The 140,131-nt window shown below is 50.6% G+C and overlaps 4 protein-coding genes and 1 long non-coding RNA gene across 13 annotated transcripts; 4 read left to right on the forward strand and 1 right to left on the reverse strand.

The window, feature by feature from the left end:
• The first annotated feature begins 1,703 nt into the window (after positions 1–1,703).
• Positions 1,704–49,048, forward strand: LOC129509158 (calpain-8-like). 7 transcript variants are annotated; one of them, XM_055324614.1, is made up of 21 exons: positions 1,706–2,160; positions 7,220–7,289; positions 7,854–7,967; positions 16,164–16,282; positions 17,211–17,344; positions 17,987–18,155; positions 19,231–19,320; positions 21,334–21,419; positions 23,540–23,614; positions 24,170–24,330; positions 26,696–26,871; positions 31,737–31,948; positions 32,977–33,013; positions 36,194–36,262; positions 37,723–37,780; positions 38,548–38,612; positions 41,633–41,701; positions 42,018–42,096; positions 42,538–42,654; positions 43,372–43,430; positions 44,249–44,517. In XM_055324614.1, the coding sequence occupies exons 1-21, from the start codon at positions 1,924–1,926 to the stop codon at positions 44,270–44,272; spliced, it is 2,220 nt and encodes a 739-aa protein (XP_055180589.1). In that variant the 5' UTR covers positions 1,706–1,923; the 3' UTR covers positions 44,273–44,517. The 7 variants fall into 7 exon arrangements, 5 of the variants coding, with proteins under 5 accessions (XP_055180587.1, XP_055180591.1, XP_055180589.1 ...); XM_055324612.1 differs by having other exon boundaries at positions 1,704–2,160; positions 43,372–44,517; XM_055324616.1 differs by lacking the exons at positions 43,372–43,430; positions 44,249–44,517 and adding an exon at positions 45,829–49,048 and having other exon boundaries at positions 1,705–2,160.
• Positions 11,321–15,570, forward strand: LOC129509159 (uncharacterized). Its single transcript, XR_008664282.1, has 2 exons — positions 11,321–11,781; positions 11,876–15,570. It is a non-coding gene; the product is annotated as an uncharacterized LOC129509159 (long non-coding RNA).
• A 19,883-nt stretch (positions 49,049–68,931) lies between the features above and the next one.
• Positions 68,932–80,313, reverse strand: LOC129508597 (Fc receptor-like protein 2). 2 transcript variants are annotated; one of them, XM_055323506.1, is made up of 8 exons: positions 80,211–80,313; positions 79,214–79,234; positions 76,471–76,734; positions 75,999–76,271; positions 74,406–74,693; positions 73,817–74,095; positions 70,453–70,773; positions 68,932–69,295 (listed from the first exon to the last, which is right to left on the reverse strand). In XM_055323506.1, the coding sequence occupies exons 1-8, from the start codon at positions 80,239–80,241 to the stop codon at positions 69,273–69,275; spliced, it is 1,500 nt and encodes a 499-aa protein (XP_055179481.1). In that variant the 5' UTR covers positions 80,242–80,313; the 3' UTR covers positions 68,932–69,272. The 2 variants fall into 2 exon arrangements, with proteins under 2 accessions (XP_055179481.1, XP_055179482.1); XM_055323507.1 differs by lacking the exons at positions 68,932–69,295; positions 70,453–70,773 and adding an exon at positions 72,311–72,503 and having other exon boundaries at positions 80,211–80,256.
• Positions 80,314–105,382: 25,069 nt separating this feature from the next.
• CD5L (CD5 molecule like) lies at positions 105,383–115,966 on the forward strand. Of its 2 annotated transcripts, none has more exons than XM_055324160.1 (6): positions 105,383–105,529; positions 108,122–108,148; positions 111,244–111,564; positions 112,607–112,924; positions 113,652–113,972; positions 115,033–115,966. In XM_055324160.1, the coding sequence occupies exons 1-6, from the start codon at positions 105,502–105,504 to the stop codon at positions 115,038–115,040; spliced, it is 1,023 nt and encodes a 340-aa protein (XP_055180135.1). In that variant the 5' UTR covers positions 105,383–105,501; the 3' UTR covers positions 115,041–115,966. The 2 variants fall into 2 exon arrangements, with proteins under 2 accessions (XP_055180135.1, XP_055180136.1); XM_055324161.1 differs by having other exon boundaries at positions 111,244–111,558.
• Positions 115,967–131,436: 15,470 nt separating this feature from the next.
• FCRL1 (Fc receptor like 1) lies at positions 131,437–138,712 on the forward strand. Its single transcript, XM_055324083.1, has 9 exons — positions 131,437–131,690; positions 132,736–133,023; positions 133,186–133,464; positions 133,785–133,898; positions 135,147–135,177; positions 136,164–136,246; positions 136,458–136,526; positions 137,183–137,214; positions 138,130–138,712. Exons 1-9 carry the CDS (start codon positions 131,468–131,470, stop codon positions 138,208–138,210), a joined length of 1,200 nt encoding a protein of 399 aa, XP_055180058.1. The 5' UTR covers positions 131,437–131,467; the 3' UTR covers positions 138,211–138,712.
• Positions 138,713–140,131: the final 1,419 nt, after the last annotated feature.

Here is a 140,131-nt window from a genome sequence, read left to right on the forward strand (position 1 = left end):
TGTTTCTGATGCCGGCTTGGGCCTGGAGTTTCTGTGGAAACTGAGGAACTGTGTTGTACTGTGGACGCCTGCCAGCTTGCCCAGACCTGTCCCCTTGCTCAGGGCTTTGTGCAAAGACTGTCCCTGCTTAGAAGGTGGAGCGGGTGCCACAGCCGTCAGCTGCCCAGAGCCTCCCCGGGTGTGGTCCCCGGCCCCTGCGTGGCATCATCTCTGCAGACTCCACAGCCCACCTCCGGCCCACTGACTCAGAGCTTTCTTTGTAGGGGGTGGTGGGAGGGTCTCGGGGAATCAGAAGTTTAACCAAGTGCCCCGAGGGATTCTTATACACACTGTATGGGTTTCTGGGGGCTGCTATAACGGATGATCATGAACATGGTGGTGTAAAACAACAGGAGGAAGTTCTGTCACAGTTTTGGAGACCAGAAGTCTGAAATCTGTTTCAGTAGGTGGAAACCCAGGCACCCGCAAGGCCACGCTCCCTGCAGAGGCTCCAGGGGAGCTTGTCTGTGGCTTCCCGCAGGTTCCTGTGGTTGCTGGCATCCATGGCCCATGGCTGTGTTACTCCAGCCTCTGTCCACATGGACGCATCAGCATCTCCTTGTTCTTGTCACATCCTCCTCGACCTGCGTCTCAGGAGGACACTCATGATTGCATTTAGGGTCACGATAACCTCCGTATTTCAGGAGCCTTAATGTAATCTTTTCCGTAAAGATCCTTTTCAACCTTCTCTTTACAGGTTCCAGAGATCAGGTCCCACATTTTTAGGGACGAATTTCCCAGGCTGTCATGTGCACTAAAGTTCAAAAGTCCCCAATATGCTTGCTGATGGCCGCTGCGGGCACAGTGGGAGATGGGTGGAACAGGAGCAGCGACTGGGAGGCATAGACTTCCAGGTATGATGAGTGAGTCTGGGACAGAGGTGCAGCATGAGGACCACAGGCGACAGACTTGTAATAATCATATGTGGCGGCACAGGGTGACCACGTGTGGGAACATGTGTGATGTGCACCCTGGTGGAGTCCGTCCATCAGACCCCTGAAACCCATGTAACATTGTGTGTCAACTATACTTAAACAGTAAAAGTTGAAGGAAAGATCACTGATGGGATCCATGTATTTAGAGAGGACCAGCCTGGGAAATTGGAGCCATGAGAGAAGTGACTAATCCTGGGCCACCTGTCCCTTCTGAGAGCAGAGCCCGTGACCACTGAGCCCCGGGCCTTCCCTCCTGGCCTGTTCCCAGGAGCAGCAGCTGATGCATCACTGCCCAGCCCTGTGAGGTGGGTCCTACTATTATCTTTCATTTTACAGATGAGAAAATTAAGGGGAAGTGAGGTTGAATCACCTGCTCAAAGCAACAGAGCTCATTAGGATGGAGCTGGCCCAGAGACCCAGGCAAGGCCCTTGCTGGGCTCACTTTGGTTTGCTGGGTGATCTCTGGTGTTTCTGACTCCCTAGCACATTTGGAAGTGAACTCGCCTGGAAGGAAAGCAGACCCCCTGCCCGCCGCCAGCCCCTGGCCCTCATCCCACTCAGAGCCACCGCCCCCGTGCTCGTGCCAATCCCTGTCTCAGCTGCAGGCCCTGTCTTCCCATCTCTTCCATCCTGGCGGCTGGGGCCAGGGGCAGGGGAGCAGGCCCAGGGTGGGGATGGCTGTGAGCCCAGCAGGCTTCCACAGGCTGGGCCCTGCGAGGTCCCCAGCCTCCTCATTGTTTGCTGAAGTGCTGAAGGGGAAGGCGGATGAGATTCCTTAGCACCTGGGTACTATTTGCTCCTCCCGTGACTCACTGCCCAGTGGATTAGGCTCCCGGATAAAGGTTTGCCAGTGCTTTCCAGCCCAGTGGCAGGTGTCAGGTGTCAGGTGTCCAAGGGCTCCTCACGCTCTGCCTGCCTGTCTCCTGTCTCCCCTGCGGAGCCCACAGATATGTCAGCCCTGGCGGCCAGAATAGCCAAGCAGCGGGCAGCCGCTGGGGGTCTTGGCTCCCACCAGAAAGCCGTGAAATACCTGGGCCAGGACTTCGAGACACTGAGGCAGCAATGCTTGGATGCGGGGGTCCTATTTAAAGACCCAGAGTTCCCGGCATGCCCGTCAGCCTTGGGCCACAAGGACCTTGGACCACAGTCCCCGCAGACTCAAGGCATCGTCTGGAAGCGGCCCCCGGTAAGCAGACTGGCTGCTGAGTGTCATGCACGATGGGAGTCTTCGATTCTGGTGGCAAATGGTTGAGGGAGAACTCGTGCCTCCAGATCGGAGTTCCTGGGTCCCCCCTTGAAGCTTTTTGAGAGGTGGTGAGAATGGAGGGAAAAGCACCCTGGGCTCTGGAAGGAGGCTAGCAAGGTCTGAGCCGGCTGTGCCTGTGGGGCCATCCTTGCTCAGGTGACCCCTGTGAGCCTCCATTTTCTCATCTGTGAAGGGGTGCTCCAGGCAGGGGTGGAGAACTGTCCTCCCCACACCTCGGCCCATGACCTCCTGCTCCGGGACCCTCGTCACCTGACTTGACCCATGGGATTGGAGCCCCTCTGTGGGGTGGGTATGAGACCAAGAGGATCAGAGGCTCCGCCTGGTGTCCAGCACCACAAAATGAGTCACAAGGGCCCATACTCAGTGGTCTTCTTGACCACGATGGGAAAACCAAGCCCTGGGACCTGTGCCCTCGGTGACTGTGGAAGAGGGAACATTAGGAAATGGGCTCTTTGGATGTGGTCAAAACCACCGGCCAGCTCCAGCTACCTCTGCCCCTTCAGTGTTACACCACTGGAGTGACCCCTATCCCCTGATCCCTGCCCCACCACGGCCTATACTCCTGTCCCCTGAAACCCGTGGTGTGGGCACAATCAAGGCTGGGAATCAGTTTTATATTCTACAAGAATTGGTAGCCACATTTGGTTTGAGTGGATGGGTTTTCAGGCCTGCGTTTTGTGTGGGGTATTGGTTGCACCCTGTTGGGGAGGATGGTTGGGGGACATGGGGAGTGGGTTGTGGTCTCAGCTCTGATGGACACAGAGAGGGGGCAGGCATGTGAATCAAGCAATGACACCCTGGGAAGAAAGGTGGGAGTATTCCACAGGGCCAACCTCAAGCCGTGGCCCTGGGGTGTGGGGAGGATGCACTTTTGAGGAATTGGGGGGCCCCGCGGGGCCTGAGTGGGGGAGACAGGGCTGGGGGCTTCCACCTGGCCCCACTGAGCCCTTGCTCCCTTGTCCCCTTCCTCCCCAGTCTGTCTCTCCTGCTCTTCTTCCTTCCTTTTCTTTCTTCTAATTGTGATAAAATACACATCTTGGGACACTTACCACTTGAACTGGTTGTAAGTGTGCATCGAGAACAGCTACACAGCTGTGTGGCCATCATACCACTACCTCCAGAACATTTTCCATCTTGCAAAACGGAGCCTCTGTTGTCACTAACCACAAGCCCCTGCAGCCCCATCCCCAGCCCTGGTGACCACTGCCCAGCTTCCCGTGCCCAAGAGCGTGGCCACTCCAGGGACCTCATGTGAGTCTCACAGCGTCTTTCTTTTGGTGACTGGTTTGTCTCATTCAGCAGGATGTCCCTGAGCTTCATCCGTGTGGTGGCAGGTGTCATTCCTTTTTAGGGCCAAATACTATTCCTTTGTATGCATACAGCATATTTTAAAAAAATCCATTCGTTAACCGAGGGGTGTTTGGGTTGCTTCCACCATTTGGCTATTGTGGATCACACTTTTATGAATATGGTGCTCAAATATCTCTTTGAGACTATGCTTCCAATTCTTTTGGGTGTATATTTAGGAGTGGAATCGCTGGATCATTTGGTGACTCTGTTTTTGATTTTTTTTTTAAAGAAACAAAATGTCTCTTTTAGTTTCCTTTTATAAAAGTTTTAATTTCCAGGGATCCCTGGGTGGCTCGGCAGTTTAGTGCCTGCCTTCGGCCCAGGGCACGATCCTGGAGTCCTGGGATCGAGTCCCGCGTCGAGCTCCCGGCATGGAGCCTGCTTCTCCCTTCTGTGTCTCTGCCTCTCTCTCTCTCTCTATGTCTATCATAAATAAATAAATAAATCTTTAAAAAAAACTTTTAATTTCCAGTTAACATATCATGTTATACTAATTTCATTAGTTTCACGTGTACAATGTAATCATTCAGCAATGAGCCGGTGCTTGTCACAACAGGTGCACTCCTTCATCCCTGTCACCTGTTTCCCCGTCCCCCCACCCCTCTGGTGACCGGCAGTGTATTCTCTAGAGTTCAGAGTCTGTTCCTTGGTTCCTCTCTCTCTCTCCTACCCCCTTAGTGTGTCTGTTTTGTTTCTTAAATTCCATATGAGTGAGATCATGTGGTATTTGTTCTTCTCTGATTAACTTGTTTCACTTAGCATTATATACTGTAGCTCCATCCAGGTTGTTGCAAATGGCAAGGTTTCATTCTTCCTTATGGTTGAGTAACATTCCACTGAGTATTTATACCACATCTTCTTTATCCATTCATCTATGGATGGACCTTTGGGCGGCTGTAGATAATGCTGCTCTAAACATTGGGATGCATATAACCCTTCGAATCAGTATTTTTGTATCCTTTAGGTAAATTCCCAGCAGTGCAATAGCTGCGTCATAGGGCAGATCTATTTTTAACTTCTTGAGGAAACTCCACACAGTTTTCCAGAGTGCACCAGTTCACATTCCCACCAACAGTGCAAGAGGGCTCCCCTTTCTCCATGTCCTTGCCAACATCTGTTTTTTACTGTGTTGTTGATTTTAGCCATTCTGACAGGTGTGAGGTGGTATCTCATTGTGGTTTTGATTAGTATTTCCCTGGTGATGAGTGATGTTGAGCATTTTTTCATAATCCATTGGCCATCTGCATGTCTTTTTTTTGGAGAATTGTCGTTCGAGCCATGTGCTCTTGTTTAAGTTTGTGTTATTGGCTTTTTTAAATTTCACTTGCTGCATTTGAGGGTGATACCTGACCTGGCTGGACTCCAGGGCTTCACACCAGCTGCTCAGATGTGGTGCTCATGACTCTGCTTCCCCCAAAGGCGTGAACTTTGACCTGTCCTTAGGGGAAGGCATATGGGATTGGCTAAAGTGTGCTCATATATTTTCTGAAATCATAAAATTGCACATCCTGCCCCTTCCAGGTGTTTTTTTTTTTTTTTTTTTTTTTTGCCTGTTTTTAAGCTGCTGAATGGAAGGTGTGCTTGGGCTCTTGTTACGGTTGAAGGCAGGCTTGGCCAGATTGAAGATCTCAGGGTCAAGCTTGGGGTCTCAGGACAAGCTGTTGGCTATTCGTGATTCTAAGGTGATCTTCTCCTAGTGTTGGGCAAGAGCAGCAGCTCTCTGACAGACACCATGTGGCCGGTGAGACTAGGGGAGCTCTCCTCAGAGCTTCCACTCTCCATCCTCGGCTTCCTCCTGGTGCTGGGTCCATGCCCAGCTGGGCCTGGGGTGTGAGGGATGCCCAGCGTGTGTGATGTAGCCCTCAACGATACTCTTGTCTGCCCAGCATCTGGCAGTTGAGCAGTTTACTAATCTCAAGGAGAAATGCAGAGAGGTGAGTGAGGTGATGCCAGCTGCAGAGTAAGAACCCAGGAATTGGCCAGTTTAGGTTAGGGGAGATGTGGAGGGTGTAGCATGGCAAGTTAAGGGACCGGCCTCCTTTTGGGACTGCAGTCCTTCCTCCAGCCGCTGCCTCTGGACTGAGTTTGGGATTCTCAGTTCAGCTGTACTTGTCAGGGCAGTGCGTGTGCAGATGTGGGTGCAGGGGCCCCAGGAGCTCTCTGGCTGGGGGGACACAGCAGGACAGTGGGCAGGCAGCATGTGGTTAAATTGCTGCAAGAGCCAGAAACTAACAAACAGAGCTGAAGGTCACCACCAGATGGCTGGTGAAGTAGCTGGTGGGACATAGAGTGAAATCATGATGCTTGCTCTGTGCTGGGAATGGACGTACTAGACACTCGTGATAAAAATGGATGCACATGTCAATGTGCTTTTACATGAACAATTTCTGGAAGAATATATAGGAAATGTGAACAGTAAGGAATCTGAACACAAGGGATTTCCATGTTACCACATCATTTACTTAAACATTTTTTAAAAACTTACGTGCATATGTGACTTTTTCAACAAAACACAAGTGAATGAGTTTTTCTAATACTTGGAAGAAAAGAAAGGCAGCCCAAAGGAACTGTTCCCGTCCATTTAGGCAGGAGCTAGCAGGTTTGTGCCACTATGGGGTCCACCACTCAGGCACAGCCCAGGGTCCTGGTGCCAGGCACCTCCCTGTGCCCTCTGGTGCACGTGGTCAGCCACACCCAGGGGCCTCTTTGCCCCTCAAGGGCCCATGCTTGGCCCGACAGGCTGCCTGGGTGCTGGGCAGTTGCCCCTGTCCTTTGGGAGCTAAGCTGGAGTCCTCTCTCCTCCAGGGAGCCTCCCAGACATGCCCCCTCTTGGGCATTTCTCATGTTCCCCCTTTGCACTCGTTGCTATGACACCCTGTGAAGGTCAGTCCTGGTTTCCCACGTAGCTGGACGTGCCCGGAGTCTAAGGACTATTCCTTCCTTCCCTTCCCCACCTTGCCCTCCTGCCTGGCTGCCATGTGCAGTGGTGCCGTGTGCGGAGCCGATGCCTGACAAGTCCTGCTGGGGGAATGGGAAAGGAAGTGCCTCACAGGGCCCAGTGGTGCTCTGGGGTGATGCCACCTTGCCAGGCGTGGGTGGAGGAAGTGCAGGTCAGGTGTATGAAAGCACCAACTTGGAGCTCTCCCCCTGGGGGCATCGGCACTGGGGACACCTCAGCGTCTAGGGTCATCTTCATGTTGTTAATGAGGCAGTTAATGAGTGTGCACAGCATTTAAAGTGTGAAACATTGATCAAATCTCTGTGTAAATAGGGGTGTGGGCCTCTGCCTCTACCCTTCTCTCACCACTGTCCACACCCACGCTCCAGGCAGCGTGCACAGTAACAGATGCTAGTGGGCAATGAGGTGGTGGGCTGCGGCCGCTCCTCTGCACCTCTGGACTGCTCCCTTGCCCTGCACCCCTGCCCTGCACCACTGCCCTGCACCCGTGCTCTGCACCCTGGCTGCCCTCCCTTCACTGGGCTGTGGAGTCCTCAGCAGCAGTGTGAGGGGTGCGCAGTAAGAGGCCTGGCCCCACCACAGGCTCAGTTCTGACCGGGAAGTTCCCTGACCCCTGTTACCACCAGTGCTGGGCGTCTTGTGACCTGTGTTTGTCCCACTTGCTTTCAGGAATTGTGTGCCAATCCCCAGTTTATCATTGGTGGAGCCACGCGCACGGACATCTGCCAGGGTAGTCTAGGTGAGTGACCGGGGACGGCCCTATTTGTTGTGGGAGGGGGCAGGAGTGTGTGTGATGAGTAATGTGAGATTAAGCCGTGAGACTTGATGTCACATCTGTGATGTTCCGTGTGGGTCTGTGTTTCTGAGATGGTGCTCCTGGCCTGGGTCTGCGACCCTGGGACTATTACTTCCCTGGGAAGATCTCTGCAGGCCTGCACGAGAGGAAGGGATCAGGGCTGTAGGCTTGCTGTGGACAGCGTGCTGCACTGTGCTCTGATGGTAGTTGTCTGTAGGCGGGCATAATTTGCCCGATGGAGTGGCCACATCTACGTAATTGTGGGCTGTCACCAGAGGTGCTTTTAAATATTTTATTTATTTATTCACGAGAGACAGAGAGAGAGAGAGGCAGAGACACAGGCAGAGGGAGAAGCAGGCTCCATGCAGGGAACCTGATGTGGGACTCGATCCCGGGTCTCTAGGATCAGACCTGAGCCAAAGGCAGACGACGCTCAACCACTGAGCCACCCAGGTGCCCCAAAGATGCTTTTAAAATGGGTAAGAAAACAAGGATCCCATTTTCCAGCTGAGCTCTCCCACAGCGGAGCATCCCTGGAGAAGAGCGACCCCCTGCCAGCCTCCTGCATTCCCTCGCATCAGATGCACCCACACTTAGGGAACCATTTATTCCGCCCTTTTGGTAAGTTCTGATCTCAAGCAGGAGAAGCCGATATTCCGTGAGAGCAGTCAGCACCTGCTCCGACAGGCCTCCTGCCCCCAGGGCTGCTCGGTTTGGGGTCCAGTCCGTGCCAGTCACACGACGCTGACGATGCTGACGCCTTGGAGGTCAGTGTGGCCCCAGTGGAGTTTGCCGGGCTCCCGACCACCATCCAGTGGTGGCGGCAGGGCCGGACCTGCAGACGCAGGCAACTGGGAGCCCATCCTACCTGGTGCAAATCAGCAAAGCACACAAACGCTCAGTATCTACCCAAGCCCGAAAACCCTTTCCTTTCAGGAGGGTCCCCGCCTTTCATTCCTCCTTGTTCCAGCCTAGAAAACCTGTTCTCTTCAGCCTGCTGGAAGCCTTTGTGAAGTCGAAATCCTTGGGCATTTCATTTCAAATGCTTCCCATGTTCTGGCCTGACCGAGTGAGGTGGACGCCCCCTCCCCCGGAGCTTGCCCAGCCTCGGGAGAGTTCGGGGCACCCTCCGTGGGTGTGGGTCCTGGATCCCAAGCCCTTGTGCCATTCAGGCCATTGGGGGCTCACGGGGCACGGGGGCGGCGTCCTGCTCCTTTTCCTTCTGACTTTTAGAGCTAATGCTCAACTCAATTAGCATGTGTCTCGGGGAAACACAGCGTTGAATATACACTTTTCACAGCTTCTTGTTACAGATGTTTTAACTTTGGAAAAGCTGTTTAATAAATGCTTTTTAATTGTTGGCTTGAGTAGAGTTCCCTTGAACAGTTTTAAGCAGGGAGAGAAGAGAGTTTGCAGAGAGGCCGGGGTGTTGCCATGGTGAGTGTGGGCACCCAGGGGCCAGGAAGGGGCCTCCAACTGGCTGGAGGGGAGCAGGGCCGCCAGCAGGTGCCCCGGGCTGAGGGCTCAGCGGGTAGAATGGCGGCTGCCTCTGGGTGTGGGGGGCGGGGGGCAGAGCCACAGCACCTGTGAGTCATCCTGCGGTGGGTGGAGGCCCCAGGGGAGGCTCCCCATCAGACCTGCGGTGCTTGGCACCGCGCGGGAGTCAGGGAGCGCCGCCACCAACAGTGTTCAGTGCTTTAGAATCTGACACCACACAGTGGGGGCCACCGGCTCTAAAACACTTTTCTCCTCCTGCTTACAGTTGGTCTACCATTTTATGACTGTTTTGAAAACACGCTCTTCATGCATTAAAACACCCACAAGGTGTGTTGTGAACAGTCAGCTTCCTACCGGCCTCCCTCTTCTGACTCTCACTACCCCTGACCAGTCTTTTGTCCTTTCAGGAAAATCAAGCAAATCCAAATTCTCATTTTTCCTTTCAGTGCTTCCTTGCATCAGAGGCAGAAAACTGTGGACGCTGCCGGGCACCTCAGTATTGTTTGCTCTTGTTCCTCTTAGCAAGGTACCGTGTGGCTCTTTCTGCAGAGCGCCTGAACTGCTCAGCCCTGCGCTCTGGCCCTCTCCCCTCTGCTAAGGGGCCACTGAGTTAGTTTTCTCTTTGGCTGTTACAGCCCACGTTGCAGGGAGTGCGGTCCTGTGGTTGGGGTGCTGGTCCTCGCTCCTGAGCAACCGCTGCTGCAGTCCTGGCGGCGTCTTCTCCCTCCAGCTCAGCCAGGCCCTTGTCCTGGAGGTGGGAGCCTGCGGCACCCATCAGAGGTCCTGCTCACCTAGAGTCCAGGTGCTGCCTTCCCTGGGAGCCTGAATTCTAGGGAAATCAAGCCTGGGAAGTCTGTAATGCTAAAGATTTGGCTGCTCCAGATAGTCGTGTGGAAATTGTGGATGATGAGTCCCTGTCAGGCTGCTCGGTGTCTATGGGAGGGCGGTGTGATTTTGGCTTCACGCTGGTCACCAAGTGGGCGTATTTTGGCAACCCGCCGCCAAACCCAAGGCGCCTGGGTCGGCAGGGTGGGCATTCGGGAGGGGCACCCCACGGTCCCAGCCTCTCCGAGCTTCGTCTCCCTGGGGGACCCCCAGCGCACCCCACCAGCACGGCTTCCTAGTTGTGAGGACTGTTCAGGGCTCCGTGACAGGGTAACCCGGGTGCCTAATTCCTTCGGGACGTGTCCACAGGTGCCCGTTCCCCACGCATGTTCTTGCCCAGCAGGGCTCTCAGCAGTTCCCTGCTGCTCAGGACCCCACATTCTGTCTCCACCCCGCACACTGGCCATGTGTCCGTCCCCCCATCTCGAGGACTCTGTCCTATGTATGAAGCCCGCGCGTCTAGCTTTGTGGCCCTCATACAGGAAGTCACACCTGCACCTTGGCCAGGACTCCTCTGGTCACTGGAGGTTGAAGTCCAGCCCTGTAGCTGAGGGAGAAAGGGGAACTTTATCAGCTCATCCAAGTAGGCCTGGAAAGGGGGCAGCCTGGTTGTTCCAGGAGCGGAGCTCTGCCTGCTGGTGTCAGCTCTGCTGGTCTTTCGGGGTTGGCCTCCCTCCGTGTTGGACAGTCTCCATACAGCAGGACACGTGATCATCCACGCTCCAGACTTTATTTATCCTGGCGATGTTGGGAAACAACTCTGGTTTCACAAGCTCAGAGAAAGACTCTGGGTCTCTGCTCACTGCTTGGGCTCAGTGACTTCAGGGAAGGCCACGTAGTCGGTCCAGCCTCGGTCCCGGGCTCACTCCCAGGACTGCGCGGCTCCCCCAGCACCAACAGGGGAGAGCTCTGCAAGAAGGGGCAGTGGCAATGGGCAGAAGAATAAGGAAAATACGCCAACGTGAGGAGAGCGTGGAGGGGACTCAGGTCTGCGATCATGCCCTCTGCCCACTCTGGGTCATGTCTGCACTGCCCTGCAGCGTACCGGAAACACCTCCCCAGGGGCCCCTGTTCTATCTCTGGGCCCACCAGCAGCAGCAGTGTTCAGCTCAGTGTCCCAAGTGGAAGGGGCACACATGGGGAGACCTGCCTGTGGCCCCTGGCTCGGTTGTCACAGCTGCCAAATCCTGCTCGCCAGGTGTAGTGATGGGGGGTGCGCTGACCCCGGCTCTGCTCCCAGGCAGCGGGAGCTCCTGTGGTTGGTGGAGGCGGTTAGCGACCCTGGGGTCCTGTGTGCTGTGTGGGGCATCTGTCCCGCACACCCCCGAAATCCAGAGCACCTGGGGCACGGCCGGGCTTGGTGAGCTTTGCCAAGTTCTTGGCGGGTTGCCCTGAACCCTTTGCCTCACGGCATCATGAATCACACATCAACAATGTGCCTTCCGATATCCCGTGTTCTCACCGGCTGTCACGCTCCCGTCGGCCGTGAGCCATGCTGGCTGTCCACCGCACTGGCCGCTGGTTAAAACTGCTCTCTCTGGGGCTGCCTGCCCACGGCCCGTCCGGGGTCCCCGCTGCCCGCCCCCCCCCCCCCGAGTTACACGTCTTCTGGGTCTCCTTGTTCTTAGACACTGTACTCAGATACTGTCCTCAGCCCAAAGCGCCTCGTTGTCCGCCCACCCCCTGGGCATTGTCACCTATGAGCTCGCCTCGCCTCATCTCTACCTCTGAGGCTGGAGGGCGCCCTCACATCTGCGATCCGTGTGGAACATCTGATGCACCTGAAGGATCCCTTCACATATGTGCCCCTGGCAGCCTCAGGACCCCCTGCACTGATCTGGGTGCGCTGCCCCATTTATGATCACATGTCAGGGCATCTGACAACCTGTGCTGACCACCCCAGAGCACTGTTAAGGGCCACCATTGGCCCATGGGGCGGGGAGCACTGCAGCCTCCCCCAGAGCTAGCAGAGAATCTTTGTGTCACCTTTTTATTTCTTTCTCCATTAGACCTGGCTTCTAGACTTTTCTTGTGTTTGGATCCAAAGGATATTGTAAGTAAATGCAGTAAGCGGATGACTTCCTTGAGGCTGGCTCTGAGATGTGTTTACATAAACACCAAAGTTATAGGATGCTCTTTATCTGCAGGTTCGGTCACCTGTGGTCAGCGAGCAGGTGACGATGATCTCAGGGCCAAGGATGCCAGAGGCCAAGTCCAAGCTGGAGCTGCATGTCTCAGGCTGCCAGGTGTCTGTGCTCCTGGGCGGAGCCTGGGGAGAGGGCAGAGGGGTGACACAGAGGAGGCTGGGGCTGTGGTGCAGGGCAGGGAATCCAGTCCAGCTCCTGTCTCTCAGGTTCAGAAGTGTCTAGCTTTGCCTTTGCAGGTGAGCAGGCAAGGGTGAGGGCAGGGATTGGCATGGTTTGGAGGAAAGGAAGAATGGATTATAATCACAGGGCTCAGAGGGCCTGTAGGAGGTCAGGAGGTCACCCGGCACCTACTGGGTGGATACCTAGGAGACTGGGGAACACCTTGCAAAGCACAGGACAGCCTCCCAACCCAGAACTGCACAGCCCGCAGTGCCAGCCAGCTAGTTTGGGAGATTCTGCTGTAGTTGGATTCACTCATGTCACAGGAGCTTCACTAACTAAGGCCGTAGATCCAAGATCCAAATCTGGTTCTGGTCTTACGTGGTACTAATAGATGTCGTGTTCTCTCTCCCTGTTTGCGCCGTCAGTGGCAGAATGGCCAGGTCCTAAGATCTTCTCCTGAGTAATCAAATACTCGTTCTCAAATCCCTTCTGACAATTTCATACTGACGAGGTTTCCTTCAATTAGCATCTCACACTGGGGTCTGGGTCCATGACATGTCTGCAGCCCATGGCCTGCCGCCGGTGACCATCAGTGTGGCCGGCGAGTTAAGAAGGGGAAGCCACAGGTGTGCATGTTTTAACTGCAGCCAGAGGCAGGATGATGCAGGAGGGCAGGGGGACAGGGAGGGTGACACCTGGGATTGCTTGGCACCAACGTCAGAGCTGAACAGTACCTACTTGTGAACCCGGCATCGGGTGCCCACAAACAGCAAAGGTAGATTTTTACAAAACAAGCACTTGTGAGCCGGTCAAAATCTGCATCAGGTTCAGACGTGCAGTCGCACAGCGTTGCCTGCTCCCCGGGACCGCTCTCCACTGGCCACCTGATTCCCACTGACCACGAGTGGGAGGGAAATGCAAGCCAGCCGGCCGGGCCGATTGTAGGTGTTCCTGCTTGTCTCCGCTTTTGGATAAATGTTCCTCATTCGATTGACCTTTTGGGTTGATTTTTTGCTGCTTAAAGACCGGCCCCTCTCCTGCCTCCCCAGGATGGTGCCTGGACACGAGGAAGGCCAGTGGGAGAAGGATGACGCCAGTGGCATGTCTGGCCATCTCAGCTCTGATGCAGTCTGCCCCGAGGGGGTGTCAGACTGGCCCCCATGCCTCCGATGCTGGTCTCTGTTTCTGGGATCACCTGGGTGTACGTGGGAGGGTCCCACAACCCCTCCTTGGGCTCCCAGAGCTCAGAGAAACATCTTTTGCAGGGTTTCTATAAGAGGATGCACTTTGGGGCTAGCCAGGTGGAGGGAGCCAGCACAGGGTGAAGTCTGGGGCAGGGGTGCTGACCTCCCTGAATTTGTGCACCTCCCTGGAAGCTTCCTGAGCCCCCGCCTCTGGGTTTTTAGGAAGCTTCAGGACAGATGCCTAATGGGCGGAATCTTTGGCTGCTGACTATGGGTTCCCAGGTGTGTGAGGGGGAGGGTGGCACTGGGAGATCAGCCCACTCATTCCTGGCTTGTTCCCCTGGCAACCACTTGGGTCACCTAGGGGCTTTCCAGAGCCACCTCGTTAACATAACAAGAGAACCATACTTTCTTCCACTGCCTAGAAACCTGCCTAGGTTTTGGGAGCTCTGAGCCCAGAAACGGGCCCAAGAGCCAGAAAGCATTGTTGTTATAAATCATGGTGTCTGGGGCCGGCTGGTGCCCTTGGTGGGGGTCCTGCTCCCCCTGGGAGGTCTGACTGTGCGGTGTCAGCCCATTCCCCTCCTATAGTCGGGGTCCCGGGGGCTCCCTGGCCTGAGCCTGCAGCTCTGACAGCTCTGGGTGGGATTGACCTGCCCAGTCCCTGCTCCCCATGGGCAGGAGTCCCTGAGGCTATGCCATCTCCCCTCTCCCTGCCCCCAGGCTCTGTGTGGCCACCATCATCCTGCTCCTGGGTCCCCAATGCCAGGCCAGGCACGGATGCCCTCCGCTCTGGCTTCTTTAGCCTCTGCGGCTTTACTACTGTTCCTGCTCCTGCCACTGCTGAGCCTTCCTGAGGGGCTACTTTAGAAGTCCCAGGACCTGACCTTTGCTCCATCCCTGCTTCTTCCCCTGTCTTTCTGCTGGTGGCCCAGAGGCAGCCCCATGTCTCCTTTCCATGTTTGGAAGCACCCACAAGCTAGAGCTTGAGTTCTTGCTACCCAGGTGTTCAACCTTCAGGCTCCGAATTTGACATGTAAAGGGAATTTCTGATGTAGCAATTTTGTCCTAACAAAGCCTGACTCAGGATGACTGTCTCTTGGTGGACTTAAAACCTCTCTGACTGAGCTTCTCACTGCTAGGGTTGGGTATGTTTGGCGTTTACTGGGAGTTCCTGGATGCCATGTGGGCAGGGCCCTAAGGGATCAATATTTAAGTGGAATTTAAAAATCACTTTATTATTTTAATAACTGATTAAACCCGAGTACGGATAAGAAAAACAAAGCTCAACTGGTTCCCCAACTGCCCCTGAGGTCAGTGACCACAGCCCCCCATTCTAGCTCTAATTCACGGCTGGATTTTGCTGGAAGGTGGCCAGTGAGGAGGAACTTACCCATCAAGATTTTCTCTGGTTTTTCCGCCCACCTTATTCACCACCAGAAGCCTTTTTTTTAAAATTTTTATTTATTTATGATAGTCACAGAGAGAGAGAGAGAGGCAGAGACACAGGCAGAGGGAGAAGCAGGCTCCATGCAGGGAGCCTGACGTGGGATTCGATCCCAGGTCTCCAGGATCGCGCCCTGGGCCAAAGGCAGGCGCCAAACCACTGCGCCACCCAGGGATCCCACCAGAAGCCTTTTGTACCCAAACAGCCCCTTGGCTGCTTTTGGAAATTAAAACTAGGGTCAAAGTTCAAAGCTGTGTCCCTCCTGAGAGGAATCCAGCGAATGTGCCACGGGCTTCAAGGCAGGTCCCAAACAAGTTCCTGAAATGTTCTGAGCAGCAGAATAAATGTCTTTCCTCCCACGAGGACTGTTTGGAAGGGAAAATGCTTATTTGGATGTGTTCCGGTCCTGACAGTCCACTCACACCTGATGTGGGCCCTGGCGGAAATCCACACACCTGCGCGTGCAGCCCCTGCTCGAGCCCTGCGCTGGCCACTGGCACCAGGAGGACCTGTGAGAGGTCATAAGTGAGCAGATGAAAAGAAAACTGAACTCTGCCAGCTGGGCAGCCCTGTTTGATGTCAGCAACCCAGGGCCGTGGAGTCTCCGGGGTGCCTTGGATTCTAATGTAATGTCTGCGGAGTATTCGGGGAGGGCTGCTGGAGGCCGCGGAGCCAGCAGCGAGAACGTCCGTGCAGAGGGCACCCTGCGTCAGCGCCCGTGCCTGTGCCAGGGAGCCTTCCCTCATTACCTGCCCGCGCCCTGGATGCTGGCAGAGGAGGGAACTGTCAGGCCCAGCACCTGTCCTCCTGGGCTCCATGGCCCCGCAGGCCAGGGAGACTCAGGAGCAAATGTTCAAGGGGTCACCGGGGGTTTGCACAAGAACAAACCGTAATCTGTCAATTCATTCGGATGCTTGCTTATTTATTTTTATTCATCAGGTGTTCACTGGGCCCCAAGGATATGTCGGCCACCTGCTGGGGACTCTGGACCTGGAGTCCACCTCTGCACTGGTTCTGGAGCCACCGCGGGAGGGGGGTGATGGGTTTTTAGAAGCAGAGAAGGGGAAGGGGAGAGGGGACAGCTGGCACCATAGTGAGAACCTGCCAGTGTGGGGACAGAGGGCTGCCGGGGCCAATGACCGGTGCTAGTGTGCAACCAAGCTTGACTGGAGGGTGGGTTCTCGGTGGGAACGGGATGGAGGAAAGCCAAGACACGGGTGGGATCCATATTATTTTCTTTATCTGCATTCTCCACCCCAGCGATCGGGTGCTTTGGGGTGAAGTGGTCAGTATCCAGGGATGATGCAGGGGCAGAGAACTTCTCATCCTAAAGACAGGATGTTCCCTGAGTGGCAGGAGCCTCCCATGACCTTCCAATGCCGGAGGAACAGGGTCCATCCAACCTGGAAGGGGTTGGACTGAACGGGACGCTGAGGGTCAGACGGGGCAGGGGCCTGTGGCCAGCTGACCAGGGTGTCCCTGTGGCCCGTTGCAGGTGATTGCTGGCTGCTGGCGGCCCTTGCCTCCCTGACCTTGAATCAGGAGCTGCTTCACCGAGTAGTGCCCAGGGGCCAGGACTTCCAGCAGAACTACGCGGGGATCTTTCATTTCCAGGTACTGTGCTCACGGCCCTTGACCCCACAGGCGACCCTTGAATAACGTGGGGGACGGGGTGCAGTCAAAAGTCTGTGTGTCACTTTGGACTCCCCCAGGTCTTCACTGCTGACAGCCAGCAGCTGGCCAGGGCCTCCCTAAGAACACAAACAGTCCATTAGCACGGATTTTGTATGTCACGTGTACCATACTCTGTGTTCTTAGAATAAAGTAGCTCAGGGATCCCTGGGTGGCTCAGCGGTTTAGCTCCTGCCTTTGGCCCAGGGCGTGATCCAGGAGACCCAGGATCGAGTCCCACATCGGGCTTCCTGCGTGGAGCCTGCTTCTCCCTCTGCCTGTGTCTCTGTGTCTCTCATGAATAAATAAATAAAATCTTAAAAAAAAAAAAAGAATTAAGTAGCTCAGAGAAAATCAAATGTCATGAAGAAAATCATAAGGAAGAGAACACACACTTTTCAGGACTGAGCTGTATTTATTGAAACCAGTGTGTGTATCAGCTGGCCCTTGCTGTTGAGACCCAGGTCATTCAAGGGTCCTTTCCATTCCCTTGGGTCCCACCCACAGCCACAGGATCAGAGACGCAGTAGCCCATGTTCCCACTGTCCTCCCAGGGATCCTGGTGCTCCCTCGGTCTGAGAACCACCGCCCCCACGCATCCTGCCCTCCCTAGCCGTGTGGCCTTGATGAGGAAAGCCCCTTTGGGGTGAGGGCCCTGAGGCGTCACCCGCTGTGCCGTGTGGGCAAGTTTGCTTTTCCACAGACTCTCAGGCTGGATGTCATGTTTCCTGTGTCCTCTGGCCTCTGCTATGAGCGTGGTTGGGATGTGATCCTGTCCCCAGGAGCTCGGAGCTCGTCGAGGTCCTCACTTGCACGTCCATCTGCCCAGTGCTTTCTGAGGGGACCTTGCCCTGTGTTTGTGCACCCACAGTTCTGGCAGTACGGCGAGTGGGTGGAGGTGGTGGTGGACGACAGGCTGCCCAGCAAGGATGGGGAGCTGCTCTTCCTGCACTCGGAGACAGGCAATGAGTTCTGGGGAGCTCTGCTGGAGAAGGCCTACGCCAAGTAAGTACGTGGTTTGGAGCTGAAGCCCCCGTCTCCCCGGTGGACCGCACCTGCTCTGTGCCAAGTCGCTCCAGCACCCAGACCCAGAGGCCAAGAGCTCAGAGCTCGGCTCTGCCCCCGGAGGGGGTTAAGGGGGCAAACCCTGCAGCTGCTTGCTGCCTCTGCTGTCTCTTCATACAGACCCCAATGTCAGAATGATGAAGAGGAAGGGCACGGGTGCACTTCCATGGGGATGCCCTACGCAGTGCTCATCCCCCTTCCTGCTGGCCAGAAGACTTCTCTTGGGTTCTCCTGATGCGTGCCACTCACCCTGTCTTGCAACCCCATTCCTCCCCAGCCCTCTTCCTGGAGCAAGCCCTGGGCACTCTCAGCCTTGATGGAGGGGCCCCCCATCCCTGCCCGTGCTCCTAGTCACCAGGAGCCCAAGAAGCCAGGGTCAGCACTGCGAAGGCTGCACTTGGCTTCTTCCAGGACTGGGTGGGGGTGGGTGGTTTGGTGCAAAGTGGCCTGAGATTCGTTCCTGCAAACTGCCTGGAGCACCCTGCTGGCCTAACACAAAACGGGCAAAGCACCCTCTCTTCCCTTCCAGCCCACGTGGTCCCCTCGCTGGTGGATGATTCACTCTTCTTTCTCTTCCCACAGGCTCAATGGTTCCTATGAGGCTCTCACTGGAGGGTCTATGGTCGAGGGGTTTGAGGACCTCACGGGAGGCATCTCTGAGTATTACAACCTGAAGAAGCCTCCGGCCCGCCTGTTCCAGATCATCCAGAAGGCCCTCCGCGCGGGCTCTCTGCTGGCCTGCTCCATCGATGTGAGCCAGCTTGGCGTCTCTGCTTCCCGGTTTGGCAGGGAGGGGGTCAGAGCAGTGTCTGGGGCTGAATGGGCGGGTCTTACTAGTGGGAGGAAGGGGGGGCAGGCTTACTGTGGGAGCCCCAGCCTCCCTGGCTGGATCCCAGGCCCCACCTCCCACCTCCGCTGTCCCCTGTCTGCTTAGTAACTGTTGGGCTTTGGGAAACAGATATTTGAGGGGCATGCACACCTGATGGGCTGTGAGATCCTGGAGGCAGAGGGCAGTGGTGCTGGAACCAGGGTGCGTGTCCTCCCAGGGGGGCTGGCCTGGGGAAGTGTGGACACTGGAGCTTGCCTGTGGTCCCGCCCTTCTCCTGCCCTGACCCAGTGGTCTGGGACACACGACCTGCAAGATCTCCGCCTAAGTGTGTGTTTGCTGGAGAGATGATTCGGGGCCCAGAGAGAGGCCAGCAGAAGAAGACTCAGGGAGGCCCACTCAGTGCAGACTCTGGAGAAGCAGCCTGGGCTGGAGCAGCCGGCTTGGATAGTTGGTCTTCAGGCAGCACGGGGTCACTCTGGGAGAGTAGGTGACACCTCCAATTTGTGGTGGCACTTAAAGCCTGAAGCCATGCTCCAGACCTGGCAGCCACACGGTACCTGCCTGGAGCTGCAGGCCTGCTCAGAGGGGCTGTATGGGGTGGTCAAGGCCACACCTGCACCCCAGGGCTGCATGGGGGCCTGTCCTCGGAAAGCACCATAGGCCAGCCCTGACGGGGTTAGAGTCAGGGTCAGGGTCGGGATTGTGGTCAGGGTCGGGGTCGTGGTCAGAACTGGGGTTGGGGTCAGGGTTGGGATTGGGGTCAGGGTCATGGTCAGAGTTGGGGTTGGGATCAGGGTAGGGTTGCGGTCAGTGTCAGGGTCGTGGTCAGAGCTGGGGTCAGGGTCAGGGTTGGTATTGGGGTCAGGGTCAAGGTTGTGGTCAGAGTTGGGGTTGGGATCAGGGTCAGGGTCATGGTCAGTGTTGGGGTCGTGGTCAGGGTTGGGGTAGGAGTCAGGGTTGGGGTCAGCCAGTATCAGTGGACTTCATTCCCAATCAGGTCTCCAGTGCAGCTGAAGCAGGAGCAGAGGTCACCACCCACCACAAGCTGGTGAAAAGCCATGCATACTCTGTCACTGGAGTCATAGAGGTAAACCGGGCAGGGGAGGTGAAGGGGTAGGTCACCCCTGACAGCTTCCCTGCCCGCTAAGGCCCCTCTCTGGTTGCCCCTGATGCTACCCACGCAGGGGTTACTCTTGCTCGTTGTAACCTTCTGACTCGCACCCACTCATAGACTGATAACGCAGCCTGTCTGAGTGTCAACCCTGTGGGCTCCAGTGAGATGCAGGCCCCCTCTGAGGTGTGGCTGTGGGGCGGGAGGAAGGTGTCAGGGAAAGTTGTAGAGATTGTCAGATTCGCTCTTCCTTCTAAGATGTGTATGTGCATCCCAGCAAAGCAATGGGAACCCGAAGGACCCCCAAGGGGACAAAGGATGGGGTACAATAGTGGGAAGGAATGACAGCATTCCATACTCTCCAGCCCCAGCAGAAAGCATGGGCCATGGCTTTCAGTATTTTTATTTACTATATTCTGCCCCTTTGAAAAAGAAGTTGCAGTAACTTACAGAGAAGAGCCAGACACAATCAAAGCATACCATGCGGGTAAAATACACCAGACAATCCAGGAGCAAGGCGGTGCTACTGTTGAAAAATGAATTTTGCTTTGGGTTTCCCAATGGCCAAGGCAAAAAGGGAAATGCGATGGGATCTCAGTTTTTGTTACATGTTAAAATGGCACGGATGTTAAAATGGTTCATGCGTTTGTGTTTTGCAAACATGCTTTTTAGTGCAGTTTCCAAGTGCATGTGTGTGTAAGCGTGGGTATGATGGACGACCAAAGGGAAGTAGGACACCTGGCATTCATTGTGTGTGTGGGTGTGTGAAGGGTGAGAGCACCGTGCTCTAGTGAGCATTCAGTAAATAGCAGGGGAAGGTGTGGGTTTCCAAGTGTGGGCTTTGCAGATGGCTGCCTGGGGGCCCATCTCCCCTCTATGACTTACTGGCCTTGGGTGACGTCCCACTTCTGACTCTAGGATTTCTTTCCTCCTCCCTCTTCCCTTCTTCTTTCTTCTTTCTTCTTCTTCTTCTTCTTCTTCTTCTTCTTCTTCTTCTTCTTCTTCCTTCTTCTTCTTCTTCTTCTTCTTCTTCTTCTTCTTCTTCTTCTTCTTCTTCTTCTTCTTCTTCTTCTCCTCCTCCTCCTCCTCCTCCTCCTTCTTTTTCTTCTTCTTCAGATTTTATTTATTTATTCATGAGAGGGATCCCTGGGTGGCGCAGAGGTTTGGCGCCTGCCTTTGGCCCAGGGCGCGATCCTGGAGACCCGGGATCGAGTCCCACGTCGGGCTCCCGGTGCATGGAGCCTGCTTCTTCCTCTGCCTGTGTCTCTGCCTCTCTCTCTCTCTCTCTCTCTCTCTCTGTGACTATCATAAATAAATAAAAAAAATTTATTCATGAGAGACAGAGAGAGAGAGGCAGAGACACAGGCAGAGGGAGAAGCAGGCTCCATGCAGGGAGCCCAATGTGGGACCCAGAGATCACAACCTGAGCTGAAGGCAGACACTCAATGGCTGAGTCACCCAGGTGCCTCTGACTCTAGGATTTCTGAGCCATAGAATAGTGACAGCACTCAGCTCCTAGGACCCCCAAGAGTTTGGAGTGAGGCGACAGTGCGTTTGAAACACTTCACGCCATGTCTTGTCCAGAGCGCGTGCTCAGTGCACATGGACCCCTGTGTGCTCTTGGCGATTGTTTGGAAGGCATTTATTACCATTAAGTCTCCTGTAAAAGAGCCCAGTCAGTCTTGGGCAAATGTAACGTCTAAATGCAAGTTAAAGTTGACACAAACTTGTTTGTGAGCTGGACCCACTGTTCATTCAACCCAATTGTGGAAAATAAAGCAGTTAGCCATGTCTGGAAAACATGTGTTAAAATAAAGGTTTGCTTGTGAAAATAAATAAATAAATAAATAAATGGAAAGAAAGAAAGAAAGAAAGGTGTGCTTGTTTGGGGACATTTGACATGTTGAGTGCAAGCCCTCTGGGGGCAGACCCGGGCATGGGGCAGCGGGGCCCCAGCGGCTCAGGTCATTTCCCATGTGGACCTTGCAGGTGGATTTCCGGGGCCGTCCCGAGAAGCTGATCAGACTCCGGAATCCATGGGGCGAAGTGGAGTGGACCGGGGCCTGGAGTGACGAGTAGGTTCTGCTTCCCTGTCCTTACCTCCCCCGGTGGAAAGACATCTTGCCGCAAAGCACAGTCCTCATGAGGCCGATGGCACAGCCAGCGTGGCAGCACTTTCTGTGCACAGCCTGTTCCAGAAGGAGTATTGCGTGGCTGCAGCTGAGAAAAGCAAAGCGGCACCATGTAGCTGGAGCCTTTGCTTCTGGGTCTCTGCTCGGCGTGTACAGATTTGGCAGCTCAGTCACTGAAAGGTTTGCCTGTGTCCCACCTGCCACACCATGCTGACCCCAACGGGAGGCCGGACCCGCACGATCGGGTGCCTCCTTCTGCACAGACCCTGTCCTCTCTGACAAAGGCCATGCCCCCCAGCTCCGAGCTTAGGAAGTGGGATCCAACCCCAGAGCCCAGCGGGCAGTAGCAGGCAGGCAGTGTCACTTGCTCATGAGGGGGCAGGTGTGGCTCTTTCCTGATGAGGTCACGGAGAGCCAGGCCTCCCGCCATGGAGGAAGAGTCACTGGAAGTGGAGAGAAGCCCCTCTTGCTCTGTTTTCAACCTTGCAGGAGTCTCCCTGTGCTGCCCGTACCCCGTGATGGCAGGAGGGCTCTTGGAGGGGGCTTTGTCTCGTGCACCCACACTGCCCATCACTGCCCATACCTGTGTGCTTCCCTTCAGGGGTGTGCCACAGACAAATGTGTGTCTAGGGCTGCAGATGCTGATTCTGCTGCCTAAGTTTGAGCAAAACCCAAGACTTCCATCCTGCCAAGTGCCCAGAAAGGATGTCCCAGGTGAATGGAATCAACAGTCTGAGTTTCAGCCATTTTAGCTGACAGCTGTTTAGCAAGCTGCCCAGAGGGCTTCTGTGGCCCTGTCTCCTTCCCTGATGCCCCCTCTAAGAGGCTGGGACAGATGTGAGGGGCAGGCGGTGGCGGGAGAGGACCACGTTCCAGCATCTGGAGACACAACCTAGGCCGTATCTAGAGCAGCCGGTGGGGCAGGAGGACTCTGACCCTCTGAGCCACACACCCGAATCACCTTAATATCCAGTTAAATTAAACCACTTAATTTCTGTTTTAGTTTCAAAAATCCAACTGGGAGATTTAGGTCAGATCCAGAATTCTCCAACTTGTCCCTACCCTTTGTTTATAACATGCACCATCTGAGATTTGGGTCTGATGGATTAATGTTTCTATGAGGTGAAGGGGTCCTGGGTGCTTCCCTGCATGACCCCTGGGTTCCGAGCACCTGGGCTTCCATGCAGGGAGGGGAGGGGCTCACGTTTTGCTGAAGGCATCCAAGGAAGGGGCTGTTTTTTTTTTTTTAAAGATTTAATTTATTTATTCATGAGAGACAGAGAGAGAGAGAGAGGCAGAGACACAGGCAGAGGGAGAAGCAGGCTCCATGCAGGGAGCCTGATATGGGACTTGATCCCAGGTCTCCAGGATCACGCCCTGGACTGAAGGCAGCACTAACCCTCTGAGCCACCAGGGCTGCCCAGGGGCTGGTTTTTTAAGATGGGTCTTGATACTGCTCAGTTCCTAGACTTGCACACATACTTTAAGAAACCTTGATTGGTAAAGGTCAGGTACTGGAGATGGTGTTTGAATGAAGTAGTGAGTATTGCCACAGAAAGGCCACCAGTGGGAGGGCTCATGGGTGACATGCCTTGAGGGACATTGCCACCCGACTGGGCCTGAATGCCACTGTCGGTGGCTCGGGACGTGGATGGTGTGTACGTGCCCAGAACGACAACCTGCTGGTGGACGTGCCCATGGGCTACCTGCCCGTGCCCCTGACAGGCACTCTCATGCCTCCAGTCTTGGACTCTGGCCCTGTCATCAGGGCCTTGGTATCTATTAGAAATGGAAGGTTCTTCGGGAGTGAAATTAAGGCAAATCCCTGCTGCACTGCTGGAGTCCATGTCCTTGGGCTGCGTCCCTCCCCGGGCGCAGGGTGGGGTGGGTGCCACCCACCCCATTCATTTGACCTACCCCTGCCCACTGGGGTTTGGCTCCTATCCATCTCTGGCCCTCAGGGACGTCTAGCTGCCCTAAGCAGCAGGGACTGCAGCAAAACTTTCACGGATGGCTGTCTCTGCCTTGCTTTTTAAAAATTTTAGTTTTATGCTTTCCCCCAGTGCACCAGAGTGGAACGACATAGACCCCAGGCAGAAGGAGGAGCTGGACCGGAGAGCCGAGGACGGGGAGTTCTGGTGAGCGTGGTCTGCGGGGGCTGGACTTCACAGTCCGACAGGGGGATCGGGAACTCGAAGACGTGATTCCCACTAGGGGCTTCCCTTCTTCCCCCTTTTGCCCTGTGTGGTCCGACTTCTGGGCCTGCGTGTCCGAAGCATTGCCACCGTGCCATCTGGGTTCCATCGAGGCAGAGAGCACTACTGACCTCTCTCTGAGTTGGGCTTAGCCCCGAGACAGGGTGACTTCCTTCACTGCTGAGTTAAGGCAGATAACAGGGACGCCCCTTGGACAGGGCGTGGTGGTAGGACATCTCTGCTGGGCTGAGTTAAATGGGAGGATGCCTCTGCAGGCTCTGAGGTGCCCAACCCCAGGGGCAGGGCCATTTATGGCTTGGTCCCTGTGCCGGTCATTAGATGTGTGATGGGGGCTCTGATAAAACGGAGACTCCACAGTGGCTGGGGATGTGGACAGCGGCCTTGCAGCCTTTGCTCTGTCCAGGGCCAGCAGGTATACCCCCCTCTCCCATAGTCCTGGCCTGCAGACCCATAGCCCTCTGGTCCCTCTGCCCCCAGGATGTCATTTTTGGATTTCCTGGGCCAGTTCTCTCGGCTGGAGATCTGCAACTTGTCCCCAGACTCCCTGAGCAGTGAGGAGCTGCACAAATGGAACCTGGTTCTGTTCAACGGCCGCTGGACACGGGGCTCCAGTGCTGGGGGCTGTGCGAACTTTCCAGGTAAGGTGGGGGGGGAGCAGGTAGCTGGGGCTCACCTGCCTTACCTGCTCGAACTTCCCAGGTGAGGTATTGCCCGGCTTGGGGGGAGGCCAGGGCAGCAGGGGGCAGAGGCTGCAGCCCCCCACCTGAGGCCTGAGCTCAGCTAACAGCATTCTGTAGCTTCTGTGCATTCAGGTGTCCACACTCCCCCCACCTGTCCCTGCCCCCAAAGATGTACTTCCTCTACTAGGCCTGCTCCTTTCTTGGGCTTCTCCCGGTCCCTGGTGGACACGGGTTCCCCTGAGCTCCAGCCTCTCTGCTGCCTCAGTAGAGCGCATCCAGCCAGAGAGTGCTGTCGGGAGTGGGGATGGAGTGGGGGCCTGGCTGGCTAGCCCCGCTGTCACAGGAGCTCCACGACCATGAGGACAGTCTGGCACAACCGTGGCCTCTGCATTGGCGTGGCCATTGGCCTGCGCAAGGGCCTCGCTGCGGGTGGGGCGTCCTCCTGGGTTCATCTGCCAGCACGGATACGTCTGCACACAGGCTCCTCCTAGGTCGCAGCAGGCCAAGGCGGCGGGAGGAAGACTCTGACCGACCCCACCTCTAAGGAGAAAGGAAGGAAACCGAAGCCCACCCCTCTCCCCTTCCCCTTCCCCCAGCTGCCCAGCCCTCACCCTCCCTCTCTGATGCTGCTGGTTTAGACTGTACAGGCTCCAGACAGAGGAGCTCGGAGCTCTGCAGGGCTGTGCTCGGCCATAATAAAATCCCACACAGACGCAGGCCTGGGTCCTGACCACCGTGTCTTCCTTCGTCCCCGGTCCAGCCCAAAGCTGTACTCCCGGGGGCAGCGGGAGTGTGGGCCGCTTGCTGGGCTGCACAGCAGGGGCCCTGGGAGCGTCCTTTCCCTCCTCTCAGCTATTTCTTGATCCTCCTGATGCGCTGTTAGTACCCACCGCGGAAGGCGCTTTGTAAACCGGTGGTGTTCTCTACAAATGGGGTGTATTATTTTTATGGCTCATTCTCTTCTTCCTTTTCTGTGAAGGAGTAAACAAAAAATGTAGAGGTTGCAGTGTAGTTGCATTTGGGAGAAATTAAAATATGCTCGCCATTAGCGAGCTCTTAGAAAATGGGCAGGAATGTGCCTGAATGGCTTTGAGAGCCCGGAGCTGTCAGGGGCGCCTGAGGCGTCCGCGCAGAATCACCATCACTACCCAACCTGAGCGGACAGCGGTCTGCCGGTCTGTCTGTGGGAAGACCGACTCTTCCTGCCCTCTGGTGATGATGGCAGTGTGCAAAATCCCAGAGCGCGTCCGTCTCCTCTGGAAGCTCTGGAGACTGACCTTAGGAGCCACACACCTGTGCCCTCAACAAACGAGCTGCACGTGGACATTCTGGGAAGGTGGGATTGAAGTCATATTATCGTGAACAGCCAGGGCTTCGTGGTCACTTGTGCATGGCTCATTATCTCATCGAGCTTCTCTTATGTAGTGGATACGAGGACCCCCCACCCTGGTCTGTCCCCCCCAACCAGGGCACATCAGGATTGAATTCTTGAGGCCCCTCGTGCAGACGCCTGCCAGACTTGTCTTCAGTTATGCTCTGCTGCTTGACTGCTAGAGGGGCCGTGTGCCCTCGAGTGACCCATTTGATCTCTGTGTGCCTTGGCTTATGTAGAAGGAGTTTTAAAAAGTCATCTTTGCTGTTTTGAGGGAGTTTTAAAAAGTTATCTTTGCAGGGAAGCGGTCTTTTAAAATACCTGTAGGTGGTATGGCAGGTATGCTTCTTAATCGCCATTCTCCCTCCTGCATACTCAGTGACTTACTCTGAGGGAGTGTGTCTTCATGCGGTGGTCATCTGGGGAGGCCCTTGGCCGAGGGACCGAGGGTCATGCCCAGGGCTGCTTTGGGCCGTGATCTGTGAGGGGACAGACATCCACCAGACAGGCTGTCCATATAGCCTGTCAGCAGAGGCCTCCAAGGACGTGACTCCCCACCCCGAGACCTCCCTTCCTCCCCAAGGGGGGGGGTCGCCTTTCACGGGCCAACACTAAGAACAGGGGCTGTTAACCATGTCCCCCAGGAGACCCAGGGGTTAGTTATGAGAGCCCCAGGGAAGCCCTAGGGCCATCAAACCTTGGATATTCCCAGTCAAGCTTGTCCAGGCCCTCGTGAGCAGATGGACCCATGCAAAGTTTCTGGAAGCTGTGGGATGTATCTGGTGGTGTGGGGGCAGGGGCAGGACCCAGCCCGACCACCCTGTAGAGGAAACTCACTAAGGCCTGCTTCCTGCTAGCTGTGTGTTCTCTGGTATGACCAAGGTTCTTCCCTTGTGTTCCTCCTGCCTCCTCGCCCCTATTGGGAAACCACCATCTCCCGGCGACCTCCAGCCACTTACTGGACCAATCCCCAGTTCAAAATCCATCTGGACGAGGTGGACGACAGCCAGGAGGGATGTGTTAGCAAACCCCACTGCACGGTTCTGCTGGGTCTGATGCAGAAGAATTGCAGGCGATGGAAGAGTACAGGACAGGGCATGCTCAGCATTGGCTATGCTGTCTACAAGGTACTTGGAGCTGGGTCACCCGTCATTTCACACCAGATGTCTTTGGCTGGAGTGTGTTGGCCAGTAATCAGGGTGTATCTCTCCTATCACTTGAACCTTCCTCCTCTTGCTGCCCTAAATGCCACTCCCAATGGCCTTCCCAAGGCCTGAATTCCACCTTTAGAGGTTCATTCCTCTGCTTATATCTGTGCTGTTAACATTCAGTTTTGCAATTCCTTAAAACTTGCCTGTCATTGAGGGCTCAGTGTTAATGCACTTACTCAACTTTCAAGTATTGGCATCTTAGGGGACAGGAGCCAAGATTATGGGGCACAAGGCATTCGAGTGGGGAAGGGAGGCTGTGTATGGGGGGCCAGAGACAGTCCTTTCTTCTCACACTGGGCAACCTTGAGACTCTCCCTGGGACACATGGGCATGGCTGGGGTGAGGGGAGTCACACGGCTGACTTCGGTTCTGGTGGCTCTGGGTGGGGGACCTCAGCTCTGGCCCAGGCTGCGGTGCACACGGGCCATGACCCCTGTACGACTCCACAGCCTCACAGATGGGTTAAAGCAAGGCTTTGGGGGAGTGAGAAACCTCACCAGGAGCCAATTGTAGTCCCCATTTTTATATAGGCAAAGACTCCTTATAACAAATTTCGGAGGGGATTGTGGTGGTTGTTTTCATGTAATTTTGTTAAGAGAGAATTTCTTGATGAAAAGACAATTTTAATGAGGCAGAATGAGAGCTGGCTGGAGGCCCGACCCCTGGGGACAAATCAATGCTTGGAAGAGAGGCATTGGCGTAAGCTGCCGATCACCAAGCTCATACAACCTCCGGCCCATTTTTTCCCTACTGTCCTAGAACTTAGGGCTTTTGAGTCCAGGTTGTGATGTGTGTGTGTCTTTTGTGGTGGAAGAAGGCACGACGAAAAATAATTGGTGGCTTGATGGCAGGAGAAAAGATTTTCTTTTTTTAAATTTTTTTTTAATTTATTTATTTATGATAGTCACACACAGAGAGAGAGAGAGGCAGAGACATAGGCAGAGCAGGCTCCATGCACCGGGAGCCCGATATGGGATTTGATCCCGGGTCTCCAGGATCGCGCCCTGGGCCAAAGGCAGGTGCCAAACCGCTGCGCCACCCAGGGATCCCCAGGAGAAAAGATTTTCAAATAAAGAAGCTGCGCTGCGGTTTGCGCCAGCTTGGCCCTCCGCCCCACCTAGAGCGAGCGCAGCGCCAGCCCAGATCCTCTGCTCGTGGGCACACGGCCCTGGGAAGCCCTGAGGATCGCGAGCCCGTGCACCGTGCTTTAGTGAGCGTCGGCTCTGCGCAGCGCTGTGCTGTAAGCCGAGGCACATGCTTCCCGCGCCCGGGTGCTGCTGAAAAGCAAAAGCCACCTGAGTGGACTTTAAAGCTCTTGCTGGCTTTACGCAGGGACTTGTGAACCGGCGGCATCCTATTCAGCAGGCGGGAGGAGCTGCCGGGAGCTGCACAAAGTGAAGGACTTCTAGAGGCACAAGGGTATGTCCTAGCGAGTACTGGGTGGGTTCAGGCAAGGTCACCTTCCTTGTGACAGCAGGGGTGTCAGGCGGGTCACCTCACGGCTATGACCCTGGTGGTTACAGATGATCTGGATTAAGTTTCCACCCCTGGAGGAGCTTATTTAGGTGTCCAGTCTCGTTGGTTGTAGAGGGACCTGGGGTCATAGGGGGCACCTAGGTTCATAGGGGTACATGGGGTCGCAGGGATCGTCTGGGGTCATGGGGGCCCCTGGAGTGTGGAGGCACCTGGAGTCATAGGGGGGCACCTGGGTTTGTGGGGGGCATCTGGGGTTGTAGGGTCATCTGGGGTCATGGGGCACCTGGGGTCATGGGGAGCACCTGGGGCCATAGGGGTCACCTGGTGCTGTAGTGGGCACCTGAGGTTATAGGGGGCACCTGGAGTGTAGGGGGCACCTGGGGTCATGGGGGGTCATCTGGAGTTGTGGGGGGCACCATTCTGTGACCTTGTAACTGACTCCTAAGGCTTTGGGAGTCCCAAGAATGGAGACCTGTGTAGGTTGAAAGCCTGTCACCCATTAGGGAGCAGCCCTGATGCCCCAAAGGCCACGGAACCCCATGTGTCTGTGCTGCTCTGTCCCTATAGTCTTTCTGCTGTGACAACAGGCTCAGGCCAGGCAGGCCTGTCTTTGGGGATTAGAATTGTGTGTTTCTGAGGTGACCGTCCCTCTCCTTCCTTTGGCCTCACTGCTTTGGGTCTGTGTCCGGGCGTGCAGGTCAGGGAGGTGTTTGCTCTCATCGAGCCCCCGTTATTACTCCTGCAGAACATGGGGTCCTGGCCATCATATAACTAGAACATAAAGTACAAAAGGAGATCCCTTCTCCCTTCGGATTTCTCAGGTGTAGACGGCCTCGCAGGTCATTCAGGACTGCCCCAGGTTAGAAGTGCGCTACCTGTCTGCAAGGTGTGGGGAGGGGGAGGGTTGCACAGCATTGAGGGAGGGCCGTGCTGTCTCTTTGACCTGCCTGGTGGATTCCCCAAGCTCCCTGATGGGGGGAAGAAGTGGCTTGGCGGCCTTCGGAGATGACTGGCAGCAGCGGCCTCTCGCTCTGAGGGACATTGGTTTTCCCACACCATCTGCTGAGCTGGTGATCCTGGTAGGTGGCAGAGACAGTGCCAGTGCCCCCACTGGCCCCCAGGAGGGGATTGTGGTGACCTATGCAGTACGCAGTAGCCTGACCTGAACAGGTGGTTACCGCTTGCCCCGGGCTCCTCTCTGTGTAGGAACAGAGATCTGTTATCTGATCTCTGATTAGAGAAGGAAGCACCAACTTTAACCTTTTGGATCCCGGCTCTTCCCGTGTCTCCTCAGTGACACACCATCATTATCGTACTTGACACCAGGGTTCCTGCTGCCGCTGGACCTCCCCGGCTCCCCACGTGCCTGACTGGTTGAAGGGAGAGCCCCAGACAGACGGCACCTCCGGGGCAGGGAGGGGGGCGCTGGCCAGGCTCACGCAAAGTCTGGCCCATGCGTTCTGGCCTCCCCGGCGAGCCAGGGGACATCTCCATGTGCAGGCTGCATCCCAGACTTGCTACAGCAGAGTCCCTGGGGTTCCCGCGTGCAGCTGGGGTTGGAAGCACTGACCCCCCCTCAGGATGACGGCCTTGACTGCGCAGAGGTGTGTTTGCCTGCTGCATCGTACCCCTGCTTTCCTGGGTCCTCACACTCGGCTAGCACCTGCTCAGGACCCAGTGGGTGCTTGGTTTAAGGACTCCTGGTCTGCCTGCCGTGGGCTCCCGAACACATGTCATTAGTCATAGAGGTCACTTGGAGGTGGCACGGAGGATTGGGGGCGCACACCTCTTCGCCATGAGGAAATAACGAATCAAATCTGCGTCATGTCTGGGGATGTGATTCTCATTGGAAATGTCCCCTTTGTGTGTGAGACATGGTTATGTGCACACATGGTGTGTCTCCCGGGGTTTCATGTGTTGCTGTGGATTCTGTGCTCAGGCAGTAGGATCCCCGGGCTTGTGAAAGCGCCGTGCATGGGCCCACCCAGCCCTAGAGCTCCTGACACTACAGGGCTGGGGTGAGCCCCACACTCTGGTGTCTAACACATCCCCCAGGCTCAGGCTGGCCCTGGGCCACACTTTGAGGGCCACTGGCCTTCGCCCCTGTCCTGTCTGCACTGTTGCTCCCAGCTGAGTCGGGGCCAGGGGCTGGTGGTTTCCCTGGGAGTGCCCCCCAGCCCCACGCTGGCCCCCCAAACAGGGCTCCTAAATCTGCCCCATCCGGGGCCTTCTCGAGAACTGTGTGGCCCTTTCCCGACCCTGGGAAACAGTGGGCTTCCCTTTCTGGGCTCCAGGGAGCACCTTTCCCTGCTGGTCTCCTCCACCTCCCTTGGCTATGGCCTTGCTGGATGCCCCTCCAGCATTCTCTGGCCCAGAATATGAGAGTTTTCAGGGGGTCTCAAGTGTGTTGGCTGCCCTTGAACCCAGGGCAGAGGGGGCTGGCTGGAGGTCCCTGAGGAGCCCTGACCAGGGCACTGGGGGCAGGTGGCCCTGCTTTCCTCCCCCTTGTACCAGATCTTTGATCCTAAGAGGGTCTGGTGACCGTGGGTGGACATGATCCCCTCTGGGGTGGGTGTTCCAGGTCAGCACTTGCCCTCTTGACACAGGCGTCTTGAGGAAGATTGGTCATAAAGACACAGCACCACCCACGGGAGGCTCGCTCACCATAATGACCATTATGCACCATTAGTGCATCAGCACTAATTAGCCTGCGTCACACACCAGCCACTCCCACCACCAAGCAGAGGGGTAATGGGGTGCATCCTCCTTCCATAGAGAGCCAGAAGCCTGGGGGGTGGGAGCTGGCTCCATGCCTCACCTGCCTCCTTGGCCTCCCAGCTTGATGGCCCGGTCAGTTTGCAAAACACTCTCCCAGAGGCAGCGGTGAGCAGGCCTTTCTGGCGGCTTCTGCTTGAGGAGCAGGATTTCAGCTCCCCCTCACCCCACCACCAGCCACAGGCTTGACCTCCTCAGCTGCAGAGAAGAGTCTGGGGGGTTGATGGTGGTCCCTGAGGACACACCAGTGAAAAGTGCCATGTGCACTGGAGACCCTGCTCTGTGCCCCTTTATTTAACCGGGGTGGGGGCAAGGGGTCTGATCATTGTGGCATCAATGGTGTCGGTGCCTCCCTCAGGGCCTGGTGTCAGAAGTGCCCAGATACCCCCACTGAGGGACATAGATGAGTCCTCCTGATTCTTGGCCCAGTGTTAATAATCAGCCATCCCCAAATCAGACTGTAAGCCCAGCTCTTGAGCCACCGTCCTCCACTGTTTGGAGGGACACTAACCCTACCCTGCTCTGTGCAGCTGGAGAGCCCCACGGACACACCCTTGGGCAAGAATTTCTTCTTGGGCCGCCAGCCCTTTGCACGCTCCAGCGCCCATGCCAACCTGCGGGAGGTGTCCAGCCGGCTGCTGCTGCCCCCAGGGGAGTACCTGCTGGTGCCATCTACCTTCAAGCCCTTCCAGGACGGGGACTTCTGCTTGAGGGTGTTCTCACAGAAGAAGGCCAAGGCCCTGTGCGCATCCTGTCAAAGCTGCAGTCCCGAGGGGGCTGAGTGCCTGGGTGGGGGGCACAAGTAGCCTGGCAGGTGCAGGGCCCCCTCGCTATTGTGACATGCCTGGCTCAGCTGCTGTATCCCAGAGGGAGTCTGAAACTCCTGGTTCCCATGGGTCCTTCACCCGCTATCCTTGTCCTGCCCCCTTGGGTCTGTAGGACACCAAGCTGTTTGCTTAGAACAGGTCAAGGCTGGAAAGAAGGAGCTCTAGTGACATCTGGGCAAAGGGTTTTCCTCCAGCAGAGATGGCCCTGGGCCCAGGGAGTGGGATTCAGAGGGAGCACCACCGCCTTGGTACATGCCATGCACATGCATCCCACACATGCATACACACTGCACACACCACACACATCCACACCACACACCCTGCACACACATCATACACATACATACATATGCATGTGCACGCCACACACTTACCCTCCCACACCACACACCCCTGCACAACACCATATACAGTGCACACATCCATGCACAGACACTCCATACACATATGCAACCCACATAGATACATGTACACACATCACACACATACACATACAGGCACACACACACCTTGCACACACTGCACATACACACACATGACACCACACACCATGTGCACGTTTTGGCCTGTAGGCCTGCTGGCTCATTGTCCAGTCACAGTGTCTATAGGGATTCACAGAGCTGGGTCCCCAAGGGAGAAGAGAGTGAACGGGTGAGAAAGCAACTCCTACAGGCAGGTCCCCTGGGGGAACATTTCAGATTTCATGAAGGGCCACTGGGCTCGGCAGCTCTCATCTTAGATAGACCCCGGGAGGGTGGGGTGGGGGAGTGAAGGGAGGCTGTGGGTAAAAATTCAGTTTGTGTGTTTGGTGCTAGTAGTGATTGAGGGTCTGGGGAGGGGAGCCAGTCTGTCAGAAGAGTAAAATACTTCCTGAAAGTACCTGGCCATTAGCCGTACTGTTTACTGACTGTTTTGTCTTTTCTCTCCTTGCTTTGTGTTTCAGGGAGTTGGGGGATGGGGTAGCTGGAAACCCACATGAGGTAAGAAATCTTTCAGAACAGCCCGCTCGCAGAGCAGGCATTCATGGTTTCTTGTTGATTTGTAAAAGTTCTTTATATATTAAGGATGATAACATTTTATTCCTCAGGGCTACAACATGGCTCTGGCCTTTCTCAATGAAGAGGAGACAGCCACAGGGGGGCCCAGGGAGGGGCCGTCGGTCCCCCACATCCGTGGGCGGGACCCTCAGACAGAGCGGGCCTGTGTGCTTGGGCGGTTCTGTGTAGGACTGAGAAGGCTGTGGGAGGGAGAGGTTAGACCCCCGCTCTCAGGTAGATGTGCAGCTTTCAGGGGCAGATGGTGGAAGCCCATGAGGGGTGGAAGCCATGGGGGGGAAACCCATGAGGGGAAGTTCATCCAGAGATGCCAGAGATGGATCTGGAGCTGTGTACATGGGGTGTAGGTGTGCTGGGGCGAGCACCCGGTCGGGGTGCCGTGGAGGGGCGAGTTCAGGGCCAATGCTGGGGGAAGCAGTGTGCCGAATGTGGCTTCCTTCACCCACCTGTGTCCTCAGCCTGCCGTCCTCCATCCCGGGTGGTGCATGGGGAGGCAGCACACAAAGGGGCTGCTCCCTGAGGGATCATGTGGCGGCTGCAGGTTGGGGTCCCTGGCTGAGTGAGGTGGGGGGACGTGCTGTGTCCTTGGTTCCTATTCCTGCAGGTGCACAAGAAGCTCTGGGGTTCATTCATTCAGTGTTATTTTAACTCCAGTAAATATATGTATACAATGTCTCTTAGCTCAGTTGAGCCTGGGCTTCAGGTCACGAGCTTACTGGACAGAATTGTCTGTCCCAGCCAGATGGCGCACGGCTGTGCCCAGCAGCGGCCCTGCCCAGGTCAGCACGACACTGGCCCCGCAGGCGCTTTCTGGGCTGGCGACTCCTGAGGATGGAGCCGCCCCGTCCCCACCCAGCTGTGGGTAGAGGCCCAGCCTCCTCTCCGACATTTCTCTCACCGTTGGCGTCAGAAAGGCCCGTGTGCCCGAGTGGAGGGCGTGGATCTGAGCCTGCAATTAGGTGGTAGGAACTATCCTTCTGATCTCTTTTCTCTTTTCTGGTTTCTGTTAAATCAACCAAAGGCTGGCCCTAGGCCCCCATGCACCCAGTTGGTAGAAGGTCGTTCCTGGTCAATGGTGGAGGCTCCCTGTCTCCCCCTCCTAAGTCTCGGGGTTTCCTGAAGCTCCCATCGTTCTGCAGGAAGACTTTTCCTGCGGCAGGTGCTCACAGGCCCTGCTCCCGGGCCGCCCCAGGGCTTCTGCATGAGGTCTGGGGCTCCGACCCTTTGTGAACTAGTTGCTTCCAGGCCTAGCTCCCAGCCTCCCCTTGTGAGGTCCCGCAGAGACATGCAAGGTTCCCAGGATCCTGGGGCCCCCAGGCTGGTGCTCACATACCCACAGGGGAACGGCATATTCAGGGGACTCAGGACTCAGAACATGGGGCACCCACAATGCCACAGCTACAAGGCAGATCCCTTTGTGGCAGAAGCACTCGTGCTCTCTGAGCACAGCCGTGAAGTCCACGCAGGAAGCCCTTGAGAACGAGAGCCACCCCGCGTTCACCACTGCATCTCAGACACAGGACTGTCCCTGCCACATGCTGGCGTCCAACAAATCTCTCGAAAGGAATTGGCACTGAGGTTCCACCCACTCCACCACTCAAACACCTCTCCCGTTCCTGTGGTCTCGTGCAAATCTCCTGTGTGCAGTGCTACTGCCTGGGGGCAGAGTGCCTGCCGTGCACTGGTGTGTGCGCACATCCAGTTTTTGTTGTTTTGTTATTTTTGTTATGTGGTTTGTAATTTTACACGCCTTGCCCCAGTTTAATAAAATCTTACCCTATGTCCAGAGTCTGGATGTCCCACTAGACTCTGGCAGGTGGTGTATCGTGTTATAGGAACAAGACGAGGTGTTTATTCTGCAGCACCTCTTGAAAGTCATGTACGTGCGATGACAAGTATTTATCATTTTTCTTCTAAAAAGTGCAGGTGTGTTCTTGGATTGGCTCATCGTGTGTGCGAGCGGTAGGGTAGACATCGCTGTCGCCACGTTGTGGATGAGGAGGCGCCCAAGGGTGCAGGTGCAATCAGGCCAAGAGCACGTGCTCGGGTTGTTGGACTGAAGGGGAAGGAGTGCATGGGCTACCATTTGGTCTGGCTCCAAAACCTCCTGGCCCGTGGTTCCAGTCTGTTACTTAACACCTTTAAACCTCGGTTTCTGCGTGTGTATAGTATGGAGGGTAGTGAGACCCTCTCCTCAGAACAGTCCTGAGTAGTAAATGAGTTAATCCATGCAAAGTGCCTGGGTCGTGAGCATCCATCAAACTTTGTACTCCTGTTTGCGCTGTGTCACCAGGCTGTGTTGGGCCTTTGGTGCTTTTCCAAGCAATGGTTGTAGACAACAGACTTGGCTTTCTGGGAACTCTCTGGGCCATGTGGGAGGCCTGTGACATTGGGGCAGAGCCTTTGTTGGGCTGGGGAAGTCTCTGGACAGATCGTTAATGATTTGTAATTTTTTAAAAAATATTTTATTTATTTATTCATGAGAGACAGAGAGAAAGAGAGAGGCAGGGACACAGGCAGAGGGAGAAGCAGGCTCTATGTGGGGATCCCAATGCAGGACTTGATCCCAGGACCTCAGGGTCACACCCGGAGCTGAAAGCAGATGCTCAACCACTGAGCCATCCAGGCGTCCCTGATTTGTAATTTTGACCGGACTTTGATACATATCAGCGGGCTTCTGCTTCTCTGAGGGGCCCCTGGAGCAGGCCTTGTCATTGAGCCATGAGTGAGGGCAGGGTCCTGGGAGCGGGGGCTGAAGCTGTGGAGGGTCCTCCAGTATCTGAACTCCCACTTCTGCTACTTCTGCGAGGCCGTGACCCCAACTATGTTAGAATCTGTGTGTATCTGAGAGTCTGATGAATGCTAAGAAAACACACACTGATGCAATTTCTGGGGCTCACAGACTCCCAGAGGGTCTCTGAGGGGCCCACAGGCCAGACAGAGATTCTCTGAAATCCACTCAGGGCTGGCATGATCACCTTCCCCTCAGAGAGGGAGCCAATGCCTGTACGTGGCGGCAGGTGTGTGGTAGGGACGGAGTGGTGGGTGTGAAAGGTCCTTCATTCTCCCTGCGCACCCCCTAACTCCTAATTGTGCTCTCTGCAGCCACACCCCAGCGAGGTGGACCAGGAGGACAGCCGGTTTGGGAGCCTGCTAGGGACACTTGCAAGGAAGGTAGGTGAGGCCATGGGCGGGACGGTGTCCCTTCAGATTCTATTTTCCGGGGTCTCTGTAAGCACGAAGGATGAGGGCACTGCCCCTCCCTACCCAGCCCCTCCTGTCCTGACTCTTGTCTCCTCCTGCCCTGAGGGCACAGTGACAGGCCCAAGTCAGGTACTAGCAGTGTGTGGTGTGTGTGGTGCTTATGGACTTGGGTGTGTTGAACTTCCAGGCCTGTGTGCCCAAAAGTCACAGCAGACTCAGGACTGTGAGTGGCCCCCTAAGCACCATGAATGTGTCGTCTCTACTGAGATGTACCACGGAGCCTTAGGTGGGTCTCAGTCCGGCTGCTGCAGCAAGTACAGGAAAGAGGCTGCAAACCACAGACACTTGCTTCTCCAGGATCCAGGGGCTGGATGTTCAAGGCCTGGGGGCCAGGGACCAGGGGCCGCAGAGCCTCCCTGTGGGCTGGGGAGAGAGGGGCAAGGGGCCTCTGGGGACCTTCATGAGGGCACTGACCCCTCTGGGGGCTCCAGCCTGCGGGCGCCTCACTGGGCTCAGGCTCCAGCACAGAGATTTGGGGGCACAAACATTGGGTCCTTGTTGCCTTGGCTGCCGAGGGTCTTAGTGATCAAGAACATCAAGAATGACAAACAAATAGCCTGTGTCCATCGTCACTAGGCACCTGTCTCCCCTGCCTGGCCATGTGGGGCCGCGGGTCACTCCCTCTCCCTGCTGTGTGGTCCCAGAGCCAGCCACATATGCCCTCCAGGGGGTCAGGCCGAGGGCTGAACACGGACCCTCAACATCCTGCCCTTCCTGCAGGCAAGGGGGTAGACTCTTTGTCCACAGGCTGTGCACAGGGTCCTGGGGTCTGAGTCTGGGTGCCCGGGTGACTGGCTGGTGAGGCCACTGTACAGACAGTAAGGAGGAGACACAGTACACACGGGCACTTGGAACCAGACCCTAGCCCAGTGCTCTTCTCTGCACCTTGTATGCCTCCTGCCTGAGGCCTGTCCCCATGTGAGAGTTGAAGGCAAACCTCTCCTATGGCTCAGCATTTATCCCAGGTGCACTCAGGAACCTTCCCCAATGTCTCCACTTCTGGTGTGAGGGCTTCTGTGTGGGATGCCACCGGGGAGCAGGTGCTTTGGGGCGAGACTGTGTTAGGTGTCCAATCCCAGTGGCTGGATGGTGGCTTTGAACACGGTAGCTGTGAACCCCGAGGAACCACATCACGATGTATTGTGTTGTTCATGGTGTTTACACGCTCACAAAACCACCATCAGCCCCAGCTCCTGGTCCCACACCTCGTCACACTCCTGCCCGGCTGTGGGGGACCCTGGGGAAGAGGAGAACTAGAGGTTCTGAGGTAGTCCCGGGACCCTTGGACCTGCTGTCTGGTCCACATCAACCTCACACCCTGAAAACTTGTTGGGACCTGGCGTAACTCGCATTTGGGTTCCTTTTTCCAGGATTCTGAGATCGGTGCCAATGAACTCAGGACGATTCTGAATGAAGTGTTTTCCAAAGGTACATTCTTCCTCAAGCTTTCCAGAAAGTTCCTGGGAGTCTGGGAGAGGTGCAGGGTGCAGGGTGTGGGGTGTAGGGTGGTGAATGAAGGGGGCAAGGGAGGCCAGGAGAGAGCTGTCAGGCCCTCGAGAGACAGGCTGGGGCTGAGCAGGGAGCAGGCCCTGGCCTTACGGTCTCTGCTCTCTGCTCCAGCCCTGGTTTTTGCTGGGAAGGGGTGAGAGGAGAGGGGGCAGCTGCAGGTGTAGGCCCGGTGAGGAGGAGGCTGCGAGGCTCCAAGCAGGTGCCTGCCGTTGAGCGAGTAGTGTGCCACGGCTGTCCTAGGAGCCTGCATTTAGACCCGGCTCCGCCCCTTCTGGTCCACGGTCTTGCACAAATTATTCCACTTCTCTGGGCCTCTGCTTCCTGACCTACAAATTGGGGATGCTGATTGTCTCACCACATGGGGTGATTCTGAGGAGAGGTGTGTGGGCTTGGAGCGCGCAGCACCTGCACAGTCGGCGGTCCTGCTCTGGGTGGCCCGCATACCAGGTGCTGTGCTAGGGACTCGTGCTACCCCACTTTACTCCCAGCCGGTCCTCGGGGCAAGTGTGTTACGGTTTCATTCCCACTGATGGGGGAGGGACTGGGGCTCAGAGGTCAGCCAGCTGGGCCGCCTGGGGCCTGGTGAGCCGCAGAGCGGGAGCCCAGGCCGCGCACCTGCTGCCCAGAGGTTCTGTCCGTCTTCCAAGGACCCTGACTCCCACCCTCTTTTCCATCTGAATGTTCAGAAACAGACATAAAATTCTGTGGCTTCGACATCGACACTTGCAGGGGGATGGTCAGCTTGATGGACGTATCCTTTTGCGTGTTGCTATATTTTCCCTTCCCCTGATTTTGATGTATCCTGACCTTCCCCAGTGAGGGTGGAGGGGATGGGAAGGGGCCTCCTTGGCCTGGAGCTTGAGGCTGCAGTGCTAAGGCCACCTCCTTTCACTCCTGCTCCTCCGGGACCTCTATCTCCATCTGCCCCGTGGAGGCGGAGGCTGCGTGACTGTTTCAGACCCATTAATCCAGAGACAGCAGATGCACAGCGCCTGTGCCTCTCTCCTGTGGGTCCCGCCTGGCTCCCACCAGGCTGCCCTCCCTCTGTCTCCTCCCCCTCCCCTCCCCTTCCCTTCTCCTCTCCCTTCTCATCTATCTCCTCCCCTCTCTCTCCTCTCCCCTCCTCTCTCTCTTCTCACCTATCCCCTCCCTTCCCTCTCCTCCCCCTCCCCTCCCCATCTCTCCCCTCCCCCTCCATGTCTGGTCTGTCTCCTGAAGTAACACAGCCCTCTCAAAGCCACTACCTCTAGTTTAGAGTTATCACACAAGAAAAAACCAATTTGTTCTGTCTGACCCAATCTAACCCTCACTTTACACTGAAGAACATGTAAGAGAGTGTGGAAGGAATGGGGAGGCTGGGTGGGGTGTTCTAGGTGGCAGGTACCATGTAAGTGAGGGCCCAGAGGGAGAATGATCCGTGCCTAGGGTGAGGCCAGGTCACCGTCCTCCATAGTGTGGACAGTGAAGGTGATTTCTTGGAAAAATGGAGGTTTGGAGGGTTCTCCTCCGTGTGAGGATGAGGCCTGAGGCCTCTGGGCAGGGGGCATGACTTTGGTTTGCACGGCAGTCATGTTGGGGGTTCTGTAAAGCTCACATGTGTTGATCCCCTAGGGTGTCAGTGATGGAGAGACAGCACTATCCCTGTGGTCCAGAGCCACAGACGCCAGGGTCTTCAGCCCCATGACCCTCTGAGACCAGCGTGCTTAATAACTTAATTCCTGGGCCAAAAAGAAGGGTTATGTATTGATTCACTTTGCTGCAAAATCCCCTGATTTCTGGATCATCTGAAGCTTACCAGCGATGTTGCTATGATTTGGGAGCTGTTAGGCTTGTGCTCCCTGCAGCTCCTCACTGTCTATCCCACCATCTGGTTGGTGTGGGTGATGGTTCCGAACCAGGATGTGCAACAGACGGCCACGTAGACTTTGGTGAAAATGACCCTTGATCAAGACACAATTCTCATATCTTACCACAGGTCCATTCAAGGGGCAGCTTGATGGGTTTTTATAAATTCACTATGGTGAATTTTGGCAAATATCACCCATTTTAGAGCATTTTCATCACCCCAAAGCAGGTCCCTGCACCCACATTAGCAGTCTCTCCCCATTTCCCCGACCACTGCCCTACACACGCTGATCTGCCTTCTGTGTGCACAGGCTCGCTACCCTGGAGAGCTCACTTACGTGGACCAATGTGTCATGTGGCCCTTTATGTCTGAGCTTTCCACTCGGCACCGTAGTTCAAGTGTGTTAGTGCTTCCTTGTCCGTGGATTAGTAACACGGTTGCTTGCATCCCGCTGCTGGAGATAAGATGCCGACTCAGCTGGTGTGGGACAGAGCAGGGTCGTCGTGGGCCCTTCCATCTGGCGCAGGGCCCCCGTGTTGTGGGAAGTACTCTAGAACACACAGGAATCCAGGTTCTGGTCTTAGAACTTTCTTGGTGTATAAACTTGCAGAGAAGTTAGTCTATGCTCTGAACTTCCATTTCAAGTCTTGGAACGTGGGGTGACAAGATGCAGCCCCTATGGTCGCTGAGCCACGGGCAGGGAGACCCAGAGCACCAGTTCCCTTGGTGGATGGGCGGATGGTTCCTGTCAAGTCGGGGTTTGAGGCTGTGGTATGTCCCACACTTGGTGTGGATCATGGACACAGGAACACATACTTTTTTTTAAAAAAATTATTTTTTACATATTTTTAAAATTTAAATTCAATTAATGATCATATAATGTACTATTGATTTCAGGGGTAGAGGTCAATGATTGATCAGTCTTATATAACACCCAGTGCTCATCCCATCACGTGCCCTCCTTCATGCCCAATCCCCAGGTACCTATCCCCCCACCCTCTCCAGTGGCCCTGTTTGTTTCCTGTGATTAAGAGTCTCTTATGGTTTGTCTCCCTCTCTGATTTCACCATGTTTTATTTCTTCCTCTCTCGCCCTAGGATCCTCTGTTTTGTTTCTTAAATTCCTTGTGTAAGTGAGATCATAAGGAACGTACATTTTCTTAAAGGAAGAGGTGTACGCTCTTGGGTGTTTGGCTTGTTGGACAAGGTGGGAGGGACGATCTGTCTCACAGTTTTGTGCCTGTAACACACTGGTGGTTATTGATTAGTTGTGATTATGGAGAAAAGGTGCGTTTAGAGCCTTCACTCCACAAGGGTATGGACAGTGCAAAACCAGATCCCCATCATCTAGCGCAGGGCTCCGTTAACACCAGTAGAGTGTTGGCTGGAGGGAGAGGCCCCCAGAACCCCTCAGGGCTGAGCAGTGGTCTGCAAGCCAGCCATGTCCCTGTAGGAGCTCTGAGCCCCTTCGTGGCCTGCTGAAAAATGCAGACCCTGCAGCTGAGAATCCCAATCTCATACTCCTAGAGTCTTTTCTGTGAATATATGTCAGTCTCACCAATGAGTTATTTCAATTACCAGTCATGGAGATTTCAATCTGGAAGTGACCCTCCAGCTCTCCTAGGCCAGCCTCTCAACCACCAGAGTGCCCTGGGGGCTGAATCTGAGGAATGACCTGCTCCGAGGTCTCTGGGCTGGTGACCAGGCCTTGTCTCTGCACCTGCTCTCACAGGGTTGCCGTCAAGGGACCCTGACTCTTTCATCTTAATTTGAATTGGTTTCCCATCACCCTTCCCTCTGTGATCCTGGGTAGTGGGGTTCCTGCTAACTGCGGACATGACGTGGGGTGTGTGGGCACTCTCTGTGGTCACAAGAGAATCCGTGTGGGCCGGGGCGTGTGGGTGTGTTGGCCTTTACCATGCCTAGAGCAGCGGCACGGGCCTCCTAGGGCTGGCGGAACTCAGGACACTGTGGCTGAAGCTTCGCAAGTACCTGGTAATGCTTCTCTCCCCGTGGGCGCCCTCTGGGCTCTTGTCCCTCCTTGTCTTGTTTCCCACCCAGTCAGACCAGAATCCGAAATATTCAAACCCAGCACAAAAGCCGGATGCATAGTTCAGGGGGGACGAGGGGGCACCTGTGCTGAGCCCTTCACGGAAGCCCTGCTGTTTAGTCCCATGCTCCTCTTTGTTCTGGAAACTTCTCGGGAGGAGTTAGGGAGGTATCTTTCTCTCAGGGAAGCAGTGGGTGGAGGGCATAGCTCTGGCGGGGCCCCCAGCGGTGTTTTCTCCCTGGAATCTCTGTTCTGCTCCAGGAGATCTACCGGGAGACCAATGACAACCACTCGGGGAGCATTGACACCCATGAGATGAGGACGGCCCTTAGGAACGCAGGTGAGGACGCGTCCTGCAGATAAGGTTTCCACCTGGATGTGCTCATTTTAAATACTCTGAATGGTAAGGTGGCAAATGATCGTCCGCGGTAGCTCTCTCCTGTGGACACCGACATGATGGCCTGGGCGCCTTCCCTAGCCACATGTTGCCGGGTCCTTTCCCAAGGACCTTGCTGCTCCTGTGGGGGTGCCAGGCAGGAGAGGTCCGGCCCCAGTTTCTCTGCCTTTTCTCGCTGTGGCAAACACCACACGCAGCTGGTGTGGGAGCCTCACTTGGCGCCAGGACAGAGGCTGACCCTAATGGGGGGTATCCGCAAGGATGGCGACAGGGCAGACAGAGGCTCTAGCGTCCCGTGGTGGTGGCCTGGCTGCGTCAGCCCTGAGCCTCACACACACAGAGCCGAGTCCTCTATGCCACCGTGACCCAGGTACTCCGATGCAGGTTTCATGCTCAGCACCCAGGTGCAGCAGACCGTCGCCCTGCGGTATGCGGACAGCAGACTCAGCATCGACTTCGATGACTTCGTGGCCTGCGTGACCCGCCTGGAGTCCCTCTTCAGTGAGTTGCTCTGTCCCTTGGCCCCACTCATTCCACTGCAGGACAGTGGCAGAGCCAGGCAGGCCCCCGGAGGGAGGCGAGGCACAGCTGGCCACGCCCAAGGTCAGAGGCTGCCCTTTCTTGAAGACTCAACACGCTGCCATGTCAGTTGTTCACCAGTGATGTTGGCTGGTGGTCACGGCCATGCTGAGTGAGTCCTGCCCACAGCTCTCAAATGTCTGTTATTGTCTGTTCACATCTGTGCCTCCACAGGGATCATGGGCTGAGCCTGTGTCACCTCCCGGGAGGGGCTGGGTCACTGGGCTGTGGGGGTTCCTCAGGGCAGGGAGAGGCGATCCTAACAGGGAAAGGCGGGGCTGCCAGAGATGGAGCTGAGAGAGTGGTTTACCCACCAAGGGGGAACCACAGTCTGTGCATAGCGCATCGCCCCCCCCCCCCCCCGCCCCTGCCCCCGTGGAGAGAATGACATTCTAGAGCTGCAGGGGGTGGAGATGGTGGCGGGGAGCATCTTCGCTCACAGCAGCACATTCCCCCACTGGGGCAGGGGGACATATGCCCCCAAATCCACATGAAGTGCTCAATCTACATGGAGCTTCTCAAGTATCCCTGCAGCCAGGCAGGAGCTGGAGGTCAGGGAAGGGGGCTTGTGGGGGACAGGTGGTCACAGGCAGCTCTCTGGCAGTTCTGAGTCTCATTTCATTCCACTTCTGGTTCCAGAGCTGTTTAGGCTCCTGGACAAGGACCAACGTGGCACCGTCCGGCTCTCCCTGGCTGAGGTAGACCGCTGGGGTTCTGGAGAACTGCTTGTTGATGGGGCTTGGCTTCTGAGGCTTGTTCTCAGTGACCTGTCTCACTTCCGCGGGCAACTGTGCATGTTCTCGGGCCGGCCCTGCGGGGAGAGTGTGACAGCCCTGTGGTCTTCCCAACACTCGTGTTGGTTATTACTTTGAAGATAAAGCTGCAGCTGCATTTCAGATCGTATTGGGATGCCAGCCCTTGCTAATTTTTTAAAAGATTTTATTTATTTATTCATGAGAGGCAGAGAGAGAGAGAGAGAGAGAGAGAGAGAGAGAGAGAGGCAGAGACACAGGCAGAGGGAGAAGCAGGCTCCTCGCAGGGAGCCCAACGTGGGAGTCGATCCCGGGACTCCAGGATCACTCCCTGGGCTGAAGGCAATGCTAAACCGCTGAGCCACCCGGGCTGCCCTAACCCTTGCATATTTGAATGGGATTGTGGGCGGTGGGTTCAGTTTAGTGTCTGACTTCTGGGAGCAGATGTCTTAGATTAATTAACATAGAGAAGGTGATCAGAAACCAGGAACCACGGGGGGTGGGGTGATGTATGTCCAGTGACCTGCGGAAGGTTCCTGGAGGCAAGCAGCTGGGCTACAGCATCAACCCTGAAATCAAGGGTGTGCCTATGTATATACACAGGCACACACGTTTTCTGAAGTCCCTCCTAGGTCCTAAGCCACCTGTCTCTAGGGCTCATCAGGGTCACTTAACTTGTCTGAGTTAAGCACTTCCAGATGCTTGCTGGAGCTTGGCTGCAGCACAGGCCATGCAGAGCTCACCCTGCTGTCCTTCTGTTGCAGTGGCTGTGCTGTGTGTTGGTCTGACCCAGGTTGTGGCCGCTGGTGTCGCTCCCTGCCAGCCTGCCGGCCACCTCCCCCTACTTTCACAATTCTGCAAGTGAGGACCCCTGAGTGGCAGTCATTGATGGTTTCCCTCTTCCCTGCCCGCCGCTGTTCTGGGGGTCCCTGCCTGGCCAACCTGCGCAGTCTGGGGGCCCAGCCTCTCGTTCAGCAGCATTTGAGCTGACCCAGAGCCCAGCAGAAGTCATTAAAATCTGGTCCCAATGGTCCTTGGTTTTGTCTGGTGATGTGCAACGTGGGAAGGGGCTGCCTTTCATGCTTTAGGAAAGAAGTTTTGGAAAAAAGACGGCTGGAGCTGCTGAGGTGGAGGTGTGGGCGGGTTTCTGGGGCGGGTGGGGGAGGTGGTCACGGGGGAGCTGCCTTTGGGTCCACAGGAAGGAGCGTCTCTAGTCCTCGCAGGGTGGGTGGGGGTGGGCTGCTCGCTGCCCTTCCGAAGAGGAGGGGCCTGCCTCCTTCAGTGGTGGCCCAGGAAGTCAGCGCCTGCTGAACCGGAGGTGGGTCCTCCCCGCTGGACACCAGCATCTTCGGGTTGTTAAAAAGGTGGAGGCTGAGCCACTGTGTGTCCTAACAGCTGCTGCGTGTCCTTATAGGCAGACGGGATGGAGCTGGCTTCCCCAGTGGCCTTGGAAAGGTGGGGGTGACACACTCAGCCTGCTCGGCCTGCTGTGACAGGCCACAGACAGGGGTCGTTTCTCACCATCTGGGGGCCGGGTGTCCAGATCCGAATGTGGGTGGCAGGCTCTGGGGAGGGGCCCTGGGTGGTGCTTGCCTGGTGGAGAGCAAGAGGGGCTCTCACAAGGGTGCAGATCCCACCGCCGAGCTCATGGAATCCTAGTTTCCTCCTGCCACCTTGCCTCCTACAACTGCTGCTTGGAGTCGGGCTTCACACAGGAACGTGAGGGGGACACACAGCCCCTCACAGGGAGCTACTGACAGAAACCACGTACTCGCCTTGGTCTCTGAGAGTCCGGCCAAGGATTTGTCCACTTCCAGAGCTAGATGTACAACGTTCTTCGGAGCCTGATGCCCAGTAGGACCAAACACTGGCTCTCCTGGGGCCCAACCTAACACCTAAGACACTTAGCCACGCAGGCGCCTGCAAAAAAAAAAAAAAAAAAAAAAAGGAATCTTTGGGGCACCCGGTTGCTCAGTGGTTGAGTGTCTGCCTTTGGGTCAGGTTGGGATCCTGGGGTCCTGGGATCAAGTCCTACATTGGGCTCCTCAAAGGGAACCTGCAGCTCCCTCTGCCTGTGTCTTTGCCTCTCTCTGTGTCTCTCATGAATAAATAAATAAAATCTTAAAAAAAATAACACAGACACGATGCCAACATGATCACAACCCAACATGACGAGGGGGGCAATTCACAGACCCTGGCTGAGTTGGATAGATCTTCACATTCCATCTTGTGTGTGGTGATGAAAGCAGAGACTCTGGTTTCTTCCACTTTGTCTGTTTTATTGTGTTTTTACTGACACATGGACTTTGTGCCTTTTATTTTTCTTCTTTGCTATTTATATGAGGTTGGACAGCTCATGGAAACACGTGGCTTTCATACCACGTTGGAACATCTGGGTCACCAAATGTCTGTGAGGCTCGCTGAACATAACTGAGCACCTACTATGTGCAGGGAAGCAGATGGAGGTGATCCTGGCCCTTGGATGAGTCTCTACAGCCTCAGGACAGAGACTGTGGTAGAGACAGGGGGCTCTGACACGAAGCGGCAGGCACAGGTGGACACAGGAGAGGGAGCTGCGAGGGCACAAGTGAAGGGTACAGGCTTACAGTGGCCACAGTCCGGCAGAGACAGGAATCACAGCAGTTGTCTGAAAAGAAATAATGAAATGTAACAAATCATTAACCTGTATTAGGTTATAACCAGTAATAACATGCATCACAAGAGCACTGAGATGCGCCAGGAGGCAGCCGCGGCTTCGTGTAGGGCCAAGTGGGCAACAGGACCACATGGGAGCCATCAAAGCCTGGAGACTTGGTGTCGTGACCTGGGGGTGGGAGCCGTGGGAGGGGAGCCCCTGCCGCGGTGAGGCCCCACAAGTGCGATCCCCTGCGGCCAGCGCTCTTGTAGGCAGAACCCGATGTGGATGCTGGTGGCCACTGGCACGGCAGACACGGACCCCAGGGGCTCATCCTGTAGACCAGAGAGTTGCTTGATCATCACCGAGGTTTGAGTGGCCACAGATATCAGGCACCCCTAGCTCTGGGGCGCAGTGGTGGATAGAACCGCAGAATGGCTGTTTGTGTGCCAGTGGCTTGAGGGGAGCAGGCAATAAGCAGAGGCAAGCAAGGGAGACCGTATCTTCAGGGCCCAGGTGCAGAGAAATAAAGCAAGGAAACAGGAGGCCGTGTGCCGGTGCAAGCAGCCAGCGCCAGGGTTCGGCCTCAGATGAGAAGGTCCGTACCCCCAGGTGCGGACAGATGTAGGCCTGTTCCCTTGTCTGCAGGGGAGGGGGGGCGAGGGGCGCTCTGTGGTGCTCTGAACCCAGCATTCTGTGTCTGGGCAATTATAGGGTCTGGAAGAAGCAGCTCCTGGATTGATGGAAGTGGCAACCTGGGCCTGGTCCGCCCGTAGGTCTTGGAGGACAGTGGGAGCACGCATGACAGGGTCCCTACGGGCGGGCAATTTCCATGAACTCACCCCTGTTTGGCCTTCCCTCGCCAGCTAACAATAATAGCTAACGGTGGCTGAGTTTTTCTAAATTCCAGAATTTCTGTGAAACGGGTCATGCATCACTTCATTCCATCCCCGAGGCTCCGGCTCTGCTGCTCACAGGCCGTGTGGCCTAGGGCCACCTGGTTATTGCTTCACTTTCTCTCCCTAAATTTTCTTACTTGAAAATGGGAATAATTATCGTACTTACCCCATGGGGTTGTCTTTGGCATGAAATGAATTGGTGCACGTGTTCAGAACAGCACGTGGCAAACGCTCCACAGGAGAGTCCCCTTCCTGGCTGCAGAGCCTCGCCATGGGCTCTCCTGGTGGAGAGAGGGGCCAGGGGGCTCTGGGGCCCTTCACGAGGGCACTGAACCCCACGGGGGCTCTAGCCTCAGGGCCTGGTCACTGCCACGGGTGCCTCCTCCTGAGCCATCTCAGTGGGCACAGGGATTTGTGGCACAGACATTCGGTCCCTGGTGCTGGCCAAGGAGGAACTCGAACTGTGACTGTTTGCCCGAGTCCACTGCCATGCCCTGGGTTCCTGGGATGGTTCTCTTGTAGTCTGGTCCCCACCCCAGAGGTTTGCTCCCCATCCCCTTCCCTTTGGGCACGGTTTCCAGATGTTCTTTGAGACTCTCCAATGGAGAGTGAAGCAGTTGATGCGTGAACTATTAACTAACAGATTTCCCAGGGAACCGAAGGGAGAGGATGACGCCGACCAGGCAGGAGGCCCTTCCTATGAGACGTCCTGGGACCTAGGCCCAGCTGCCCAAGCGCAGTCCCTTCCCCGATGCCCCCGGTCTCCTGGGTGCCTGCCTGGGCCAGGATGGTGAGCCTGTCTGCACCCAGCACACACGTACTGGACTAATGAGCTCTGCCAACATGATAATCAGCAGGAATGGAAAAGTCAACCAGAGCTAATTCTTTCTGGAGTGCGGTGTAATTAATTTGAAATGGCTTATTTTCTGAAATGATAAAGATGAGGCTAATGTTATGTCCCCAGATGACAGCCTATTAGTTGTTTGCTGCCTTCAGGTGAAGCAGCGAAGCCAGAGGGTCCCGAGGGTGGACCTGTGGGCCACACGCACGGGGCCTCCCTGGCTCCCTGGCCCTGCCTTGCGCCTGAGGCTGACTGCTTCTCTCCAGGACAGCACAGCGCTGGTGCCCGCTGCCCTCACCGCCACAGCCCTGCACATAAGCCCCCAGCGGCCAGGTGTCCTGTTCTCCATGTGGCAGGTGCCCCTCTGAGGCTGCAGGGTCGCGGACGAGCGGCTGACAGAAGAAGAGCTGGCTCCGTGGTTGAACTCGAGTGTCTTACCGTCAGACCAGGCAGCATCTCCTGGCCTGGATTTCAATCCCATCCCAACCTCTGTCCACCTGGACCAGCAATGCCTGCCTTGTGCCACCGCTCTCTCCCTTCCTGGCTTCAGGGAAGTTAGGGACAGCATTCTGCCCCAGAGCCAAGAGGGCACAGCTTGCCCTCTTTCTCCTTTGCCTCTGCTTTTATTTTTTATTTTTTTAAAAAAGATTTTATTTATTTATTCGTGAAAGACACAAGGAGAGAGGCAGAGACACAGGCAGATGGAGAAGCAGGCTCCATGCAAGGAGCCCAACGCAGAACTTGATCCTGGGACTCCAGGATCATGCCCTGGGCCAAAGGCAGGTGCTAAACCACTGAGCCACCCAGGGATCCCTTTACCTCTGCTTTTAACTCATGCCTTTTGGTCTTCTGTGTCTCATATGGCTGTGAAGGCATCCCAGAATGGAGGATGTATTTATTTGTATAGGTGTGGTGAGGGTCAGGTGACTGTCGCAGAGTGCAGAGCACTCACTGTCCCTGACCCGGCCCCGTTGTCTGCATCCCATCCCTGCTAGGGGAGGGCCATGCCGGGACCACCAGGAAGGGGTGAAGGAAGTTGTGAGCAGAGTCTGGGGAGCCAAGGTCTGAGCTGAATCGACGGTCCAAGAGCCGGGTCGCCGGGGAGCGGGTGGACCGGGTGGAGCCGAGGAGTGGAGTGGGGAGCAGGCGAGGCTGGCGATCCGGAGGCTGGAGTGCTGGTGTGGAGGAGCAGCAATGGGGGGTGCAGCAATGCTCACAGTGGGGGTGGAGTCAGAATGGGGGGGCCCTGCTTGGTAACTACAGGCCTGGGTATATGAGGGGGTGTCTGGGCCCCAGGACCCTGGCAGAGCCCAGAGACACCACCCATGCTCCTGCTCAGCCTCAGTTCAGCAAGTGTCCTCAACATCGCCCACGGCCAAACACAAGTGATGAGTGGAGGAGGGTCTGGCTGGCTCAGTGATCTGGCGTCGGGTGTGTGAGCCTTGATCTCTGGGTCATGAGTTTGAGTCCCACGTAGGATGCGGAGCTTACTTAAGTAAATAAATCAGTAATCTCAAACAATGAGAAGAGTTCCTAGGAATCTCTGGGAAGCATGACTATTGGGCCCTGTCCCTTGAGCCTGTCGGGCTCTGACGTACCCGGCAGAGAGGTGGAGAGACTTCCTGCCCATAACACAAGTGGGCATCTCAATGGCAAGATAATTCTCTCTTTGGGCAGAAGTTTAGTTTTCTCAAACCTGATAAAAATGAAGTATTAGAAACTGCAGAGGTACAGAAAATTTAGACAAAATTCCAGAAAAAAGTCAGGACAAGTGTGAGTAAAAGCCCAGGTGCTGTGTTGGGTGGACATTGAAGCTCCGTCTCGCAGTGGGCAGCCCGACAGAGCCCCAGTGTCCTCACTTGTGAAACGGGAGCAGGTGGATACTGCTGGGCTGTGAAGGGAGACCCGCGGTATGGCACGTCCAGCTCCAGGGTCAGGGATAGGCGCCGAGACACGCCCTGGTGTCAGCTCTCCTACGTCAGGCCAGAGTCCATCCAGACATCCAGGGAGGTGTTCTTCTGGTGGCTTCCTGACCCCAGGAAGGCACTTAGCCGTCGCCTTTGCCCTGGTAATGTCAAGAACCCGTTCCTCTCTTCTGCTCCCTTCTCATAGCCCAGAGTCGCCAGGTTGATGAAAAATCCAGCCTCCAAGAGCACCATCGGAAGCAAAATGTAAAACATTTCGAAGTAAATTCTATTATGTTTAAAAATATTATGTGACGAGGGACACATTTACATAGAATTCATCAAATTGATCATTTTAAATACAGACGAGTTAGACAAAATCTCTTTTTCTTGGGGGCCTGGGGGGCCCAGTCTATTAAGCATCTGACTCTTGGTGTCAGCTCAGGTTGTGAACTCTTCGGTCCTGAGATTGCACCCCACATCAGGCTCCTCGCTCAGCACAGAGTCTGCCTGAGATTCTCTATTCCTTTGCCCTTGGCTCTCTCTTTTTAAAAATAAATCATTAAAAAAAAAAACTCTATTTCTCTATTTCCTCATATCTATAGGAGATTTCCGGAATACAACCTGCCCTGGTAGCAGGGGCTCATGCCCTGGCTTGGTATTTATTAAGTGCTGCATTTGGGGGTCTGGGCTGCATCATAGGTTGTTGGGGTGGGGGTAGGATGCTTTGAGGGGGGACTTTTGCATGAGTTATTTTGCTCAGGGGCAGGATGTGCATGCAGGAAGGGGCATCGGGGTGTGGGGTGTGATGCTGGCCTTGGGAAGGTGACCTTGTACAGCCTGCAGCCTTTCCAGAAGAGCCGCCCACTGCCCTGGGGTCAGGGAGGCGAGGGCCTAGGGGGTGGGATGCCAGAGCCTAGCCCCCAGGGAGCAGAAGAGTGCTCCTGGCTGCAGGAGCCCCGGGGGAGCTCAGGTCACAGCCCAGCGTCCTTGGAGAAGCCACCCCTCCAATGTGTTCTGGGCTGTGACCTTGGGAAAGAAGATATCTTGTCTTTTTTTTTTTTGAGATCTTGGCTTCTTAAGACTGCTTAGTTGCTCACCAGTTGTCCATCTCATTTCCAGCATCCAGATTTTAAGTTTTTTTTCCTAAAAAAAAAAAAAAATCCCTCTGAGGGCAAGGAGTATATGAGAAATCTGTATACTTTCCCCTAATTTTGCTGCACCAAGACGGGAGAGGGGGAAGCAGAGCCTGTTGTAGACACCGGTGAGGGGGGCCAGGGCGCCAAAGTTGGAAACTGAGATTGAATTGAGGGAGCACTGGTCCCAGCTGACTCTTGGCTGTTATATTTCTTCACTTGTGTTGAGCACCTACCATGTGCAGGACACCAGGCTGCGGCTGCAGGGAAGAGCAGCCCTGGTTATTGGTTTTAGGCTCCTGAGCTGACAACCTTGCCCAGCATCCTTCGTCCTTGCTGGTGGAGATCACCACACGAGACAGAGGTGAGAGGCCACCTGCTTACTGTCCAGGCGTCCGTGCGTGCACATGGGGCCCGGCCCTAATGAAGGCCAGCATGGAAGTCTCCCAGGAACTTCTGGAAAAGACTTTGTCCCTGACAAAAGAGAAATGTGGAGAGGCTGTCCCTCCTTCACATGGTGTGGCTGCTCCAGGTGGGTGGTTGGCTGCTGTGGAGCCACGCGGAAGACACTGGGCAGGCCTGAGGATGGCGGAGTGGGGCGCGGCGTGGCAGGAATTAACAACTGGAACTCTGCGTGTCTCCAGGGTGCATGACATGAGACGACAAATGTCCTCGCTGCTGAGAGCATCCTAAACATATGTGTGGAAAATAGGATCTTTCCGCTTTGGGGTCAGCTCCCATCAGGGCTGCCCCACCGCGCCTGGCTGGGCCTCGCGTGCAAGTAGATGTGTGCTTGGGAACGGTTACACAAGTCCTAACCCTCTGGTGATTTCCTCAGTTTCTGAGTTATTTCAACTGCATCCCACCCACCATAGTTCCAAGCACTGCAGACTTTCTTCTTTTTTGACAAGTGGGAAATGGCTGGAAATCACCGTGAGGGTGATGTGTTTTTAAAGTGGAGTAAACACAGTATGTTTGTTACCAGATGGGCACTCAGCCTTTACCTTCTCTGCCCTAATTGCAGAGTTTGGAGATAGGGCGCCCTCTTGAGGAGCCCATGTATGGCCCCACCTGAACATCAGGCCATACAGTTGTGTCTCTTACCCCTGAAAACGGAGCCTTCATCCCTCCACGGGTTGGTTGGATCCTAGCAGTTACAGGTGTGACGGGAGGTCAGGATGCTGCCTGTGGCCCTCGTGGACAGTGTGCACACCCTTCACAGGAGGAGTGTTTGCAGGACTTCCCGGAACTCCCAGAACGTACTCTCGGGAGTCTCAAACCCCTCATCCCCAGGGAGGGCGTCACGGATTGGTGATGGGCAAGTGGGAAGTGTGTTTCCAGGGAGCTTTCCGGGGGTGTGTGTGGTGGCCATGGGGCAGCTGTCCCTCCTGCTCTGGCTCTCTCCTCTTCAGGAGCTCCAGAAGCTGGTTCGCAGACCCTCCTGTTTGCAGAGTGCTGGGTATGGTTTAGCTCTGCATCCTCCAGTGTGGCGGCAGATGCATGTGCTCCAGCCAACACGCAGTCCTCCAGTGGGTTCTGTCTCCAGGGACCACAGCGCAGCTGGGACCACTCACAGTGCTTCCTGGAGTTTTCAGACTCTGGGCATCATGACAACTCCCTGATCTTCATGGTGACAGACCTGAGAATCCGAGGGCTGGTGCAGGCCTCCCCAGTCTCTCTCCTCTGGCCCTTCTGAGCACTGACCAGGGTCAGTTCCTGCCAAAGTTACCCAACTGGGAATTGAGAGGACACAACCCACAGAGCCCCAACTTCTGATGCCAGTTCCAAGCTCAGAGCTTCCAAAAACTGCCTTGGGCTTGATAATTCACTGGAAGGAACATTATCACATTTATGGTCTATTATGGGAATAGGATTTAGATTAAAATCAGCCAAAGGAAGAGATGCAGGTGCAGAGCCCCGATGGTCCCAAGTGTGGAGTGTCTGTTCTCCTCCCCACGGAGTCAGGAACGCTTCCTCTTGTGCATGGGGTACAGGCATGGGACCCAGTGCGGAGTCCTATACCCTGGGGCCTAGACCCCACCCAGGCCTGGAGCTGGGCACATCCCCCCACCCTGAGACGCAGAAGCACCCACTGTCCCCCTCGGGCGTGGGGTCCCTCTCCAGGCACCTCCATCCCAGAGGAAGTGCCTCTACGCCTAGCCAGGGTGGCCAGTGTTTTCCCCTCTGTTACTGTATCCTTTCTCCTTTGGGTCGAGACTGTGCCAAAGTGAATTAAATGAAGAAGCCTGTCCAGTTGGGTTGAGGAATTAGGCAGGAAGTCAGGCTATGGGAGCATTTGTTTTTAACAGAATATTAATTCAGCGTTTCAGTGGTGCACAGGCTGGGCAATGGGTCTGATCACTTGGAGGCCTGAGTGGGCACCGTGTTCATAACGTGGTCATTGTTTCCTGTTCAAGGCATTTGTAGTACAGCCAGTGAGCCTTCTTGCCCAGTTACCGTGGTAAATGAGAAGTTATTCCAAAAGGATCTTATCTGGTCCAATAAATGGACGAAATTATTGAATTGATCAACATCTAAATTAAAAAGTCTGAGAAATAGGGGATCCCTGGGTGGCTCAGCGGTTTAGCGCCTGCCTTTGGCCCAGGGCGCGATCCTGGAGTCCCAGGATCGAGTCCCACGTTGGGCTCCTGGCATGGAGCCTGCTTCTCCCTCTGCCTGTGTCTCTGCCTCTCTCTCTCTCTCTCTCTCTCTCTCTCTCTATGTCTATCATAAAAAAATAAATAAATCTTAAAAAAAAAAGTCTGAGAAATAGAGTTCAAATTAATCAGCTTGCAAACAGCCACCCCCATGGATAAGATAACATTCTGGCAATGGCCAGTGATTGGAGATGGATTATTATTATTATTACTACTACTACTATTTATATTTTATTTTTGAAGACATACTATTTTTGAACAATAATAGTGTTTTCACAACAGCTCCTGTCTGAGGAATTCCAAGCTGTCCCAGCAATGTTCATTACTTAAAGACTTTCTGAGATGGAAGCAGACAGTCACTGCTTCCTGGGGCTTTCTGATTAGGACGTGGCACTGAGGGGTAGGTGGGACCTCTGCCCACTGAGCAGGTGCAGGGAGTGGGATGCGGAGCTGTGTGCAGTTCTCTCACCCTGCTCCTCCTGGGCACACAAAGCTTTCTGGTTCCTGCTCGGGCCTGCAACCCATCCTCCTCTTGATTCCTGCCCTGTCTGTCCTAGTGTCCACTAGCCTCCGGGGCCCTGGCCACCCCAAGCGCCAGGTGAGCTGTCAGGTGCCCCATGTGAGGCCCTCTCGCAGCTGGTCCTGCATCCTGCCCTCCCCACTTCTGGCACGAGTGTTCCAACATTGGTTGCAGTCCTATCTTCTGGCCGTTAGCTTGAGGCCTAACTCGTCCTGAAGGCACAGGAGGCCCCTCCTCTCTCCCTAGCTCTGCTAGGAGGTGGTTCCCTTGCCATCAGGGAGACCCAGGGTGAGGTTCTGACTGGCAAGATCACCCCGGGGAACCCCGGGGCTTACTGGGGAGCCAGAGACCCATTTGAGGCCCAGCTGAGGGAGGTGTTGCCTCCTGCAAGGGTGACTTCCCTCCCCAAAGCCCCCAGGTAACAGGTGTGGGGATTCTGTGCAGGTGTCCAGGGCCAGGCTGGGAACACCATGTGACCACATTCCGTAGGGCGGAAGCCAGCACAGGCCCCTCCGAGGTGTGAGGAGGACAGGGCATTGGAGCCCCTGACTGGCCTCTCCCAGCCTCACCCCCACAGAGCTGGGGGAGAGCCCCAGTATGTGGTCACAGCCTCCAACGTGGCCCTGTCAGTCCCTGGGCTCTGCTGTGGGCTGGCCTGCTGTTCTAACCCCTCTCCCAGCAGAAGCCTTGGGGACTGTTCCCCAGGTGGTCCTGCCTTCATGCACTGTTTTCACCCCTGCATGGGCAGGGGTAGGTGTGAATGGGGCGGGGGCAGAGGGTGCAGCCCGCGGGGAGCCCTGAGGTCACGCCGGGCTTGGGATGTCCCCCGAGGATGTGAGGACCCTGCAGGGTGGAGAAGGGGAGGAGGGTGTGGCAGCAGGGCTGGAGCAGAGGGCCTGACGGCAGAGGAACTTCGGGTGGAGCGATAGAGTCAGGGCGTCAGGGCGCCCAGGCTCCGAGGCTGGAGACTGAGACGGCTCACAGAGAGGCCGAGGCCGTAAATCCCAGTGTTCCCCCAGGCAGGGGCATGCGGTGTGCTGGAAAACCACCTGGGCTCAGGTGTCGCATCCCAGGCGTGCGTTAGCCGGCTGGGCCGCCAGTGGCGGGGGCTTAAACAACACTTAGTTCTGGAGGCCGAGGTCTGTTTCCGGGCGAGCTCTCCCCTCGGCGGCGGAGGGCGGTCACCCTGCTGCGTGCTCTCGCGGCCTCCTCTGCGCCAGCTCCAGCCTGAACATGAGAGAGCGCAAGCTCTCTGGGGTCTTTGCTTGTAAGGGTGCTAATGCCAACACGTGTGCCCCACGTCACGACCTCGGCCTGCCTCCAGACACCATCACATGGGAGGCGGGGGCTTTGTCATGAACTGGGAGGTGGGAAGAACTTCTCTCTGTGATCCCCCATGGCCTTCCTGGGCCCCGGCGGCTTGACAATGAGGAGGTTGTCAAGGCCTCTGCAATGGGCCGCAGAGCTATGGCTGCCCGGAGAACTCTCTAGGGCTCAGCCAGGAGCCCTGGGACCACAGAGCCTCTGGACTTAGCATCTCTTTGGGTATATTCTTCTCTTGCCTTTGGGAAGTGGCTATTTGCAGAGGCCTGTAGAGCTTTCTCCTTTGCTTTGCAAAAAAATATTAAGCAAACACTTAAGGAATATGGGCTTTATAATGATGAGAACAAACATTAGGGATGCCAGCCACCATGGAACAGAAGTGTTTAAGAAAAGGAGGATAGGAAAAAGATGTAGAGAGTGCCTGCTTGTCTTGAGCAGGTCTTCTCATGACTTGCTTGTCTCACACTTCAGACTGTGGGCTAAAGCCCCCAGACCAAGGCCTCCGGACGGCAACTAGGACCTTCGGGGCCCAGGTGTTTTCAGATAAAATGAGGGCCTCCTCCTCTCAGATTCGTAGAAAGGCAGAACAGATGGTATGCCAAGACCAGAGAGGACCACCTCTGCTGTGTTCCAAACTATGTGGCAGGCCAGGTCACACCTGAGAAAAAGATGGGGGGCCCTGGGGATGGCCTCAGAGACTTGCCACACTTGGCATGTCCAGCAGGTGTGTGGGGCTGCCCACCAGGTAAGGGTGCTCCATGCTCCCCGACACACACATACCGCTGGCCCTGTGCACGTGCAGCCAATGGTAAGCCACGTGGCAGTAGGGCCTGGGTGTTGGGGACAGTGGGGTGTGCACATTCCAGATGTGGCCACAGCCGACCTGACCCCTCTGAAGTGCCCGTGGCCCAGGTAGACAGAGACTGCAACCTAGAGAGAGTTGTCCCTGGGTACAGACAGCCCTTGGGCAGGAGCTGGGCAGGAGCAGGGAAGGCACTCTCCTGCCTGCCGGAGGTGGGCCAGGTGTTCTGAACGGGCCTGGGCAGCTGAGTGAGAGCCTTGAGGGAGGGAGACAGTGGTGGCAGCTTGACCACCAGAACCACTGCTGGCCAAATGAGCGGGGATTCTGGTCTGTGCTGCACCTGTGACACCCACAGACACTAAGGTGAGACTAGGCGGCGTCTGTGTCACATTCATTCTGAGCAGCAGTGGCTGTACATTCAGGCCACGTTAGTGGAAGGGACCCCACCTGTCAGGGGGGTTGGTGGAGCCCAGGGGGGTACTGCTGCAGAGGGGAGGGGGCACCCCATTTGGGGAGTGATGGGCTGAAGTCGGTGCAATACATGTGTGGTGTGTCCCCAGAGGCCTCTTGTTCTCCTAGTTGAGCTGGCTCATGGCTGAGTCCTCCCTGGGCATTGCCGTCGGCCAAGAGCATGTCTCCTCCCTGGGTGGCCTGTCTGGACAGGGAGATGGCCGGTCACTGTGAGGTGGAAGGACTGAACTTTTGCTGTGGTGAGGCTCCCAGCTGCAGAGGTCCCTGTGGGATTGCTGGATGCCTCTGCCAGGGGTCACTGGGGCTGCAGTAGGCCCTCATTGGCCTGGCAGAGAGGTCGGTCTCAATAAACCCCCTGCCTGCTCCTGGGAGCCCATGCTAGGGCAGCCCCAGCCCTGCGGTCTCTCCATCACTGCACTGCTTCCTACGTCAGAGGAAGGACAGTGACCAGGGCCCGCCGGCTGCCTCAGGACCCTGGTGTGAGCTCTGCCCTGAGCACTCTTCCAAAGCCTTGGAGATGTTCATGGAATGTGCCAAGAGCCCTGAGAGAGCATTGTGGTCACCAGGAGCCTGTGTCCTGTGTCCTCAGCCCTGTGGCGACTTTTAGAAAAACAGAGGGAGCCAAGTCTAGTCTGACTTGGAGATGTCTGGAGCTCTTTGTTGAGCCAGAACACCCACCATCATAGGAACAAGCCACACTAGACCCTACTTCTAGCCAGAGAGCAAGCTTTCCTAACGTCTGCATACAGTCCAGCCCTTGTAGTCGGGGGTCTCCAGAGAAGTGGAGTGCGCCCTTGTGTGTGTGTGGGGGGGGGCGGATTTAGAGGTATTTATTCCAAGGCACTGCTTCACCATGGCAGGCGCTGGGAGTCCTACCATCTGCAGGTGGCCATGGGCTGGGGACGCGGGGACACTGGACAGTGCACCCTTCTTCCTGGGGAGCACATCAGCCTTTCTTCTCTGAGGGCCTTTGACTGATGCACACACAGTTTATGGAAGGCAAGCTGCTTTTCTCAGTCCACCGGGGTCAACGTTAATCTCATTTCAAATACAGAACGCCCTATGTGCTTACGCCCTGACGTTCTTGACCAGGTATCTTGGCACCGTGGCCCAGCCCACATGGATGTGACACCAGCCCTCACACCCTGCCATCCCACCATGCTGCACCATCTCTGTTTATTTCAGGTGCTTGGATGTTGCGTTCACTGTCTTCATAGACCATGTCCACAGACCGCAGCCACACCATGTCTGTGGACCACGGCCATGTTCACGGACCACGTCCACGGACCATTCCACGTCCATGGACCACGTCCATGTCCACGTCCATGGACCATGGCCATGGGGCACGTCCATGGACCATGTCCACATCCACGGACCATGTCCATGGACTATGGCCACGTCCACGGACCATGGCCACAAACCATGAATTATCCTCGCATGGGGTGGTGTTCTCTTTGCTGTGACTTCAGTTGGTCTGATGTGAGTTGCTGGCCCTTGTGGCCCTAGGAACCCTCAACGATGACTATTGGAGATGGACAGTACTGTAATTGTGGATCTCTGGGTCCTGGTTCTCAGAGCCCAGCTAAGGGTGACACCGGCAGTCTGTTTCTGAATGACAACCAGCTTGCATGGAAGGCAATGACAGAGTGAATCTCAGCTCAGGCTGCAGTTTCCAGAGTTCCTGGCTGATCCGAACTAGTCTGACTCAGAAATTGTACTGCTCTCCAAATCGAGCTCAGGAGGCAGCACAAAGCTTGCAGCGGCACTTGCATGAACCAGAGTGGGCTGGGATGATGGTCTTTCTGGGTGCTGGCACTTAGAGAAAAGGCACCTCTGTCTCTCTGTCAGTCATGAAGGTTGGACGCAAACTTCTCAGAGGGGTCTATTCTCCCCAGGACGCCTCACACACTGGGTGGGGTGGGTTGCTCCGGTCAAGCACTGGGTGCTGGGCTCCTGGTTGTCCTCAGTGATGAAAGGACGTTACAGTGCCTGCAGCTTGCTTGCCTGTCCCAAAGCTGCACTGAGGTTGCAGTTAGATGCCCGACCGCTCAGCAAACCAGTGCATGTCCTCACTTGCACTGTGCTGCTGGGGACTGTGTCTAAAGGTACAACGGCCAGTCAGGGCGTGTGGACTCTGCGCTGCTGGCCCAAGCCTGGGAAGTGCCTGTCCCATGGCACCAGCCTCCTCCTCTGTCTGCTCCTCATCCATACACCACCAGTGGGGCATGCAGATGATAAGATGGCCAGCGTTCCTTAGCACCCTCGCCCACCTCTGGTGGTTTCTGTCACCCACAGAATGCCAGCTCTTATGGAAGCACTCGATGTCCTTTATCATCAGGTCCCAACTTCCTTCCCAACATCTCTATCAGTTTACAATGTGTTGCTTATGCAGTGGTCGGCAGGGGCCACCATGTAGACCACCACCCCCGGGGCTGGAAGCCCATGATCCAGGTGCCTGCAGGTAGGTGTCTGGGTGTCTCTCTCTTCCTGGCCTGCGCTCACGTGGCTGCTCCTCTGTGTGAGCAGACTCCTGGTACATGTTCCTCTTCTAAGGACACTGGTCCTGTGAGTCAGGGCCCCACCCTTATGACTGCCTCCTTAAAGATCCTATCTTCAAATATAGTCATGTAGGGGGTCATGGCTTCAACACAGGAATTTGGGGACATGATCATCTATAATCCTCTCTGAACACATTGTGACTTTTCATATTTCTGTAGCTTCTTTTCCTGCCCATCCCAAGTGGTTCTATCCTGTTCTTGAGCCCCCATCTACTGCACTTGGCCTTATTCTGCCCAGTTTAAATGTCCCTTTTGAGGCATAGTGACCCATGGGAGAGGGACCACAGTGTGAACCCTAGCCCTCCGTCTCAGCCTCGGAGCGGGCTGCGTTATTTGGAGGTCTGCTCTGATGCGTGGATGCAGCCGTGCTGGTAGGGTTGGGGCTGCCCGCCCCAGTGTGGGCAGACGGGAAGCTGCCGAGGGAATAATTCCTGGTGATTTTATAAACTCGAGTACAATCTGCCATCTGCAACAGTAGGTCATACTCTCATCAGAACACGAGGTTTAAGAGTGAAGATCTCAGCTGACTCGTCTCTGACCGTCTATCCCCCAGGCCTCACACAGGGTATCTTGGAAGTTCCATAATGGCAGCTCCAAAGGGTTGGCTGTAATGGATCAGTTCTGAAAGTCCCAGCAGACGGTTAGTTCCTGTCTTATTAAAAGGGGGCAGGGAGAGATGGTGGAGAGGGAAACTGACCCTACCAAGCATTGGTTCTTCCTCTTTTCCATGGCCCTGGAAACATCCCTCACCCTTTGAGTGTCTGTTGCTTGCAGAGTTAGGAGGGACACAAATCTGTGTGTGCTGCCTGCCTTGTCCTTCTACGTGGGGAAAAGGCAGGTGTGTAGCTGAGGGCAGCAGCTGCTGGTAGTTATGGTCAACCTGATGGCACGAAGAGGCTGTATGTAGGCCAAGTACAGAGGCCACATCTGGATCTCCGCCCCCAGCCTCCAGAACTGAGAGAAAACACAGCCCAGGCTGTGGCTCTGTGTTATGGCAATCCCAGCAAACAAGTGCAAGACCGAATATGATGTACCCATCGCTCCTTCTCATGGGTCCAAAGAAAATCAGTGATATACAGGTCGATCGTAAGGAATGAGGCCATGGTCCCTTTTCAGGTTCAGGAGTCATTGTGAGGACCTGCAGGATCTCAGTGGGGTAGTTTCAGTTTGTCTGAATATTAGTATGACCTGAGGAATAATTTGAATTTAAAAATCTTGTCTTCCAAGCATTGGCCCAGACTCCTAGAGAATTTGGAAGTAGGATCTGGGTGTTCACACTTTCTCAGGCTCCTCAATGATTCCAGCATGCAGCCAGGATTGAGAACCAGGAGTCCAGGAGAGAGACGTCCACCAAAGGCCAGGGAAGCAGACTGCGTGTCTTGACACCAGCCAGGCGGCGAGGCCCAGCCATGGGAGGATGGCCAAGGGGTATGGGGGCCCATGAGATGCAGACTCTCTGGCTCGGCTTGAGCCCTGCATTTGGAAGGCCTGTGGCTGGGGCAGGATTTGTGCGTGATGCAGGACATGCCTTCCTATTATCACCCAGGCTGCAGTGAAGCCCTGAGATGTCATAAGGAGGCAGAGGCAGCAGGTGTGGCTAGTATAACAAGGATATGATGTAATCTTCACTCCAGGGGCTTCTAGTCCATGGAAAAGAGGGAGAACCACTCCTCAACGCCCTGCCCCTCACGGTTCCAGCCATGGGTGGGCCACAGGAGATGAGTGCGCAGGATCTGGAAGGAGGAAGTGAAGAAGCAGCTGTGTTTTTCTTTTGCTCGGAGGGTTGTAGCAGCACTGAGTTTCTGTTCTGGTTCTCTCACCTGTAGTTTATCTGCTGGTCCCTCAGATCTTCTCCTTCAGCTGTCCTGCCCCCTGGGACGGGTTCACAGCTAGCTTAGTGCTGCGGGGCACCCTCATCATCGAAGTGGCTGGCCAGAGTTGCTAAGAGGTAAATGCAAGTCCCAGCTCATCCTCGTGGGTTCCACTCACTCTTGCAGGATCCTCTGACCTCCTGCTCTGTGGACTTGTGGCAGCCGCACCAGACACAGATGAGTAACCAGCCAGTCTCTCACCACCAAGGCTGTTCCCACCATTGGGCGATGCCAAGTCACTACAACACAATCTTTTATTGTAAGTACTGCCTGGGGCTTCTGTGTCTTTCCTTGAGCCCCAGTGACACAGGAAGCGTGGCCACCAAAGACTTTTGAGGAGCACTATGCTGAGAAATCCTGTCCTGAATGTCCCACCGCCAGGAAACTCAGCAAAGGGATTGCCACGTGCTCTAGAATGAGCAGGAGCTCTGAGCTGCAGGGTGGAAATTATGTGTCAGCGGTCTGTGGCTTGTGGGTCAGGATCAGACAGCCAGTGACAAAGAGTGCCACTGCTCCTGGGGAGCTTCTTGTGTGTAAATCTGAAAGTGGCCCCATTCAGGGCTGGGAGAGACCCAAGAAAGAGGCAGCCACTCCAGGTTGGCAGGTGGCAGGTTTAATAAGCAAAGAAAATTTACTTACAATGCTTGTCTTGGGCAGCTGGAAGATGAGGGTTTTCCCTGCACCTGCCCAGCAGACTGTTAGAGTTTATACAGAGATCTTAACGGGGTTCAGTCACATATACCAGCAGATGCTCTCAATGCCACATCACTATCTCAACGCTGTGTCCTTGGGGTGGCCTCTGGGAGCAGGGAAGGCAAGCAGAACCCACATTCCCAGGATGGAGAAGGGGATGAGGGACCTCGATCGCCTGGGTCCAGCTCACAGGTCAACCAGCATCACATCTGCTTGATGACGGTCCCAACACTGTACCCCTCATGATCAGTGCTTATAATATCAAACCACCCTTCCTTCTGCAAGAGGTCCAGAGCCATCAGTGAGGGGTTTCATTAGGCTGGAAGTGGTTCCTCTGCTGGCTCCCTGGCTCTGTTGAAGGGGGTACCTTAGCAACAGCACAGGCACATGCAAGAGAAAACACTGATTAAGACAACAATTACCAAAATCAATGACAACTTTCTCCACCAAGAGCCCCATGATCTGAACCACTGGTATGTCAAGTCCTCTAGGCTAGGGGTTGAATCCTCATGTGATTCAGTAAAGATGAAACAGCGTACTCGTCAGGTATAAACACACAGCGTTCTGTTTGAATAATGGCACAGGTGCCTCTCTGAGAGGCAGTAATATTGTCCAAGGCCATCCTATTCTGGAGGACAGCTTTCTCATAAGTCATTTCAGTGTTCAGTGAGGACAGGGTTTGTTGCTGGGTGAATTTAGGAAGGCTTCTATGTGTGCTATGATGTTCTCTAGACCAATGGAGGGAACAAAGATGGGGGACATGATCAAATCAGTGGGAAACAGAGCACTACCTATCATTGACTTTGAGGAGAGGGAGCCTGGCAGTTTTAGGAACTTGACCTGGTTGTACATACCACGCATGTTGTTTGTTGGGCATGAGGAGAAGGACTGGGGTGGGATATGCCAGGCCAGAACCCCCTCCTACTCCTCTCTTCCAGTGGTGATGTTCCACTCTTGGTGTGGTACATTTCAACAGGTCCAGCTTGTAGCAGGACAGTGGGATCCCAGCGGGATTGAGTGGTTCCCCCTCAACCAGGAGTGGAAAGTAATTCACCCATCCCAGCAGGACGTCTGATTGCAAATTCCAGTAGATGACTCCTTCCCCAAGTGTGATGGGACTTGATGTTTCCAGCAGCATGGCATGTTGATCCACGGTGAGAGTGGGGGCAACAGTTGTTTCCTGTGACTTCCACACTTTTATGGTGTTGTGTGCCTTGTCAGGGATCCCCAGTCTGGCACGTAGGGCAATGAGTCCTCCTACTGGTTGATCATTCAAGTGTATTAAAGCCTGGATGGTACTGCAGGTAAAACCAAGGTGGTTTTACTTGTTGGCAATTTAATCTACTGCGTGAATTCCATCCTTCCTTTCCATTAACCTTGTTGCTTGAGGATTATGAGAAGATGGAGCCTCTGTTCAAAGTTGAGTTTGTTTGCCCAGGCTTGCACATCATGACTTTTGAAATGACCCCCTCCATTTTCTATTTGACAAAAGTATCCACACATGGTGTTCAGCTTCTCTAGTCGCCTGGATGATGGCGGCATGGAGACGGGAAAGCTTGGGTGAAGCCAGGTGTGCTGTCCTCATGTACCAAGGCATATTTAGAATACTCATTCTGAGGGAGGGGGCTGTTATAATCAGTTTGCTAATCCCTCACAGGTTGAGAACTCTGGTGGATGGCCCCAGACTCCTTTGGCAGTTGCCTTGGGTGCTGTTTAGAACACACAGAACATGTTCTTTTTTTTTTTAATAAAATTTTTTAAATTTATTTATGATAATCACACAGAGAGAGACAGAGAGAGAGGCAGAGACACAGGCAGAGGGAGAAGCAGGCTCCATGCACCGGGAGCCCGACGTGGGATTCGATCCCAGGTCTCCAGGATCGGGCCCTAGGCCAAAGGCAGGCGCTAAACCGCTGCGCCACCCAGGGATCCCTCACAGAACGTGTTCTTAATCACATTAACCCTAACTAGGTCATCATGTTTCAATGGCAGCCAGCATCTTTGGCAATGAGTCACCCCATCTGGGTATTGTGGCTGACCACTTTTTCTTGGCATCCAATCTGCTGTATCTACCAAAGGGGCAGTTGCTAGGGCATCACCATCCTGATTGCCAGGGATGCCAGTGACTTATGAACTGGGACATGGAAGACAGTGAGGATCACCTCAGGCTCTTGCAGGCAAACTCCAATGTCTCCCACACATCCTGATCCCATAAGGGTGCACTCATGATGAACCACCCTTCGCATTCCCATTGTCCAAGCCATGGGGCTCATCCCTTTAGAAGAGCCCAACTATCTGTGCAAAGGGCTAATTTTCAGGGCTCAGGAGTGATCAGACCACTCTGAGCTCAGTCCACTAGCTGCTCTGGTTTGTTCTTGTTTTTACCCAAATGGTGTCAGTGTTGGGCTGAATAGTGACCACAGTCCTTGTGGATGGATTGTCCGAACTAGATCCTCTGGGTACCAGGCATCAGCCAGAATTTCCCCACTCTCTCACTACAGGCTGCAGGGTTCAGCACAGAAGTAGGGCAGGGGCATCTGGTGAATCTGCTATTTCCACAGGGCTTAGTAGCACTGCATTTCTGGAGACAGAGGACTGGTGCATAGGGTGCACCTCAGCTGCAAACAGAAGTGTCACTTAGTCATGAAGTGGGTTTGAACCACAGCAGAGGTGGGTTGCTGGAACATATTCTCACCCCACACTTGACAGGCAGGAGAGTTCTCACCATGATATGCTGTCCCTTAGAGAGAGGCTCCAGCTGGAGGAATGCTGTGCCCACTGGTAGGAGCTGCTGCACTATGGGGGCATATCTGGCTTCTGCCCCTTCTAGAGCTGGGGCAAAAGTGCTAGGGAACCCTCTCCTTCTGTTGTCTCTGCTACAATGCCCAATCAATACTTTCCAGAGTCACAGACACTTCTAACTCTAATGGTAGCCCTGCTTGGGAGATGCAGGGAAGTTAGAGGCAGAAGGGCAGGTCTGAGTTCTTCAGGTTTTAAGGCTTTCCATAGGCTGATCAACACAGGGTTAGGCTGTCTGTCTGTTTCAGTCGGGTTCTCACCTAAATGAGGCCAAACCACATTTGCTTCCAGGTTATTTTTACCAGACACTGAATAGCCTCCTGGATTTCGAGTTCATACTCTGTCTTGGGTCTTTCCCACAGCCTGCATCCATTCCTGGGATTTGTCAGTCTTCTCCAGATCAACAATGATTGTCCAATGTCATAAGTGTCCTGTTCCAGGACTGGACTCAGCATGGATATCAGCGTCCTACACCAGGTACTGGGGTGGACTGGAGAATCTTGGCTTTCATCACTGTAGTGAATGTGCTCCATCAGGGCCTTCAAAGAAGGACTGTAGGGGTCCTGTCCCACTCCCAACTCCCTAAGAATTTGTTGTACCTTGTCTACAGATCTGCAAGAAAGTGCCGCTCATTGGACCAAGCCTCTCTGCAGGACAGAGTAATCCAGTCTGTGAGGGAGTGAATGTCTTGACCCTCTGAGTACCACACAGGTGCTACCTGAGGGCCAGATTGGGGGCGATGGTGCTCATTTTCCCTACCTGGTCACAGAAAAGCCATCACCTCCCCACCCCCACCCCCATGGGTCAACCAGAGGTCAGATCCTCTTGATTTTCCAATAACTGCCCCACTGCACTGGGTCCTGGGGCCACTGTCAACCTCACAGGAGTAGTTCCCAGAATGTTCTGTGGTCAGAGAGAGGTTGAAGGATGCTCCTTCAAGAAATGCTTCAATGTTTCCCAGAGTGACATGCTCATGATACAGGCTTGTGGGAGAGCCCCTTTAGGCCTTGTAGTGAAGTTCTACCATGGACCCATGTCATTTTGGACCCCAGGAGCACTGAGGGCTATGACAGATGAGACCCTGGGCATGACAGAGACAAAGGAGCCATCAGAGGAGGCCCCTGTTTCTTCCACAAATATATAGTCTATCTCTCCACCTACCCAAGATGCTTAGAGTAGGTCAGCAGTCAGCTCTTTTTCTTTTTTAAGATTTTATATGTTTGAGAGAGAACAAGAGAGGGAGAAGCAGACTCCTTGCCGAGTAGGGAACCCAATGCAGGGGCTCAATCCCAGGACCCTGGGATCATGACTTGAGCTGAAGGCAGACCCTTAACAAATTGAGCCACCCAAGTGCTCTAGCAGTCAGCTCTTAATATGCAACATCCCACAGTCATGACTTTGCACCCAGAAGGATCACCCCTAGGCCTGTTAGGAGGAACTTTGGACAGTATTATCCAATATAATGGTCCTGAGTTCTGGATGTCCATAGATTTTGCATGGCACTCTTCCTGGTGTCTTCAATACCCTCCTTCCTGTCACCATACATAACAGCAGCAGCACCACGGAGCTAGCTTGTAACAAGCTCACCATATCAAGTAGCTAATTGAGATCTGTAGGATCACTCTCTGGGTCCTCAGTGAAATATTCTCATGACCCCCTGGGAACACTGCCCTGGATTTGGGAATTGCTAGTTGAGATGAATGAATGGAAGTGTACTTCTTATGGTGTTATTTACCCATCTGCTAAACATATGGTGATGGGATGTACAGCATCATCCTCCCTCTCGACAGGGATCAATGGTTCATGCTCTAGAAATATGGGGTGCTCTTTCTCAGACTTTCTCTCTACTGCTCTGCACCAGGAACATGTGTCATCCCCTCAGACCACAGCCACTAAAGGGACAAGCCTCTCCTGCTCTGGGGAAAGAGTGGTGGGGGGACACAGTGATCACTCTAGATGTGGGGATCACAGGTGAGTACATGATGTCACAGGTTTTGTTTCCAGAGCAGCAGACCCTCACATGGAAATTAGCATGAAGAATTTTATTAGAGAGTGCTCTCAGTATCAAGAATTGTCAGAGAGGGGTGTCTGGGTCGCTCAGTTGTCTGCCTTTGGCTCAGGTCGTGATTTCCAGGTCCTGGGATAGAGCCCTGCATGGGGCTCCCTGCCCAGCAGGGAGTCTGCTTGTCCCCCTCTCCTTTTGTGAGGGAGTGAGAATACTCACTCTCTATTTCTGTCAAATAAATAAATAAATAAATAAATAAATAAATAAATAAATAAATAAATTTAAAAAGGAATTATCATAGGAAGGGAGCAAACTTGTGCAGTGGGAGAAGCAGAAGCTGGGCTTGGAAGCATCTCTGCGAAGGTCTTGGCCAGCCCCAGAGACAACTTGAGGTTGAGACAGTCTCTCAGAGTGGTTCCGAGTTGTGTAAAGGAGCCTTACTCTTATGCCTCATGTTCACCAGCTATTGGATGCCCTGTTGTGGGAAAGGATAGTGATCCTGAATGACATGGTCAAGGCACTCTCTCTAGAGGGCTGATGACTGAGCGCTCAGCTGGTAGATATCTCAGCAATGGGGGAAATAAATCCTGGACTCTGACACAGGAGCTGAGGGGCATCACAGCATCCACTACACAAAATGAGAGTCAGTTTTGAGCATATTTCTGTGGAAGGGGCAGAACCTTACCTCCTTGCTTAGGAACACATGACCTCCAGATTCCAGAACTCATTCCAGGAGCTCCGATTTCCCCAGGATGGTGAGGGTGGGCAACTATGGTGACATCACTGGGCATGCACCTGGGTGCCCCCTGGGTAGATCTTGGGGGGCAGTGGGGAGGAGAATGATACTGGAGGATATTAACCCTCATGTGAAAGATACTCCCAAGGGTCCTAAATCCCTCTTTCTTCTCATGTTTCCACACTTATCTCAAGCCCAAATGTGTCTCCATGACATCGTCTCCTCTCTGCTCTGGTTTATCCTGTCTCTCTCCTGTAATGCTCCAGGTGTGTGAACTGTGGCTCCCAGTTCTTTCCCATGGGGTGTTCGGGGACCACTCCGTTGTGGCCTCTGTGGCCTGCTGATGGACCTCTGTGGACCAGTATGATGCCCTGTGGACCAGAGAAGATGACCATGTTTCTTGTAATTAGATGAGAGAGGGCTGAAGAGTTGGTAGGACAGTGGTCAACCACTGCAGATGCTTTGGGTGGTCTCCCCCAAGAGGAGTAAAGGCGAGAATCATTTGCCAGGTCTAAAGCTACCATGGCAGGTACCAAGGGTAAGCTGACTTGCTCTATTTTCTAACCAGGCCAGACAATGCAGATGAATGGGGATGTGAGAAGGCTCACTACCCCTGCCTCTCTCCAATTAATCTATAAATTCAGGAAAATCCCAATAAAAATCCCATTTGGACAGTTTGAGCAATTCAACATCCTTACTCTAAAATTTTTATAGAATAATAAAAATCTGTAAAAGACTTTAGTAAACATTTTTGACAAAAAAATTAACTTTGATAAGAATAACAATGAAGGGTCTTATGTTATCAGATATTAACATATTAGAAGGCCAGAGTAACAAAAGCAGCATAGCGTATGTGCAAAATTAAGCAAAACAATGGAACAGAGACATCATAAATAGTCCCCATGTATGTAAGAAGACTAAAAATTGACACCACAAAATAATGGTAATGCATGGCTTCTTTAGTACATTATGTTGGGAAAACTGGTTTACTCTGTGGAGAAAAAGAAATGGATCTATACCTAATATCAAATGTTTTAGCTTAAAACCTATGTACACACACACTCTCACACACCCGTATATAAAATGTCTGTTAACGTTGTGTTGTTAAATTTAATAAGCAGAATAAAGTAACATGTGGTTTACAGTACAATAAACTCACAACTATACCATCATTCAAATATACTCATACATTCATAAAAAAATGCTTTAGAAGAATCAGCATAATAACAGCAGTTACTTCTAGATATTAGGATCTTGGCTGATTTTTCCTTTCTTGTTTGTCTAATGTGTTTTATATGTGTAACTTAAGAAAGTGTTTTAAAAAGAAAAATTTTAAAAGCTAGTTTCTTCACAAGACACTTAGAATGGAAATGCCGGGGTGCCTGGGTGGCTCGGTTGGCTGAGTGTCTGACTCTTGATTCCGGCTCAGGTCATGATCTCAGGGTTGTGGGATCCAGCCCCACGTCCAGCTACTCGGCCAGCACAGAGTCTGCTTGAGATTCTTCCCCACTGCCTCTGCCCCTCCCTCCACTTGCTCTCTTTCTCTAGAATAAATAAATCTTAAAGAAAAAAAAGAGGATGGAACTGAAATGCCCACATTTTCTTTTATTTTGTCTGTTTTACATGCCCACATTTCTAGCAGATGCAGGGCCCATCTCAATTCATTCCTGGTTTGTCCTGTCCTCAGGAGATGCCACAGCTCTCCAAGGAGACAGCACTGGAACTTCCCAAAGATCCCTGAGAAGAGGCTGGAACATGCAGGGTCTGGGCCAGGGTGTCACCAAATTTGGCTCCTTTGGGAGCTGGGTGTGGCCCCAAATACAGGTGGGTTGAGGCGCTGGTGTAGTCCTGCTGAGGGGCCGTGGGAGTCACAGGTGAAGGGTTCAGGCCCACCTGGCATGTAAGGCCTCAGGGGAGAGAAGCTGAGGCCTGTGGTCTTCAAGTAAAATGGGGCAAGAATGCTGCAGAGAGAAGAAAGAAGGTGGTTAGGAGGGGACGGTCCAGGAAGGGCTTGTCCAGAGAAATCAGGGGTCTCCCCTGAGAAGTGAGGCCCAGAGTAAGGAAGAGGATCGGTCCCAGCCCCAGGCCCACCCTCCAGTGGAGACTGTCCCAAATCTGCAGTTGGGGCCTCCTCCCAGACCTTGCTCTTCACGAGACGTCTCTATGAGTGATGAGTGTTTGATCTGCCCCAGTTCCATGAGGGTGTGGGACCAGGTATTGTCCCACTTCTCCAATAGAGATAGTGAGTGTCAGAAAAGTTTGCTACTTGAATGGCTGGGGAGTGGGGGAGACAGGCCTGAAGCCCTGCACAGCTGACCCCAAATCCCAGATCCCTCCCGGTGCCCAACTCTGATGCCATGTCCCTGAACAAGCCGCAGGCCTTTATGTGCTCCTGACACCCGACACTGGTCCAGTGGTTCTGAAGACCTTCGTCTGTCCACAGGACTCCCCAAAGCTGCTCCCCTACTCCTGGCCCGAGGGGCTGGGGTGCTCCAGCAAAGCCGTGGGCTGGGGACGGACGTGAGGTCCCGCTGGCCTCCACCCAGTCATGCCCTACTGTCAGGGAACCCTCTCTGTGATGCTTTGTGGGCTGGTGTCCTTGGGCCCAGAGTCTTTCTGACTTTTCTCCCCGCCGCCCCCCCCAACTCGGCCAGGGTCTTCCCCAGCCAGCCCAGCTTGCCTCTGATTCCGGGAATGATTCTGACGAGTGAGTTGTTTCAGGGAGAGGCCTCAGAAGCGCTGATGGGATGGCAAAGCAATATAAGCAGCGTGGCCTGGAGTAAAATCACTCAAATTCTGCAATTCTGGGGCCTCGTCATCACTTCCCTACTATTATGCTCCAGTTCACAGCTATGAGAACATCAGTGTTTTTACACAAAAGCTTCTGTCTTTTGAGATGGGAGATATGGGGTGATAACGGAGCACACAGGAGAGTCCTGTGCGACCCTGGGCTAATCTCACATAAGCTGTGTCCTGACCACCCCCGTGTGTCCAACAGGTGAGCGGCTCTGAGGAAGGGGCAGGCGTGGTGAACAGTAAGGAGGCCTGCCGGTGGCAGCGGAGACCAGGTTCTCAGAGCTGGAAGGCCAGTTCCCACCCCATGCTCTGCCTTACGCACCTTCACACACTGCTCCTGCATCCTCGCTGTGCTCACAGTCAAACATCTCAATCTGCTCACATTCAGCCAGCGTGTTCTCGGTCCCGTTGCACAGGGCCACTTGAATAAATATGGGCTGGTCCTCCTCTGGCAGCGGCGGGTACAGCTTGCCCGGGGGCGTGTGCTTGGCCGCTCCACAGCCCAGCTCCCGGCACACCACAGCCACGTCCTTCGTGTCCCAGCCGTCATCACACACAGTGCCCCAGTGACCTTCCCGTTCCACCTGCACCAGCCCTTCACAGCGGTGGGGACCATTTATCAAGCGGATTTTGGGTGGGGGCTCTGCAAACAGGAGGGGTCAGAGCACACTCAGAACTGTGGTCTTCTGGCAGCTCTCAGTGCTGGGAGAGGCTGTCTGCAGGGGTGAGGTGGGGTGGGGTGGGGTGGGGTAGAGGCCTGCTGATGGAGGGAATCCATTTCCTAAGGGCAGCCCCACCTAAAGACCCCTGGGAAAAGCAGCCCTGCGTTCTGAAGCCAAAGGAAGTAGGGACATAGGAATTTATGTCTTGGTTTTCAGGAGCTCAGAAAGATCTTAGAAAAACAGAAGAAGGCTAGAATGAGGTCTTCTCTAGAGATGGAGGCTGAGGGCTCCAGTACTCCAGTGGGCTGAGCTGTCTGGTTTCTTCTAAGACCCCCTCCACCCCCATTGCTGGCCTCACCGATGCCAAGCCCGCTCCCTCTGCAGGGGGATGAGCATGCCACAGGGTTAGTCTGTGCTCTGCCCATTTGTTTGCTTTTCTGAACCGGAGTGATTTGTAAGGAGGCATTTTCTGGAGGGTCTCCAGCAGAGGAGGGTTGGAGGGCAGAGCTGTCAGCGACCAGCCTCCCTTCTGAGAACAAAAATGATGGAGAGACCCAGCAGAGAGCCGGAAGGCAAAGACAGGATCGTAAGAGCCAGCTGCACACTAAGACAGGTCCAGTCCTGACTCTCGTATCACCTGCACTTGTTTTTCTCTGGCCCCAGACAATTTGTACAGAATTTCTGTCATTTGCAATCAAAGTGCCCCTTCTGACATAGTCAAATACCAAATTCATGGCAGAGCCCCTGCAGAAACAGAAAACCTAGAAGAATTATAGGTAAAATGTGAATGTGATTCTCAGAAACTCATAGATTGAAAGGATCAAGCATGTGTAAGACGCTGTGGAGACTGAATAGATAAGCAACTAGCTTCATCTAATAGAAAAATAAACACTGAGCTTTGAACATCCCAGAAAGAAAATTCACATTCTTTTCAAATTCCGTATAGAGGGGTATCTGAGTGGCTCAGTCGGTTGAGCATCTGACTCTTGGTTTTGGCTCAGGTCGTGGTCTCAGGATCATGGGATGGAGCTCCATGTCGGGCTCTGTGTTCAGGGGGAAGTCTGCTGTCCCTCTCCCTCTGCCCTTTCCCCTGCTCAGACTCACTCCCTCTCTCTCTCAAATAATAAATAAATAAATAAATAAATAAATAAATAAATAAATAAATAAAATAAACTCGAATTCCATGTACAGCATTCACAAAGATGCCAACTATGTGTTAGGCCATAAAAACATTCTTAGTAAGTTCCCAAAAGTAAAAGTCATGTAGGCTATATTCTTCAATCAAGTTTAACCACAAGGACTATGAAGAAATCTAGAAGAAATTAACAAATGAAAGGATAAATATGAAAACTATTTGTAAGAAATTGTAAGTCTCCAATTATAAAAGAAATGAAAACCCATATCCTACATACTTTAGAAATTAAACAAATGAAAATGTTAGCCATCGAAACTTCTAAGGGAGGATGAAAACAGTACTTAGAAGAAACATCTGCCTTATTTTTTAAAAAGATTTTATTTATTTATTCATGAGAGACACAGAAAGAGAGAGAGAGGCAGAGACATAGGCAGAGGGAGAAGCAGGCTCCCTGCGGGGAGCCTGATGTGGGACTCGATCCCAGGACCCCAGGATCACAACCTGAGCTGAAGGCAGATACTCAACCACTGAGCCACCCAGGAGTCCCGAAACATGTGCTTTGGATGCATTTACTACCTGCAAATAAAGATAAAGAGTAAATAAGCATTTATTTGAGAAGTTGAAGAAGGAGCAACATAGAATAAGCCTAAAGCAAAGAGGAGGAAAGATATACTGAAGGTGAAGGAGAAGTAAATGAACTAGAAAACCAAAACCCAAATAGATTTGAGTTTTAAAACTGTGACTGGCTCTCAAAAAAGATCCACAAAAGAGATCATCCTGGGCCGGTCTGCTTCAGAAAGAAGCCATACAAATGGGTTGGAATTAAGCAGAGAGCTTTATCACGAATGTGGATGCTCTATAAAATTGGATGAGAGGGACTGGTTAACATGATGTGATGAATATGAAAATCTGCATAAAATGCCCAACTCTTTGGACAAAGATATCCAAACTAATTTAATAAAAGATAAAAAAATTAGAAAGAAGAATAAAAAAAAAAAGCAGATCTGATGATGGGGGTCAAGGTCTCACAGCTTGGCAAGTCCTTCAGGCTGATTCTGGAGACTTTTCAGGCGGCTGGAGAATCCAGCACCGTTTTAAACCTGCTGCAGGGCACAGCAACTACACGGCGCTGCTGAAATCATGCCTACGAGGCTGACCTCTCCCTGACACCAAAACCAGAGGAGGATGGTTCAAAACAGAAAACTCATTTGTACGTAAGGATGCAAAAAATTGAACTAAGATGTCAGCAATTCGTATGTAGCTACTGGCCTCGAGGACGTGGTGACTAAGGAGGGCTCAGCAGGAACCGGATGGCTGTCGCAGGGGAGGACCGCCCCCACAGTGACATGTTAGAGGGGAAACGTGGGATCACTGTGATGCTGGCTGGTGGGGCAGTTTCCTGACCCTCGCTTCCAGCTCCACCTTTGCGCCCAGTGGCAGGGTGACCTGGCAAAGGTACTGAATCTAAATCTCATTTTCTTGTCAGTAAAATAAGAGCTTGAGTGAGACAATCCAGATAAAAATTCAGATTCCTGAATCTGTTGGTGGTTTTCCCACTGTTTCCTGAGCATTGACGAGGCTAGTGGAAGCTCGTGCCCACCGTGAGCCTTGGGCGTGCAGTGATCCCCTGGTTCCCTGCGCACCCCGCGGACCCCACTGCCAGAGCGGCCGGGTCCCAGCACAGAGCCCTGCAAACAGGTTGCACCCCGGCTCCCGGCTCCCGAGGAGCCAGGGGGCAGGCGATGGTGGGCGGGGATGAGGTGCTGAGGCCCACGCCAAGTGGAGCCCTGAGGCCAGAAGGCCAGTTCCCGGCGGCCGGATCATCCAGCAGAAAGGATGCACGGTGGACCGCACCTGGTCGTCTAGAGGGCGATACAGCCGTGTCCTACCTGTGACGCTGAGTGTTATAGCCTCGCTGCGCTGGGCCCCCAGGCCGTTGTCAGCCTCACATGAGTAGTTTCCGGAATGTTCTGCAGTCAGAAAGAGTTTGAAGGATGCTCCTCCTCCAGAGGTGGCCGAGCGGCTCCCCAGGAACACATCGTCGTAATAAAACCGGTACAGGATCGGGGGAGAGCCCCTGTGGGCCTCGCAGTGAAGCTCCATCACGTCCCCCACCACGGCCCGAGTCCCGGGCACCCTGAGGGTGAGGACGGGGCGGGATGCTGGGGCTGAGGGAGACAGGGGGCTCCGTCAGAGAGCGTCTTTCCTGCTGGACGGACTTACAGCCCACTCTGTCCTCATCCTGGGGTCCTCGCAGGGCTCCTCCAGCCCATGAGTTCTCTGTCCCTGCATGCGTCGTGTCCCCTTGCCCCCTCCCCTGGCTCACCTGCCCCTGTCACCACCACTATCAGAGATATCCTGCCGTGTTCAGACGGCGTCTTAACCTCTTCACAGCCCTGCCCCTCGCTATCCCGGCACACCCTCAGGGCCACAGAAGGAGACTGTTGGGATCACGGGCTAATTAGGAGTGTTGCTCACCTCTGACAGTGACGTTCAGGGCTCCGCTGCGGGCGAGGCCGTGGCCGTTGTCGGCCGTGCAGTAGTAGCGCCCCATGTGGCTCTCCCCGACAGCAGGGATCTCCAGCTCTGCTCTCTGGGAACGCTGCTGCTTCCTCCCCAGATGCTCCCCCGTGTCCTCTCTGTGCCAGGAGAATGCTATGTCCCCTGTGCCTTCAGCCACGGAACACACGAGGACCAGAGGCTCCCCTGCAAGCGCCTGGCCCCCCTGGGGCTGGGTTTCCAGGAGCACTCCGGATACTGGGACCCCTGCATGGACACGAGAGGGCAGGTGAGAGTCTGGGGTGGAGGTGGTGTCCTGTTGTGCTTCTGAGCATGTGCAGTTGCTGGAACCTGAGTGTTTGGTGGGGAGGGAGCATGCTGAGGTCCCCGGCAGGCCCACCCCACACCCTACGCTCCAAACTGCGGCCTTGCTCTTCCTTCACACTCATCAGCCCTCAATAATGACCAGCCCTCAGTGACCTTGCTGCCTCCTCATTTCCAACATGCCAGGGAGGCAGGACAGCAGGACGGTAGGACAGCTGGACGGCAGGAGGAACACAGGCTGGGTCTGCCTCTTATTCATCACATGATCTTGGTGCATCTGTTAATCTCTCTGACTCTGAGTTTCCTCATAGAGCGCAGAGACTCGTAGTAGCTTGACAGAGCTCGCATGACGATGAAGGTGGAATCCATCCATAGCAGCTGTGGCACAGGAGGTGTCAAACTGGAGGCCATACTAGGGGTCACACTGGAGCTGTCACACTGGAGCTGTTGCGTTGGGGGTCACACTGGAAGAGTTGCACTGGATGTCACACTGGAGGTGTCACACTGAGGGGCACACTGGAGGTGTCGCACTGGATGTCACACTGGAGGAGGTGTCCAGCAACTGGCAGCCATTGTCCACATTGTTCATCACCCACATGGCTGAGCAGGGTGTATCAGGTGGCTACAAGGGCAGATGCTGGCACCAGTGTGTCTGGGTTCCCATTTCAGCTGTGCTGCTTACATGCTGGGTTACCCTGGGCAGGTTGCTTGGCTATTCTGTGCTTTCCATTTCCTCGTGTGTGAAACAGGGATCTCTGGGTGCCAGAGTTGTTCTTCTGGGACTGAGCACAGCCCCCTGGCCTCAGGCCCGGCATTCAAGAAGTGTTGTATCAGTGCTGGGGGCTCTTTCTGCCACTCCTGTTACTGTGACTACTGTTCCCTGTTCCTCCGTGGCTCTCCTTGGCTTTAGGGTGCCTCCTGGCTGGTGACAGCTCCTTGAGGATGGAGATGATGGTTATTTATCTTGTGTGTGCTGAGCATACTCAGTGTCCTGCAGAAGGTGCTCCAGGGAGAGCTTATAATGATCACTTTGCTGACTGGGAGAGTAGAGCTCTAGGGAAATGGTGCTTCTCCTCCTGTCGCTACTGACAGAGCAGAGCCTGGGGAGCGGGGATCCCTATGGCCACATACCTGCCATGCCCACAGGGACAGGGGAAACACAGCAGGAAAGAAGAGACCCAGGTCTCCCCAGGGGCGCCCTGCTTTTCTCTGCCCGACCCAGCCTGCAGGGCTGCCCCTGGGACTCACTCTGCACGAGCACGTGGGACCGCTGACCTTGCTTCAAGACGCTGTGGGACGTTGTAGCCACCTCACACCAGTAGTATCCCGAGTCCCCCTTCCCTATGGCCGGGATCTGAAACTCTGATGAGCTCCCGTTTGATATCAGGGTGTGGTCATCCCTGAAGAAGGAGTAGTGAAGCTGCGTGTCTGACCTGTTCCAGGGAAGCCAGGTGTCACAGGACACGGTCACTGAGCTCCCCTCAATGGGCCGGATTGTCAGTGTGGGGGGTGGAAACAGGTCTGGAGGAAGAGATGAAATAGGTCAGCCGTCTGGGAGTGTGGAGAGCCGTCCAAGAGGTGTCCAGTGAGCAGGACTCACAGACCCAGACCCAAGGACACACAGCCACCCTTCCTTTCTCCCTCCTGGGTTGGTATTCCCTACCCTGCACCCTGGTGCCCCCCCCCCCAAATCACAGGCCCTTGAATACTGAGGTCTCACCCTGGACAGTAAGCCATACAGATCTTGTTTTTTCTGTCTTATATACAAAGAAGAATATTCTGTCCGCCTCACAGGAATAAGAGCCGCTGTCGCTGGGTCTTGCGTTGGAAATGATATAGCTCGAGAGATTGTGGTAAGTGGCTAACAGGGATCCATCCTTGTAGTACGTCAGTGTCCTTATTCTGTTATTCCTTTCCCCAGAGCACTTCACAACCACCTCGTCTCCTTCATAGGCGTAGCTGGGCATGTCAATGCTCAGCCAGTCTGCAAAAGATGTCAAACACCCGCAGTGCGAGCAGGACACCCTGCCCGGTCCCGGCACCCTGACTCCCACTCACACGGGGCAGGGAGGATGATGTGTGCACTTGTGCACACACAGACACACACACACACAGCTGCACAGGACAGATCCCTTGGGAACCCTTAGTGACATCGTCCGTATATCCTGTTATGTCTGTTTTAAAGGTTTCAATCCCATTTCCAGACCAAATTTTGTCATTTTTGAATGACACTTGTATCTCTGTACGGATTCAAGGTGACATGTTCCTGTGGCAGCCAGGATCAACTTTCTCTGCATCTCTCACTCCTTGGAGGCTCAGCCTAGTGGTACAATTCAAACACTTTCTTTATTGTCTTCTCTCTACAGAAACAATCCATCTGCTGGGACAGTAACCTTGGGGCTGGAGGATCAGTACCTTTTACAGAGGCTTCTGAGAATCCTTTGCTGGATGGCCTCTTTGAGTAGGAGTGGGCTCCTCGCCTTGGAGGAGACTGGTCCCCAGAGCTGAGGGCAGCATGGTGTTTGGATCTGCCCCAGCAGGGGAATGAAACCAACAGGCTGCTGAGGCTGGAAGTTCCAAGTTTGTGCAGAGAAAGGAGAGCCAGCCCCATACGCTATGACCCAGCCCTGCAGCCTGGGGCTTTTGGGGGGAAATTTCTTCAGCTGAAAACTTAGCTAGAAATTCAGGTTCAAATTTCAGTTTAGAATCATAGTGCATTGGGCTGAATTGCAGAGATGTTCCAATAAAAAAGCCTAATCCCAGGCCTGACTTTGGATCATTCATCCCCCTTCAGTGTAAAGAGAGGCAGAGTTGGACAGAGGAAGAGGATGTAGAAAGAGGTAAGGCCAGGAGTGTTTGTTTCATACGAAGGCTCTGCTCTGTAGCTGTGAGTTTACGATGGAGGGAGGGTATGCTAGCTCTCAGGGTACTGCCTCAGAAGGCCGACCACCCTCGCATGGGCTCTTGGTCGAATCTCCAAAGTGGAATCCATAAAGAGGTGGGACTTGATATCATATAAAGCATTTTCTCATCTTTTCAATTTTCATCTTTTCAATTTTTCATGTATTTTGCAATGCACACATTATTTCCCTCTAGGGATCTCTATTTATGGAACATGTTGCATGTGCATGCTTAGAATTTTTGTTCTTAATAAGTTCAGAGACCACTGGTTCCCCTGGACTGCTCGGCAACTTCAGAAGTCTCACCGGGGGACCAGGAGGCGGGCACGGCAGTGGGTCAGAAGCACCAAGAGAGAGACACGTCTTGAGCCTTCCTGGAGGCCAAAAGTTTTCTTCCTCCACATGGAGATTGGGCAAGGTTTTCAGGGAAAATGATAAAGATGAAGTTAATTTGATTAAAGAATTAGAAAGAAGACTCGTGTGACTGGGTTCAGGGTAATGGCAGGGCTAGAGATAGGTAAGAGATGACTCTTGAGTCTGGAACCAGGATCTGGCTGGGAGATACTTGGGGGAGAGGCTTTAACTTCGATGTTGGACTTACAGACCCATTCCCCAGAACAAGGCAAAACCTTCACACACACACACACACACACACACACACACATACACACACACACACACACCCCATCTCACTGGATCCTAGGATAGTCCAGAGAACATTCTTGCTTCAAGTCAGGACAGTTGTAATACAGTTTGTATCATCAGATATCAAAGTATCAGATATGTAAGGATGCCCTCTACTCCCTTTCTTGTAGGAGAGTGAATACTTCCTTGAAGGAGAAATTAAAGGAGAAAATGTAACTTTCCAGTCCTATAATATGAAACAAGTTAGGTGTGATTCTTTTGCCATCAAAGGAAATGTTCAGGGATCCCTGGGTGGCGCAGCGGTTTGGCGCCTGCCTTTGGCCCAGGGCGTGATCCTGGAGACCCGGGATCGAATCCCACGTCGGGCTCCCGGTGCATGGAGCCTGCTTCTCCCTCTGCCTATGTCTGCCTCTCTCTCTCTCTCTCTCTCTCTCTCTCTCTGTGACTATCATAAATAAATAAATTAATTAAAAAAAACAAAACAAAGGAAATGTTCAGGAGATGGTCCTGTTTTAGGTAGAGCTTCTCCCTTGCCTCTGGTTGCCTCTCTGTGGTAAATGTGTTTTCCGTCACAGCCTCTGGTGCAGTTGGGGGTCCAGAACCAGGAGAATGTTTACCCAACAGTAACTGTGTAAGGTTTCCTCTCCCTTCTTGGGTAACTTCTCTCTGGTCCCAGGGCTCAGCAGCAAGAAGAGATTTCACTGCCTTGACAGGGTTGGGTCACACCTTTAGCTCATCAGGCAGGCAGGTAGTGGTGCAGAGACCGAACTGCCCAGTGGGGACCAGCCTCCCACTCACCCCCACCCCAGTGCTGGCCCTGGTCCTTGCAGCCCCAGCTGGGAGGTGAGACAGGTAGCACCTGCCTCGCCGGCAGAGGGAGCCTCCCAGAGTCGGAGAAGAACAAAGAGGATAACTCACCAGACTGCACACCCGCAGCAGCTGCAAGAGAAGAGGCAGAGATTACCACTGGCCCAGAGGCTGCAGACTTTCTAGGGACGTTGTGACCTCCAGCCCCCTCCCCAGCCAGTCTCTCTGCCCCCTTTCCTCCATGCCTTCTTCCCTCTACCCCCACTTCTCGTCCCTTCCATCCTCCTCCTCTCATTCCGCTTATCCTTTCTCCCTCTTGCTCTGCTTGCTTCCTTCCCTCATTCACAACCTCCCATAGAATCAAGTGCTCAAGACCCCAAAAAGGCTCATAAACAGCCTCTCCTCCCACCACCAGAGCTGATTACTAGGTTGCCAAATTCTCAAGACGTCTCATGCTGTATGTGCTCCTCTCACACCTTCTTTTTAAGACTGACTCTTGTTTAAGACAGGTTGCCTGCCTGCTGGCCACACGGAAGCCAGGAAGAACCCGAGGTGGCCACTCGCATCTCATGGATGCTGTTTCTCCCTCCTTCCCTATTCCTCATCTAGCCCTGTGTTCACATCCATGTGCAAGGGTCAGATTTATCAGCAGAAGCTGTGGTCTCATCTACAGTTGGCAGGACTTGAAGCCACTCCAAAGTGTAAGGCAAGGGGAGTAAGACATGAGTCCCCCCGGACATGGTTGCTTGGTGTGAGAGTGGGGCTGGGAAGAGTAGGATTTCAGCAGGCTGGAAATATACTTTGCCCTAAGAGAACATTCCTCTGATATCCCTTTAAGAAGTGTTCTGATTTTCCCAGAGATAGAAGCAGAAATGGGTGTTTTCAAAAGAGAGAAGGGCGTTAGTGTTTGCAAAAGAGATGCATAGTCCTTTGTTTTCCTGGGAACCTGCTCTGCTCAATGATGCCTACTGGTCCTGAGTTAGAAGCTGGGGTGCCTCCTTACTCATCCCATTAGAGAGATGTGTGCTCAAGAGCAGGTTCTGGGATGCCTGGGCACAGGTGGTTCTGCCCCGGCTCCACCCGAGTCCTGCTCCAGCATCTTACTCACTGAGGAGCAGAAGCAGTGGCCACAGCAACATGAGATTGGCAGTGAGATGTTCTCCCAACGATGGTAAGAGGCAGCTCAGGTCCTAGAGCGGCGTCTATCCCCATGGACTGTGAAGCCAGGATTGGGAACTGTGGCTCAGCAGGGATTTTATAGAAAAATAAAAAAGGAAGTAGGAAAGCTCTCTGTTTGCCAGTCAGCATTGTTCCCACCCTTAGCCCCATGGGTGCTGAGAATATAAATGTTCTCTTTCACAGAGTTACTCAGATGTATGTGTATCGATCAGAAATGCTCCTTAAAATGTAAGGTGTCTTCACCCTGTGCCTAAAATCCTCTTAGGGAAGCTTTCTAACTCTTTTTGGTTTTCAGAGAATTTTGACTGAGTTCTGACCCTGCCAAGATCCAAATCACATGCCTGGTCTCTTTCAAAGGGAAAGAGGAACCTGCTGCTGCGGCTCAGTGTGTATGGCTTGTTGCACAGCTCCTAACGCTGACACACCTTCCAGCGTGCATGGATGCTGCTCTACAGAGACCCACCCAGACCACAGGAGGAGACAAACGGGCACTCCTGATCCAGGGGATCAGGAGAATGCGATCCCACTCCCACCCAAGTCACCTCTGCCAATGAGATGTTGCACACAGATGTGTGCAGAATGGCAGAAGTCATATGAGCATCCTGGGGTATTAACCTGAGGCATTAGCTCTGAACTACCTGGAAGTGATCCGAAGTGCCTTAGCACACACAGGACAGCTCAGATCTGTCCCCTCACACTCCAGAGTTCAAGAATAAAGTTAAGAAGAGAGCCTTTGTATCTGGCTGGAAATAGAATCCACTCTGGTGGTTAAAAGAAGGGACTGAATGAAGGAACTGCCTACTAGATGTGAACAGGCTTGAAGGGTTAAGGCCACCCAGAGACCAGCTGTGGTGGGGTGCTGTGGCAGTGGTGAGTCGGCATGGGGAGGAGGATCATTGGAAAAGCCCTATGAGAACTGGGGCCACCGGTTTGCAGGTGGAGTTGTGACTGGAAGGGAGATAGTTACTGCCAGAGACAGGTGCCAGAGCTGAGAAGGAAGGCAGAAAGCCTGACCTTGCTCTTCTCTTCCTGTGTCCAGGGCGCAGGAAGAAGCCAGAGAGGCTGGCTGATGCCAGTGGCGGCAGGTGTCAGCCTCCCAGGGCACAGAGCAGCAGAGAAGGCACAGGATGCATCTGGGGTGTGGTGGGTGAGTGACTAGTGGGGGAGAAAAAGTTACACCAGCATTAGAAGCTCCTTCCCACCAAAAGTCTTTCTCTCTTTATGTTGGAATCTGCCCATTTCCACCCAATGCCATCATCAGTGGGTTGATCCCTGGGATAAGACAAAACAGAACACCTGGATCCTCTCTAGTCAGCTACTCTCGGGAGCAATACTGGAAAAAAAGAAATAAACAAGACAAATGAACACTTGCTGGCTGACAATTTCAGATCCAGCTTCCAGAGGTAGCTCTTTGTAACCTGGCTGTAGACATTCATGACTTCTCAGTAGGTGTGCTCCAAACATACAGAGTGTGCACAGGAGTTGGAGTAAGCCAAAGCTTATCTAGGCTGACAAGTGCAGGCCTTTCCCTGCTGATTCACATTTAGGGTCTCTGGGGAGCAGCAAGCTGGAGGGAGCAGCATCTGAGGGCTCAGACTCCAGGCCTGACTTGTTGACCTTGTGGGAGAAGGGAAGGTACCGGAGAAGTCACTCCCACATGCTTCCATATGCGTTCTATCTTGCAACCTCTTTGATGCTTCACCCTCTATAAGTGAGGACAAGTACACGATCTGGGTAAGCTTCCAATCCATGGGAGAAAGAGAGGAAAGTGCTTAATTAAGTCAAAGCAATGTCTGAGGAAGAACAAGATTGTGTGACAGAGACGGGGGTGAATAGCAGGATCAGAGGCAGGAAAGAAATGATGCCGCTGGACCACTCCAACCATGAACCAATGACATAAAATAAGTTGAGAGCAAATGTGATGGCTTTTCATTATTATGCGCTCCTTGGGATCTTGCTATAATGTGTAGACACTTTACCCTCCCCCAGATACACAAACACAAAAGTAGAAGAATTTTTCAGGTAATTGGGAGATTCAAAACTTTCAGAAGTGATCCAGGAACATCAGATTAAGAGCCACTTGCCCATGGCTGGGCAGTACAAAGGCTCGGCAGCATAGTGATGGGCAATTACATATTTTCAAAGGAGAGATTCCTGAAAAATAGAACTTTCTATTAAAAGCTCTTCATAGAGCTTTTTAATAGCTCTGTTTTTAATAGCTTTTTAAAAAATACTCTTCTATTTATTGATTACAATTTTAAGCCATGAGAGGAAATCCGGTGGGCTCTTGCCAGTTTATTATCCAAACAAGAGAATATAGGCCCTCTAAGATTTGAAAGCAGGTTCCTGCTGTCTGGAGCATCCGTCCCTTCTGGGGAGGGTTGGGCTGCTCACCCAAACCCAAGAGAAGGGGCAGATTTCAGAGGTAGGGATTGATGTGTCCTCAGAACAGCCATGACCTGCCGAGCAGGAGAACTCATCCCAGTAGCCTTTGGCTAAAGAGGCTGCCGAGACAATGCTCATCGAGCCAGGCATCTCATAGCTTTCTGTCTTAGGGCACCATTGTACCCAGAGGCTCATGAGAACCGAGAGAAGGGGAACTCATGAAACTGTATCCACACTAGGGGGTGAAGGTTCTGAGATTAGCATAAGTGGGACCTCCCAAACATTAAATCTTGCAGCCCTCCCAGAATTTTTTTGAACTTCTACCTTCCTGCCTCTTGTGTCACCAGGATGGAGGAGATTGTCAGAGGAATGGAAAGAGTCGTGAAGGCAACAGATAACTTTCCTTGACAGCGGGTCTTGTTTGGAGGCATCTCATACTCACTGGAGGCAGGGACCCTGAGGCTTCAGGAACAGATCCAGTTAAATATGCAACAACCACCCCCCCTCAGGTTCATGGAAACTTGAGGAGGAAAAGTCATCTTTCCCTGGATTTTTAGCAACACTGTGGGGGGCAGACTTTCTGTGCTTCCCCTACAACGGTCTCCTGCCCTCTACTAACCCAGGTCACTGATGCTGACATACGAAGATTTTCAAAATCCTCTTTTGTCTCTCTTTTTTTTTCTGGTGGGGGAGGGGTGTTGGTAATGGTGTTCTAGGAGATAGTACAGCCTGTGAAGGGTCAGCCTGGAGTCTGCAGTGCATTTGACCCATAGGGGATGGCCACGAGGAGCATCTTCTCCTGACTGTATTCTAGGTCTGGCCATTAGCCTAAAGTAAGTATGGGGAGAGCTGTGGTACAGCCAGTGGCTGTGACAGGGTCCTACTTATAATAGTATCCCCAACCCTCAAAGTTCTGATGCCGTAGGACTTCCTGTCTCTTCAGGACTGAGATGATCATGAAGGCCTACAGGTATAAGCACCAAAGCTCTCATTCAGGCTGCAGAAGTGGGTGTCAGGTGGATATTGTCCAGGAAGATGAGGCCACTTTGGAATGTGGGGAACTGAAGCCCTCTCCCAAGAGTAGAGACGTCCAAGTAAAAGCTGAAGGATTTAAGCTGATATCTATGGCCATCTTCTGCTACCAAGGAGGAAAGCAGGGTGGGGGGGTGGCATGTCTTGCCAACAAGTGGTAGCTGCCTGGGAAATGACCCTGTGGTTCTAAAAATAGCCCACCATCTGTACAGGGAAAGCCCCAGTGTGGTGTTTCACCACACTGATCCAGGCCCACCACCAACAAAACACAAAGTCAACTCCAATAGGACACGGGAGTGTCTCTTCCCAAGGACTAGCAGGCCCACGGGCAAAGGTGGCAGTGGAGATTTCAGAAAGCCGTGTGCCGTGGCATTGAAAACGGGCTTCCTATCATTTTTCAATGTTTCCTTTCATGAAATCCAGGTGGATTCCTTTCCACAGCCCGAGTCTGAGGCCTCGGGGGATTGAATACCAAGGCTTACCCTGCTGTGAGAAGGTGGTGGGCAATGCCCAGAGGGCACTCTCTGACCAGAAAGATGAATCGAAGAGTGTCTCTGAGTTTGGTTCTTTCAGGTTCCAAGTATACATGAGAGCATATGGCATTGGTCTTCCTCTGACTTACTTCCCTTGTTTTATTTTGTTGTTGTTTGCTTTTTTTTAAAAAAAATAGTTTATTTATTCATGAGAGCCAGAGAGAGAGAGGCAGAGGCACAAGCAGAGGGAGGAGAAGCAGGTTCCATGCAGGATCCTGATGTAGGACCCGATCCCGGAACTCTGGGATCACCCCCTGAGCCGAAGGCAGACACTCAACTGCTGAGCCACCCAGGTGTCCCTGTTGTTTGCTTTTTTAATGGCCGAGCACTATTCTGTGTATCTACACACACCTCTTCATCCGTTCATCCATCCATGGGCGTGTGTGTTGGCTGCTTCCATGTCTTGGCTGCTGTGGACAATGCTGCAGTAAACACGGGGTGTGGACACCTTTTCCAGCCAGTGTTTTCATTTCCTTTGGGTATATTCCCAGGACTGGAATTGCCGGATCATATGGTGGTTCTATTTTCTATATAGATCCTATATATATAGGATCCTGTATACGGGCTCGTCTCCCACAGTCAGTCCCCAACAACGCTAACGTCTTTTGTTACTGTAGGACTCAGGACACTGACACTGGCACATAGGACTTACTCAGAGTTTACTAGTTGCCATGCACGTATTTGATTTACTTGTGCCTGTGTGTGTGTGTGTGTGTGTGTGTGTGTGGATGTGGTGGTATGCAATTTTGTCATGTGTGCAACTTCCTGTAATTACCGCAACAATCAAGATCCTTAACCGTACCCTTGTGCTCCCCACCCCCTCCGCACACTTCCCCAGCTCTGAGCAGCCATTAACCCAGTCTCTACCTATAAAACTATGTTACTGCACAAGTGTTACATAAATGGAATCATGGAGTATGTACCCTTTTGAGGCTGGCTTTTTATTCCTGTTCGGCATAATTCTCTGAGGACCATTCAAGTTTTTGCCTGCATCAATAGTTTGTTCCTTTTTTATCAAAGAACGTAGCACACTTTGCTGAACCATTCAATTGTGGAAGGACATTTGGGGAGTTCTCAAGTTGGGGCTATTATGAATAAAGCTGCTGTAAGCATTTATGTACACGTTTCTGCTTAAAAATGAATTTTCGTTTCTCTGCCCACGAGTATAAGTGTTGGGTTGTATGGTAAGTCCATCTTTAGTACGTATTTTTTAAAAAATCTGCCAAATTATTCTCTGGTATGGATGTGCTGTTTTGTGTCCCCAACAGTGTCCACATGACCTTGCCCTCTGATAGGTGTGTAGTGACAGCTCACTGGCTTGTGTTGGTTTTCCTCTGGTAGCTGGTGTTGTGCTTCTACTCTTGTGCTTACTTGTCATCTGTTTGTCCTTTCTAATGAGTGTCTTCTGTCTGTTTTATATTGGGTCTTCAGTTTTTCTAATGGTTAATTTTGATGTTTTAAAAATATGGCCTAGATACCAGTGCTTTGCTGGATATGTGGTTTAAAATATTTTCTCCCAGCTCATAGCTTGCACTTTCATCCTCTGAACAGGAGCCGTTGCAAAGCAAAAGTTTTACATTTTTACAAGGTCTGATTTATCAATTTTCCTTTTCATGAGTTATGTTTTTATTGTCAAATCTAATAAACCTTTGCTTTTGTAATCTTTACCATACAAATTATGTACATAATTTTGTTGGATTAATATCTAAGTCATTTTCCTTTGAAGAAATTGCAAATAGCATGTGTTTTATTTTTATTTCCACTTGTTTGCTGTCAGTATACAGAAATTTGGTTGATTTTTGTGTGTCAATCTTGTATCCCTTGACCAGATCCTTTACTTTTTAGTTCTAGGAAGGGTTTTTGTTTGTTTGTTTTTGGTAGACTCTCGGGGGTTTCCTGTTTTGACAATCATGCTATCTACAAATGGAGGAAGTTTTATTTCTTCCTTTCTAATTTGCACGCCCTTTTTTGTACTTGCCTTACTACAGTGGCTAGAACGTCCTGTCCATTGAATAAGAGTGGCGGGAACAGATATCCTTGTTTTGCTCCTAATCTTAGGGAAGAAATATTCGATATTTCACCATTACGTATGATGTGAGCTATAGAGTTTTAGTAGATGCTCTTTATGAGGTTGGGTCTACTAAATCATTTGATTTCCACTTGTTTGAAGATTTTACTGTTTCTTTTCTGAAATTCATTTCTAGTTTTATTCCATTATGGTTGGAGAACATATTTTGTGTGATTTCAGCTATTTTATCTTTGTTAAGTTTTCTTTCATCACCCAGGAAAGAATCTGGAAATAGTCTGACCTGGTGAATGTTCCATGCAGTCTTGGAAAGAAGGTGCATGCTGCTGTTGGGTGGAGAGTCCTAGAGCTGTCACTCAGACCCGTTGCTTGGTGGTAGTGTTCAGTGATTCCGTATCTGTGCTTGCTACATCAGTTGCTAAGAGTGGGGTACTGGGGTCTCCAACTAGTATTGTGGATCAATTCCCATGGACTTCATTTTTTTTTCTCTCAGCTTTATGATTCTCTTAGTTTTAAAATACACTTTCACATATCATGGGGCTTGTACCCTTTAGTACTCTTTCAAAATTTCTCTGATCATCCCTATTTCCTTAGGTTTATTTCCTCATGTGAATTTTAGAATGAGCTTATCTAGTAAAAAAAGACAAAAGACAAAATGAATTCTGCGTTTTTATCAAAATTACATTAAACTTATAGACACATAAATCATTAACAACTCCATAAATAACATTCATGAAAAGTAAATATATAAATAACATTTATGGTACTGAGAGTCTGAGAATAGGGTTTGAGTTGCAGTGTTATTTAAATCCTGTGTTATCTTATTCATTACAGCTTGAAAATGTCTTTATGTAAGTTCTGCAGTGTTTTGCTTAGCTTATTGTGAGGTATCTCCGCCTTATCTCTTTTTTTTCCTATGTACAAATGGGATCTTTTAGGGGCACCTGGGGGGCTCAGTCAGTTAAGCATCTATCTTTGGTTCAGGTCATGATCCCAGAATTCTGGGATTGAGCCCCATGTTGGGCTCCCTGCTCATGAAGGGCCTTCTTCTCCCTCTCCTCCTTTCTTGTGTTCTCTGTCTTGCTATCTCTCTTGCTCTCAAATAAATAAAATCTTTTTAAAAATGGGATCTTTTATTCTATTTTCTTACTAATGGCTGGCTTTAACTGTTTTAGGGCTCTTGATTCATATTGCCAAAAGGATTACTAGAACCAGGATATAAGCACATGTTCATTAGCATACTCTGAGCCTACGCACAGGTAACTGGGCATGATTGAAATTCTCAAAACTCCCCCAACTGACTTTCCATGTCCCATTAAGAGTCTGTGTGCTCACGATGGCTAAAAGGTTCTGGCTATGCCTCCTGGCTCCCAGACACACTTTCTGGCCTCACCTCCCATCACTTCCTCTCATGCTGCCAATCCACTAGAGCCTTCTTGGCATTCCTAGAAAATGCTCAGCACTCCCCTGCATCAGGGCCTTTGCACTGGCTATTCCATTAGCTTCAATTACCCACCCCCCACCCCCTGCCGAGCCAGCACCATGGTCTGTCCCTTCATCTGCTCCCAAGTCACCTTATCATTGAGGCCTTGCCTGGCCAGCTCGCCCAGAAGAGCAGCTATCTCCTCATTTCCTTTACCTTCTTGGTAAAACAGCATTCATCAAAATACAAAACACCATGTACCTTATTTATCTTTTCTCTCCCCACTGGAATGTAAGCTCCACAAGGCCAAAGACTTTACTTTGTATTTACCTCGACATCAGGCATGTCCAATGGTGCCTGCTCCACGGACATGCTCAGTAAGTGTTGGTGGAAAGGGCTTGGAAAGGGGTGACTCCTTAGCATCTGTCAAACTCCATGCTGCCTCAAATGGCTCCACACCGGCTACCTTTGCTTTCCCTTCCCATGCTGTGGGGGCTATCTATGCCTTGAAAGGAGAGAAGAGGGCAGTACACACGAACTGACAGCAGAGGACAGTGTGGTACTTGCATCAGGCGTCGGGCTAGATCCCAGGTTTAGGAAGCACTGGCAAAATCACTTCCTTTTCTCTCCTCACAGGAAGCAAATGTCTGGGTGCAGAACTGGCACCCAACTTCTGTGTTTCCGACGGGAGCTTCCATAGCTTCTCAGAAGGGAGAAGGATGTTCCTGGGCTGTATGTGATGGGGAAGCCCAAGGGCCCTGCAGCCCCTCACTTCTTCCCTCTTTACTAGAACAGAAAGTGGTCCTGATGGTCTTTGAGTCAGGCTTGCTATTGGGTCGGGGTTGACAAACTTCCTTTTAGGCTCCTCTTTAGGGACAAAAACCACAGGGCATTAGCACTGCTTCCCCATCATGGACAAATACTGATTAAATGCTTGATGCTAAATGCAGTGTCTCTAAGAGCTCCTCACTTAATAAATCTACACTACCTCTCAGTCCTTCATTCAACCATAAATCAAAATATGCAAAATATATAAAGCTAAGGTGGTGCTTGCAAAAGAATGTTCATTATTAGGGTATTAATTATGCTGAAAACAATGAAATCACCCAATTTTAGGGGATTGGTTAGATTAATTATTGCATTTTCACAAAATGAAATAGTGTGTAGTTATATATGAAGTAAATATATATTTTTTGATGTGCAGAGATACATAATATAGAGCTAAGTAAAAAAAAGAGACCATAAGGGCACCTGGGTGAATCAGTCCGTTAAGCATCTGACTACAGTTCAGGTCATGATCTCAGAGTCCTGGGATTGTGCTCTAAGCTCAACAGGGAGTCTGCTTCTAAGTTTTTCCTTGGCGCCTCCCCCTACTCATGCTCTCTCTCTCTTCCTCTCTTCCAAATAAATAAATATCTTAAAAAGAGACATTATAAAATAGTGTTATAGTAGAATCCTACTACATGTTTATGAAGAAATTACTTTTTAAAAACTAGTATCGGGGCACGTGGGTACTCGATCGGTTGAGCACAAACTCTTGGTTTTGGTTCAGGTCATGATATCCAGGTCCTGGGATTGAGCCCCACTTTGGGCTCCACACTCAGTGGGGAGTCTGCTTGAGATTCCTTCCCTCCCTCTACCTTGGCCCTCTTCCACTCACGTTCTCCCACTCTCTCAAATACATAAATAAAGCTTAAAAAAACCTGAATATTAACTTGTGTCATTAATCTAGAGATTGAAAACACATTTTATCTTAGGAAGAGAACTGCTCTTTCATTGGAGAACACGTTGGTGCACCCTCTGGTTCTGTTAGGAAATGCATGCCTTCCCTCTCCCAGCCCAGCACCACACCTAGGAAGTGAGTGGTTACCAAGTTTGGCCAAAGTTCTTCTGAATAATAAAATAAAAGAAATCATAAACAATACTGAAGAATAATTTTCAAAAATATTACACAGTCATTTTTCTCACTGTTGGGTTAGAGTCCCGGATTGTTCCTTCAGGCTGGAACTTCCTTCTATGGGGACAGCCCTTAGTTGCCTCATTCATGACAAACAGCATGTGTCCAGCACTTCACATGTACAAAGGACATCATTCACATCGTTGGAAGTATTGGGAGCTCAAAACTGCCTGTAAGGTGGGCAGAGGAAAACACTCTTACACTTATCCTCAGTAATACCATACCCCAAATCTCAGTGCTGGTAACTACTAAACACTATCTGTGTATATTTTAGAGTTAGTATCTTAAACCTTTTTAGTATCACAGCCAAACATATAGAGCTCAGTTAATTCTCATGAACAAAGACTGACATGCCACTGAGTGGTCTATTAGTGTGAGGAGGGTTAGAGCATTGCCACGTTCTTCTCACCTGCTGTATGGTAGGGTTTCATCCAATCAATAGAGGGTTTGCAGGACACAGAGTCAGAGGGAAGGGCTTGGGATAATCACTTGAACTGTGGTAGCTCTCGATCCTCTCTCCCCTAAACAAGCGTTCCCAGCTCCTGTTGCTCTGCAGCCCACTTGTCCAAGTAAGACATTGATCCCCTAGGCCCTTGGTTAAGGCGGGTGGTCCTGGGTTGCTGGAGCCCTTGGACTTCCATTTCCTGCTGTAGCAGGCCCACCTGAGCCTTTATGTCCCCTCTGGTTTATGCCAAATTATCCCCAAAATAACATGAAGGAAATACGTTGGGAAGCATTGACTGGAAGTACATTTTCCTTTTGACTTTATCTTGTATCAGTATCCTCTCCGCAGATTGTACTAGTGACATGCACATGCACGCCTAGCCACTGGTCCTAGCACAGGGCAGTGATTCTCCAGGCTGAAGCAGGCAGGAGGGAAGGACCTGCCGGTGTGTATCAATTCCTACTTACAGAAACTGGGGAGAAAGTGGATGTCTCTGCCAGCACAGGTCTCAGAAGCTCAAGGAGACTGATTTGCTCTGTTTTTCTTTTCACCTTCCACCTACAACCTACCTTTGTGCATTTAGGTAATTAAGAAAAACTTTTCTAGATCAGGTGAGCTTCTGTGCCGCCTGGAGCGTATGATCTCCATTAAATTGTTACAGATGAAAATGGCTGAGAGCCATTGATAGTCAATCCTGGTTCTTCATTTATCATTTTGTATTAGAGTTTCCAAGGTGACAGCTTGCTGATTGCTACCTTGTGAAGCTCTGGGCTGCTCCCTCGGAGTTGGGAGCTACCAAGCCCTATCAAAACAAATCTACAAATGATTCTTTTCGGTGGTGACTTCTGTTGGGAAGAACTGGGCAATGGTCTCTCCCTTCTCTCATATGTTGAATCTTGTGTGTCTGCGTTTCCCAGAGTGAGCATTTTTTTTTTTTAAATCCTAGGGCTGCATCCTCAATGTGCAGCTTCAATCATGATTTTGACTCTGAATCAGATTTGGTATTTATGACACCCTCTGTTACTTCACTTCCCAGTGCACTGGTTCAAACATCTTTGTATATTTTGACATTTACTTTCCTCTTGGGGGGATATTTCAAAAATGGGATTACTGAACCAGAAAGAATTTGAACAGATCTTTTCACATATTGTGAAATTATTTTTGTGAAAAATTACCATTTTTACATTTTTCAATGCTGCTAGCAATATACTTGATTATTTTTTTAAAGATTTTTATATATATTTTTTATTAATGAGAGACACAGAGACACACACACACACACACACACACACACACACACACACACACACACATAGCGTGGCAGAGACACAGGCAGAGGGAGAAGCAGACTCCATGCAGGGAGCCCAACGTGGGACTCAGTCCTGGGTCTCCAGGATCACACCCTGGGCTGAAGGTGGCGCTAAACCGCTGAGTCACCCAGGCTGCCCAACATACTTGATTCTAAACAACCTTCCATTATTGCAATGTGTCCTTTATGTGTATTTTCATTAATGTAACTGCATTACCTAGGAAAATATTGAGATATAAGTACACATGCCTTTCTCTTGTTCCTCTACCTAAGTAGAATTCACTGCCTGCTCTACTCAGCATCCAGCCTTGATAGAGCTAGTGGGATGGAGAAGTCCAGAGCTGAGGGACTGATTTCTGGAGAGAGGGCACAGGGGTAGCTGGAGAAGAAAATACTCTGAACAAAAAAGAGAAGAATGTTAGAGATGGAAGAGGTGAAGAAAGAGGAGAGTAAGGGGAACCAGCATTGGAAAAAGGTTTTTTGTTTGTTTGTTTTTTGGTTTTAGAAGAGTTGCTATACTGAGTGCAATTTTGAGGGAAAAAGGTATAAAAATGAGATATTAAGGAAACATGGCTTTGTGTTTTGGATGCAATTTCCTTTTAAATAGAGTTAGGAAAGATAATCTTCAGTATGACTTCTACACTCTTTGGCCTATGATATCAACAAAAAGGAATATATCCCTATCAAGTTATGATGATCTTCAAAATACCCACTCTTTGGGCTCCCCTTGAGGAGCCTCCTCCTCCCTCTGCCTGTGTCTCTGCCTCTCTGTGACTCTCATGAATAATAAATAAAATCTTTAATAAAAACAAAAACAAAAACAAAATACTCAAATTTAAAAAGATATTGCAGAGAACACTGTGAAATCTTACTAATGCTCACTGGGGAAATAATACAATTTTGACCCCTGGGTGTATTAGATGAGGAACCAGAGCTCTAGTGTTAAGTGAGTTCATTCATATGAAGTCTAAAGTAACTCCTCCATAGGTCAGACATTGCTTTTCGACCCAGCTTCCAAAGAATTACAGTTTCATAATAGAGTCTTTCCTAGAAGGAGAAAGGTTTTGGGTAGCCTTTTGTCTTTCCCTCCACCTAAGACAGGGCCTCCTAGGGACTGTGCGGCCATTCTGTGCACCATCAAACAAGTATCAAACCACAGTTCCAGACCACATGCTTGCCAGCAAGAAGTGAAATTCATGGTGAGGAGATGGTAGAGGAAGACCCCTAGCTGTTGTAAGATCCCTCCCCACCTCCCCAAGGTTACAGGTTGGCTGATCTGGAAGGTAAAGTAGTATCAGGGATTCAATCATTCTCTGTGAGGTCTAGCTGATGCCTGCAATGTCCCCCATGAGTGTCACAGACTTGGTAACCAACCGGAACTTCCCAGGATGTGGGAAGGAAAGGAGACCCAAGAGATAATCAGAGAAGAGTGACATCTGGTGGCACCAAGAGGGAGGGAAAAAGTAGACCCTTTAATTCCACAAGAGGCAAATACAGTCAGATATTTGAATGACAGCAGTCAGCTAGTCCTATCAATGTATTTTCTGCAGGACTGTGACGAATTTCCAAAATATAAGGTTTTCTAAACCAAATTTTGGCAGACACTTTGGCTGAGCCAGAGAACTCCACCCCAAAGGGTGGCAGAGAGCAGCCGTGAGAACTCAGCAGAGCAAGATTATACCAAGGGCAAGGATGAACTTTGAGGTTGAAGGGACTCTGAGTGACCCAATTAGATTTTTTAAACCTCCTTAAATGATCACAATAGTTTCCCTGGGTAAAAACTTGGCAGAGATTAAAGCTAAAGTGTTGATATTCCATATATGCCTCACCCTTGTCCTTTGTGGGAAATCCCTTGTTTGTGCTGCTCAGCTGTGCCGATCAATATAATCGAAGATTATATTAGATCAATATGATCCAATGTGAGTTTTAGAGTGTGTTTGAAGGTGGACTGAGGACACATAAAAGACTTTGCCAATACTTGTGGTAAATACTGTCAATATATTGAGTAATAACAGCAACAAAAACTAAAAAACAATATGTAATACAAGGTTTTGCTAATGGAAGTTTAACACATATATTCAGAGGGGCTTGGAGATTAATTAAATTTCCTAGACACTTTCAACTGTGTTTGTAAATCCCAGTAGATAGTCTGACTAATAAATCTCACATACTTAAGTAATCACAAATCAATAAATCACATTTAGAAATATGGTGCCTATTATGTTTTCTGCAGTGATGTTTACAAAGAGTACAATTCTCTTACAACTTTCAACTTAAAGCCACAATCTTAAAGGGCAAATTCCTCCTCCACCATCGAGTGGTTTGCTTTATTTATTTGATCACCCAAGAAAAAAATGTCATGCTAGGATTTCTCTGTGAACAGTTTGGGAAATATCCAGAGTAACATCAAGATAGATGAGCAGGACCCCATGTTGCCACTCATAATGCTTGCCCTGTGTTTACTCAAAGCAGCTTCCTATCAAAGGTTTGGAGCTCTGACACCGTTAGTTAGGGTACTAGGTTCTCTAGAGTCCCTGCTCCCTGGTGTTCAATGCATCTGGCAAGGTGGTTGCTAAATTGCACACCACTGGCCACTCTTATGAATGCAGAGACACCATTTAGGCTTTTATTGAATTAGGTGACCATATGGATTCTATTTCTATAATATCAGAGAAATGAGAGCTTGTATAAATTATTAAATGGAAAGAAAAGTTATATGCCAATAATTAAGAATATTGGGGTTCTTTTCTTAGAATATAATGAAAATTATTTCTTAATTAGAAAATTTTTTAGAGAATTATGCTCAAAACACATATTAGAGCTCAAATAAATATTGATTTTTTTCTCTCAAAACACCTCTTGCAATGATTTAGAATTGTGTAACATGTGTAAATAAATCATTTATTTGTTACACATTTTAAAAATGGCATTCATTTTAAAAATGGTTAATTTATTAGGTATTTAACTACCCAAATTATCTTAAATATTACAAATATTCAAAGCACCAAATATACAAAGATCATTTCTCAACACAGTAGAGAGTTAACAATATGTGTTTTCTTTACTTTGTAATATCAATTCCTACTCCCCTCTTTAACTGGGCTTAAGCCTCTGAGTCATGAAAGAAACAATTTTTACATTTTGATGTAATTTGGAGTTACTAAATATTAGGAATTTGGTTAATTGCTAGTTATAGAAATCTGAGTGATGATAGCTTTACAGTGTTAGGAATTTGTTTTCATTTCACCTGAAAAACATTTATTCCTGCAAAAGTGGGTTCTTCACAAAGAGGATCATAAAGTCTGATGGGTTATGCAGGGTCAACCCTTCACTCACAATATTATCTTCCTCCTACTGAATTTGACACTTTTGTCATTTTCAGTGTCTTGGGCTCTTTCTAGCTTTCTTTTCTGTCATCCTTAGCACATGGCTTTATCCTAAAGGTTACCTCAAGGTTGCAGCTGCACATTCCCATGTGAAATAGTCAGAAGGAAGAAGAACAGCAAGCCTTCCATGTTGAGTTAGCCTCATTCCCTCCAATGAGGGATATTCCAAACAGCTTCCGTCCATGCACCATTGTCTGGAATGCAGCCATGTGGCCACTCCTATCTGCAGAGGAGCAGGTGGGAACCTGAGTGTTCGTCAGTCACATCACTGCCCCCTGCTGTTACTAGACAGGCAGGGAGTGGACTGTCTGGTGGGCACAGCAGCCTCTGCCACACCTTGCTGACCACCTTGGCTTTATTATGTAGGTGGACTGATGATGCATGTAGGACATCTGAGATTACAGACTTCTAGGATTACTTTCTCCAAAACTGTGAAAAGTAAGTTGAGCTTTGTTTTCTTTTCTCCATCAGTAGAGACTTCAAATCCATTACCTATAAATTGGTTAGTCTAGCTGCTCACTGTCCCCAGATGCAGATTACATCTTGACAAAATTTCAAGCCTGATCTGAGACTATGAACCCCCTCCCCCCATTAGGTGTCTGTTTTATATACTGAGAACAGTGGTGAACAAGATAAATAGCATCCTGTCTCCTAAGGAGCTCCTAAGTGAGCCTGAGGCAACCTATCAAGTCTCCTGCAGGGGCTACATTTGAGACAGGGAGATGAAGTGCATGGAATGATGACCTGAGACCTTTAGGGGTATGGACAACTTAAGAGACACCGATATGTAGGGATGACCTTACCTGAAGACCAAATGGCATGATCCAGACATCTACATGAAGAGAAAGTATCTACTGAGAACCAGATCCCTAATATGTGCCTTTCTGTACTCTGTCCTGCACACACGTGATCCTGGAGTCCTTCTCAAGGATTAAGTGGAAGGGGGAAACATTGGGTCAAGTGAGAAAACTCTGATACAGCAGAAGTTAACCTGTATTGGCAAGATTGAAGTCTATTTATTGGGCAGTAGGAAGAATGGAGACTAGAGATAGAAATTCAACTTAGTTATAAAGCTTATGAGAAAATTGTCATTGTTGTGCACTTGGTTTATGAAGTATTATATTTCTGTTCAGTATATCTGGTTATAAATCTAATTGAATCAGTATCATCTAGAAATCATTTTGGTGTCAGTATGTGGCATGGTGATTAAGATTAGTATTTGAATTAGCATTAAAATATATTCTAGGACGGAGGCCAGGGTGGCTCAGTGGTTGAGCATCTGCCTTTGGCTCAGGTTGTGATGCTGGGGTCCTGGGATCGAGTCCCACATTGGGCTCCTTGTGGGGAGCCTGCTTCTCCCTCTGCCTGTGTCTCTGCCTCTCTCTGTATGTCTCTCATAAATAAATAAATAAATAAATAAATAAATAAATAAATAAATAAATAAAATCTTTAAAAAATATATATATTCTAGGAGATATTGATGGTCAGAATCACTAGAAGGTTTTTCATGTAATTTTGGATTGAATACAGCTGAAAAAAAGTAAACTCACTTATGTTTTGGCTATGCAAAGATAACTGCAGATATGAGAAAGTTTTTAATTTTTCAGTGAGATTCAGGTAAATTTTAATAATAAAGTAAGAATTACATTGTGAAGATTTTTAGAGGAAGACTTATAATCAAGGTAGATGTAGGAAATACCAATGATGCTCTTGGTTCAGGATTGTTATTTTGATTTGAGTATATATGAAACACATGGCTTCAATTTAAGGCTAAGAATGATGAGTAGATGCCAGGTTTGGGCTTCATCAGGGTTTGCATTGAGAGTAAAAGAGTCCAGATGCACATGCTCACTTCATTGTCTTCTTGAGGATATATTGAAGCAAAGAGAGACAAAAGATGGGATGTCACATAATCAGATAACTCATACTTTGGGATCAAGTTGAGGGAGCAACTCAAGTTGCCTGTCATGGGTTCAGGCTTAGAGAAGACCAGGAAATGGACTGATAAAAAAATAGAAATAGAAACAAGTCAAGGGCTGGGGAAAAGGAAAGTGTTGGAAAGTTCAAGGAAAGAGAAGCCACATTCAGAGGTTGGGGGGTGGTGTTTAAAGTTTTAGAGAAGTAGTTCTAGGCAATGACAAGGCCCGAGCCATAGGACTGGGAGGGAGCGAAAGTAGGAGTCTCAAAAGCTAGGAGTTTAGGGGATTGAGAAGAGGCTGTCAGTAAGAGACTTATCCAGATGAGGGAGATAGGGTGGGATGTGGGGGGTGGGCAAGCCTAAAGATGTGTGGGAGTAGGCAGTTGGCTGGAGAATATTGATGTCTCAGAGGTGAGAAGCCAAAAATATCAAGAAGCTTACCCACTGTGTTTTCTTCTAGGAGCTCCATGGCTTCAGGTCTCACACTCTAGTCTTTCATCCATTTTGAGTTTATTTTTTGTACAGTATAAGATAGGCATCCTGTTTCATTCCTCTGCCTATGGCTGTCCAGTTTTCCCAACACCATTTATTTAAAAGACTATTTTTTCCCTGTTGTATATTTTTGGCACCTTTGATGAAAATTAATTGACTAGATATGCATGGGTATATTCCTGGGCTCTGTTCTGTTCCACTGATGTATGTGTTTATTTTTGTGCCAATACCATATTGTTTTGATTACCACAGCCTTGTAATGTAACTTGAAATCTGGAATTGTGATGCTTCCAGTTTTGCTTTTCTTTTTCAAGATTACTTCGGCTATTTAGGGTCTTTTGGGGTTCCATGTAAACTTCAGGGTTCTTCATTGTAATTCTGTGAAAAATACCATTGATATTTTGGTAGGGATTGTATTAAATCTGTAGATTGCTTCAGGTAGTATGGACATTTTAACAATATGAAATCTTCCAATCTATGAGCATGGAATGTCTTTTCATTTGTTCATATCTTCTTCAGTTTCTTTAATCAATGTCTTATCATTTTCAGAGTATAAGTCTTTCACCTCTTTGATTAAATTTATTCCTAAGGTATTTGGTTGTTTTTTTTTTGTGCAATTGTAAATGGCATTGTTTCCTTAATTTCTCTTTTTTCTACTTTGTTATTAGTGTATGGAAGCAGAAGATTTCTGTATATTCATTTTGTATCCTGCAACTTTGCTGTATTCAATTATTAGTTCTAATAGTTTTTGGTGTAGTATTTAGGGTTTTCTATGTATAGTATTATATCATCTGCAGATAATGACAGTTTTACTCCTTCCTTTCCAACTTGGATGCCTTTTATTTTCCTTTTTCTTGCCTAATTGCTCTGTAAGACCAAAGAACTTCCAGAACTATGATGAATAAAAGTGGTGACAGTGGACATCCTTGTTTTGTTCCTGATCTTACAGCAAAATCTTTCAGCTTTTCACAATTGAAGATGATGTTAGCTGTGGATTCATCATAAATGGCCTTTATTATGTTGAGATATGTTCCTTCTAAACCCACTTTGTTGATAGTTTTTATGATCTTGATAGTAATGAGCAGATGTTGAATTTTGTCAAATACCTTTTCTACATTTATTGAAATGATCGTATGGTTTTATCCTTCGTTTTCATGTGGTATATCATGTTGATGGATTTGCAGATATTGAACCATCTTTGCATTCCTAGAATAAATTCCACTTGAAGGTGGTGAATGATCCTTTTAATGTATTATTGAATTTGGTTTGCTAATTTTTTTTGGAGAATTTTATATCTATGTTCATCAGGAGTATTTGCCTGTACTTTTCTTGGTAGTATCTATGGTTTTGGTATCAGGGTAATACTGGTCTCATAGAATATATTTGGAAGCTTTCCTTCCATTTTTGGAATAGTTTGAGAAGAATGGGTTTTAACTCTTCTTTAAATGTCTTGCAGAATCCACCTTTGAAGCCATATGGTCTTGAATTTTGTTTGCTAGGGAGGCAAGGGCTCCTGCACAGAGCCTGGGGTGGTAGGAGGCAGCCACAGAAAGTGCTTATATACTAATTTAGCAAATGCTTCTTTGTTTGTTATAGTCCTGTGGGTCTTGTGAATGATGGCCCTGTTGGCTATCAGAGATCAATGAGTTGGGGGCATATCCCTTGGGTGAAAGCTGTAGAATTTGGAGTGCTAGATGTGCGGTCTAAACTCCTCCTCAGGGGGAAACTGGAAGTTGGAGGTTCCTCCCTGAATTAGGGTGCTGTGCCATGGGTGGGGTTTGTGGTGAGAATGTGTCTCAGCCTTTCCTACACATTTTAGTGTGGGTATTTTCTGAGTTGCACAATGTGTAGGAGTCACTTGACTTGTTTCCAGATTTCTCTCAGAGGGAATCAATCCATATATTGTATACTTGGTGTGTCCATGGGAAGAGGGAAATTCAGGAGCTCCCTATGTTGCCATCTTGGTGAGGTCCAAAAAGGGTTTTAACTCAAGTTGGCTCATAGCACTTCAAGGTTAATTACAAACTCTAGTCCCCTGGTTTCACAATCTTTGAACATGTCCTGATAGATGGTCTAGAACTCATGTTTCCAGATCTTAGGGCCTCTGCCTATAATGTGATCATGTGAAAAATCAGATTTATGAGTAAAAGAGGCACTACTAATGATTTTATAGGGGAGTTATGAGAGAAGTTAAAGAATTCACATTACTCCTGCACAACAGAAAATAAAATCAAATAAGTACCAGTTAAACATTTTAATTCATTCTTCCCAATGTATCTCTTCTTAGCCTCAGAGAAACCGATTCTTGGTTCTACCCCAAGAGATATAAGATATCTGTATCTGTGTCCATGTTTACATCTGAGTCTGTACCTGTATTAATATACATCTCCATAGAGTTTCTCCATTTATACACTGAGGAATTTTAGGCAACTTACTGATATTTTCAAATATCAACAGTTAATATTAAATTACCAATTTATTTAAAATAGTAATTAATCAATTATGAATTATAATTTATATTATTTATGATTAATATGATTATAAATCATTATTAGTCAAAATTAATTAATTAACCAAATAGAAAAGATAAAATGTTATTCTAGAAATGTTACACATACACAGTAGCATTCAAAATATACTGCCTTCTGATATGGCACTTCTCCTTCTAGAGTCTTGAACATGCCTGGCACACAAGAAATAATTAGCCTGTATTTCTAGTTAAATTAATAAAATTTGATTAAAATCTTGTTACCAGCTTCAAGGGCACTGAAAGAGCAGTGACAGAGAATGTCTATGGTCTACTTGTCCTGGACCCCTTCTTATTCTCCATACCCTTGGCCCTCTTGTAGGTCACTGTCATCTCTGCATTCCATTCCCATCCTCTTTTCAGGAACAGGTGACGTGTTCCAGAACATAATAGAGAACAAGAAAATAAACAAAAGAAACTGACACCGCACCCAGACCCGTGGAATGGGATGGTGTGAACATTCAGAAGAGGAACTGTAGAATCGGGAGAAGAGACATCTGGACCGGACAGAACAGAAATGGTTCTCTTGGTCACGCAGATTAATGAAAATCATCACCTCTGGGTGAAGAAGGATTGGCCGTTGACAGAGAAGCATTTTCACAGTGGAGTAGGAAGCACAGTAGACTATGCATTGACTCATTGCAGAACACTCATTTCACCACTTAGATAATGTCCTCCATAGTAGGGCAGCAAAGTGCAGTGATGTCCAGTAACCCCTGGAACACTTCCCAGTCTGGGGCTGGCCCGTCAGACAGTCCCTCTTACTCTCTTCTCCTAGCCCTGTACTGGAATATTTATTCTTACCTTACCAGAATAGGATTTTTTTTTAACATGGCAATGCCCATCTTTCATAGGTACTAGGTTTAGGGTCAAGGATGTTCAAGGAATGAGTTTTGGGTCAGAGAAGAGCTAATGTAGGCTACTTAGCACTAGGAAGCAAGCCTTTACTGCTGGCTACTTATCTGAGGTATCATCCCCTAGAGTACTTGCTTTGCTGTCACTTTTGATTTCCCATTTAAAAGAGGAACACGAAAGTAGATTAAGCAAGATTAAGTTAGTTAAATATTGATTCAATAAAAGGCAGAAATGAAAACTGATCATTCTAGCAAAAAAAAGTCTTAATCCTACTCAACAAAGTTACTTGCAAAGGGCCAAAGTATCTTGCTCAAGGTCACACAGCTATTAATTGACTGAGTTAGAACCATCAGGAACACCTTCTCCTGCCCATTGTGTCCACGTTGCCTTGTATAGGTAGAGGGATAGAGGCCATGGTGTGTCCAAAAGGAAGAACTGGCAGGAAATAAGTATTCTGTTCATGTGGGGTTTGTGTGACCGAAGGAAGATCTGAAAAGCTAACAGCAAATGGAGGTCCACTTGCCTCCAAAGCACATGCTCTCAACTTCTTAACTCAAGTTGGCTCATAGCACTTCAAGGTTACTTACAAACTCCAGTCCCCCGGTTTCACAATCTTTGAACATGTCCTGAGAGATGGTCTAGAACTCATGTTTCCAGATCTTAGGCCCTCTGCCTATAATGTGATCATGTAATGCCTCTTTGTAAGGATGATTCTGAGCAAGTTGAGAAAAGCACAGGCTCAAGTTCCAGGGCAGCGCACAAGAGGGACATCAGGACAGCCAGGGCCAGTTGTCCTGCTAGCTGGACATGGACAGCCAGGCAGGATGCAGATGGGCAACGAGGTTTCCTCTCTGTGGTCCCCATTCTCCTGACTACCACTCCTTGTCCTTATCTCTTGGATTTCTCATTTTGGGTGCCTAAAGAATGAGAGGTCACTACAGCGTCACTGTTCTCCTAGCGTAGGATGCAGCCCAGGTGTCCTGCCTTCCCCTCAGTGTGTACATGGGTCCCCAGACTGATAGGTTGCTGCTAGTTTTTAAAGAAGTTTTTAAGACCTTTCTCCTGACACTGATGAGAATGTTTTTGTAGCTCTGGGACTTGGAGACCAAAAAAACCCATTAATAATGATCAACAAACCATAAATAATGGAATATCTATTAACAGGGCATGTGACTATCTACAGTTATGGACAGTTCATGTTCTCTGCGACAATCTTTTCTGTCTTTAGATTTTTCTTATGATGAGTTGAAAAAAATATTTTCCTGCAGTTTCCATACATAGGGCTTGTTATCTCTCCAGGAATCCCACAAAATAATTTTGCTCCAAATGTCTGATGACTGTGCTTATACCCCCTCAACCCCGAGTTCTGGATCTATGCCTCATTCTGAGCTCCTTCTCAATCCTGGACATAATTGGGGTGGAGGAGGAAGGCAGATAAACAGATGAGAGGAACAGAAGGGGATCAGGGGTGCTAGTTATAGGTGTTTACAGATATACAGAAGGAAGAGCAGTCAAACCCACCAGAATCCTCTTTTCTAGATCTTTTGCTTTTGGAAAATCAGAGCAAAGGAAACCTAGTCATTCTGGCAACCATCTCAGAACGCCAGTTCTTACCTGTTCCTCCCAGAAAGCACACCCCAGTGACTCTCACCTGTGGGATCAGTCCCATCTGTCCCAAAGACAGACCTACATAGCATGGATGCACATTCAAGCCTTGTCCCCCAAAGAGTGACTGCAGTGAATCTCCTGGAAAAATAACCTACCCATCATTACAGTGGTGGACCCCTGTAGACTTGGTATCCTGTTAGCACTTCTGATCTTCTTTTGATCATGCAATCCCCACATAAACAGAATATTTATTTCCCACCAGTTTTTCCTCTTGGAGAGCCCATGGCCTCCATCCTTCAGCCCTTACAAGGCAATGTGGACATAATGGGCAACACATTGTGTTTCTGATGGTTCTGAAGACTCAGTGATGTTCTCTGGCTGCCAATAGTCATTCACTCATTCACAGAGTCAACAATATTTATTGCATGCCGAGCTCTGGGAATATGAAGGGGGAAAACTCAGGTGGTTTTCTACTCTCACAGAGACCATTAATAATTGGCATACTCATTACTCATAGAGAGGTTTCACCTTGGTGCTAAGACAGCAGAACAGGTAACTCATCCTTCGATAGAGTTCTCCAGTGAGCGTCTTCTGTGCTCTGAGGTGTGTCATGGATAGACATCTTCCAGATAGTGATTCATTCCCACACAGCTTTGGGCTTCCCCCATCCCCTGTATCCCACCAGTGTCCCTCATCTGGATAAGACTCTTACTGACAGCCTCTTCTCAATCCCCTAAACTCCCAGCTTCTGAAACTTCCACCTTCACTCCCTCCCAGCCCCCTGATCTGGGCCTTGTCATTGCTCAGTACTTCTTCTCCTCTAAGACCTTAAACACCCCTCTCCAAATCTCCAGTACCTTCCCATCCCATGAACTTCCTAAGCCTTGCCGTCCCCACCCTTCCTCAGAGACATCCCCTTTCCCACAGCTCATTTCTGTTTTCATTTTTTCTCACCCCTTTTCCTGGCCTTCTCTATGTCTCGTAGGCCCCTTGGGTCGCTCTCTCAGCTTGAACCTCAGCTTGGTCACCCCTCAGCATACTTTCCTTATGAGCCTCCAAGTCTGGATCTGTGAGGCCCACATCTCACCCTGACCCTATGACTGCACTTGGAGAGGGTGTCACAGCTGCCACATGATGCTCCCCACAGAGGCCGGTTTCCAGCCCTGTGCTGAAAACAGTTTCTCTGCTCACCCTTACCTGGGTCCCCTTCCTCTCCATGATGGTTTCAGCTTTCACCACTTTTCAGAGGCCTCTGTCCAATCCAGCCTCCCTGGCTCCCTGGAAGCAATGTATCACCCATAACACCCCCTGGACACCATGCCTACCCTGTGCAGTCCCTTACTTTCCACCTATGGTTGCTGACACTTATCTGTATTTTCATCTTCTGTCATGTTTTTTACTTCCAGAAATCTGAGAATTACCTGAAACCATTAATTACTCTCATGTTCACATCCAAAGAGTAAAGTCTTCTTATAGATTCTACAGCTAACTAGGTCATGCAGCCCTCCCCTCCCTCAACAGCCTTCGCTGGCTCCCCATGGATCAGTGTCTCTTTGCTAGCTTCCCTGAGTCAGACTTTCCAGCTCCCCTCCACACTGCAGACAGAACACACACTCCACGTGTGTCCCATCCAGCTGCGCCTCCCTGTGCCATCTCCTTTCCTTTCTTCAAGTTCCTGACCCTGCTGGAAAAATATCATTTGGGTGATAAGGCTTTTGTCTTTATTTTTTTCTCCCTTTTCTTTCTTTCATCCAGAGTTCCACATGAGAGGAGGAGAAATAAATCGAACCCAGAGACCTGAGCTCTCTGATGGTTGGTGGGCCATGGGCTACAGGAGGTCCTTTCTCCTCCAAATGCAAACTTAGTAGGGTACGTCTGCCTCTGAAGCTGAAGGTAAACACACAGTATCTGGGATCCCAGCCACAACCTAACTGAGATTCACCGAAAGGAAACTGATGTTTTTAGCCTATTCTGCATCCTGAGTCTATTGCTGCATCATTTAAGAATTTTGAGAGGGAAGGTGTGATTAATTAGCATTTACAAACCTGTTTGTAATAGCCCCTCCACTATGTGTACCTTTGGACACCAGTATCCCTGACACCTGTCCAGGCTGAGATCCAACCCTTCCAGACTAGCCTTTGTCATTGAGATGGATGACACTGTTTTATTCATCTACACATGCAGAGGGAAGCCTTTCTTGCTCCAATTATCTAGCCCATGACGGCTACAGGACCATGTCCCTGGGAGTGCCAAACCCCTCCATCCATCAGCATGTTCCCTGTACCCATCACATTCCCCCAGGACTCAGGCTGCTCAGAACTCTACTGAAAACAATAATAAATAGGTGAAGAAATACAGGATTAAACAGGGAGATCAGTAATGAACCAAGCTTTGTGAAGAATGATCTGAGTATTACAGAGACGTGAAGATGTGTCACTGTGGAGGGAAAACCACCATTTGGGGAGTGGTGGGAGCAATGTTAGCCTATAGAGTTGAGTGCTTCCATAGTGTTGAATAGTTCTTGATGCACAGTGGTGCTTAGTAACAAGGCTGCAGGAAAAAACTGGGGGTCTTACTGTTCAACTGCATCCATCAGATCCTGGTCCTAAGAATGACTTGGTTTCATTACCACAGGAACCTCTTTCCACTCAGCTTCCAAAGATGGGCATAAACCAGGACAAAGGAGAAGAACAGATCCATGGACTAAGCCCTCTGCTTCACTCTGGAAAAGCTGGTTTGAAGGAAAAGCCAGCCCGAGATGCAGAAATTGACAACTTGACTCTGGATTATGGTGCCTCCAAGGGCAACTGTAGATTTATTCTACAATCTCTAGCGTCTCCATTCTCCAGGAACTTCCATCTGAGGTGAAGGAATCAAAGTTGATCTATTGTTCCTCATGAACCACATGTGGAGGTCAAGTGTGGTCTCATCTTTGAAGATAACATGGCCCCATTCTGGGTACTGACCTTCCCTTGTGAGAGCTGTTTGCCCCGTGAAGGGACTGAAGCAGAGGTGGATGGAACTGGGATACCACAGAACCAGGCCAGGCCAGCTTGGGGCTTTTTGTAGTTTCCTTTTATTTTCTGCATCTTTCTGCCCAGTTCCGGTCACCTCCCTTCCTCTGGGGATATGCTGAGCTCAGCAAATCCAGCTCCACCCATCGGCTTCTGGTCATCTGTTAATGCTTCTGATAATGCTTCTGCTGCAGACAGGACCTGCTTCTCTCTGTCCTGCTGGCACACTTGTGGCCAAAGCTGACTATTGCTGCTCTGTGGCTTCCTCCCAGCCTCAGATTTTAGGTCAGCATCTCCAGCAGCCTGACTCATGGCTCTGCTCTTCTCCTTGATCCTCGGTGAGTATCTCTGCCCTTGCTGGCTGAGGCTTCAGAGTCTGCCCACAACTTTCATCAGAAGAGCGCTCTCCCTGTCAAGCTGGTGGGGTTTTCAAGGCACAGCTTCTCCTGCTCTCCTGCCTTCTCTATAACTGGCAATTTCTAAACTTAATCTATGCCTAATTTATAATTTACTTTGATCACCAGGGTTTTTTTCTATTTTCTTTTATTGAACTGACAAATTTATTATAGTTTTCCCCTATTTCCCTTTTAAATAAATTTCCCTAAGTGCATTCTTTTTAAAAAGACAAATGAACTGCAAGACAAATCCCTTTCACAGATCACACTGTCCAGTTTCCTCTCAAAAGTGTTTTGTATAACATTTCCTTAGGGTACACCCAGATTAATTTACAGTAAATGTGGATTTTGGAGTCAAAGGGATCTGAGTTTCAATCCTTGTTCTTTGATTTCTTAGCTGTCTGAATGATTAAATTACCCTCCCTCTCTGGAATCCTATTTTCATCTGTGAAATGAAGATAATATTATGTTCTTCAGAGACTTGTTAGGAGACTTTTCATGAGATAATGTGAGCTTGGGGCACCTAACAATGCCTACTAGGTCCCTTCCCTAATCAGTCACATCCATTTTATTGTCTGTTTTTTTTTTTAATTTAAAAAAATTTTAATATATATTTTTTATTGGAGTTCGATTTGCCAACACATAGTATAACACCCAGCGCTCATCCCATCCAGTGCTCTGCTCAGTGCCCATCACCCAGTCACCCCATCCCCCTGCCCACCTCCCCTTCCACTACCCTTTGTTCGTTTCCCAGAGTTAGGAGTCTCTCATGTTCTGTCATCCTCACTGATATTGTCTTGATGATTCGATGCATCACCAAAGCCCACATTGGTTGGGCATTTATGTGCTCTCTGCAGGGTGCTATGTTCCTAAACACTGATACATCCCCTGTATCACCTGAAAGCTAGTCCTGCCCCATCAGGAGCATCCTATCACCTCTCCCCAGCTTTCCTTCAGCCTCACCTCCTTCATGAAACCTCTCTGGTCTAGCTACCCATAGTCATCCACCCTGCTCGAGAGTTTTCAAGTCACTCTTGGGCTCTATCATTTTCATAGCTGCATATCAGGCTTGACACCCTCAGTTTCCTTTGCATGAGCATAGGCTTTGTGGTCTTTACTAAATGCATGGGGTGTTATGTGTAATACAAACTTGAGATTTAGACAGTTATAGACAAGGTCTCACTGAGTCTAAGAGTGGCCACGTTCTGAAGATTATGGACATAGGGTTGTTTAGAAATTATTTGGAAACAAAGAGAAGAAAATATTCCAGAACAATCCACTGAAATTCTTGGATTTGCCTGAAAGGCTCCAGACAAAAGATCTCCTTCAGAAATATTCCATAAGATATGGGGAGGGCCATGTCTATTCTGTCTGCAGTTCAGAATACCTAGGGCCTTGGGGAGCAGTGATGGACACAGGGCTCAGGACTCTCGGTGGCATTAGAAGGGACCCTAATGAGGAGAGGAGCCCAATCACTCAGAGGTCTTTTTTTTAAATTTTTATTTATTTATGATAGAGGGGAGAGAGAGAGAGGAGAGAGAGAGGAGGAGAGGGCAGAGGGAGAAGCAGGCTCCATGCACCGGCAGCCCGACGTGGGATTCGATCCCGGGTCTCCGGGATCGCGCCCTGGGCCAAAGGCAGGCGCTAAACCGCTGCGCCACCCAGGGATCCCGACTCAGAGGTCTTATAGGAGAAACTATGATGCCCTATGATGTGCTGGTGCTTAAGCCTGGGGGTTTGGAACCAAATGTAGAGCTGCTTTCTGACCTGTTGATTAGGGGTCAGCAAATTACAACATACAAGCTAAGAATGGTTTTTATCTCTCTAAATAATGGGGAAAAAAATCAAAAGAAGAGTAGTATTTTGTGACAGGGAAATCTAAATTTCAGTGTCCATAAACAAAGGTTTATTGTAGCATGGCCATGTTCATTCATACCCATATATACACATGGCTGCTCTCGTGCTACAGTGACAGAGTTGGTGGTGGTAACAGAGACCATGTAGTTACAAAGCCCAAGTTATTCAAGGTCTGGCCCTTTACAGAAAAAGTGTGCTGGCTGTAGTCTGAATGCAGTGCCAATGGTACAGACAAATCCTGCCATTTCCCTAGCTCCATGCTGCCCCCATGGCATTGCTGTCCTCCACATCAGAGCCCTCCTGGTGGCCCCCCACATGCCTTCCTGTGGAGCCCAGAGGCTGCACACCACCCCTCCACTTCAGGCAGTAACTGATCAATTTAATTGGCTAGAATAGAAAGTGAAGCTATCCATGCCTGGGGCAGGGCAACATCTCGTGTACAAGGAACACGTTGGGCTGTAGTAAAATTGGTCTTTGTGGTTCCAGTCAGTGTCCATGTGTCCTTCAGGGCTGGTCATTGCAGGAGTAGGTATCCCTAGGACTGACTTTGGAGGCTCTGTACCCAGCACTCTAGCTTCCTCACAAAGTCTAGCAAAGACTTTCTAGAGAGTTGTGTTGTTTGAACAAAGCCTTGGGATTGATCATATGATCTCACTTGCTTTCTTCTTCCCTCCTCAGCCATTTGCACTGGACCTGGCCTCTTAGGTAAGACTTTGTGGGGTCCTGAGAAGGAGGCCTCCAAACTCTGGGAATGGAAAACTTGAAGCTTCCTGAGGACATGGAGAGAGGCTCTAGTTCAATAAAATCTTAGTAGATTTCTCCTCCAGTTTTTCAATCCACCCACTCTGTTTATGTGGGTGGGTTTCCACCTCCAGAGTCTGGAAGAATTGAATTGTGGCAATGTTTCCTGAAGGAGGATTCCTTTCCACTTGGTCTCTGTGGCCTAAAACTCTTGGCCATCTCCAAGTAACAAATGGCTTTGTTTGGAGCTCAAAATGTACCTCCCTTCCTTGTAGGCATATCTGGGAGAGGAACTTCCTTTTGCCCTGACGGGTTCTACCTGAATGGCACTTTTGAACTAGAAACACATCTAGTGGTGTGCAGCATGTGGGGTGATCAGAAGTGGGCAGGCTGGATTTCAGTCTCCACTGACCACCTGTGTGAGGGGTCCTTGGACCATGTACAAGCTGCACAGATAGGCCTATCAAGAGGAAGGCTATGATCTCCAGACTCAAGGGGGTGCTGATTGTGGACTATCAGTTTCTTATACATTATCCCATTGGTCCTCTCTCTTGATGGTAGAGGCTTTACCAGAGAAGAAGAGCAGCCACAAACTCTGGTGTGGACATGGGGGACCTCATACCAGTGGGATGCAATTCAACTCTTTCAGGAGTGCTGCTTTGGGTTCTTAGTCTAACCATTAGATTACATCGTCTTTTTCCTGTGGTGTCAGGGCTGTCCTCCCTGCTTGTACAGGGACCACTGCTCTCCAGCTTTCTCATGGCCTAGGTCATTGCTCCTCCACCCCTGCTCTTGAGTGGTGAGCCAATAAAGTAGGCTTGAGGACACTGCCCAGGAGGCAGCTGCCTCAACTGGCCTTTCTGCCCTTCTCTCTGGCTTTCAAATCTCTTCTCAGCTGGATTTCTTTGATACTTAGGCTGTTTCTTTCTTACATATTTCTTCTTTCCTAGGAGGTGTTCTCATCGTCCTTTCCATGGAAAAGAAAACTCATTTAAAGCCCAAATTTTACAATTCAATATCAGATAACATGCGCATGATTGTGATAGCTGGTGTATCCTGGAGTACACAACCATGCCTGCCTAAATGCTAATCTTGCAATGACCCAAATGCTATTCCTGGGTGACTCCTCTTGAGTTATTTACAGTCTGTAAACTTAGCAAAAATGAAAACTATGCAAAAATGAAAACTCTTCTTAGTTTTTTGTAGTTAAATTTTAAAATCTATTTCTAGTCTTCATTCCTCATTTTGCTTCCCTCAAAAAACACATGGAAGAAAAGAAGACACAAAAACAAATGAACAAATCAAATGTCAACTTCCAATGTACTTTAACATCACCCAAGTCAGTGTTTTCTCACTCAGCAACTTCTTCTGGTGTTGATTCCAGGTTTTAGGGAGTTTGTGCAGAGCTGAGACAAGGTAGGCAGTGGAAGATCTGGCCCTTCAAAGTCATTACATTAGTGCAGGTGCCTGAGTCACCCACGCGTCCCACGTAGTTATAGGTGACACTGTTAGGGTAGGTCACAGACCAGCAGTCACATGTGCCCCAGACCTGTCTGTCTAGTGCATTATCCTGGCGTCTCACTTCAGGCTCTTGAAGGGAGCTGAGAGCATAACCACATACATGTTCAACATGCACAAAGCCCAGCACACCTTCTGTAAGAGATGTGGTGTTCAAATTTTTACACTCCCCACTCAAATCCTGGAGGCTTCAGAATCACCCCACATTGCCTAGATGAGGGCATTGTGTGGAGTGTGGTCATTGAGGAGTTCAGTGGGACCAGTTGGGAAAAGGCCATGAAGGAGAACAAGACCATCAAGAACACGTCTAAAGAGTGAGCTCCTACTTCTCCCTTCCAAAAGGAGGAACGACTGGGGCCAATAGCCATGCTGTGCTGTCCCTGCTGCACCCTGGTTGGTGCCTGTGAATGTAGCTCACCCAGGCCACTGGTCCGTCTCTGCAGTTTGCTCAGCTACCAGCTTCTTTATGCAGCTCTTTGTCCTTTCAGCCCAGATTCTGATGTAGCCTATTTGACATCCTTTCTCTTCTTGACTTTTGTGTGATCTTTTAGAAGAATAAATATTTTTATGTGGAAAAAAAAAAAAGGCCATGGAGGCATGGCCTATTCAGCTCTTCTGTATCATGCTGTCACTCAGGGGTTGCCAGAGACCTTGTAGGGTTGTCCGAGACCTTTTAAATAATATCTCCTGGAGGGCAACAGTGCTGACTATATTGTTCATTGGTGTTCTCTAAGTTTATAAACCAATACCTGGAATGGAGTATGTGCTCAACAAAACTGTGCTGCCTAATAGGCTCTTCTCTGCTCTCCCACAGCCATCTATACTCTATGTCTTTGTCTTGGTGGAAGAGGAAGAGGATTTCCATTACCCTTTTCCGCGCTCAGAGTTATAGTCAGGAAGCAGAAACATGTCCTGGATTCCTCAGAACTTATCTGGATGCTATGGGGAGACTGTTTCCTACCCCAAGCCCTGATACCCTCAAGATATGAATTTGATGCATCAAAGCTCTGACCCATCCTTTACCCACTGTTCTCTGCATTCCTCTGAGCTGGGTTCTTGGATGCAGGAAGATGTGGTAAAAAGCAACAAGGATAAAAAAAAAAAGAAGAAGCAACAAGGATGGGTAGTGGGGGGATCATGGATATTAGGAGAGAAAGAGAGTCAGGTTGTTCAGCCAAAATTATTCCTAGACACTCTGCCTCAGTCTGGCTGCCACAGGGAAAGACAGAGTCAAGAAGAAGAGACAACCCAACAGAGAACATTACTTGTGTTCTGACTGGGGGCTTCCACTGCTCAACAGTGTTAGTATATATACGTAGGTGTCTCGAAGTAGAGTTTCTTGGCAGGGTAAGTTAAGAGTGGAGCAGAACGAGAACTCAGGGATGGGGTCCTAAAGCTCCTCTCCCTTCACTTCCCTTTTGAGCTCTCCTTTCTCAGCTCCCAATATCCCACACCCTCTATGAGTGGTGGAAGAGTTCCCAGATGACTGAGTTCTCTCTGGGCTCTTCCAAATGCCCAGCTAAGCTCCCATATCTTTTCAGAGTCTTCGTCCAGAGTGCGGCTGGTGGGAGGTGACCACCGCTGCGAAGGGCGGTTGGAGATACAACGGTATGGTGAGTGGGGTACCATATGTGATGATGGCTGGGACATAAAAGACGTGGCTGTAGTGTGCCGGGAGCTGGACTGTGGAGTGGCCAAAAGGGCACTCAGTGGTACTTTATTTGGACCACTGACACAACAGCAGCAGAAAATCTTCATCCAACAAGTCAAGTGCCATGGCACGGAAGAGAACCTGTCTCAGTGTGAAGAAGAAGATGCTTTTGACTGCACCCATGAAGAGGATGCAGGAGTCGAATGTGGGTGTGAGTACGGCAGCTCCACACTCTGTGCCACCCACCCTGTGGGGCATGCTAACCTGTCTTACTGTGGACTTCACAAGTGGCTAACTAGCTCTTTGCCCTTCGCATCTTATTTTTCTTAATTGTGGGGCATGCAGACAAACATTATCCTTAGTTAGTATTATTCCTGCTCTTTGGTTGAGTTGATACATTCACCTTAATTTTAACCTAAATGAGAGCTTGCTTCTCTCCTTCACACACATACAAGCACACCTAGATCCATCCACCACTAAGTGTTGGTTGAAGAGTATAAGCTGTGTGTGGAGTTTGTGGGAGCTATGGGGAAGAAAAGGGCTGGCAAGGTATGACTTATGTTTCTTGGATTTCAGCCCTAAGAAAACCAAGTACAATGCATGCTTTTCCAGATCTCAAGGGTTCCACCAACTAAAGAGTGGACAAGAGATACTCTTAGGAAACCAACACAACACTTTGCTTTCTGTGCATTAATAATCCCCTCTCTGTGTGAACTTCCCATTAGACTGTGATTTGGTGGAGGCGCTGGTCCAAGTCTTTTCTTTGTTTTCCTGCAGACAGGGAAACAGCCATTAAATCTTTATGTCTGATGCTGAGATCTCATTCCTACTGCTTAGAGAGATTGAAGGTTGGGAGCATTCATCCATGATACTTGAGTGATAATGCTGAAAATGAATCAGAAAGTTTTTGGGCTTGGACACATTGTGTATGTTACTATTGCATTTTATTATTTAAATATCTACATGATCCCTCTACTGTCCTCTTGTGAGGAACAAACAAAAATATGAATTTGAAAATAATTTGAAAAACTAAAAATGTTACAGAAACAATTAATACACTTGGAACTGAAAAATGACATTCACTCCATTGATTCACTCATCCAACTCTTTCAACAAACATCTATTGGACAATGCTAAGCACTCTAGACACATTGTACTAAACACCAAGAACAGAGGGATGGTGCCCATGGGGCTCTATTCTGGGAAGATCATGTCCTTGCTTGAACAGACACCTCCTCTTTCCTTTCCCATAGTTCCAGAGAATGTGCGACTGGTTGATGGCCACAAGCGCTGCCAGGGCCGAGTGGAGGTGAAGCAGCAAGGGCAATGGGGCACCGTGTGCAAAGGAAGCTGGAGCTTTGCAGCTGCCAAGGTGGTTTGCCAGCAGGTGGGCTGTGGGCGGGCCATACTGACCCGGAAATGCTGCAACAAAGCCACCCAGGGCCAAGGGCCGATCTGGCCGAGAAAGGTGTCATGCTCAGGACACGAAATCAGCCTCCAGGATTGCCCTTCTGAAGTTTGGGAAAAGAACAACTGCACCCACGATGAGGACATGTGGGTGGAATGTGAAGGTAAACTCCATGAATCCAGAGACTGACTAGATTCATTCATGAATTTGATTAAAGAGATTCCATTCAACCAATGTCTATGGAGAGCTAGTTATGCATCAAATGACAGCAACAGAGCCACTTAGTTGTGCTGCTGATCAATTCTTATGTTTTTATGTATTTGTTTAAGATTTTTATTAATTTTTTTGAGAGAGAGAGTGAGAGAGAGCACATGCAAGGCGAGGGAAGGGAGGAGAGAATCCCAAGCAGACTCTGCATGGAGCATGGAGCCTGATGCCGGGCTTGATCTCATGACACTGAGATCATGAACCCAGACAAAATCAAGAACTGGGTGCTTAACCAACTGAGCCACTCAGGTGCTCCTCTTGTGTTTTTAAAATGCTAACAATAATGCTTCCCTTTCTACAGGAAAGTGCTTTCAGCAATAGTGAAGTGCCAGATTACTGTGAGCTATTACTATAATGAAGTCTACATAATAGGAACAGAGCATGCCACTCCATGTATTGTTGAGCTCTTCCATTTTTAAAAACTATTAGAAAGTCATTTCATAATATTAGACAGAGAACTGGAAGATCCCAGTTAAGGAAAGGGAATTGAGCCACACAGGTGGAAAGAAGATGTAGGCACAGAAACTCAGGGGAGGGTCTCTTGTGCTGATGGGATTTGAATGCAGAGTTGATCCGTCAACCCCTCTGCCTCCCTCCACCCTCCCTCCCTCCTGCACCCGCAGATCCCTTCGACTTGAAGCTGGTAGGAGGAGACAGCCCCTGTGCCGGGAGGCTAGAGGTGCTGCACAAGGGCGAGTGGGGCACTGTCTGTGATGATGACTGGGGAAAAATGGCGGACCAGGTGGTTTGCAGGCAGCTGGGCTGCGGGGCGCCCCTCTCTTCATCTGTCAAATTCCGGAGAAGATTTGGCCCTGGGGTCGGCCGCATCTGGCTGGACGACGTTGCCTGCTCAGGGAACGAACGGTCCCTGGAGCAGTGCCGGCACAGGTTTTGGGGCCATCACAACTGCAAGCACACAGAGGACGTGGCTGTGGTCTGTGCAGGTAGGTCCTGGGTCGGAGCTCATTGGGGGAGGGGAGGGATGGGGGCTTCTGTCACAGTGGTCACCTTCTTCACACTTACTTCACGGGATACAAGTGAAGCATTTGAGCAATAAATAGAAATAATGGTGATATCAGTAATAAACCCCATACTGTAGACTTACTGATGTGAGAGTAAGAGAGATTTTAAAAATTAATGGATCAACACCCTTATATTAAACACGAACAAAGTAAGAATCAGAGAAAACAAACAACTTTCCAAATTCATAAAAATTGCTTTGAAGTGATAGAGCAGAACTACAGGGACCAGTCCTGACTCTGAACTCAGGGCTTGGTCTCCCAGATGATCCCAACCCTCACACCTAAATTCTACATCATGTCACTCCATGGATGGTAGGTGAACCTGTTGGAATGGAGGTGGGGCAGGGGTCTCTTTGGGAATGCCCAAGAGACAGAGTCTTTCCAGACAGTGGGGGTACATAGGCATCTTCAGGGAAGGAAGGAGGAAACTCTGCCTCAACTTGAGCCAGGAAATGCAAGTGCAGCCCCTGGGGGCTGAAGCCCAGCTTGGTAAGCATGGTGGGAATGCAGAGCTGCTTGGTTTAAATACCCTGCTGTGGAGCCAGGTGAGGGCTGACGGTTGACCAAGAGCTTGACAGCAGCTAATGCCAAGAAAAGGAGGGATTTAGTCATGGAAGACTATGGTTTGAGCCCTGCGGCTGCCATTTGAGGCTCTGCAATCTTAGTCACTTGACTACTCAGGACCTCTTTGTTTCCATCTATAAAATAGAAAGACACTTGTCCCACTTACCTTGAAGAGTTTTGTGATTGTGTGAGGGTGAGATGTGTTAATATACGTGAACACTGTGTGTGGCAGCTGGCTGAGTAAATCCCTGGGATACAGCACTTGATTCCAACCTGGCTCACATCTGAGTGGGATGTGAGCCCACTTTTCTCTTTCTGCTTCTGGGGCCGGATCTTCTTTCTTAGCCTCTGAGTTTGAGTGAAATAAATCTCTCTGACGCATCTCCATCCTTACTGTACTTTATTCTTCTCTTTACAGAACAGTAGCCTGGCCTACCTGATGCCTGACCTGACCCCCACAGGCTCCAAGTGTCCCCTACTTCTCATAGGCCCTGCCCTGATTGACTGGGTCTGAGCCCTGGGCTGCAGGCTGTACCCACCTCCCGCTCTGCCCCCAGCAGGAATCTGAACTCTGTGCCCTGCCTTGCCCTAGAGCCAAGCCCTCCTGTCATTGCCTGGAGATGTGAGCTGTGGATTGCCCTCTGCCGGGGAAGATGAGCTCATAGTCCCCCTCTCCTCCCTGAAGGCCCCCATAGCAGCTTGGGCCTGTGCTGCCTCTTTTGCCCAGTCTGGGATTCCCAGACTGGTGCTTTGACCAGTGTGGGTCATCACTGGGCACCATCTATGTCTGTAAAGAACATGAAAGGAACCAGATCATTATGTGGAACTTGAGGGAGTATTTCAGCTCTCTTTCTCACACGTGGGGTGATCGCGTTGATAGCACGTCACTATCCTTCTACTCCTTGGTGGCAGCACATTCTTTCAGGAGCAGAGCAGTGTCCTGTAATTCTAGCTGTTTTCATGGTACTTGGAAACAATGGCTCATCCCCTGAATGCCTGTGATTCAACACCTTTGCTGACCCTCCATAATGGCTAGCCGACGTGGATGCCGTTTATCAAGAAGAATCTCACAAATGCATTCTAAATCATCCAGAGAAACATGTGTTGGTGATGCGGCCGCCTCTGGAAGGAGGGGAGGCTGAGGCAGAAGGAGGTTGGGGAGGCGGGACTGATGCCTTATGCCAATCAGATGATACCACTTTCACTGTATCTACTCAGACGCTGGCGCCTGCACATCTGGGGCAAGGCACAGTGATGATAAGGAGCCTTCAACTCTGAGGCTAAGCTGAGCTGAGCACCTGCTTATGCCTGCTTTTCCGCTGCCTAATAAAGCAGACCTCACAGTCTCTACAGCTGCCTTCCCTGCTGTGTGCTCTTCCTGCCACTGGGAAGCAGGTGTGTCAGCTTCTTAGCCATGGCCTTGGGGGCAGCACTGGGTATTAGAGAGCCTGCCAGCAGTAGGACCAGGTGTGATACAGAGCTCTATCCTCCTCTCTTCCCTCGCAGGGGAACATAGAGCACCCTGGTTTCGTAGTAGAGAAGAGAAGGCCCCGACAGACATTTGGGGATCTACCCTGCTTACCCAAAGAGATTTTGCTTTTGTCTGATCAGCTCTCTCTATCTGATGAGGTCTTCCTGATTTTCCCTACAGACTAGTGTCCTGTTCCCTTTAACCCCACAGTAGCTGGAATCCAGAGGCTCGCTGAGCTGACTCCACTGGGCCATTGAAAAGCTGTTTTACTCTCAGTAGAGCGAGTAGGCTTGGAATTTCACAAAAGAACTCCCAACTCCCCTTAATTTCTACATAAAGATTTAGTTTGTTTCCATTCCAGTAAGTCCCCTGAGAACCAATCAGGATAAAAGTAACAGCTCCTGGAAGAGACACGGTGGATCCTTTCCAGAAGGAAGAGCTGACAGTAGCCTAGATAATCAGTGTCACTGAGGAGGTGATGTCCACAGTGGGCATGGATGAAAGAGTGCATGAGGGCCTGAACGGATGAGCATGGGACACTGGCTGCCAGCGCTCAGACACCGCTGTGTCTTGCTGGACACACCGCTAGCTTCTCCCAGGTACCTCTTATCAGAAGACACACCAGCCAGCACCCCCAGCCCCTCCTTGACAAAGTCCGCTCACCTCGAGCTCTGCATTCAGGGGAAGTACTGTGCCCGGGAGGTCAGGGATTGTGAGTTGGTTTACACCTTCTCCTCCAAGAGGTCTCTGAGACCTGACTCCTCTTGACCCATGCCAGGGTCCATATCCTCAGGAACTCTGCACTCCTGGGCCACACATGCAGTGTGCACCCCTTCAGCTGGCCTGGGGCAGACAGGGCCCTCTAGGCCTGTGGGGCTGGGGACTGGCAGTAGCCACCTGCACAGTCTCCACTGCACAGAGGGCCCCTGCCCAGGAAATCACCCCAAGGCAGCAGCTGCAGATTTGCCATAAGCAGTACCCACCTGGACTTGCTGCCTGACGGGGTCCTGGTCCTCACCATATACAGGGCTCCTAGATCCATCTTTGTACAAGACACTGTGAGCAACCCTCCAGCTTGCTCTGGTGGGCAGGCCACTCTCCTGCCCCTTTGTTGTCACTGTGATATTGTCCCCTGGGTAGGTGAGCTTGCAAGCTCAGGGCTTGCATACACCTTGTTCCCCAAGGCCATGCTTGGGACCCTGCTTATCACTCTCCTTGTCTGGGTCTTGATCACAGCACACACATCTAACACCTGTGGTGGCTGGGGCATAGTCCCCAGTAGAAGGGTGCTAGCCCCTGAAGTCACCCTGAGGCAGCAGTTACAGATTTGCTGCTGTCAGCCCCCATTGGGACTTGCTGCTTTATGGTCCCTGGCTCTTCCAAGCAACCAGGGCTCCCAGGTGTCTCTCCTTTGTAGGTGGTGCCATGTGGCCAGTTCTCAGAATGGACGTGACACCTTCCCATTCAGGTATTTGACAGAGCTTGCCTCCTCCATGCTCTCTCTCCCTGTATGCTGGCTTCTCAGGCAAGACCCCAGTGACACAGGGGCCAGCAGAGTCAGAGCATGGAGGGGCCAGACCATTCGAATGATGGGGTGGCCAGTGCCTCACCCAGTCTCTGCTGATGGTTGAATGATAGAAAACAAATATGATTTGCATTAAGCCAGGGAGATGTTTGGGTAGCTTATTAAAAGCACTTAGCTCACTCCAACTAACACAGACATAAACAGTTTTTACAAAATCAATTACATTTCTTCGGAGCTCCCCAACAAACACCAATGTGCACTTGGCTTCCTTGGAAACCTCCGAATACCTAATATTTGGTGCTAATCAGGAGAGGTGCCACCTGGCTCACTTATAACTTTATTTCTAGGATAAAGTAATCGTATTTTATTTTTGACAGTCTTCAGAGCCTTTTTGTTTTTAAACTACCCAAATGTCTGTTGCAGACATTTTGTATGTGTGTATTTTTGGAATTTTTTTTAAATTTTTATTTATTTATGATAGTCATCACAGAGAGAGAGAGGCAGAGACACAGGCAGAGGGAGAAGCAGGCTCCATGCACCGGGAGCCCGACGTGGGATTCGATCCTGGGTCTCCAGAATGGCACCCTGGGCCAAAGGCAGGCGCTAAACCGCTGTGCCACCCAGGGATCCCGGAATTTTTTTTTTTTAAGAGCAGTTTTAGGTTCCCAGCAAAATAGAGAGGAAGATATAGAGAATTCCCATATACCTGCTGCCATCACACGTGCACGGCCTCCCCCATTGCCAACATTCCTCACCAGGGGGTGCATTTGCAACAATCAGACTGCTTTGACACATCATCACCCAAATTCCATAGTTTACATTGGGGTTCACACTTAGTGTTATTCTATGAATTTGGGCAAATTTTTTTTTAAAGATTTCATTTATTTATTCATGAGAGACAGTGAGAGGCAGAGAGAGAAGCAGGCTCCCTGCAGGAAGCCTGATGCGGGATTCCATCCCAGGATCCCGGGATCACACCCTGAGTGGAAGGCAGATTCTCAACTGCTGAGCCACCCAGGTGCCCCGGTTTGGGCAAATTTATAAACACATATCCACCATTAGAATGCCACACAGAGGAAGTTTATCTCCCTAAAACTCCTCTAAGTTCTTCTGTGCTTTTCCTATTCATTCCTCTAACCTCTAACCCTCTAACCCCTGGTCCTTTTACTGTCTCCCATAGTTTTGCCTTTTCCAGAATGTCATAGAATTGGAATCACACCATATATAGACTTCTCTGATTTATTTCACTTAGTGGTATGCATTTAAGTTTCTTCCATGTCTTTTCATGGCTTGATGGCTCATTTCTTTTTAGCACTGAGCAATACTCCACTGTCTGGATGGACCACAGTTTCTTTATTCATTAACCTATGGAAGGACATCTTGGCTGCTTCCAAGTTTTAAAAACCATGAATGAAGCCACTATAAACATCGTGTGCAGACCTCTGTGTGGACATGTTTTCAACTCCTTTGGGTAAATACTAAGAGCATTTTTTTTATTGAAGTTTGATTTGCCAACATATTGTATAACACCCAGTGCCCATCCCATCAAGTGCCCTCCTCAGTGCCCATCACCCAGTCACCCCATCCCCCGCCCACCTCCCCTTCCGTTACCCTTTGTTCGTTTCCCAGAGTTAGGAGTCTCTCATGTTTTGTCACGCTCTCTAATTTTTAAACAACCCAATCCTGTTCTCCTGGCCACAATTAATGGATACCATGAATGGGCGTCTGTCCCAAGTTGGATGGATTGGCCCTGCCCAGGAGGTGGGAACTGTAATCAAAAGCATATTAGTTTCTCCAAGTGGCTGGATTTGTAGCAACTTAACCCAAGAGGTGTGTTTTCCACATACCAGGTGGATCAGAGAACAAGAGGAAGCCCTTCCACAGAGATATGCTAGAAGGTATAAGACAGAGAGGAACCCAGATGAGACACAGAATCTGGAGAGCACTTTCTGGTCCTGGTTCTTGTCTTTCTCTGGAGTCCAGCTGTATTCCTAATTTTGGGTTCTGTGACAAACTGCTGTATGCTTATAATATACATTTTATGTATAGATATATACGCATATACCAATATGTATATATTTAATTTTTTTCTTCCAAAATTTTATTTAAATTCTAGTTAGTTCATATACAGTGCAATATTGGCTTCAGGAGTAAAACTCAGTGATTCATCACTTACATACAACACTCACTGTTCATCTCAAAAAGTGCCATTCTGAGTATCCATCCGCCAACCAGCTCATCCCCACCATGTCCCTCCATCAACCCTGTTTGTTCTCTGTTGTTAGGAGTCTCTCATGGTTTGCTATATATATTATGTATTTAAGATTTTGATTGAATTATCTCATGGGTTTTTGTACTGCTAACCAAAATAACCCTAACCAATTTTCTTGTTTAAAATTAAGAAAGCGACAATTTACTCACCTTGTGTTATGTTAGTTAGATAAACCCATTAATTAGTAATGAATCAATTCTCGCTGCACTTACAGCATCGAGTTATGGATCCAAAAATGTGAGGACCAAGACTTAGAGCAGAGATGCCACTACAACAGATTTAGGCAGCTGTGCATCCCAGAGTACTAGAGCTTAGTCCACGCTCAAGGTCATGGCCTCTCTTAAATTGTCAGAAGCTGATGTCCCTCTAGCCACATTCTGTCCAGCCTCTTTCCAGGCAATGTCTGAAGTCTATCTGCTCTTGACTGCCTCAGCAGACCCAAGTGACACCAACTTCCCTGCTGGGTTGGTGGACGCTCAGTGTAAATGATGTGCAGTGTCAGCCTGGAAGGAGGCTCAGTCTTGCTAACCCTGAGAGAAGAGAGGGATATATCGGTTGCTTAGTGGTCCTTCTGTTGGACTCTGTCTCTGTGAGAAACTCCACATGATTTGTGACCTGATACATCTTGTCTGTAGCAGTGACAAGACTTATCCCCGGTGGTTATCCTAGAGACACAGGAGGGGAGCCCTGTCAAGGTTGAAAAAGCAGGAGGGAAACCACTGAAGGTGGTCCTTGGTTACGTGAGGAGAGAGAGGGAAAGCCTGAAAACATGAGTGTAGAGGAAGACTATGGGTTGAAGTCACAAAAAGTCATGGTCCTTGTTTGCCTAGGACAGGATGGTTGATGTCTGCTGAGGGTCAGTTATTTTTTGTTAATAATTTTTGTGGACACTTCCACTCCCAAAAGTGTCCTGGTTTGGATGACAAATTCTGTGTTCATTTTAGCATTGAAGGATGGTTAATATTTGAGAACTAGATTTGACAACATAGAGATGTATGGGAAGTGGGGTGTTGCCCATAGCTCAACAATTTCTTCCCCCGAAGAGCAAACAGCCAAGGACCCAGCAGGTGGATGAGATGAGTCTGATTTCTTGGCTGCTTCTTTCCCACAAACTCATCTCCCTCCCCTAGGTGTTTGCCCCGTGACTTCTTTAGCAGGACCAGCCAATAACCTGCGCTGGGGGAAGATGACCTAGATCACACGTATTCTATAGGATTGGTATACAGTTCAATTTGAATTCATGGCAATGCTCTGAAAGTTGTAAGAATGTCCTCATCTCATGACTTGCTCCTAAGGCAGGACCCTAGACCCAGCATGCTCCTCGGAGATGCTGTCATTTCTACTCTTACTGAAACTTAGGGTTTCCCCCTTAGTGTTTCTTTTCTTCTACTCTGACATGGGGGCATCACATTTTATGGGGGCTTGACACAGGCAATGGCCCAGCTCCAGGTGTTCCCTGCCTTCTGACTGTAAGCAGAGTGAGGACATCTCTTCTCACTGAGGGCCATGGTTGAGGAGCTCTGTCCAGTAGATACATGATATGAGCCACAGGTAGAATATAGAATTTGCTAGTAACCATATTGGAAAAAAGTAAAAAAAAAAAAAAGAAAAAAAAGAAAGAAAACAGGTGAAATTAATAATTGAATTGTAATATTTTAAAACTTATTTATATATGAATTATTATCATTTAACATGGAATTGATATAGAATTATTAATGAGGCATTTCACTTTCTTTTTTTTTTTTCTTCAGTTTTCAAATCCCCGGCATGTAAATAGTACTCCTAGCGCATCTCAATTTGGACTAGAGAGGCTTCCAGTGCTCAGAAGCCCTGTGTGGTTAGGGGCTGCTGTCTTGGACAGCAGACACATCCAAATGTAAAATGAAACCAGGGGTCACATCAACCTTAGTTTTCACAGCCAAGGCTTTGAAAATTGTGTAATACCTTTGAGTCGCAGATTCCTGATCTGTAAAATGAGTAAACTTTCTGCCTCAAAATGGTCAAACTCAGTATGTTCCCTGATTTTTCATTTTCATTGGGTTTGGTTGTTTCTTCCCTTATCAACATGCATGGCACCCAGGGCATATGTGCCATACAGAAATGCTTTGTTTTAAAATAATTTTTAAAAATTATTCTCAAACATTGAAAAGTTAGTGATTTTACATAAATTTCAAAATTCCAGCTTTGGTGAATAATCAGATGATTGAGCAGCATGTCCTTTGAAGCTCATGGCAATGGGCAACTGCTCCCCCAGATAGGAGGTGCCTTCTCCAGCCCAGAGAGCTCCAGCTGGCCCTGCTCCCCATCTGAATTCCCCCATTCTTAGTATGGCGCATGAAACCTTCCATGGTTTCTCTTCTACCCTCTGTCTCTTCAGCCTCATGCTTGTCAGCACTTCCTCAAATTTTATTCCAATAATCAAACTTCAAATGTCTCAGCAAAATGCCTTGTCATTTCATGCCTTCATCCATGCATCTGCTCTTAGCTCCGTGTAGTGTTCTTCTGTGCTAGACAGAGGGCGGGGATCCTAGTCATCCTTGGAAACCAGCTTAGATATCACACACTCTGCAGAGCCTCCCTTTTCCCGACACCAGCTCACCTACATTCTCTGCTCTTACCTCTCTACCAGGCCTGACTTATTTATCATGATTTTCACACTTCCCTGTGTTCGGCTTGCTCATAAATCTTTCTCCCCGCACTGTGAATTCTCGGCACTTAGGAACATGCATTTCTCACCTCCATACACTCAGAATGTAGGGCTGTACATGGCACATATTGTCATTTCTTGGGGACAGCTAACACCCCTTCCTTACCCACCCACAGGCAGGATGAGTGGAGGGTAACAGGAGTCATGCAGAGGGGAGCAAACTTCAGATTTCTCACCAGCAATAATGATTTTGGAGGAAGTGGCTTAGCTGTGTGGCCTTAGTGGGTTCTCGCAACTCACCACTACACAATGCAGATCTACCATCTGGATAGCCCTGGGCCTTTGCAGCAGGGGCAGACCCTGGTGTGTGGATGATGACCCATGACAGTATGATGAGGCCTAGCTGCTCAAGGAGAGAACCCAGGTGGCACCAAGCCACACATGCTCAGTTGCTTCTCCTAAATTTATAAGCCAAATAAGTCATATCTCCTTGATAATTTTCTTCCTGAGGTCTGGAGAGGAAAATCTCTCCTGCTTATAGAAACATGAGGAGCATTGGTTGTGTACCCCTAAGAGTTCATGACAGAGGCCCAATAAATACATGAGTCATGTTAATTTGAAGATGAAATCGAAGTGATAATGCATATTATTGCCCAGCCATTCTGTTGTGGAAGCGTGCTAGCTTTTCCTGTGGTTGTTACTCCACCAATGCTCACAGAAGATGTTTATGTCTTGCTCAGGCTAACCAAGGGCTGCAGGTCAGCTGAAGTTTAGCTGGGCTCGGCTGGGTTCATCTGGGCTTGGCTCCAAGCCATGGGCTGGGTTCAAGTTCCCTCTGTCTTCTCACTTTAGAAAATAGGTAAAATAGGCAACCAAGCAAAATCATACAAGTGCAGCCAGTGTCTGAAGGCATGCAGCAATGCCTTGTATCCTTACACCCTGCTGGCCAAAGCATGTCACAGAGCCAAGCCAAAGCCTGTGACCCAGGCACATCCACTCCTTCCAGAAGATTCTCGAATGAGTGACTTGATCATGAGAAAGCATGTATAATTCCCTTATAAAAGGGGAGCCAAGGGATCCCTGGGTGGCACAGCGGTTTAGCGCCTGCCTTTGGCCCAGGGCGCGATCCTGGAGACCCAGGATCGAATCCCACGTCGGGCTCCCGGTGCATGGAGCATGCTTCTCCCTCTGCCTGTGTCTCTGCCTCTCTCTCTCTCTCTCTGTGTGACTATCATAAATAAATAAAAATTAAAAATTATTAAAAAAAAAAAAGGGGAGCCAATACTTGGAAGCAGTAACCCAGTCTCTAACAGTGACTTGAAACAAGTTTCTTCTCTATGGGCCCCATTTGCTTCATGTATAATGTATGGGTATGAAGAGTCTTCCTTTTGACCACATATCTGGGCACTGTGGCCCAGCCAAGCTGAAATAAAATTAACCATCCCAGCCTCCCCTACAGAAAGTGAGCCCCTGCTTACTCTGTATGGCTGATGAGCACTGTAAATCCCCCCTTGGTCAAGAGCTCAGGCACCTCTGTGTCCTCAGCCCTGCTCTGTGCCCCGGAGGTGCAGATTTTCCAACAGAAACACCAGATCATTTTGTGAAAAATCTTGCCCTGATTTTGGAACCCTGGTGACAAAGCTCTACCCACATTCCTCTACTTCCTAGTGGTGCACCCTCCGGCTCACCGCATCTAGACCTCACCCCCATCTACCGGATTGGAATCTTTGTGTAAGGGTTCATGGGCTTGCATTTCGTCAGAGCATCTCACAATTTATATGCTTGCTACCTTTCTTAGTGTGCCTATGTATAAAATAAAAGCTTGAGAGAGCATAACGAATACTGTGCAGCCTTTAAACTAGAGGAAGGGGTGGAAGATTTTAATTTAAAGCAATTTCACAGGTGTGCACATGAGCACAGGCAGAGAGGTATATGCAGGGTCTGTGCACACACACGGCCATACACTCTGGGCCAAGAGGGCTCTGAGCTCCTCAGTGAATAAGAAGTCTTAGTCTTCAAACGTTAAATGAAGCAAACCCACACCCAGACAGGCTTTCCAGAGCCAGCAAACAAAGCCAGATGCACTGTTGAGTCTTTGGAACTTCCCTGGGGATTCCGGTCAGTTCCCAGCACTGCTCCCTCCTCCTCCAGCACTGGCCATGCAGACCACTTGTTTCTCTTCTCACACCTTCTCTACGGACTCTTGCAGCCCGAAGAGAAGATACCTGAGATTACTGAATGGTGTCTTGCCATGTCCCCTAATAGCTTTGAATTAACTGGTTCTTAACCCTAGACCCTCAAAGGCTCAAGAAGTGTTGGAAATTAAGATGGTTTATTGTCTTCTAAGCATGATCTAAATTACATGGCAGGCTCCAGGTGCCGAGGACCAGGAGTGCCAGGGTGCTCCAGAGAGCGATGGGAGAGATGACACACACCTGATCTGGGGAGGGGCAGTGATCATGATGAACTGTCCCCAACATCCAGAAGCTAATTTGCCTATGCTTATTTCCTGTATTTCACTTACAAACACCCCCCCAGGTGGTAATTTCCTGTGATACTGTTTTTCATCTGTTTTTGCTTCACAGACCACTACCCCATAAAAGTTTAAATATGGGTGGGAGTATCTTACAAATAGCTTGACCCCGTACTCACCATAATCTGTCAGGCTTTGCACGTAACCCCAGTGACAGTCCACCTGGCACAGCTCGGACGTTCACGCACAGAGTGACAGCGTGGAACTGCTGAGAAGCGAGAGTATACACCGAGTGGGCGGGGTGGAGGGGACATCCTTCCCATCCAGGACAGCACCCACTGCCTTCTGCAGGACCGCAGTCTGGGGAGTGCTCTGCAAAGTCAGAAATCACCTGTGGGAAACGTCCTTTGAGACTCCACTGAGCTCTTGTGGAAGGTCCTAATGTACTAAAGTGCACCGCGCTCTTCAAGTTGTGGACAGGGAACCAGCCTTCACTGGAGAGGAAATAGAGGTGGGCCTTGGGAGGCTCTCATTCTTCTATTTCTGTAAACGTGCTGCAGTGGGACTTCCCATCCCGACTTCCTCAACCTTCAGACCAGCCGCTGCCTCTCTGAGCTGGAGGATAAACATCTGAGTGACAGTCCCTGACCTGGTCCTCATGCTGCTGGGGCTCGTGCTGTTGCTGTGCGGTGAGTAGGATGTGCCAGTGAGTGTGGGGTCCCAGCCCCAGTGCCCCCATCCCTCTGAGGTCTCCACTTATGCCCACCGATGCCAAGATCTCTGCCTCCAACTGGCAGCTCTGAGTCAGGCAGTGGGTGGTAAAGTCAGGCAGTGGGTGGTAAAGACCAGATGTTTGAAGAAAACTATCATTTTGGTTTCTATCTCATAGTAAACATTGAGTGTCTGTCTTTCCTTCTGATATGAAATCTGTCTTTGTTCTCCTGTTGTCAATAGCCATGGGGATAATTCACACAGCAGACTGGGCTCTTTGTTCCTTGTGCTTGCCGTCAACGTCTTTCTCTATCCTCTGTCCTTGGTCCCTCATTCCAACCATCACATCCTAGAATTTATCATTACCAACAACAGTTGGTTTTCAAAATCCCTGTTTTCGGCACCCTACCGCAATCCCACCCACCTGCCACATTGCATTTGCAACTTCCCTTATGAACCTCCCAGAGTGACTTTTCAGTGCTAGTTACTGTCTTCCGCACCCCTGCCCCTCAGCTGAGATGCTGGGGCTGGCCCAACACTCCCCCGGCTACACCCTCTCCATCAACACGCTTCACACTAGTGCCTAAGCAGCTGAATGTGACTTCACATGGAAGGCATCACCCCTTAACTCATGTCCCTTTATATATAGGGCACACGTCTGTGGTGGCACTGGCAGGGCCAGTGACACTCCTACACCTTCCTAGTCAGTGCTTCACACTCAAACCGCTGTCTGCTACCTTCTCTGTCTCCTCAAACTCCTCCTCCTCACTCTCAGTTTATAAGCTGGCTGCACGTCACGAGGAAGGAAAGCCATGAAAAGAGAATGTCCTCAGCTTTCCAAGCCGTGTCTGCGAACCCCCCACCCCTGCTGTGTGTCCCTCATCAGGACCACACTGCCCATCCTCCGGTGTAGGACGGGACTCCTCCCTTGTGCATGGGTCCTTGATGCTCTCACTTTCTTACAGCCATCACTGTGCCGTCACTGCATTTCTTCATTCTGGGTTAGTCCTGTAAATATACAAACATGCCACCATGTCTTTTCTCCTAAAACGACGGAAGTGTGCCCTGACAGTGGCCTGCTCCCTTTCACAAAATTTCCAGGGAGCTGCTGGGAGTGCTTCAGCTCCTCCCATCCTTCCTGTTTCAAACTCATTTTTAACTTACATGACAGTAAAATTCACTTCTTTGATGCACCATCTATGATTTTCCAGAAGGATCTGCAGTCATGTGAGCACCAGCACCATCAAGATGCAGAGCATTTCCATTGCCTCAAACCCTCCCTCCTGGCCTCCATCCCTTTGGCATCAAACCTCCAGGTTCCTAAGCCCCGGTGACCACTGGCCGGTTCTTGGTGCTGACAGGTCCCTCTCACCCTTCCTTGAGCCACAGTTGCCCACCTTCTGTCCCCTCCACGGCTCCCACTGAGACCACCAACCCTCTCCACAACACCCTGACCCAGGCTTTGTTTTCAGCTTCCTTTCCCTCAGCCTCTCAGGGGTGTTCCTTCGCTCTGTCTTCTGGAAGCACTTCTTACCTTGGCTTCTGGAACACCACAGGCTGCTGGTTTTCTTTCTAACCCAATTTTTGTTGCTTCCTGGCCATCAGGGTTGGACTTGCCCTAAGGCTGGTGCCCAGACCTCATGCTCCACTGGCACTCACTTCCCAGACCAGTTCAGACACTTCAGCTCCACTTTGTGCTTAAACTCAAGCTCATTTCCCAGCTCTGGTCTCTCCTCTGAGCACTTTTCATGCATCAACGGCCACTCAGCTGTCCCATCGACACCTTGCACTCCACACGGCCAAACATATGTCCCGATCTCCTGTATGTTCCCCTCACTTAACCTGTTTCCTACGGTGACCTCCACTCTTCCAAAGGCTGCTGCCAAAAATCTAAGACCTATACTCCTTCTTCTCTTTCTTCTACACTTGACCTCCAAACTGTAAGTTATTCTTACTGATTCTGCTTTCAAATTTATACTGGAATCTGCCCCTTCATGGGCAGCCCTGCTTAGCCTGAGCTGGTGTCCTCTGTCTTCCTGATTAAATCGCTACAAGTGTCCTCTCTGCTGCTCCTGCATGACCGTGGTCTGCCCTTCTCCCAGGGTAAGAGTGATTTTACAAGCGTAAGGGGAATCAGAACTGCCCACAGCTCCCCATCATACCTGGAATGAAATCCAGACCTGGGGCCAAATCCAGGAAGCCCTCCATGACTGGCTCTTACCACCTCCGACCACACCAGTGCCCACTACTGCCTCTGTATCCACTCTAGGGGCACCGCCTCTCCTTACTCCCCCCATGAGTTCATTCCTTCTCAGGTCCTTTGCATTTGCTCATTTGGTGCCAGGGGTGCTTGTTTCCAAACACTCAGAAGGCAGCTCTCTACTTTCATTCTGTTTTCTACTCAGTTGGCATCTCTCCTAAGAGTCAAGACCATCCTGAGATACTCTAACCTATCTCGCGGCTTCAGCTCTCCTATAGCACTGATTGCTCTCTGAAATCAGGTTATATATTGATTTGGCTCTCTCTCTAAATCCCTTGATGGCAAACACTGTTGTTCACATTCATTCTTACAAACCCAATCCCACGTGCAGTGCCTGGCACACAGTAAGCACTCGAAATTGTTTGTAGTATGGTGGCTTAAAAAATGTGATTTTCATGCCAGCTCCACTGATTGCATTCTGCTGAGGAACAAATAAGCTAGAATAGCAGGCTAAGCATCTCAGACTAAACATGGGCTCGAATAGGTAGCAATAATCAGTAATATTTACTGAATGTGAAATAAATGCCAAGCATGATTCTAAGCATTTTATGGATACCAATATATTTAATCTTCGCAGAAACTCTGGAAAGTAAGTCTATTATTACCTACATTTCACAGAAAAGGAAAGTAGAGTCCAGAGAGGTGAAGCGTCTTCCTGGGGTAGCACAGTTTGTAAGGAAAAGAGGTAGCGTTCAGGTCCGTGCTCTCTGGCTGCAGAGCCTGCAGCTCCCCAGAATGTTCTGTTCTTGATCCTCACGCTGCAAGACTACAGTCAAGCCCTTGGGATATGGGAGGATCTTTGGAGAAATCCAAATCCCTTCTGTGGACCTCCTCTGCCAAGACATTGGTGCATAAAGGGCACTGAGTGTGAAGCAGGACCTAGCTGTTGTCACTGCGGTCGGCCCAGGGTGGGGTTGTCAGGACATTTGAGAGGAGGGATGAGGGCCAGGGGAGTGAAGGAGTCATGAAACAAAGGCACCACCTCCTAACCATGGATGGGAGCAATGACTGGGAATGATTTCCCAACCACGAAGGGAACTGTGTGGTGATGGGGCACATAGGAGAGGAAGAGAGGTTAAAAAGGACAGAGGGAGAAGAACGGGGGGGCAGGAGCCAAGGAGAGATGGGAGGGGAAGGGGGGAAGAGGGAGTAGGGGAGGGCATGCGGAGAGCAGCATGGGGCTGCCCATGGGCCATCCACACTGGCGCTGATGTCTCCTGAATTCTCTCCTAGCTCAACCCCGAGAACCAACCAGTGAAGGTACGTAGCACTTCCCTTTCCTCTTCACGGTCTGCAGGCATCTTGTCACTGGGCCGGTCCATGCAGGGGGCCCGTGGATGCTGTGTGACATCTGGTGACAGCCGCTGAGGTCTACCATGACAGTGGCTCCCCCGGGGACCAGGTGCCTGTGTTCAGACCAGTTTGTGCACCTGACACATGGCTGCTCAGCTAGGAGAGCAGGCCTTGCTCTGACCTTCTCAAAACCACAGTCCTTTCTGTGGGAAGTGTGAGCTCAGGAAGGGAGATGCGCTTCCACAGGAAGTCAGAGAGTGTGGAAGATGGATATTAGAAGAATCTCTGCCTTCCCAGCCTGGAGGGCTCCAAGGCCCCTTGTCTCCCCATAGGGGGCTCCCCAAGGAGTGACGGTGGAAACGCTGCCATCTGACATCCGTGGAGGACATGACGGTCGGCCCCTGGGTCACGTGAAAGTGCAGTAGCCCTCTGCCTCCTTTGCATTCCCGGCCCTGCTCTGTCGCCACAACTGCTGCCCTGTGCGACTTCCTTCTGAGGCCCTGGTTGGTGCAAACCTGCCATTGCTCGGATTCTGATTCACCTTTACCAGACGAAGAGAGGAGGAAGATTTCCCCCAGAAGGAATCTTCCACTGAAGTGGGTTTCAACCCAGGATACATCAGAACTGCTCTCTTATACTTAGGGCACTAACCCCAGGGCTCAAAGAGGCTTCCTGCCACCTCAAGAACACAGGTCACACGTACAGCCAGGGGACAAAGCTCTGGAGGGCCAGTGGCCAGAGATATTTAGGGCCAAACTAGCCTTCTGGGTGCTCTCCTAAGGTTTGTCCAAGCTGAACTCAGGCCGAGGGTTAGTGCCAACATGCCTCGTGCCTGACCCTTTCACCCTACAAATGCATGTGCCCAATCTGAGCCTAAGCAGAAATCCAAAACCACATCCAGAAGAAACAAAGCTTCCACCCCCAGGCATTTGCCAGGTACTCCTGGGAATACCTGAGAATGATCTGAAACAAGCTCCGAGCTGCAAGACTGAGCTTCCGCCCTTGCAAACTGCCTGTCCGGTGTCTGCTCTACACCACCCGCCCCATTCAGAAGGGTGGGGTCAGGTGCCTAGATGTCTGCTTTATTCCCTTCTTTGTCCAAGAGCTGTGCTGTCCTCAGTGCTCTGGGGACTGCATTTTTCCAAGGAGAGAAAACAGCCCCCAGTGCACAGGAATCCCAGTTCCCAGAGCAAACATCCTGGTACCAGTGTTGGAATTGAGTTTTTAAAAGTGCTAGGGTAAAGCATTCCAGGAGCCAGGCTGGAGGATGACAGGTGTTGGTGCAGCAATCACCTCTCTGTGACTGAGAACACTTGGCATTTTCATCTGGTGAGGAGGGAAACTTCCTAAACTTTCCTAAAGAGCAGAGGCTCTGAGGTTGGATAGACACATGCCTCAAGAGCCAGTGTACTCAGGGATTTGGTGTTTCCTGGGTGCTGCAGCTGGGCCGATGGAGACAAAGGGAAGCGGGACCCAGCTTTGCCCGTCTGTAGCCCACCCCGAGAAGAGCCCTTACAGCCAACAAGGGAGACATTCCTGAGGGTTAAGGTATGGATTGAAATTGTCCCTCACAACTGTGGCTTCTACAGAGGTTTGCATGAAATCCCAGAGCCAGGGAGCTGGGTGTGGGCACGTGGCACTTTCAGGCAAGCGTGAGCCTGTTCCTTCTATGGGGAGCAGAACTAGCAGGGGCGGGAGACAATCCATAAAGAAAGCACTGAATTCCTCTAACTTCCCCTGATTGGCAGGCCCTCTGGTGTCACATTCTGTCCATGAAAGACAGTGTGGCTCTGGGATGCCCGGCGGGGCGGGCAGAAGAAGATAACCAACTAGTTTACAACAAGAATGAATGAGACACACTCACTTTTTCTGAAACCTCAGGCTTTACCATCTCCGATAACGGTTGTCAGTACCCTGTCCTGTCTCCAAAACAGGGGGTTTTAGCTCACAGAGTGGGAATCAAGCTGAAGATGGAGGTTGCCTTGTGGAGAGAGGAAGTGTTGCCCAGGGGCAGGTGGTGCTGAGCTGGGGGGTGGTCTCTGCACCCAATATACAGGTTGTTTGGGCCTTGTTTCAAATGTTGAGAACACAACATGCCTCTTACAGGAACTCTGAAACCCATTTCCCTGGCATGTCTTTTGTCCGCCTCTCTAGCACTGCATCTGACAGCCAGGCCCTCCTGGCCCTTGGAGGGGAGATCAATGACCCTGACCTGTGAGACTGAGGCCACTTCTCAGCAGCTGGATGACCAGCTCCAGTTCTGCTTCTTCAGAGATGACCAGGCCCTGGATCTGGGCTGTGGCAGTGACCCGGTGCTCCAGGTTCCCACTGTGTGGAGGAAAGACTCGGGATCCTACTGGTGTGAAGCAAAGACCTCGGCACAGAAAGTCACTCGGAGCCCAAGGATCCAGATACAGGTGCAGGGTGAGCGTGGAGGGCCCTGCACTGGGGGCTGACTCAGGTGGGGCACGGGCTTGCTCTTCCCTGCAGAAGGAGGAGCTGTTGGAAGTTTGCTTGAGCCTGAGCTTCTCTCCTTATCAGAGTCCTTGAGGGGTCTTCCCTTATTCTTGCTAATCCTGCTCAAGTGCACAGAGGAGTCTTAGGAACCCCTCACTGTGTCCTCTGGTGCTGGAGAGTGGGGGTGAATCACTACATAATCATGGCCCGTGATGTCCAGAAGTGCCCTCGGCACTCTCCACAGCTAGGAGGAAACGCGTGGTGGTGGTGGGAGTCAAGGGAGCTGCATAAACCAGACCTGGATGGTAAGGGCTGGCTTTGTGCAGGAAGCTCCTAGAGGAGAGGCTTGGGCTGGGTTTTGAAAGAGAGGTAGAGAAGGGGGTGTTTTGTGACTCTGAACCATGTCACTCCACATCAGGGTGGACACTCTAACGTCCTCCCCCATTCTCAGACAAGGATGCGTCCATGGTGCCGGGAAGCGGATGTGGAATTCCTCCAGAAGGTTGGCTTTCCTACCCTTGCTCAAAACTCAGCACTGGTGAGGCTGGACCAGAACCAACAACTGCTGGGTAGCAGGCCCTGCTCTAGGCCCCAAATGCATTATGTAATGGAACCACCCCAGCTGTAGGAGATAACTCTCATGACCCCTCACATTGTTTAGACGGGGAACTGAGTCTCAGAGAAGAGAAGCCATTGGAGCACACACAGTAAGATGTACAACCAGCATTCCAGGCCAGAAAGCTTGATCTGCAATCTGGACTATGGCCACTGTACTGCTGTGCCTTGTAGAGTGAGGGTTTGAGAAGCCAGGGTCCTGGAGGGAGGGGGTGCTGTACCCATTGGCCTTCCTCACCCTACCACCATCCACCTGACCAAGGCTGACCCAAATCAGCAAAAACACCCTTCAGAATACCACCACCTGCCACCATTAAACTGTACAAATTATTGACTTTACCCAAGACCTTTGCTTTCAGGACAGTCACCCCACCTGTGTCACCTTGTGTTTGTGTAGGAGTCCCGGTCTGGAATGTGAGCTTGGAGACACAGCCTCCAGAGGGACAAGTGCAGAAGGGAAAGAAGCTGGTTCTCATCTGTTTGGCCACCCAGGGCACGGGACACATCACCTTCTCCTGGTACAAAGGGGCCCTGGGTTTGAACCTGGAAACAAAGACCCAGCGCTCACTGTCCGCGAATTTCGAGATCCCAAGGGTAACGGAGAGTGATTCGGAGAAATACTACTGCACGGCTGACAACGGCTACGGCCCCAGTGTTAGCGAGCTCGTGAGCATCACCGTTAGAAGTAAGTTTGCGACTTTCTGTCTCGATAGCATCCCCACTAGCTGGGCTCCACATTCCCCTGGGTCACCCCGGGGAAGTTCAAGGGGGTTTAGCCTGTGTGGGCAGGGATTATGGGTCTGTCATGACATGGGAACCCTCTCTGATGGCCCGCCATCTCCCTCAGGTCCAGTGTCCCGCCCCATCCTCACCCTCAGGGTGTCTGGGGCCCAGGTCTTCCCTGGGGACATGGTGGAGCTTCACTGTGAGGCCCATGGGGGCTCTCCCCCAATCCTGTACCAGTTTTATCATGAGAATGTCACCCTGGGGAGCAGCTCAGCCCCCTCTGGAGAAGGAGCGTCCTTCAACCTCTCTCTTACCATGGAACATTCTGGAAACTACTCCTGTGAAGCTGACAATGGCCTGGGGGCCCAGCACAGCGAGGTGGTGACACTCAACATCACAGGTACAGCTCAGGCTATTGAACTGTCTTGGTCAATCAATGCCTCTTTCCAGCATCCTGACCCCACAGAATTTCTGGCACTGTGCTACCAACGATGGAGTGTCTGTGGGTGGTGATGTCCTGGGAGGTATGTCTGAGGGGCACAGAGCATGTGAAGGCTGGTGCCTCTCTCCTGCCATCAGTGTGATGAGCTGCAAGTCACATCATTCAGGCCTGCCACCCCTGCCCCCCTCACTCTGGAGGAGCAGACCTTGGCCTCAGCCCAGCCTCGAGACAAGGCCAGCACCTTGCACGGGGGCTCATGTGTAGACCTCTCCCCTCAGTGCCCGTGGAGGACAGAGAGGAACTGCTCGCCTCAGGAATCTTGGAGGGGCTGCTTGGCGTCCTTGGTCCCACCATTATGGCCCTATTCTGCTGTTGGCTCAAGAAAAAAATAGGTTAGTATTTATTTCGGGTATTTTGTTAGTGTGATCTTTGTTTTCATGGAAATAGGCGTGACTGGGGATGAGTCCATGGTGAGGGACAGGAAATGTCCTGCCAGCAAACCAAACCGCGATCTGCTTCCAGCCCCTAGCAGTGTCTGTGGTCAAGTCCTGCCCTCTCCCTGCGCCCCGTGATCAGTTGGGGTTCAGCTGATGTCTGGTGCTTCTGGATCTAATTTTCACTCAAAGCTATCAGAAAGGGAGACAGAACATAAAGACTCCTAACTCTGGGAAATGAACTAGGGGTGGTGGAAGGGGAGGAGGGCGGGGGGTGGGGGTGAATGGGTGACGGGCTCTGAGGGGGACACTTGACGGGATGAGCACTGGGTGTTATTCTGTATGTTGGTAAATTGAACACACCAATAAAAAATTAATTCATTAAAAAAAAAGAAAATACGAAACAGAAAAAAAAAGCTGTGACTCTCTTTAAAATAATTAGTCAGCCACTGGAAGAGAAGCACAGCAATTCCTGCTTTGCTGACCACCCCCCAGTTATAGTCACTGGCTCAGTTCTCAGCCCCGCAGAGCATCATGATGTACTTTTCCCCCTTCTGGAATGCTCGTCCATGTATCCTTACATCCTGCTGGCTGCGGGGTCTCTCCTGCTTTTCATCTTAAATGTCTTTTTCCCTGAGAGGCTTCACCCAGCCACACAGCCTACAATGCTCTCATTCTACTCCTCATCAGAGCACCAAGTTATTTAGCTTCACCTGGCTATTACTAATTACAATTGGTAATTACATATTTATTGGTGCATTTAATGTTGGACTCCTGTTCTCCACTGAGCAAGATGAAGACGGTGTGAGATCCTCATTTAAATTCCAAGCTTGTCTGGCACCTGGGGGCACCTCACCCCATCTGTAACATGGCCGTGGCAGTGTCTGCTTCTGAGGACCCCTGTTGTGACAAGAGTAGGTAGTGTGTTATTAAAGCCAAAAGCAAAAAGTGCAATAGGTGTTCAGCTTCAGAGACTTGGGCTCAGGTCCTCGCTCTGGTATGAGCTGTCTGGGAAGCTCGACTAACCATCCTGCACTGAGTCTCCTCGCCTGCAAAGTGAAGGATCTGCGTAAATGATCGCCAGCACGCTCTCTGGTACATGCTGGCACCCTGGCCCAAGGAGCAGTCCCCACACGAGGGCCATCTGCCAACAATGACAATCAGATTCCCCCTTTTGACATGTTTGCTCATCTGCTTGACTTGTAGGAAGAAGACGTCCGGCCAGGGACCTGCCCAGGTGAGGCTCTGCTCCCTCTGTGTGCACCGATAATGCAGAAAAACCTATCTTAACAGCTTTGTGTTGTCCCCTCTCATGTGTTTGTTGCATATTTTATTATCCCACCTTCCACTCCACAGTTCTCTCACTGGCAACTGAGTGTCCATTTGTCATTCCTCTTCGTTTATGCATTAATTAATTTAAATCCTTCTTCTGTCATTCTTCCTAATTTACCTCCTTCATTGAACTACTTTGACCATTTCACACATTCACCAATGAATTGATTCTTCAATCAACTGACCAATATCTGAGGGCCTATGAGTCATTCTGATGAGGTAGGAGAACAGGATCCCGAGATCCTGAAAGCGTCTCAGAGGCGTGAAGATATGTGTGTTTTTCTATCACTCAGGCCAGAGTGATAACCATCCTGAAAACTCGCTGGTGAAGCTGTTTAGTTTAGAGAAGGAAAAGATTTTTAGAACACTTGCACCTGGGAATATCAATGATTAGTCGACATATTTTTATGCTGTGTCGTTGTTTATGCTGACAAAAATCAGATTATTTTCCCAAATTGGAGTAGTCTTCCAGGAGTACACGTACCCCCACGTTCACCTTCTTATCTCCTTTCCGCAAGCTGCCTGTCCTGCCTAGCAGCCTGTTCTCCATCGGGAGGAGTTAATATTCATTGTTCAATGTTCACTGAGCCCCTGTGATGGGAGGGGCACTATTCCAGGTGTGGGCAATGCCACACTGAGCCCATCAGGTAAAGACCTGCGCTCATGGGCTCTACACTCCAGGAGACTGCTGTGCCCTGCTCGGCCCAGGTACAGGGCTTGTACCACGCAGCTGAGCTGACTGCCGATTTTTCCCCAAAAGTCCTTATTCTGCTCAGGACCCTTGCTAACAGGCTTCTCTGCTTCGATGTCTTGCTCACAGCCCTGGACGGTGATGTCTGGGGTGTCTGGGATGCTGTCCCACCTAGTTAGCCTGTGTTTCCCTGTCTGCAGGAGCCCTCCCCGACCTGTGCCACAAGCTTCCAACTACGTCAACTCAGCTGCCCCACTGCAAGGACAGTCTGTATACGAAAATGGTGAGGTTTCCCAAATGGCCTGGCCCAAGTAGCTAGAGTGAGCTGAGGAAGGGACAGGGGGGTGAGGTCTGCTGGCCCACTCCGTGCCTGCTGTGTCCCAGTCACCTTGGTGAACAGACAGCACATCTGTCCTCGTGGTGACATGTGGTTGGCACTGAGTGACATAAGTGGCAGGAAGAAAGGACTGTGTCACACCTCCTTTCTTTTTCAGTGAATGTCGTAAGCGGGGACGAGATTTACTCTTTGGTGTACCATACGCAGCAGGAGCGGCAAGCAGCAGGTGAGATGTGAGGGACTGAATTTGTCTCTGACTTTTGTCTTTCCTGGAGCAAAGAGGATAAATCAGTGGCCGCGAATGACATATAGGAAGTGTCCTTGGGCACTGCTGCTCTGCTTTGGAGCTGGCTCTGGGCTCCGCTCTGCCTTTCTGAGCACTGGCCTTGGGTCTGGGGGCCCCGAGTAGAGAGCCCAGTGCAGGTGCTAGCTCAGCGCCTACTGTCAAGGTGGCAGCTGGGGTGGCGGTGTCCACCTGTCCTCTCTGAGTGGCTCCGTGCCCGCACTCTCTGTGGCACCCACACGGCTGCCCACTTGCTGCTGTTGTTCTATCCATACCCGGTGTGTCCAGAAATGTGAAGAGAGTAAATGCCCAGGGAACCTACTCACCTGCCCACCCCTAGGCTGCCCATCATTTTCTTTACAGTGAAGAAATCATGTTTGTGATAGGCAGAAAAGCAAGACTAAAAATATTGATGAAAATCAATGTGATTGATTTAAATTACTTTAAATTACGAAGGATTTAAATTAATTAGATAATGTATAAACGAAGAGGAATAGCAAACAGACACTCCTGCAGATAGGAGAAGAAGCCTTTATTAGCATGAGGTTAGTGAAGGACTTTAAATATAAATGACATCTGACACATCTTTTATTCCCCAGCAAATCCCCTGAGGACACATACCGAGGACCAGGTGAGTTAAAATCCTTCCTGTACTTTCGTTCCTGCTCTTCTCTCTGTCTTCTAGGAACTGGTTCTCAAACTTTAAAAACTATGGCCACTTAGGAAAAACAAAAGATCTCTGTGGACCATCTCTTCCCTTATCTCCCCACACAGTGGGAGAAACATTCAATCATTACAGTAAAGCCTTGCTGTACAAGGGAACTGTGGAGGTTTGCACAGGTGTTTCCTTTAGCCATGGAGACATGGATGATTTGTAGTTACACTCTAGTGCATGACTGGTCTAAAAATTCTATTCTTCGAAAATCTTTATCCTGAAATTATGTTGAACCACACACACACCACTTTGTATTGTGAGGTTAACCACACAATCTGTGGAAAACCAAATTAATATTGAACAAAGCTAAACTGATAGTGGCTTGTGTCAACTCAGTAATTTGTAAACCTTGAAAAATTCAACACATCACTGATAATACAAAAATACTTCCAGGAAATTCAGCTCCATATATGTGCAAGAACAGTAGGTGCTTTGTAAGTTTGTCTAGTGTGGTAGTGTAGCCAGATGTCTCAGGACAGAATTTGTATCCTTGGTAAACTCTAGTGACATGTTAAATGTAGTTTATGAGTACAAAATCCTTAAAAAAAAAAAACAACCACCCGTGGAACTGCCTAAGAGTGGTCTATTAGAACGGGAGTTTGCATGTTTGGTTGAGCATATGGCTCATCAGGAGCACCTCTGCAGCCCACCAGGGGGACACAGGCCTTTTGAAAATGCTCACCTAGGGTCAGTCTTCCAAGAGGCTCCACTTTATGTGCTGCGTGGAGTGCACATAGGATGCATCCAGGCTGATTGGGGAAGAGAACCAGATGGAAGCATGATCCATATGTCTTCCCTGCTCTGGTCCTATCCATGTGCCTTTACTTTTAGGATGCCTCAGCCATTTACTTTAGGCTGAAGAATACAAGCGATACGAGTGTTACAGATGTAGACTATGAAGATGCTATGTAAAGTTCTGGAAGATTCTGCTCTTTGGAAAACTTGCATGACTCCAAGCCTCAGAATCAATGTGTTCTTCAGAGACCCTGGGGTAGTCAGCTCTCTGGTACTTCTCACCCAGGTGCTTTGCTTCCAGAGACTATTCTTGCATCTACTGTGAAGTGGAAGTGGTTCTAGCCCTTGAAGATACCACCCAAAAGAACCAACATGAACATGGCAGTGGGAAGGACCTTGTTACCATAACCTGATTCCAACTGGTTCTTTAAGCACACGTCAAATTGTGCTCTAACTTCTTTTTATCAGAGGAAACAGAGTGGGTGAAAGAACTTGGGACCTCGGGGTGGAGGGACAGTGAAGCTCACTCAGACTGCATGGATGCAAGGTTAGTGATTCTGCAGGCTAGCTGCACACAGAGGTGGCTGCTGTCCCGGCCCAGGGCAGACGAGCTCTGTACTCAACCCCAGAACAGAACCCCAGCCCTGACTTACAGGACTCATCCTGTTTCTGCATAAAGTATGTGACTCAGTGCATTAGAACTCAAACAAAGTTTCATAAATAGTTACTGTGGCTACATTCAATTTTAGTGACATATTTGTATGTACAGGTCACTCTAGATGCCCCCAAATTTATAATGAAACACAATCTTTCTACGTTTTACCACATCCAAAATTCTGTATTTGTTGCACCTCTAGAAGTTTTATGAATATAATTTTTCTTCTCTTACTTACAAATTTAAAAAAATGTGATAATACAATTTGGAGTCTATATTTTTAAAAGAATTATACACCAACTCTTACAAATTAAAACAATTTAGAAGTCTATGATGTAAAAAGTTAGAACCTTTCCTACATCTAATACCGCAAGTGGTATCCATTGTTTAAAAACTCAGTGTTGTTAACTAAATATTATCGTAACATATTTTAACCTTTTCAATCACTGATGGACGTTAGGTGATTTCCAAAAATTTTATATTATAAAAATAATACTAAAATAAATGTCATTGAACAAACATTTTTCTGTGTTCCTGCAAATCCATCTGAAGGATAAATTTGTAAATCAGGGATTAGGACATTTTAGGTTGTGAACATTTGACATTCTTGTTAAATACACTTAAACTGCTCTGTGGTAGCCTCTATCAGTGAATACATCAACCAGCAATACATGAGAGAATCAATCTGTGAGAGCAAAGTATCATTGTTACTGCAATTAAATTGTTTTATTTTATTATAAGATTTTATTTATTTGAGAGAGAGAGAGAGAGAGAGAGAGAGAGAGAGAGAGAGAGAGAGAGCACCAGCAGGGGGAGGGGCAGAGGGAGAGGGAGAAGTAAACTCCCCACTGAGCAGGAGCCCGACAGAGGGCTCTATTCCAGGACTCTGAGATCAGGACCTGAGCCGAAGGCAGATGCTTAACTGAAGGAGCCACTCAAGTGCCCCTCAATTAAAAAATTTAAAACGACTAACACAGTTGAACATTTTCCCCCCAAAATTGGCTGTTAATCTGTAGTTCTTCCTAAAATTTCCTGTGCTGACCCTTGCACATTTTCTCAGTGTTCATTTGCCTTCTTCTTATAGCTTTTGTAGGAACTATTTATAATTTATATATAATGAGGTGCACACATTTGAGGTGCTTGGCTCCATCAGTCTGACAGACACATGCACCCAGGTAACCCAAACTCTTGTCACGATGTAAAATTCCTCCATCATTCCAGAAACTTCCCTCACATTCCCTCCCATGTGATAATGTCATAAAAATGTTCTTATATTTTCTTAGAATGCTTTCATAATTTTGATATACATCCACAGGATCATATGTATGTTTGGTGTGAGGTAAGAATCTGATTTTTCCTGTTTTGGCATTTTATATTATGTTTATATTATGACTTTACTTTTTGGAATCAAACAAATTATGTGAGATAGAGATAAGTATTTTT

This window comes from Nyctereutes procyonoides, unplaced genomic scaffold (genome assembly GCF_905146905.1).
Source record: "Nyctereutes procyonoides isolate TBG_1078 unplaced genomic scaffold, NYPRO_anot_genome, whole genome shotgun sequence".
Taxonomy (NCBI): Eukaryota; Metazoa; Chordata; class Mammalia; order Carnivora; family Canidae; genus Nyctereutes; species Nyctereutes procyonoides.

What these genes read in the sequence shown, in the direction of transcription:
- FCRL1 (XM_055324083.1), top strand. Translation starts at nt 131,468, where the DNA reads ATGACCCTGACCTGTGAGACTGAGGCCACTTCTCAGCAGCTGGATGAC. An exon ending in TTGGCTCAAGAAAAAAATAG is followed by an intron (nt 133,899 to 135,146) that starts GTTAGTATTTAT and finishes CTTGACTTGTAG; the next exon opens with GAAGAAGACGTCCGGCCAGG. An exon ending in GCAGGAGCGGCAAGCAGCAG is followed by an intron (nt 136,527 to 137,182) that starts GTGAGATGTGAG and finishes TTTATTCCCCAG; the next exon opens with CAAATCCCCTGAGGACACAT.
- LOC129508597 (XM_055323506.1), bottom strand. Translation starts at nt 80,241, where the DNA reads ATGTTGCTGTGGCCACTGCTTCTGCTCCTCA. An exon ending in TGCTGCGGGTGTGCAGTCTG is followed by an intron (nt 76,735 to 79,213) that starts GTGAGTTATCCT and finishes CATCTTTTGCAG; the next exon opens with ACTGGCTGAGCATTGACATG. An exon ending in CCTGAACGTCACTGTCAGAG is followed by an intron (nt 74,096 to 74,405) that starts GTGAGCAACACT and finishes TGTCTCCCTCAG; the next exon opens with CCCCAGCATCCCGCCCCGTC.
- CD5L (XM_055324160.1), top strand. Translation starts at nt 105,502, where the DNA reads ATGGCTCTGCTCTTCTCCTTGATCCTCG. An exon ending in GCTCTTCTCCTTGATCCTCG is followed by an intron (nt 105,530 to 108,121) that starts GTGAGTATCTCT and finishes TTCCCTCCTCAG; the next exon opens with CCATTTGCACTGGACCTGGC. An exon ending in CACTGGACCTGGCCTCTTAG is followed by an intron (nt 108,149 to 111,243) that starts GTAAGACTTTGT and finishes ATATCTTTTCAG; the next exon opens with AGTCTTCGTCCAGAGTGCGG.
- LOC129509158 (XM_055324612.1), top strand. Translation starts at nt 1,924, where the DNA reads ATGTCAGCCCTGGCGGCCAGAATAGCCAAGCAGCGGGCAGCCGCTGGG. An exon ending in CATCTGCCAGGGTAGTCTAG is followed by an intron (nt 7,290 to 7,853) that starts GTGAGTGACCGG and finishes CCCATTTTCCAG; the next exon opens with CTGAGCTCTCCCACAGCGGA. An exon ending in TAGCTGGAAACCCACATGAG is followed by an intron (nt 33,014 to 36,193) that starts GTAAGAAATCTT and finishes TGCTCTCTGCAG; the next exon opens with CCACACCCCAGCGAGGTGGA.